At 38.7% G+C, this 123,280-nt stretch overlaps 2 protein-coding genes across 3 annotated transcripts; one reads left to right on the top strand and one right to left on the bottom strand.

Annotated features, from left to right (window-relative positions):
- Positions 1-10,040: 10,040 nt before the first annotated feature.
- dync2h1 (dynein cytoplasmic 2 heavy chain 1) lies at positions 10,041-87,700 on the bottom strand. 2 transcript variants are annotated; one of them, XM_086080247.1, is made up of 96 exons: positions 87,542-87,700; positions 86,884-87,069; positions 85,248-85,563; positions 84,014-84,132; positions 83,643-83,787; positions 81,849-81,994; positions 81,641-81,727; positions 81,302-81,436; positions 81,104-81,217; positions 80,906-81,017; positions 80,556-80,680; positions 79,255-79,430; positions 78,968-79,163; positions 78,765-78,860; positions 78,280-78,441; positions 78,100-78,198; positions 77,837-77,976; positions 77,524-77,752; positions 76,729-76,856; positions 75,357-75,472; positions 75,063-75,190; positions 72,478-72,627; positions 72,123-72,328; positions 71,844-71,999; positions 71,625-71,739; positions 71,291-71,461; positions 70,159-70,317; positions 68,244-68,312; positions 67,989-68,143; positions 67,025-67,157; positions 66,808-66,925; positions 66,577-66,689; positions 66,090-66,203; positions 65,771-65,921; positions 63,147-63,352; positions 61,703-61,885; positions 61,320-61,502; positions 60,774-60,997; positions 60,480-60,595; positions 56,879-57,078; positions 56,632-56,763; positions 56,363-56,495; positions 56,072-56,279; positions 55,868-55,997; positions 54,511-54,666; positions 54,096-54,355; positions 51,890-52,136; positions 51,213-51,364; positions 50,953-51,097; positions 50,136-50,238; positions 49,852-50,016; positions 49,497-49,621; positions 49,041-49,289; positions 48,825-48,933; positions 48,624-48,737; positions 48,178-48,320; positions 47,988-48,060; positions 47,366-47,526; positions 47,098-47,235; positions 46,502-46,615; positions 46,186-46,346; positions 45,342-45,465; positions 45,129-45,250; positions 44,106-44,192; positions 42,816-42,942; positions 40,988-41,129; positions 40,236-40,345; positions 39,945-39,965; positions 39,569-39,667; positions 39,100-39,223; positions 38,021-38,184; positions 37,790-37,909; positions 36,036-36,170; positions 35,128-35,271; positions 34,426-34,515; positions 33,406-33,471; positions 33,215-33,265; positions 33,068-33,121; positions 32,696-32,827; positions 31,618-31,690; positions 27,546-27,706; positions 27,091-27,216; positions 25,766-25,876; positions 24,744-24,813; positions 23,742-23,827; positions 22,523-22,598; positions 22,192-22,412; positions 21,269-21,373; positions 19,342-19,458; positions 18,319-18,426; positions 18,049-18,150; positions 17,254-17,343; positions 14,287-14,396; positions 14,139-14,220; positions 11,240-11,356; positions 10,041-10,490 (listed from the first exon to the last, which is right to left on the bottom strand). In XM_086080247.1, exons 2-96 carry the CDS (start codon positions 87,064-87,066, stop codon positions 10,329-10,331), a joined length of 12,921 nt encoding a protein of 4,306 aa, XP_085936373.1. In that variant the 5' UTR covers positions 87,067-87,069; positions 87,542-87,700; the 3' UTR covers positions 10,041-10,328. The 2 variants fall into 2 exon arrangements, with proteins under 2 accessions (XP_085936373.1, XP_085936374.1); XM_086080248.1 differs by lacking the exon at positions 39,945-39,965.
- A 1,786-nt stretch (positions 87,701-89,486) lies between these two features.
- LOC147170806 (T-lymphocyte activation antigen CD80-like) lies at positions 89,487-95,990 on the top strand. The gene is made up of 8 exons (XM_086080984.1): positions 89,487-89,523; positions 91,229-91,257; positions 91,479-91,546; positions 92,943-93,245; positions 93,339-93,611; positions 94,501-94,612; positions 94,707-94,734; positions 95,175-95,990. The coding sequence occupies exons 1-8, from the start codon at positions 89,521-89,523 to the stop codon at positions 95,232-95,234; spliced, it is 876 nt and encodes a 291-aa protein (XP_085937110.1). The 5' UTR covers positions 89,487-89,520; the 3' UTR covers positions 95,235-95,990.
- Positions 95,991-123,280: the final 27,290 nt, after the last annotated feature.

Raw genomic sequence — 123,280 nt, 5'->3', positions numbered from 1 at the left:
AAGGTATTACATTTTTGGTAAAAATGTTATTACAATATCAGCCAGCATTTTTATTACATTGTTGGTGAAATTATTACATTATTGGGGTTTATTACATTTCGAGTTAAGAGCATTTTTTTTTACATTTTCAGGAAAATCTTCCATTAAACTCCCTTATAACATGGGAATACTGATTAATAGAAAATATAGGATTGTATTCATTAGGGCTGGGTTAAAAAAATTATAATAATTGAATAATCGATATCGGATTGATTTTCCTTTTTGAGCCAGATGTCAATTAATAAAATCATGAATCGATTGTTTATTTTAATATCTCTTTTTCCCATAAATTCATAAGAAAATATCATTTTAAAGGCCAATTTTTGTATATTTTTTAGAGCTGTCAAACGATTAAATTTTTTAATCAGATTAATCACATCTTAGAATTTTAATTTAATTTAAAAAAGGCGTTTTTATCCCCAAAAAATCCCCGCCAAATTTGAAGAGCACTGATTATGTTTTCATTCTTTTGACATTTAATGTTATGAGGACGTCTTCAACATTTTTTGACCCACTGCACACGCCTCTTTTTCTAATCAATTATTACTTGCATAATTTAAAATGGGGGAAAAAATGACCCCGATATTTTGACATGAACAAATATTCTAAATGTCATACGCAAACAATTATTAAATGTTTTACTTTAATGCATGTAATTATGTTTATTGCTCAAACAACCAGTGCTACCTTAAACGTAGCCATCCGCTCTCACGCTAAAGGATAATATATGGTCAAAATGAATAGTGCTATTAATTTTTGTTAATTCATGATTAATGCGATATTTTTTTGTGATTAATTCAATAAAAATCAGTTAATGCTTTAACTTTGACAGCACTGATCTTTTTTCTTGAAATGTACTGTTTACATGAATTTAAAGTATTTTCTTATTTTTATGAAAGACCTGACTTATTGAACTTTAAGATAATTCAGAATAATTTTAATTTATATTTACAATTATTGAATTTGAATTGTGAAAATATTTTCATCTCATCCATGCTGATGTCAACGTTTAACACGTAAGTGATGATAACACATTACTTTCATTAATAAACTAAATCATTTAACCAGTTACTGTAATGTGCCGCAAAATTTTATTTGGAATTTAATGTTTGTGGAGTTTTTATCGTATAAGAAGAATTGATGTTCGTTAATTAATCAATATCGGATTGAAGCGAATTGAATTGAAAAAAATCCAAATCCAACTGAACTCTTGTGAATTGAAATCAAATCAATTGAGGGAATTCATGTAATAATAATAAAAAAATACGCAGCCCTAGTGTTCATCGTAATACCTATGGAAAGTATAATGTAATGAATTTGTTGGTGATGGGCAGAGGCTCGGAAACATTTGAGGGCATAAAAGTAAAGCCTGCACATACTGTATTGTATTCCAGTGCAAGATATCATTTGTGACGCAGGATTGCAGTCTGATTGATTCAGACCTCATGTAAAATCAATCGAGAAAGCGACTGTCAGCTGGTGTGTGTGGCCACTGATGCGACATTGATCCGGCATGAGAAAAGTACTTCAAATGGAATTTAGATGGAATTCTTCTTCGGCAAAGGATTTCAAATTGAAGCGGGGTAGCGCCAGTAGGAAGCAGAGATTGGGTTCACTTACAATATTCCTTCTCGTTGCTTTGAATATGTTGTTGCAAATGCATTAAGCACAGGTTTCTGCGATTGGCTCACTCAAACGCGTCATTGTGAGTATAACGAATCCCAACAACGCGAGATCTATGTTCATCTTTTTCAAACAAAGAATTTGTAGTGAGCAGCCATTAAACGGAGCAAGATTGAATCCCGACATCCTTCTGTGTTTGTTCTCTTTAAACAAGTGAGCTACTTTAATGCCGAGCCATCCTCGCAGTGTTCTGGCCCATCTGTTGAGCATCTGGATTGTGTGCAAATGGTTTCGCAAAGAGAGTATTACCAGCGGTTGTGACGACAAAAAAATAACGCTAATGCTTGCTTTTAGAAGGATGCTGAGCAAAGTGTAGGAACCGTAAAGCAAATGATTTCAAGCTGCTGCGTGAGGCGGCGACAATGTTTTTATTCCCAAGTGGTTGCGACGGATGTGCTCTGAACGCTGTTTGGGATTCTGACTTCCTGTCAGAGGAGGAAAACTCATGTCACATAAGTCTGTGATCCTGTCAGTTCTCGGTCATCCAGCTGTGGAACATCCCAGCCAAATGTTATACGCTGATATATAAAAAGCATGCAGTTCTTTCTGTAAATCAAATAATCTGTCCATGTTCAGGGTGTGGGATCAGTGTTAAGGTTAGGCCTAACCCCTGGACATTTTTTTTCTTTCCTTTTCTCGTGTTTTCTTTTTTGTTCTCCTCAGAAACTCGGGACGCTTATTAGTGAACCGCCAGGCTTCCTGTTTTGTCTCCCCCTGTTGGCCTTTATTATTTTCATATTTCTCGGACCGGTTGTGACTGTGAAGACACATTTCTTAACTTTCTTAACTTTGACTTAAGTAAAGGAGTTGAATCAATACTTCTACTTCTCCCGCTGCTCTTACTTTACACAGTAAATCCTGTAGAATAAATTAGACTATTTCTAGTGGGACCAAATAGACTCAGTTTTAGAGGAATATTTACACTTGGAAGAGAGTAAAATAAAGAATTGGGGGAGAAAAGTCACTCAAGGGTTGAGGAACAAACTGACGACCTTCAGTTTGGGAGACTGCCACACTACCACCTGAGCTAAGCCGCTCCTACTGTTTGCTCATTTCCAAGAGGAGACCAAAAAAACATTGTTTTTGGTCTCTTGGAATTAGGAAGGTTCCAGCTGACACGAGCGATATACAAGCACACAGCAGGAGCTGCGTGGCTCAGGGAGTAGATCGGCTGTCTCCCAAGATGAAGGTCGTGAGTTCGTTCCTCAACCCTTGAGTGACTTTTATGTTTTATTCAATGCTTTATTTTACTTTTTTCCAAGTGTAAATATTACTCTAAAACTGAGTCTATTTGGTCCTACTCTAAATACAGTAAAATGTACTTTACAGAATTCATTGTGTCGTTTTTTTGTGCGAGTACTTTGACCACCTCTGCACGGTAACAAAATGTATAATGTCAGACGTTGCTGACTGGAGCAGCTGAACTCCAGACCAGTTTGAGTTTATGACTTTGTGTATTTTTGACGAGACTACAAATACAGTGCGATGGTGATTGTGAATGTGGGAGGAAGCTGGAGAGAGCCAACCGTTACACCATCCTGATGATTCGGACAATTAAGACACTTGAGGACTGTTTTTCACTGTTCATCTCCTGTTTCTGCTATTCCTGAGGAAATTATTTTAAGGTCTATGAATGATGCACTGATGCTTTAGTCTACTGAGACATCAGACAATAGAGCATAGGTGTCAAACTCCGGTCCTCGAGGGCCGTTGTCCTGCAGGTTTTGGAGGTTTCCCTCTTCCAACACAAGCTGATTCCAATCAGCAGGATCATTATCAGGCTTATGCAGAGCTTGCTGATGAGCTGATCATACATCAGCTGTGTTGGAGAACGGAAACATCCAAAACCTGCAGGACTCCAGCCCTCCAGGACCGGAGTTTGACACCTATGCAGGAAAAAAGAGAGAGAGACACAACGTAAAGTGATGATTGTGGAATAGAGACGAAAGCGAGATCATGGGAGGGTAAAAGGTGCTGATGACAGATAGTAGAGCAGACGGGCTCTCAGGAAGTAGAAGTGAGGCGGATCCGCAAGAGCACCTAAAAAGCCCCTCAAGTAATGTAAGTCTCAAGAGGGGATCTCAGTACAGTGACGAGTGACATTGTGGCCATCTGTCAGCCCCGCTTCAGAATCACTGAGACACACGCACACACACACGATTGTACACTCACAATATCCAATACAAGAACTGTATCAAAAATTCCCCTTACTCGTGAACTAGACCCAAAGATACTTGAACTCCTCCACTTGGGGGCAAGAGCTTATCCTCGACCTGCAGAGCGCATCAGGGGAGAGTGGGGTAATTTGTGCCAAGGGGCAAGTAGTTCCACCCCTGTTGTTAGAAAACCAAAGAAGAAGTCGGTCATGTGACCACGTGTTTTTGAAGGGACATCCATTTCACTCATCGGGTAAAAAAGGGAGGTAAGCACTTATTTTCTTTTTTTTGCCCTCAGAAGTTAAATTACTATGTTTAAGGTTTTTTTTTTTAATGGCTGTTTGAACAATTATAGACAACTTTGAAAACAGTTCACACGTTTTAGTGCTTTAGTAAGCTACATTTTGAGTCAATGTGGTTAGTATTATGCTGGCTCAAAACAGCTGGGGGATGCTTTTTTTTTTCTTTTTTCAAAATGGTGTGCTTGGAGTAATTAGTGCCAAAATATCTGAGTTAAGTTGGCAAAACTTCTTTTAAATTATTGTAACGTTTTGTAAGAACACCACCAGTAAATGTTGATTGGGAAGTCACCCTTTTATTGCTCTCAACAAAACGCCACTGAAAACATACAACACACGCAACTAAACTCGCACGTCTCGTCCCTAACCTCCCGCGAGACCTGTGTTGCGTTCACTAACAGTCAGACATAAGAGCGCTAAACAGAAATGGAAACCCCAGAACACACACAACAAACTTAGTTCGTTACATTATGATTGTTTACTCTATATTACTTTATTGTATTTTGTTGTTTATTGAAGATCCAACTTGATTGCTTCCAGGGATGCGCAACATGCTAAAGTATATAATAATAATAATGAACATATTTTAGTTGGAGGCATTGCTGTAATCCCCTTGCATAAAAGACACTTGAAGTAAAAATTGGCACTACTTACCCCGCTTTCATCTGCACCTTTTTCCAGCTGAGGACCACATCCTCAGATTTGGATGTGCTTCAAACTCAACTGCAAATTGCTCTACCAACAGTTGAAGGTCGCAGCTTGATGAAACTAAATGCATGGCAAATTTGGACAAACAACTATTCGCACTCTGGACATTTGCTGAGAAACCTACACACATACAGCACCAGATCTAAATGATGCAATTCCTCCTAGTTTTTAAACAGTCAATAATAAAAACGAGCAAAGCAAGCCTGCTTTCTAACTGAATTAGACGTACACACTCCATTAAAAAATGACTGAAAATGAAGATAAACATTTTGACAAATGAACAGGGACAGATATTTTGTTGCAACAAAACAAATGACAGTGTCCTTGCGGCAAATCTGTAATTTTGCGGCGTCTGCATGCATCACAAACACAATTCTGTCCATTATGTGCCAAACGAGTGGGAACATTTCACTTGTCTTCAGTGCAAAATTGCTGCACTGAAAACAGGGAATACATAGCACATTGTAATTTCAGAGTGTGTCACAAGAGTGTCATTCCTATCATGCAGTATGAAGGAACTCACTGACTTTTGTGAGCAATCGTCATATTTTCATTTCCAGGAGTCAGCGAGGCCTTTCCCGGAAATAAACACGTTCAGGGGGCTTGAAATGCAAACGTGACACATGATGTGAAATCATTGTAATGTCAGCTGAACATCATGCGGTCAATTGTTAGCAGCTGATGCAGCACTCTCACAGCAGCAATTAAAGTTTTTTTTTTCCAGATGACATAGGTCGCCTGATTACGGCATTAAAGTGTTCAATGTCATAGACATAATATGGGATACCTCGTGATATGCAATGTGCTAAAATGGGGGTCTGGAAGAAGAACCAACATAATTACATTACAGTACAGTCTGGCCAGTGTGGGATTCATTTTCAGATATGGACTTTCATGGCTCACATCAGCCCACTTTAATTCACATTTTATGAAGATGTGCATTTTTGCACTGATTAGAGTGTCAATTTAAAATTGCTTACCATTCCCCAACATTGATATTCACATTTGTACAAAAATCGAAATTATAACTGATTGTGCTTACAAGACCCGATCAGTGTTTATTATTATTTTTTTAATATATATATATTTGAACACAAATAGGTAACATGTACACATAACAATGATGAACTTCCCTGAGTCTCGGCCGAATCTACTGATTGGCTGTTGAAGAAAGAGAGCGAGAGACTCGTAACGACCATCACACAGCAACAGGTCTGTTAACGATAAGTCATATATAAAACAAATAAAATAACAACAAAATATTGTGTTGAAATCAGACTGCAGTATATCTAATCCAACCAACGTGAATTACATCGACACTACTTAGTGGGCAACAATATTATGCAAATGCATGCAAATGAGTCAATTGTTAATGAATTTAGATAATAAAGATAAACACATTTCTCTTAATAATGAATAAATCACTCTGTGGCCTTTCTACAGGAATAGTAGTTTATCTGTTTAGATAATTTTTCAAGCATGCTTTGTTGAAGTAACAATTAACACTTGACTGTGTTATACAGACAGTGTGTAATACAGTTACAGTTATGTTGTTTCTACTTGCGTATTCAATTATTGGTACTTTTGGTGAAACGACCAAAAACGTTTAAATCTTTTTTTTAATACTTTGTCCTTTTCTCCCCAAAACTTATTTATATGTTTTTTTTATGCTAGAGCATACAGAAGGCTTTGATACAGCTTTTAATGTGAAAAGGTCGCTTAAAGCAATGGTAGTTAATACAAAAAACGGCCAGCAGGTGGCAGCAGAGTATAAGAGATCAACCAGGGCCATGTTGCAAAAAGCTCTTCCCCCCCAGTGTTTTCAGCAGGTTTGTGAATAATGATGAAACTTAGCTATATTATAATACACTTTAATATAATATACTTTTATACTCCTGATGAAAGAAGACATTCTAATCTTTCTTTTGTTAGGTTCCATGTTTTTATAGCAATAGAACAGAATATTCTATGGACATCACAAAATCAGTCAAAATCCAGTACAACAGCTGGGAGCGAAGGGGGTTGCTTCAGTGAAAATGGCTGGGAGTGAAAGAGTTTTAATAACAAATGTAGCGAGATCCAATTGAGCTTGTATAATGTGTAAGTGTAGTTGTAAGGTGATAAAACCATGAGGGGCAGCTACTTTATTTGTTGATGCCAGCTATACGTGCAAGGCCGCAATGGCCTTAGCAGCGGCCATAAAGCAGTCTGGCCAACCGGGAATTTTCGCGGTGCTCCAAATTAGCCACTCTGGGCCTGATTACAGTAATATGATGACGCAACAGCAACCTCAACACAAGCATATTTGAATATTTGCCATTTAATTTCATACTGAGATGCTAAAAGCTACCAGCATGCAGCGCATTATTACATACAGCATTTAATAGCAATTCGATAGAAACTAAACAGTCTGTGACTTATACTTATGCTAATTTGCCATACGGATAAAAGAACAAATTGTGTATTGTGTGCATTTACTGTCCTAGATTCACAGGCCGAATAGAGGTCAGTGGCGGTGCACCTCAATTAAACCTGCGGGGCAGCAGGTCGACGCAAAGTTCTGTTTTAACAGTTTGCCCTCCTGCCACCAGTGGAACCCATTATGTTCTCTTGTGTTTTATGCCCCACAGTCGAAGTTTATACTTTCACCAGCCTCCCCCGAAATGACCTCTTTTGTAATCCGCAGCGGTAATTGGGAGAATGACACGTCAGCAGCAGTGGAACAGGCCACACATGTCGGAACCTTAAGGATGCCCAGAATGCATACCCAAAGAAAGCAACGAATGAGTCGCCATGACGGAGACGTGAATTTATAAGAAAATCTTGAGATTTTCCAAATCATGTCAATTATGAGCATGAACTGATAAGATCAGTCATTGTCAGAAAATTGTTGGTCAATTTTTGCATGAAATGGTCCTGACAAGTCAAGAGAGTGGTTAAAAGTGTGACAGAATATTGCACTGTGTTAAATATAATCTTGACGACCAGTTTCATGACAGTGACCATGGCACAAGTCAGTTTTAAATGATCATGCTCTCTCTCTCTCTCTCTCTCTCTCACACACACACACACACCCACCCACGGTACAATTTCGCTCTCTCTCTCTCACTCACTCACCCCCCCCCCCCCCCCCCCCACACACGCGGTACAATTTTTCTCTCTCTCTCTCACACTCACTCACGCACACACACAGATGGTACAATTACTCTTTCTCACACACACACACACACACACGGTACAATTACTGCCGACAAGCGTTGCAAATCAGTGACTGAAGATTCTCAGACTAACGAACTGTGTGTTCCTGTTTAAGGAAATTACCGTAGGTTGAAAGAACACTGTGTCCATCGGTGACAGGAAGTAATTACCGTTTTAATAAAGGTGTATGTGTGTGTGTGGAGGGGGGAGAGTGGACTTTTTCTTTTAACATTTTTTTTTAGGCTGGCTGTTTGGCTTGACCAAAAAAACAGTCAATAAGATGCCCCGTGCTTAAGGTATGCAATATATTTTTTTAAATCTGCTTGGGTAATATTAATTAGTACTATATTAAAATATTCATCTAATTACAAAATATCTTTAAGAGGGGGGAGGCCCGGTGAGGATGGTGCGGTTCGAGGTGTGAGCTGTGGCCTACAGCAGCGAATGTGTGAAATGGAAACAGAATGGCCTCTGACATCAGAGGAGGCTCGACACACCTTTTTTGGTTTGGCTTTCAACTTGAGATTTCTTAATTTATGTATCTTACTTTCGTTGAGTTTTTAGCTACTCATTGTCTTTTAGCTTTGCATTTACCTTTTACATTTGATTGTACTATAGATGCTTTAATTACATAGCAATTTGAGTTGCATTTTCATGTGTGAAAAGTGCTGTATAAATAAAGTTTGATTTGATGTGAGCGGGCTCATTATGTTGATATATGTTTTACTGTTACTGTTAAATGTGCAGCAACTTTGTTAACATGGATTTAAAAAAAAACTGTTCCCATCTCGCATCAAAAGATAAACTGAAGAGAGAATTAGGTGGAGGGTTACGGTAAATGCTTTCAACGCTTGCTTCCCTCTGCTACTTGCCATCAGAAGTTGCTTGTTTCTCACCCTGACCTTCTCTATCCATCTTGTCGCTCCTCCCATTTTCAGTCATCTCTTTCCTTCCTATTTCACTACTTGCCTGTGATTTTCCATACTTTCTGTCTCCTCACTCTCCTCACTCCGTCTGTCTCGCTGCCTCTTCCTCGCTTGCTCTGTGACCCAACGCGGGTTTTGTGCCAAAAATTCTCAATTCTCTCCCTTTTTCTAACCTGAGGTTCCATAACATTCCCATTTTGTTACCCTGCAGTGCACACATAATATTCACTTCTTGCTCACACTGTACCAACAATGTAAAGCTGTTGATTACAGAAAAAATATACAATTAACTCATTCACTGCCATTGACGGCTATAAACGTCAACAATTAATTTGAACTATTTCTATTAGTTTAAAATTTTCCCCACTTTTGTTAACAATTGTATAAAAGCTGAAAAAAATATTGTACATTTAGAACAGATATGAAATTTGTGATTAATCGCGAGTTAACTAGTGAAGTCATGCGATTAACTGCTATTAAAAACTTTAATCGCCTGACGCCCTGAATTTTTAATAATCTTTTCTTTTTCTTTTTTTATTCATTCACTGCCATTGACTGCTATAAACGTAAAAAATTCATTTGAACTATTTCTATTAGTTAAAAATTTTCCCCCACTTTTGTTAACAAGAGTAAGAAAACCTAGAATTGTTTTATTGTACATTTAGAACAGATGTAAAATGTGTGATTAATCGTGAGTTAACTAGTGAAGTCTTGCGATTAATTACAGTTAAAAAATGTATTTGTCTCTTGCCTTTCATTTTTAATAATCTTAAAAAAAAAAAAAGGACTTTATGGCAGTAAATGAGTTAAGCACCCGTCAAAATGTGATGCTCATGACACTCCACTCAGCCTCAACTCACGGCCAGTCACACATGTTTAGGAACTAGCATAGTGGCCATGCGAGTGTGTGGTGTGTGTACATACATGTGTGTCACAGAGAGCACATCGGCCTTTACTTTGTGAACAGTGAAGCGTTTCAGGCATGGAAAGCTTGTCTCAGCACAAATGAGAGCAGTGGAATGAGCAAAGACAACCGTGATGGACACTGTTTACTGCTGAGCTCTGATTGGACACTTCATCAGCCGGTGCACAAACACAGATACACTCAAATAAATGTGCACTTACTGTATATAAGTAGTGCATGTGATTGCGTAATAAATAACACTTTTTTGGGGAGCGTCATAATAAGCACATATGATAAGGAATTGTTGTGTCTTAAAAATGTCTCTTCAAATGCACAAAAAGCCGCAATCAATTTAACAAGCAGCTAATAACAGCATGAAAATACACGCTACAAGATGTGTTGATGATGTCATCCATCATCGTTGTTTAAGGAAGAGGGCAGCGCCGGTCTGTATCCACTGGCTGGGGTTGCTTCTGCAGGGCACGCTGATGTGCGTGACCACCTTCACCCTCTCGGAGCTGCTGTACAGAGGCAGCCAGATGCTCTCCTCGGAAGCAGCGTGGTCAGCAGTACAATTCTACGAGTGAGCATAAAACACAGATGACAAGTGACATCATCCCAACTTGGAAAAAAAACAGAGAGCACAGACTTCCTCCAAGGTTTAAACAACTTTGTCACCTTTCAATTCAGTGAGAGAAATGCTGAAATTCCGAACAAATTAGCAAAAGGGAGGTTAAGGTCCATCCCAATTAACTCATTCACTGCCATTGAGGGCTATAGACGTCAAAAATTCATTTGAACTATTTCTATTTAACATTTTTTCCACTTTTGTTAACGAGTATGAAAACCTAGGGGAAAAAATTACTGTACATTTAGAACAGATATAATTTTTTTGGATTAATCGTGAGTTAACTATTGGGAGTCATGCAGTTAATTACAATCAAAACTTTTAATCGCCTGACATGATTTAAAAAAATAAAAGATTATAAAAAATTAGGGGTGTCAGGTGATTACATTTTTTAATCGTAATTAATCACATGACTTTACTAGTCATAGTCACAAATGTTATATCTGTTCTAAACGTACAATTAAAAAAATGCTAGGTTTTCATACTCTTGAGTGAAAACAAAAGTTAAAATGAATTTTTGTCTATAACCGTCAATGGCAGTGAATGAGTTAAAATGTTTGGGGATCCAAGTAATAATGACAATGATATTTGACAACCTTAACTTTGGAAGAAAGCCTGCCCATCTTGAAAAAAAAAATATTCATGTTGCTAATGAATGGAATTAATGTGGCAATTGTACAGCATTTTGGAAGCCATACCTGAGGAACCCAGGCCATGTAGCAGAGCGGCACTGCTGACACACTGGGGGAGTCATGCTGGTTTTCACAAAGATGGACACCGTCAAAACTACAACCCTCCAGCTGGAGACCTCCCACCTATGAAAAAAAAAAAAAGAATAAGATTGGCAGACAGAAGTGAGGTGTGAAGAAAAGAAAGCAACATATACTAGAATGCGACCTCTGCCTACGATGAATTAGTAACGCCTTCATTTTCTAGCGCCAACAATATGGGTTGATTAGCTGAATACTTCCTGGTTCGTGGAGGATGATGCATAATGTAACTAACAAGCAGGTGATACCATTTTTCATTCTGAACTGTCATTCTTGGACCTGCCCCTATACCCAGACCCTGACCAAATTCAGTCCGTTTACTGTGTAATGGCAGCTGGGCGACATGAATGCGCAGACTGGACTAAGCAATTGTAATTCTGGGGGCAAAATCCAATAGTGACTTCAAATGGTAAAAAATAAAAAAATAAAGTATGCATATCTTGATCCATCTTCTTATCACATGATCAGTTTCTACAGCTTCAGGAAAATTCCATTTAACACTTTTTAATTCCATTTGAAATTAAATTTAAGGATAATTTCACAATGTTGCCAAAGTCCCACGTTGTCCTACGTTGCTACAAGACTTAAATCTTTTCTTGGTTCTGCTATCGTTATTGAACTCTTCTCATTCGGAACATTATTAAGAATGTTCAGTTAATTTGAGATTTGACTCATCATGTGTTAACATTTTTTAAAGACTTATGAAAGATTTTTATGATATTTTTAACGCCTTTTAAGGATCAGCGGGAACTCTGCATAATGTATATATTATGGATATTCGATACCACTTTTTCAGACCGATACCAGTACAATTACGCAACTCTTGCGTAGTCGCTGATACCACTAGTACTTTTGATACATAAATTCTCCAAATAAATTTAAAGTCCTCTATACACCAATATAGCGTCTTTCTTTAACTTGCATGAAATTAACGGCAATTTTCTTTTCTTTGCATTTCTAATTTCTAGTTTGTTACCGTAAAACAACCACAAGAGGGCAACTGATCGTCACGAGTATTGAAACCTTGAAAAGGCCAGGTATCGGCTCGATATATATAATGTATATAAAGAACTCTATATAAATGTTCATGCAACTCTTTTTAATGCTACAAGTGAAATCAAAATAACACCTTTCACATGACAAAGAAAGGAAAAGGAAGAAAGGCGGTGATGCATAAAAAAAAAAACACATCAGTGCCAAATAGCATGATAGCGAGGACAGACACACTCCCTGAAGAATGATACAAAGAGAATGCAGAGGCGAGCCGATATGATTCCCGATTGAGGAGAAAAAAAAAGACACAACCACGTGAACTTGTATGTCCTACTCGTTTGAGAGTGCTTTCACTCGGGTGACTCCGAGATTTTCCAGTGCTGCTCAGACAATAAAAGGAACTCTGGCGTCGGGCCAGACATACAAAGACAACTACTAAATCACCATAATCTGGGCAAGGGAAAAAAGGGCAGGGGAGACATATCCTGACAAAGCTGCACTGTGTGCGTGTGTGTGTGTGTGTGTGTGTGTTTGTCGCGAAAAGAGCACATCGCTTCACAACAACTATTCCCTCACTATCTTCAGCTGTCAGATTTTCCTTTCCGTGCAGCCGCGGCTTCTTTTTCGGAGGCCACGTTCCTCCCATCTCCTGCTGTACATACTGTGAAAAATTGCAATAATAATACGGGGAATTTTCAACCGTAGTACACCGTTTTTCTATAATACAGTAAATTCTGACGTCACGGAGGAACAAATATTTACAGCAAGCTTCTGTAAAATAATACGGTACAAAGCAGTTTCTTTTCTTCTTTTTACAGGAAGGCACTGCAATTGTACGGTATAGTATTTATTTATTATTTCGACCACTCCATGTGCGCTACCCGCTCAACTAAAATCAATTACGTGCCCCGGCAAGTAACATCCTGGCATGAGGAAGCAGCCAATCAGGAATGAGCGTTTATTTAATTGCCAACGGTTTTGAGATAATGTGCATGCATATTCAGAGAATAATTTCGGTATAATTTTCTTTTATGCCAACATATGCATTTTGTGACCACTGTTGATTTGTTGTTGTGTTTGAAGTAAAGGCAATGTAACACAAGTTTGGCTATAAAATACATGAGTAGCTCCCTGTTGTGCTTTTCTAAAAGTAGCTTGCGGTGGAAACAAGTTTGGAGACCCCTGGGTTGCAGTATATTACTGTAATCTTGATTTTTGTACAGCACAGTACTGTATTATTTTTATGCTAATCCACTGTAGAATAACAGTACGATACTGGCGATTCTAGCTCCCAGTAGTTTAGCGTAAATTTCGTTGTGTGTATAAAAAAAACAATGAATAGCAAACAAATGGTTGACAGAATAATACTGTAATTTTAATTTTTGGAACAGCACTGCACTGTATTATTATTTTATACGGTAATCAACTGTTGTTTTAGATCACAGTAGTTCACTGTAAAATAACAGCATGCTTCTAGCTGCCAGTAGTTGACTGTCATTTATTTTTATTTTTTACAGTGCACTTAAAACTAGTCAGGTCATAGAAGATGCCCGAAGCAGCAAGATAATAGACCTTTTCAACAATGACCTAAGCAAATGGAATGTCTCATGTTATTTGAGATAAGAAGGTGCCATTTAGTCACTTGACAAGAGTTACATTGCATTGAGCCACCATGGACGCATTATCGGAACAACTTATTAACTTGTCAACTGACATTAATCAAGACCACTAAAATGGGCAAAGTGACTTGCATCAGACGACAGGCAGAGAGTAAATGCACATTTGAATACGGCCATAATATTAGCTTCAATAGCGGGCACAGCTTTCACTCTACCTTCACTTGAAGTTTGGCTCCAACAATAGGACTCCTCCACGACGATGTAAACACCAAACTGTCCATGGAGCAACCTAAAGATCTAAAAGCGACAATTTTTTTTTTATCTTGTAGTTTCTTTTGAAAAACAAGGTCAAACAAATCCTACCTGGCAGTCTCCTGCCTCAGAGCATTGAGGAAGGTGTCGGGGTGGAAGAGCTCAGACAGATCCAAGGTGTCCGAAAGAAGAGCTTGGTTGCCGGCACGTTCGACCCAACTCTGTGAAAAATAGAAACAAAGACTAAGCAAACATAGTGATGCTAAAGATGAAGTGTATTTCAGGTATAAAACACTCTTTACTCAAATGTTGAGCAATAATTAATATAGTTATTTGGTAATCATTCATAAGTTTGGTAATTTTTGCATCCTAAATTAGCATACACTCAATGTATCAGAATTTTGCTAATTGTTTGTTTAAAAATATGTTTGTTTATTGTTGTGCTTGTAGATAGCCGTTGTGTGATCTTGTTACATATTTGGCGAAATGAGAAATATAACTCAGAATTAAAGCAAATACCCCACCCAAACCACCAAATTATATTTTCAGGATTCCCTGTTAAAGGGATACTTGACTCATTTAGCCATTTCAGCAAGGAAAAGTTGATATTTCGTCTTCAATTAATTTGATAACTTTATTATATGTCACGTTTTGCCACTTGCTGTCCACTGAAAATGACATCACAGGTGCTCAGAGTTCAGGTATCGACTAATGACGGCTCACCTGTTTTCTGGGTTTGGTCATGTGACGTTTGTAAACTGAGCCATGATTGGTCGTTACCTGAGCCCTGAGCACACTTGCTGTCATTTTCAGTTGACAGCAAGCGTTAAAAATTTTTTGGGGGGAAGGTTGAAGGAAAAAAATTAATTTTAACTATTTCTATTAGTTTACATTTTTTTTTCCACTTTTGTTAACAAGAGTATGAAAACCTAGAATTTTTTTATTGTACATTTAGAACAGATATAAAATGTGCGATTAATCGTGAGTTAACTAGTGAAGTCATGCGATTAATTACGATTACAAATTTTAATCGCCTGACGCTCCTATTTTTTAATAATCTTTTCTTTTCTTTTTTAAATCGCGTCAGCTGATAAATTTTTTTGAAATTTGTAATTTTTTTTTTTTATATCTGTTTGATATGTACAATACGTTTTTTCTAGGTTTTCATACTTTTGTTAACAGAAGTGGGGAAAAAAAGTTAAAGTAGAAATGGTTCAAATTAATTTTTGACGTCTATAGCCGTCAATGGCAGTGAATGAGTGAATGGCTTGTTACTGCTGACAATGGCTAAATGAGTCAAATATGCCTGTAATGGCGAATGAAAAATGGCATTTAAGTATAAAGCCATGCTCCACCCATATTAGGACGTGAGCCTTTGCAATTTAGTGAATAAGCAAACATTTGATTTGAGTGCTTATTATTATGATTGTAGAAGGGTCATTTCCAGCACAGAATCAGTCAGGACTGGCTTGAAAGACGAATGAAGACGAGCACTTTGAGTAATATGCACCAATGCAAGCTCACACAGCACCCATGCCAACACAGATGCAGATGTTTGCACTCTGACAAAATCCACAGCGAGCACAGTGTGTGCCATTAAAGCATCGGCCAGCTTGATTCACCTTTATTCGATTAGATGAGCAGGCTGACATTAAGTAGGGTCACAAATAGATATTTAGAGACCGTTACCTCAAGACAGAGACACAAGGACAGATGGAGTGCAAGGAGGTTAGGAGATAGAAAGCAACAACGATGCCACGCACGCACACGCAAAATTGGGCGCGCAGGCAGACGAGATAGCAGACCGACAGACGTAGACAGAAGGTTCAGCCTCGCACGGATAATGAAATGCATCGGATTCTCATGGACATAAATATTTCGGAACACGCAAGGGTCTGTGTGTGTGTGTCTACTCTCGGCTGCCAGAACATATTGAGGTAGGCGTGTATTCTGACACAGTTGAGAGTAGGCAGAGCCAAAGCCTTTACTTCCTGGCACCAACATAGTGCGGATACTTCTGAATTGCAAGCATTTAAGATATGAAAGCACCAATGGAAAATGGATGTCATTGTTTTAGTCTAAATATTAACTCCATTAACCATTACAGGGTGTCTGCAGGCATCGGAAAATCGAATTTAATGCTTTTTATTGTCATTTTTAATGCAACTTAAAACAAATTGAATGCCCTACACACCTAATCTTAATGAATCACATGATTTTCAGCGTAAACTCACGATTAATCGCAAATTAATCACACATTTTATATCTTGTAAATGTACAACAAAGTATTTTTCAAGTTTTCCACTCTTGTTAATGAACAAAAGTGGACTCTTATGATTACCTAACACAAATCAACTCAACTATGTGGTTGTATTTTTTAGTTCATTGATACAGCAATTTTCTAGCATGTCTTTTGAAGTTAAAAAGATATGCTATACTGTATTATACAGTTGAAGGAGTTTGAAACATTGAGTCATAAATTTGTGATTAGGTAATTTTTCTGCCACTAGGTGGCATTAGAGTTTCATGTTGGATGTTAGTAACAGGAAAAGTACATTTTTCTTTTCAAATTAATTTGAACATTAAGATACTCGTGGACTCTGGTCCATTCCTGAAATAAAACACATAATATTTCACGAGCTACCTTCTGGAGTTTCTGAATAAAATATGCCCAAGTTCTAACGAGCAAGTGACTTATACTTCAAGTGACAAGCCGGGAATACACTCACCTCAAAAAGAGTCTGGTAGTACTTTGAGATCTGTTGCAAACTCGCTTGGTGCTAACTGCTAACTGGCAGTCTACCAACGGTGTTTTCATTTAATTTATGCTTCTAGGCATCATATTAAATGCATTTAAATGCAATTACATTTTCAAAAAATCAATTTAATGACTTTAATGCTTTTTAATGACCTGTGAAAACCCTGCATTAAAGAATGGTTGCCTGACTTGCTGGCACATGTAACATTCAAGAAGTATAGCTAAATCTTGTGACAAGCGGGTTGCCAAATATTTAGATAACATACAGCTCCTGTATGGGATTCAAACAGATTGTGATGTGGGTATATTAGCTATATTACCTGTAAGGCGAGTGCGCGCATTACAATAGCGCTCAAGTACTGCATTGGCTCTTCAGGTCCCTCCCACATATTCTGCCATGTCAAAGGACACTTAAAAAAAAAGACAGCAAAAATAAACAAGCAAATGATGTCAACATTGTTTTCAACAAATCAGCAGTCTTGTCCTTCTCAAATAGGAGTCGGTCCGAAAGGTACTGCACATGCTTCAGCTGGTCAAATGAGTGCACATCTCTCACTCCCTTTTGCTGTCAATGCAGAAAACTACATGGCGCAGCATGAAATCAAATTCATTGAGCTGCGTTAAAGCCAGCCCCCGGGGGAAAGAAGCCCATGCCTGCCTAAAAAGTTGCTTGGATTAGTCCCTTGGCTGTGTTTTACATAAAAAGTGAAACAGTTTGAAAAAGTCATTACATTGCGGTGTGTGCACTTTCCAGCATGTATAGTGTGCAATGGGAAGAGGAGAAAATTGGATAACGGAGGATTGGAAGGGTCGGTGGTCATACTGAAGTAGCAACAAAGAATCTGACCTTTACTGGGCTTTGGAGAAAGTGTCCACATTTGATCTCTGTCAGAGTTGTCTCGCATTACCTCATCCGAAATAAACAAAAACTATATTAAATCTTATCAAGCAATATGGCAATATTCGATGGCAGGGATGTATTAGGATAAAGACTAAAGCTGAACTGACCCTCAGTCAAAAACAGAGCTATTTTTACACTTGAGGCAGTTTAAAAAAAAAGAAGAAGAAGAAACATAGCTTAATAGTGAGTTCACTCATAAATGGGTTCCACTTACCTCTTGATTGAGCAAAGCAGTTGCCAGTTTTTGGACCTTAGGAGTTAGAAGCTCAGTCCCTCTAATCACCTTGCTCAAGGCAGCGAGTGATTGGTGGATACTCTGCGACAACAATTACAGTTTAGGAATGTAACACTAGTCATTTATATTTACTGTATGGTTGTGATATCTTGTTTTATTTGGTACATGTTCCATATCTATATAATGTATGAATTTCAAGATATATGTTTGGAGTGCAGCATCTCTCTTAATACTGGTTGTCTTTCACACCTGAACCAAGCGAATGGCATTAAACTGCTCCAGAACAATGAAGGACAGCACTGGGGACCCATGTTGATCTGTAGGTGGTGTGACCTTTTGTTGGATCAGTGCAGAACCCTGGAACATGGATGGAAGCCAGACAAAACAATGAAATACAATGGGAAATGTAACAGATGTGAGCAAGATTTCATGTGAAGAAAATATGCAGCAGCAGCAAAATGAAGACTTGCTCTATACATATTCCATATTGCTTTATATTCAGGGTCACAGAGAAGCTGGAGCCTATCTTGTCAGATTTAAAGTTAAAGGCGGGTCAGACCTTGTACTAATCACCTGTCAATCACGGGGCAATTGTGGATGCAGCAGTGTGTGGGAAATGATCCCATGTTTTGTGATTTGCTGCATACTTTTCACACATTTAACAGACAGACACTCACCAATGTTAATTGAAGAGATCTGCCAGTTTTTTTTTTTGTTTTTTTTTACAAATACTGTTGACTTATATAATACAAACATGCTCTGTTCGGTATACCCTAGTTGTAATTGGTATGGAAAACAATTACTAAATGGAACACATTGTAGTTGGTCATTTACATAACCCTCCCTAGAAGCCGCCCATCAAGACATCAATCCTTCCATCCATTTCCCAGCACTTATCAAGTTAGGTGGAATTTACTCCAGCTGACTTGGTTACACCCTGGACAGGTTGCCACTCAATCACAGGGCACATACACAAGCATCCATGGGCAATTTAGAGTCTTTAATCAACCTAACATACACGTTTATAGAATGTGAACCTGGAGAAAACACATACAATGCCAATCGAATGTTCCACCATGCTTGTGTTGGTCTTCAAGGACATCATTGTGGAGCATTTTCATATTTTAGATCTCTGTCAAATATCTGTGCCCTCATTATCATTCACTGGCATGAGGAAGCGTGTCCAACCTTTCGGAATTCTAAAAACAGTGAAGGCTATCCTAAACTGTGATTGCACTTCTCATGAAATGAACAAATAGTAAAGAAATGAACCTTGTTGAGTTTCTTCCACAAGTTGAGAATTGGTGACAGTCCATTCGACCAGAGCTCCCTGTCAAACTTTGACCCTGTTGCGACTGAGCGGCTCATGACACGAAGTTGGGAAATCACCTGTGAACCAATGACAAACATGTTATTGGTTGTTATACTTAATGTCTGTTGTTTGCTAATTTCCTCATATAAAGACTCTTATACAGCACACACCCACTATTCGAAAATGGGCAAGTTTTCACCCATTTATTTGGTTAAAACAATGACTAGAAAATACTAGAAAATAAAAAGACAGTCTCAGGTTCAGAGGAAGAAAATGGCCAAACTCCAAACACAACTCATAAGAGATCCTTCCACAGCCCATCAAACACGCTTCGCTTTAGGCCTAGAGAGGACGGTATTGTGCTTTCACATAGAATCAAGACGTGTGTTAACGCGAAGGTGTATGTGAGGAAGACAAGTGTTGGTGATGAATGGCTTCCATTAGGGCCAGGCAAACTCCTTAAACCACCTGCTTTATCTTCTTTGCTCGGGTGATTAAGTGTGTGTCTGTGTGCGTTTCATACTGATTGTGTATGCACGCATACGTGTTTGCACTGCATCCTTCATTTGTCCCTAAAATGTTGAATCTCCTTCCTGCCATGAATCGTAAAAGCACCTCACATAATAACCCAAACACTGAAACCCCTCTCAAATGTCTAGTTCCACTATTGACAAACTAACCACGGTAACTGTCATCAAATTTGCATGTTATCTTGTCGTTTCGCCATATCCAAAACCAATAGATTAGTCCGTGACATTCTTGACAATGCTATGTTAACACTATGACCCAGTGGCCACGGCAGTCCAATTCTAAATGGAGTGTGCCATAAGAAACGTGGACATTGGCCAGATTTGTAGTTATAGAAGTTTGTGGCCTAGCAAAGATGAACCGAACTCTGCTTCCCTGGAACTGGCTCCATTTATATTGCCGTTGCCGCCCAATAATTGTTTTCATATCTGTTTTCTGTCAACAGCTAATTCACTAATCCATCACATCGTTATTCATATTCACACTCGTGTCACTCAATTTAAGGCATCATATCCTGTCACGTTTGCCCATCCCGCCTCCTTGTGTTATGTCAAGATTTCAAACGGGGCTGCCGCAAAGTGTAAACGTAGCATAGCCAATTTTTAGTTGGTGTTATATTTTTTAGAAAGCAAAGATAAACACGTATTTTTAAGCTTAAGCCTTTGATCCACGTTACTGGTGAACGTTACATTTGTCACAGTTGCATTAAAGTGACTGTGGAGACTTTTTATTATCAATCATGGTTACAGATAAACCAACACAGTGACAACTTAACTCATTAACTGCCATTGACGGCTATAGACGTAAAAAAATCATTTCAACTATTTCTATTAGTTGAACATTTGTTCCCACTTTTGTTAACAAGAGTATGAAAACCTACAAAAAAATGTATTGTACATTTATAACAGATAGAACAATTTTGATTAATCGTGAGTTAAGTATTGAAGTCCTGCGATTAATTACAATTTAAAAAAAATAATCACCTGACGCCCCCCAAATTTTTTAAATTATTTTCTTTTTTTTTCAACACCCAAAAAGATTATTAAAAAAATGTTTAGGTTTTCATACTCTTGTTAACAAAAGTGGGGAAAAAATGAATTTTTGACGTCAATGGCAATGAATGAGTTAAGAATGACTGATGCTGACACAACACACATTTTGAAAGATTGAATTACTCCTGTAAAAGTTTTGTACCAATGCAAGAGGGCTTTCAGCTCCCAAAAATGATAAATACAACAGATGGCTGTTTGATAGGATTGTTTTGAAAATGCTGAACGCTTTGTTGCTGTTTTGCTGTATTACTGCACTGCATCACTCCAAAAGGGACTATGTGTGGCCATGTGGGTGTTTGTTATGCACCTGGGAGCTGATAATTCTCTGGGAGGTTCTTTCTATGTTAGCAGGCAGACCAAAGAATGCGGGCTTGTCATCCTCTGGGAGATTCTCCACGACCCCACGGTAGTCCTGAGAGCACAAACACACACACACTCGTGTGTACAAGATTACAATAACAATAACCGTTCATATACACACACAATACAATAATACAACATGTTCACATTTCACAAACAGAATAACTTGCTCTGTTATGTGGGAGAACAAACCACTTATATAGAATTATCCTTAATTACAAGTATTGATTTCATAACTCTATTTCTACGAATAATCTTGTACAAGGTTTGCAGAGCACGAGCTGGTATAGTCACAAATTGCAAGAATGTAGCATTTTTGAGCAAGCAAGATGTGAATTCAATAGTTTGTTATGTAAGAGAGCAGATAGCAAACTATCATTGATTACAACTGTTCTTGGCCCAACTTACCATAAAATCTACTAACAATATGTAAAAAACAAGTTTAGCTCTCACATAAGCAGCTGTTACTTTCTTTGCAAAATGAAAATTCACAGCACAGATTTCCAAATTGACTTTCTTTTCTTACCATATGGCTATCCAATTTTTAAGTGTCTAAAACAAAATGCACTTTCAAAGACACCAAGAAGTGTGAGTCAGTGATATGCTTGGGTGGCCTCTAGCAGCAATCTGTACTTTTTTTTCTCTTTAAATACTTCTTACTTTGCCAATGCAGCAGATTTCATTGAGGATACAGATACACTTAATTGTAGGCATTTGCTTACAGAAGCAAAGATGGAAGTGCACCTTTTTATTCATCTCTTTTGCCAGATTAAATTTTGGAGTGCTTAAAGGGATGTTACATAAGAGGACCTCCATCATAGCAACTATAAATTCAAATGTATTTATTTGTTGTGTAATCCCGCTACCTACCAAAATGGAGCAAGAATTCGGGAGGCTAATTTGAGATGGAAGAAAGCGTGCTCCTTTGCTCTTTCCCTGTCCGGCTGAGAGGGAGGAGAAGAGTCGTGCAGAGAAGAACTGCTCCAGGTACGAGCGCAAGATGCGGAGGTCAGATGGGTTGTCAATGCGTCCGCCATAGATGGCACTTTCCAACAGGCCATGGACAAACTCCCACTGAAAAGGTTTACCACCTGAAAGAAAACAGAACACATACAAAAACACCTGAAGTGCAGACAGAATGAAAGAGTACAAGAATTTACAGTGACCCTCATTCTATCAGAGGTTTAAGAGGGCCTTGTACCTTCAAAAAGTCTGTCGATTATTTCAAAGCCAGCACGCAGGTCTGATAATGAAAACTCATAGAACTTAGTCCATCCCTAAAAAAATAGGAGGTTCAATATTACATACAGTTTGAAATGACATATTCATGTGTTAAAGTGCTTCCTTTTGTTTATTCCAGGGCTGTTATTCATAAAATAAAATGGTTAAATGTGAACATTTCCTTTACAACGTGCATAATTTTAACTGCGCTTTATCATGTTTGCTTGCTCAATGGTGTCTTTATTAGCTCGGAAGAGACTTTTGTATGTCATCTGGGTGTCGCTGGGGAAGATCTTCTGGCATGTAGACATGCACGGTCGACATAGGATTACGCAACTCTTGTCTGACATGACCGAGTGCGAACACAAAATGAGTTTTCCAAGCTGATCCACCACAGACAGATCAAGACAAAGACAAAGTCCTTCTTTTGAAATAAAATTACAACATATTGTTCTTAACTTTCTATGGGCACTTCAACTTCCTCCCTCGTTCTAAAAATATGCATGCTAGGTAAATAAAGACTCAAAATTGTCCATAAGTGTGAGGGTGGATGATAGTTTACCGATATCATATATGTCCTGCCCTGTAGACTGACTGGCAAGTGTAGCCGCTCACCCAAAGTCATCTTAGATAAGCTCTAGCTGACCCATGACCCCAAACAGGATTGGTGGGAGAAAACAGATTGATTGAAGATGTTTTAAAGAATTACCTTGCAAGTAAAACTCCCCTCAACATTAGCAGTTAAGTCACCATTTTTCCCCCACACTTAGTCAACAGTGACTCAACTCATAGAAGGTCAAGGCAATAACAAAAAATACTCAGCAAAGGAAAAGTCTCGCAGTTAGCATCCAAATAGCTGCACATGCACCAAATACGCCAGGCAATCTAATGTAAACCATTGTTGTAGAAATACATCTATAAATACAACCTACAACCTCCCATCGCATTTAGAAGACAATATAAAGCGAGGCATTAAATCAGGAATTACCGAACATGTATCGTCAGTACCCTGCAAGATCAATGGGAAGACCTAATTACCATTTTGTGTCCAAGTAAAGAACCCAGCTATGTTTTAACGCTACTATAATTTTTTTTTTATTATGTCAGTCAATATTGTAGACAGTGTGCTTGCGCACATGCGCACGTGTGTGTGTACGTGTAGGAGTGTGCGTAGGTGTATGTAAGTGTGTGTGTGTGACCTGAGGTATGTAGTTACGTCTCTCTTGGCAGACAGCATGGAACCAGGCTAGACAGAAGAGGGACTGGGCCCGGGCCAGTATTCCACCTAAATAAAACAATTAACATCAGCATAAATGTCATATTTTCTTTACAATAATATGTTCTATGCAGTCGTATAAACACACTATTCTGATTATTATGTATATGTGGAATATGAGTTAAGCAGCAAAATCCACCCGTTTTTATCCATCTCAGGAGGAGACCATTTTGCCACTTGCCTGTCGACTTAAAATGACATCACAGTTGCTAGGTCTCAGGTAACAACCAATCACGGCTCACCTTAGATGGCACCCTGAGATGGATACAAACGGTAGAATTTTGCTGTTGATCTCATATTCCACAGACACAATATTAATCAAAATGCCGTGTTTAGACTTGAAGGAGAACATACAACATATTCTTGTAAAAAAACATTTTTGGGTTGACTTCCCCTTTAACTCATTCACTCCCAGCCATTTTCACTGAAGCAACCTCCTTTCCTCCCTTTGATTTACTGGATATTGACTGATCCTGCAAGGTCCACAGAATATTCAGTTGCTATAAAAACATCAAAGCTATTACAAGAATTTTCAGCAGGAAAAAAAGCATGTTAGTATCTATTAGAATATAGCTAAGTTTCATCATTATTTCACAAACCTGTTGAAAATACAGGCAAAGAGTTTGTTGCAACATGGCTGATCTATTATACTCTCCTGCCACCGGCTGGCCATTTTTAGTAATAAATAGTATTGCTTTAAGCGACCTCTTCATGTCAGAAGCTGTATCAAAGTCTTCTGTATGCTCTTGCATAAAAAACAAAAATATATAAACACATTTTTGGGAGTGAAGGACAAAGTATTAAAAACGTATTTATGTTTTGGAGGTTTGAATGAGTTAATAACCTATTAATTGAGTTCATCGTAATTATAAAATACCCTAGTAGATTTAAACAAGAAATGTTATGAAAAGAGAAGAGGGAAGACCTTTACTGATCTGTTCCGGTGTCCAGGATTCATAGGTCCTCAACAAGTTCCTCTTCAACCCAGGAGGATCCTAGACACAGGTATCGGTAAGGAATTCAGACCACAAGATTGCGAGAACATGTTTACCGAGGTCAAGCAAAATTGCATGTGTTTAAAACCTGTGTGCATCTATGCAAATATGAAGGCAATACATGTTTGTTTTGTATGTATATATCAAGTCCAATTAATACGAAGAGGAATAAAAAAGAAATCAGAAATAAATGGTAGTAGACTAGATTACGACGCTGTATCCCACTGGCCATCTACATTTTCAAACGCCAAATACACAAAGTTAGAGCGCAGCTGTGTCACCTAGTAGGAACATTGGTAAGTTACACTTTCATCAATACTTTCAAACGTGTGTCATAAATGTGCCGACAACTTAAGGAGAAAGCATCTTTGGGCTATGTTGAGAAATGTAGTGCTACTTTAAATACAACAACATGAACAAGTTCTAAATAAAACATAAATATGTGAAAAAATAAAATAAAACACCCGGCAGCGCACACATTTAGCTGATCCCATTAAAGCTGAAATACACAATTGGTTGTCTTGCTGAAGCACCAAAACAATTTATTCTCATAAAAACACACTTGAGCTTTTGAGTTGATGAGGTATTTAAAATGTGTTTCCTCCTGTCAGTCTGTGGACTAAGCGAGAAAGAAGGAGAGGCAACAACAGAGGACCAGGTAGGTTATGCTGCATGCATGGTTGCGAAAGCAGCTTTCCCCTTGAGTAGCACTCTCATCAGAAATGCACCATGTGATAAAAAAGTATGCCTCTGCATCTCTGGCCAACATGCTGCATATTCAGCTAGCGTGCTTTATGTACAGCATGACCTTTGAAAAAATATGGTTTCACAATCATCAAATTATAACCCTTGATTCACACAAGGAATCAACCAGACATTAAGTTAAACATATTCAACATCCAATGGAACCCAAAAGTAATACAGGCATTATATAGAATGTGCTTATGTGTACCTCATAAGTGATCTTGAGGCTGGATTGCAGCAGTATGGGAGGAAATCTGGAATGAACCTCTGATGTCAACCAGAGACGGAAGCCTTCTTTGGGACGAAGCACATTTAGCTCCTGTGAAATGAGGGTGATACCCATTTAGAAATATCGTGCGTATGCTTGTTTTCTTTGACTATGAATTTCCTATCCAGTACGGTGACTGTATGAAGTCATATGGCACATATAAACAAACATCATTCACGCTCCCATTCACACCATATTGCACATATTCCTCAGACCTTTTTCGTTTTTGTTTGACATAATATGAAGCAGCGACCACCTGCAGCCAATGATGGCAAACTGGGGCGTGTCATAACGAAACATTTCAGTCGGGTATGTGTCTTGACCTCCACCAGACTGATTCACAAAACCCCTGGGGTTCACACAAACCCAGGTATAGAACAACCGTCAATGAATAATAATACTAATACTAATAATAATAATAATGAATATTCAACATGTTCTCATCATTCCTCATCCAGTTATCATGGTTGACAGTAGATCTTTCTCTTTCATGGACAGAATTCGTTTCAATCAATATGTTTCAGTTTGTCTCATTTGTAATTCCTAATTCGTTCACATTAAATCACAGCAAACGCGGGAACTGACATCCCTTTAAGAAAGTGTCTGTCTAAATGAGAGACAGCTACATGGATTAATAGCTAGAATGAATTGGTTAGATGGAATTTACTTTTTGTCTTTGCACCTCGCTAGCGCTTTGGAGGCTCTGTTCATCTGTGTCCATTTTCTTCCTTTCACAACCACCATTTTGTTCATTCATCATTCTTTCATCTTAACTTCCCTTTTCACACTGCCCCAGTCATTCTCTCGTCACGGCAGTTTTTCATTTCAAGCTTGACTGCCAAGACCTCATCAGTTGATGGGTACGAGTGAAACAAAGAAAGAAAGCGATGAAGCGGAACAGAGGGAGAGGTTAAGGTTCACAGGCTATGTGTTACTGTTAGAAAATAGCTTCAGATGATATCCAGGATGTAAAACACAAGTGAGGGAAATACAAGAAAAAAGGCTTATTTCGTACTGTGAGCACCACCGTCGGACTGAGGGACACACACACACATGGACACACACACACACACATTGCTGCCCCAACAGCTGTGCCTCCTAGTGAGTGTTGACCTGCCACACACATTACCAAACATAACCCAAGGAAAGGTACAATGACATAAATAAAACAAAAAACAAACCTTCATACAAAAAAAGTAAACAGTGGTAAATAAATGTGGTATAACAACAGGTGACTCAGAGGTTGACAAAAACAGAGTGCTTACTTTTTCTAGGAGAGGTAACCATGCTGTGACAAGATGAAGGTTTTTCAAGCAAAGCCACTCTCCGTTGCGGGAACATTCTCTGAGTGTGGCCAAGGCCACGTCAGCCTGTCCCTGACCCATCGAGATCTGGGCAGGCACCAAACAAAGGAAATGGAATGGAAAATCCAATTCTGTCTTGGCATTCGAGGTTAGTGGGTACATAATGTGATTGCACCATTGAATTTTTCTCTTCAAATGGTGAAAGCATGTAATTGTGAAAGTAGATTACATTGCAAATTTCAATCCAATCAAATATGTAGATAGCTGTCATGAGTACAAGTCCTACAAATGAACTCATTTGCATATAAAGTTGCTTGCAATTACAGTTTTGTCAAAACTCCAGCTAGTTCCCACCAGAACTCAATATTAACTTCCAGAGTAAATACGCGATCTGAATTTTAATTTCTATTGTTTACCTCATGATACTGGTCCCGACCCACAGTGTCTGTGGCAAGTTCGACAAGCTCCTGGGAGGGGTCGGCCCCCGGTGAGGTGATGATCAGTACTGGTTCCCACTCCAATGTCTCAGCATAAAGACGACGCAAGTTGAGAGGAGGAGGCGAGAGCTCCTTCATACCTGGAGACCAAATGAGAAACAGCAAAAAAACAAAAAAAAACAAGTGTGAGTTTTGTGTGGATTTTTTTTAAGTGATACAAGAGTACTGTTTTGTTATGGGGTTAACTGAGATGCAATAAAAGCATGTAAGAAAAACAAACAAAGCATAACAATTGATGATACAAATATAACTAAGGAGCAGTGCCTGCAGAAGAATGTGAACTTCTGATTCAGTGGCGGTTAACTTCCCAGAAGGTGGAGGTGTGTCATCAATGAGAAGGGAAGGGAGTGTGGTCCACATTGAAATTGAAGAAGAGGTGAGAGGGGAGATCAGGGGTGACACAATGATGGAGAATGGGAAAAAGGTAGAAGAAAAATTGGCCGGTGAGAGATATTGAGGGAGATAAGGAGGCTGATTCATTATACAAACCACGAGAAATGTAGCAAGTCGAGAAGCAAATCTTGTACATACTGCATAATACCTTGTCAGCCACCTTTTTCAGTGTCTAAGTGTGTGTGTGTGGTCTTGTTTTTGTTACATAGTGGGGCCAACATTCCGGGATTTCACAGAGTTGTGGGGCCAAGCAAAATGGCCTCACATGGACGGACCACAAGTTTAGAGCTCTTTTTGAGGGTCAAGACTTTGTTTTAGAGTTTAGGTTTGAATTGGGTTATGGTTGAGGTTAGGGTAAGGAATAGGGGTAGGCAATCATTTTTGATGGTTGGGGTTAGGAGGAGGGGCTAGGATGCATTATGTCTATGAGATGGCCCCACAAAGATAGTAAAACAAACGTGTGTGTGTGTGTGTGAGAGTTGTTTGACACTGAGCATGAGTCTCTAATCCTGCTGTAATTTATTGAAACATCAGATATTAGCTAATAGACGCACACATGCTGTGATACTGGAACATTTTCGAAATCTCGGCCAAATACTCACACACACATACACTGCACACACACGCATGCACAGCACACATACAATCAAACAATGGCTTTAGAAAACGCCAGCGGATACCTTTGGTGGCTGCTGCCAAATGCGATCTGCTCCACCCTCCCAAACACACACAGACACTCAAGGTCCTGGTAGAAAACATCTAAACCCACCTTAAGCCGATTCGCCTTGGCAACTTAATGAAAAACGTCATCTGACCACATAACTTGGTGATGTGTGTATTTACAGTGCATGCGTGTGCACACACATGCATATCACCACCTATGTTACCGGCAGTTAATCTGTATTCTTGTTGCAAACAAGCATCCAGGCGATGAATTACAACATCGACCTTGATTTTGGGAACATGCAGTAAGGCCAAATTGGAACCTAGAGAAAGACTCATTGTTTCAAATACTAAAAAAAATTATGAATATGTATGAACAACCTAATATTAGGAGTTGCTTTTCCACATATCTTGACATCAATCCATCCCTTATTTATACTGCTTATCGTCATTAGGGTAGCAGGGGAAAGGAGCCTATCCCAAGAGGCAAGAGGCGGGTTACACCTTAGACTGGTCGCCAGCCAATCGCAGGGCAAACATGGACAAACAATTCACGCCAACTAATCTAGCATGCATGTTTTTGGAATGCGGGAAGAAAGTGGAGTGGCTAGAGAAAACCCGCATAATCACTAGAAGAACATGCTAAATCCACACGAGAAAGATGGAGCAGGAATCGAACCGCCAACCTCAGATCTGTGCTAAGCACATTAAAAGTAACTGTAATAGAATAGATTATTTGTATTGTATATGATCGCTGTCTAGTCTCATGAAAATTCAGGCTCAGAAATAAGATGACTCAGAGAATTTTTTTTTTTAATTATTTCCATATAAGTTTAGCGAGGCATGACTGTGTGCGAGCAGTGGCTAGCCCTAGACTGAAAGGATTGGGTGAGATTAGTTGTAAGAGGATTACAGACCATGCCTCATTAGCATACTGATTTACTGCCAAAGACACAAATACGCACACTGTTTCTCTGCCCTGCTCCTGTTTTGTTATCAGTGTAGTTGCCTGCAACTTTAATGGTGAACTCACTCGATGTTCAACAAGTTTGGGGACTCGTTTCTGCAGCTGCAACATTATGTACAGTTGCACACCTAATAAAAAGCAATACAAGAGCTGAAGCAAACAATTGGCCTTCCATAGATACTTTTGATTGACACTGTCAAAGAGGTACTGATGCTTTTTCTTCTGCTTTTTTTTTATTGTGGTCTTGAGGTTTGCCCCTCTTATGTAAAAATTATTTTATTTTTTCTTCAACCACAATAACACATTTATGTTGTCACTGGGTCTGACAATAAACCAAAAGACCATTTTAAATAAGAACAAAAGAGACTTTGTCACACTCTCAAAATCAATGAAAATGTCAGCAGAATACGTTGAACAAACTTTCACAAATGGCATTAAGCAAATTTATTATGAGAGAACATATAGTGAGCAAAATGAAGCATGGGCTTTTAAACAAAAGGATGTACAAAAACTACGGATGGGCGAACACCCATATCAGGTATCAGTATCGGGCCAATGCCTAGCCTTATGTCAGGGTATTGGTACTCCGATTCTGGCCGCCCTCTTGTGGCCATTTTACAATCAGGAACTAGTAATTAGAAATAGGGGTGTCCCGATACAACTTTGTCACTTCTGCTACGATACCGATATTGCAGCCTAGAGTACTGTCCGAAAACGCAGTGTTTCTCAACCCTGGTCCAACACAGGTGATTCCAATGATCAGCTCATTAGCAAGCTCTGGAGAAGCCTGATAACAATCCTCACTTGTGTTGTTAAAGGGAGACATGGGAAACAGGCTGGATAGTGTTCCCAGACGATATCGATATTTATCCAATATCAGCAGGAATGATACATGCTTTTATTTATTTTTAGCAAGAAATGTTAGAGGAGACTTGATCAAGTGATCCTAAGAACAATTGTCAGCAACAGTAGGTATGAGAAAATATGACCCATTCATAACATAATTACATAAATTAAATCTTAAGAAGAGAACCGAGAAGAGCAGGAGCAGTCTTGAATGGACTGCTTGTATATGAGTGCTAAATATCAGAGATTTTGGATGTAGACCAATATAATGCAATACTTTTTTTGGGCTGATATCAGACCAATATCTGATATCAATATTGGACCAGGACACCTCTAGAAATAAGAATAGAAAATTGCCATTTATTTCATGAAATTTTATGGAAAAATTCTATATTGGGATACACAGGTCTTTCTTTAAAATTAGCTGTCACTGTTTTTGCTGGGAAATGTGATGTATCAAACGTACTAATGCTATCGGTACTTGGTATCGGCATCTGTGACTACTCAAGAGTTGAATACAGTACTTGTACTGGTATCGGTCTGTATTGATCATCACTAACAAAAACCCAAATGATACATATACCAATAAATGACCATGTAGACGATGGTGAGATTGACTCATAGAAGCACATAAATACACTAAAGAGAATCTGGAGTCATCTCCATTTTGTCAGGATTTGTTTCTGCAGAAGAGGAACCACATTCAAAGCACATCTACATGTCTATTGGAAGCAACGTAGTCCTAATACTCTATTTTTTCTTATTCTGTCTGTCTTTGTTGTCTCCCTTCAATCCACTTTTTTTTCTGGCGGCAAGGGTTTCTTTTATTATAGCAATACATGAACTATGTATTTTATCACTGCAGGGATATTGATGTTAAGAATACACTTCCTGACTTCATGAATGTTAACTGACAAACTTGCTATTGTGGTTGTTTAACTCCCCTTCATTTTTGCGATAGCTGTGAGACTGGTACGAAATTGTTTGTTTTTTGTAATGTCTTATCCTAATTCCTTGGAGTCTTTTCTTGTGTGGCTTTGCTATATTTGTGATAATACCAACACTGGTATAACTAAGATAAAGTACAGGAACCAAAAAATAGTCTGAAATTAAAACACTTACCCAATGCCTGTGAGGCAAATGCTATCATGGCACTCTGAAGTCGATCTGGTCTGACTGCCTGAACCAATAACAGCTGCAGGGAAGATGAAAGGAGGGTAAAAAGATGAGAAGATATAAAAACAGTTTGGTTGTCAGGCTGTTAAAAAGTATTTTTTTTAAGTTTAAAAAAAGTCATGTTTTACCATTTTTTGCACTTCAGAATGGCTTTGATGGATTTCACCGTCAGAACATTGCAAAGTAAATATGACGTTTGAAGTGATAGAAATTTGATGTGTTAATGGAAGAGGCAAACAAACATATTACTGAAATATTGGAATACTGATTGCTCCGTTAATTTTGGGAGAAACCAGCAACCACATAAAAGCCATGTTTTGTTTGATTTAACCACAGTGCACAACTCGAAAGTGTGGCAATTGGATGTATCTGCCCATCCTGTACAACATTATGTTTAAAACAGCACACCAGGAAAACTGTTCTGAAACAAGTACAGTTTGTTACAGAGCACTAAAGTTATCCAGCTAGCGTGCCATTAATACTGTCTGGTGTGCCGTATGGGAAATGGTCCCATTCCACCTAAATGGTAACAACAAATTAATTATTATCCGCAAATAGTGTGTCGCTGTCGCGTAAAGCCTGGTTTATACTTCTGCGTTTGCTCTTGCGTTAATGACCGGCATATATCACGTGATGTACACCGGTCATTACCGTGAAGTGCGCCCTAAAAAAGTGTGCCGTGGCTCCAAAATGTTTGAGAAACACTGGATTAGATGATACTGTAAATCGCAGGTCACGGGTGACCTGGAGCATATCGCAGCTGACTTTGGGTGACAGGAAGGTACACCCTAGATTGGTTGCTAGTCAATCACACAGCATTTATGATTGAAAACCATTTATAGTCAAAGTGATGGACAATTAATTTCATGCAATTTTAATGAAAAATGCTCTTTTGGAACAGAGATAAAACGGTAGAAGGCCATGCACATAAATGTGTATAGACTTCTGGTTTCTCCATCTAATAGAGATAAATTGTTACATTAGTAATATGGATTTAAAACATTTTATCAGAGTGAAATTTGACCTGCTGGAAGGGAGTAATTTTCTTGGCAATGCTGGATGGAATTTCTTGTTCGCAACGTGAGCTCCGTGCGAAGGACAGCCAAAGGTCTGAGTCACTCAAACACAAGGACTGATAGAGGGCTGTGAATGTAGCCTGAGAAGCAAGGACAGCAGATGTTAACTAAGCCCAAAGAAAAATTACTGTGAAATTGAGAATTGCATTGTACAATACAAAGAAAAGATGACAAATTAGAGTTTAAATTATTACAATCTTTCACATATTTGCAGATACATACTACTATATATTACAATATTAGTGATATGTTACATTAATAAGAAGTATGAAAGATAGTCTTGTCTGAATTTTGTCTAGTAAATCTGTTTCAGTGTTTACCTTGTAAACTGCCACTGATCTGTGTCTCTCCTGATCGATCCAAGATGGGAACTCCTGACATAGTGGAGGGGGAGTGATGGACGGAAGGGTGATTTTAAAGTAAAAGACTGCAGTATGTTCTACTTAAAAAAGAGAGAAAAAAATTACCTCTTGTTTGAACATTTCCCCGACAATGGAGCCAATGAAGACGTCCCATTCCTATAAGAAAATTATTATTACAACTGACATAAAATTAGTATTATTTAGTAAATAAGTTATGTTCAAATAGGCCAGAAGCTCTTATACTGAGGGTTTCTGAAATTATATGCTTCATAAAATACACTGATAAGCATACTCACTTTTTCCTGGAATAATTCGGGGTATATGCCCTTGGTAAAGTGAATCGCAAACATTAACTGGTCAGCCTGTAGGATACAAGAGAATGCAAGAAGAATACAAAACAATAAAGATAATGTGTTATATGCCATACTGGATTAAAAAACAGTTGTTTGTGAGGTAAAAACATTTTTAAATGTAAAGAAACCAGTTGCTTGGGCTTTATAGTAATAACAGTCATATTTGTACAATAATGCTCATTTAGTGTTTATAGTAAATAATATTTTAACATAATATTCAACAAACATGAGTGCTACAGTTTCGTACTATACTCAAATGCAAAAGCATACCATCTAACTATAACTACACTATTTGATATACGGTATCTTGAAGCTTAGCGAGCAGAATCATTTGTGTTCATGGTTGAGTTCAACAAAGAAGGGAAAGTTAACCATCTTGAAAATAGGAAGTCACTCTGCTGTTTTTAGACACACTGTGTTGTACCACTGTTTGGAAACATGCGAGACTTTAGTCAACAGATGTGCTCAGCAAGCAAAAGCTTGACTGTTGATATTCTATAAAGTCACATAACTGCGTAGCACTCAAACAGAAATTATATTATTCACTATATGAGCTTTGAAATATAAAAAGCCTTAGTCAAATTTGGACATTTGACTGCTGTGTTGATTGGAAAACTTAATTAAATAACTGTACAAAAGCATGCATTTATTGGATTGTTGGATTGCTTCAGCATCTGTTTGACATGCATTATGCCTTTCCTCTATGTTTATGAATTGCTCACTGTTATATTGCTCAAAATTTCAGCCTCTCAACATTACACATTCTCAGATTTTTGTGAAAGCAGTCTGATTATATTTGTGTCGAATCAAAATAAGACATTTGCAAGTTACGGGCCAAACCGGCAACTGAATCATAATCACTTTGTTTGCATATCACATTATCAATTTATAATCATGTCCGATTTTTTAATGAAAGGATGTAAATTAAGAAAGGTGATTTTTTTTATTTTATTCATTGATTACCTTGAAAAGTGAGCGACAGACATACTCATACACCATATTCTTCAAGCTTGCTTCCAATGCAGTGATCCTGGCTTCAGTATCTGCAGCTTCCTGCAGCATATAGAAATACATGTGAATATGACGACACATGAAAAGAAGACTCGGGGCTTTAAATCCGTACACAGCACTGGTGCATACAAACTAGCGCATCTTGATTTTAGTGCTGGTGCAAGCCTTGTTTACAATGACAATGGTGTGCATCAAAACCTCTGGTTCATTGTAGAAATTAATTAATTTATTGCATTTTTATTATCATCATTTTTATCATGTTTTTTTTAAAAAGAGAGTTAAGGCAGTGCTGTAAAATAATGGTGGCCACACAAAATATTGACACACATTGGGCATTTTCACTTAAGGGTGTACTCACTTTTGTTGCCAGGGCTGTATTTTGAGTTATATTTTGAGGGAACAATAAATTTACACTGTTAGATAAGCTGTACACTGACTACTTTACGTTGTGTCAAAGTATCATTTCATCAGTGTTTCCTATGAAAAGATATAATTCAACATCTGCAGAATTGTGAGGGGTGGACTCGCTTTTGAGAGATACTGTATGTGTGTGTGTGCGTGTATGCGTGCCTGTATTTGAATAACCAACCACAAGTGCTTAATTTAAGAAAAAAATGCTATTTTGAAGGGAAGTGATGTGAATGACTGGGTCACCTTCTTGGCCTGAAGAGCCCTTTGGAAGAGGCGTAGAAATGAAGCAAGGCTGAAGCGGTACATGTTGTCGATCTTGGAAAGGTCTGTGATGACAAAATACATCTTGCTCGCACTCTCCGCAAGAGGCAAGTAGGCATCCCGTTCCTGAAATCCAAACAAAAATACATGTGAATGAAAAGGTGAATTTTTAAAGTGGTGAAACTGAATTTAGATGCAGAATTGGTATAGTGACACACAGGAAGGAAAACCAGAAGCATTTCTTTTCGTAATGATTTTCTAAGTTAATTTACTATATTTTTGTAAGTACGGTTAAAAAAAAACAATATATTTTATATATATCAGTTGTGATCAGTGTTAAATACATTATTTATAAAATAATTAACAAAAACATTCTACATATAGTTTATACTATATCTCGTGTTCTATCAAATATGCTACTACAGCACAGAGAAATTCTTATATCGACCCATTACACAATTGGATTGTGGCTATGAAACAGCATGAGCCCCAGGGACATGACATCCAACTTGAGAAAATGTGCAGGTGATGGTAGGATAGAGATGCTCCCCAAGAACAGCTAAAGATTGCTCCTCTATTCCCACCGTAGCCCAAAGGCCAGACATAATGAGCAAAGATGAATAGTGTTTAATAATCAGAGAGCACTTGCACGCATGAAAAGGAGTCCAGGGAGCAAACAATTGGCCCCATTTCTCAGAGATATTTTAGAGTAACACTTGCAACTACCAATCTTCTGCATACGTAGCTGCCTGAGGGTTGCCTGAAAATCGTCAAAGTCTACTTTTGAACAAGGTTCCAGCTAAGCACTGAGACACAGGGAGGCCTGGCCTTGATGGTGGGGCTGATAAGAATGTTGCCCATGAGACAAATTTTTCACTACATGTTAATACCTGGTCCAGCGATGCTTGCAGACGGTGTGATTCCAGTAGTGACTCCTGGATGAGAGCACTGCTTGCTTTGGCCTGGTTCAGACTGTCTATCAGCTCCCGATTCTCCAAAATATTCCCCTGTGATGTAGCCAGGGTCTGATACGGGAGGGGTGGACAGAGCAACAAGATCTGTTATAGTAAGTGCTGACGTCTTGTAAAAGTCTCATAACAAATTTATAAAACCATTTGCAAAACATATTTTCTAAATCTGACAGAAAATAAAATGCATTCACAAAAACAGTCAGATAAAACAAATGGGAAAGCAGTGAAGCATGGAAATGTTAAACTAACCTTAATAAATCTCAAGACGGATTTCTTGTATCATTGAGGGCCCGTGTGTGTTTCTCTTACACAGAAAGTATCCCAGCATCTTCGTATGCAAATGTTTTTGACTGAGAAAGTATTGACAAATTTAATTTAAAGTAATTTAGACAACCGCTACCTGTTTGTCATAGCATCTTTACATAATTATTACCGCATTTGCAGGGAGTCAATTACCCCTTTGTTTTTACACTAGTTACTGCCAATCTGTCAAAAAAATGCATTTTAAAAATTGTATAATGAAAATATAAACCAGGCAATACTGTAAATATTGAGACTAGGATATTTCCTCTGATGGCTATTGATTGATTGATTGATTGACCTAATTGTGGACTTCAACAGGACCAGTCAACCTATTATCATCACGGGTGATGAGAGTGACGTGCATCATTATAAGTACTTGGGAGCATATTTGAAAAGTGGACTGGATTGGTGCACAAATATGGATTGTTTACAAGAAAAGAAAGAACGGCAAAATCTTGGACAATCATTCACATAGACAGACACTCTGTATCAAAGGAGCTCTGTCTCAAAGAGACATATTCAGCTACGCTGTCAGAAACAACACTTCAGATCCTTGTTAATACCGTTCAGTATTCACTTCAAGAGAAGACATGGAAGATGAAGAAGTAGTCGTCATAGCAACTAATGTGTGAAGCAAGTTTGCTAGCACCACTACCATGCGGCCAAAACAAAATAATGTACTATTTACAGCAGCAAATGGCTGACCGACCAGGATTCTACCTTTTGCCACAATGCAACGCGGGATTTATTTTAATCTAAAAAGAAAAAAATTCCGTAAAAACAGTGGTGGAAGTTCTATCCATGTTTGCTGCCGTCAACACGGAATGTGTTGGGAAATTCACACTGAGAGAGTGTGCGTCTTTAGAGAGGCAGAATACGCTCTCTACCCATTAATTTCAGTACACAACCTATTTTATAAAGCAATCAGCAGCTCCTGCTTGAACTGTTTCCTGTTTCTTTGTACTGCCTGATGAATAAGGCTCCGGCACTCCTTTTTTGGGACACTCTGAATAACCGAACGGTACATTTGAACATTGAGTTTCCCAATGGTCAGATAAAAGCAATGCATGCTCGGAGCGTATTGCCAAACACACCCACGGTTTGGGAACAGGAATTTGGAGGGTGAGTCCGAAGCTCTGCTGTTCTTGGTCATGGTTTTTGTAAAATACACCCAAAAAAAAGGGTTATTGGGTTCTTCTTATCACACTTTTTTCTTTTTTGTATGACTTGTACTGCGGAGCAATGTGCAGTCTGAGGATATATAACAATTCCGCACTGCGTGCGAAAAAGATACTGCTGGACACTGTACAATAACATACACACTATACGACATGTGCAACAATCATTGTGTTTCTTTGTTAATGGTGTACCTCTAACAGTGAATCTTCTAAGAGTGCAAGCTGTATCTTCTTGTCTTCCTCTTGTTGAAGCAGTCTTGTTTTCTCCGTCTCTAATTCTGGCTTCTCATGTTGTATGGTCAAGGCAAGAAGCTATTCACAAACAAACAAACAAACAAACATTTGTATTGTCATGAAATTGATACAAAAAATGCTTAGGTCGACAAAAGTAAAGTAGGACTTAGTGCTGGAAAGAAAGATTACCTGTCCTTGCAGGCCTGCCCTTGTGGTGGTAAAATTGACCTCCGTAACCACAGAAACGGCATCAGGGGGAATGAAGGGAGAAGGATTACGGGTCGCCAGGAAGAGTCGGAAGTCCTCATTGTAATCAATAACCTTGTCACCGATCTGTACAACGTATCTTGGGCCTGTGTGCAGATGCGTGAGTAAATTTGTGTTGCCAATAAAGAAAGAAAAGGGATTCAGTGCTATTAAGACCATGCTATTATATGGTCTTAAAAGTAACTCTCAAATACTGTAAGACCTTTATTTTTTAGCCACTGTACATAGACTTTTAATGCAACATGGCCTTTCCGCTTCCTTCCTTCCATGGTCAACACTCTACTCACCCCCCTCCCCCGCCCCCCAGCTTCCCATTTCCAAAAATGTGGTTGAAGGAAGATCGTTCCGAATTTTGCCCCACTGTGATAAAACTGCGTAGCTGCTTGACATAAAAACTGTCACACACTATGTTTCAGCACCCATGACTTGTCAGGTAGGCTGAGTAGTCAAGGAGCCGCAAAGCTGCAATGTTATCATAAATTAGCGTTACCAAAAAATTGTTATCAGCGTTAAATTCTGATATCTAACACATACTTAAATGTTGGGTAGAACTGCGTAGGCAGGGTATTTGTGCTTGGCAAAGTGTCTACTGCATGCGCCACATGCACAGATCAGAATACTAATTGACAGGTGCAGTAGATGTGAGTACTGTAAACTTCGGCTTCATCCCGCTCTTTTTCTTTTCGGGTATAATTGTATGTAAAAAGTGACTGTTGTAAATTGTCTCTATGATTGTTCGAAAGGAAAAATTAACAAAAAAAACACACACAAAAACAAAAAACATAGTAATGTGTCATTGAGTTAAAAAGAAAAAAAGTCTAACCTTAATGATTATTTATTTTCTAATTATAAAATAAGTCTGAATTTGTTCAGTGATATGATGTGGATTATTTTAAGGGCAAATGTGATGCGTCTAAAGGAAATAATATTAAGAGAAATTATGTTACATGACAACCCAAAAATAATAATCAAATATGGTTTTGTGCATTGTGCAAGTGTACCTTGTGCGATGAGGTCTCTCCTCAACAGTGGATAAAGTACAGGTTCCACTCCATCCATTTCTTGAATGATGAGAGTTTTTCCAAATCTGACTGCCAGCTCCAGGGCTGTCATGAAGTTATTGTCCTTTATAGACAAACACATATATGTTATGAATATAAAAATAGTGGCAAAAAAGTGTGAAACATCGTAATAACTACTTGAGTTATATAAAAAAAAAAAAACAGAATAGAAATCCACCATATGTATCTGTTTTGTTTTAAAAATAATAACATGCTAGGTAAACCCCGTTTTGTACTACTTTAGTTATCTAGGTGAAATAGAATTAATGCACATTACTAAGTGTTTGCCTACTATTTGACTGTGTTTGTCAAAACAACAATCATAATATATTCTGCAGTTCACTTAAAATTCTGCGGGTATGTATCGTTGATAGTTCATGACATCAGCTGACCTTTAAGCCGTATTTACCTGTTGGTTGATAACCTCAAGTCGGTTTTGTTTGAGATGTGTGCAGAGCCACTCTGTTGCTCGGGAGGAAGGATCGATGAGAAAAGGACATGCAACACTCTAAGAAAAAGAGAAAAAAAACACAGGATGTCTTGTACTCTATGGGGGTTGGATGTTACTAAGCTTCATCAAGCATCATTATTGGCTTTTTACTTTTGATGGTTTATCTGCCTGATGACTACCAGCACGTACAAGATCATACAGATTGTGTACATACATGTTCATAGGTTTTTATATAATATTTTCCTTGGGTCACTATTCTATGTGACTTCACATGTCTATGGCATTAGCACAAACAGCACACAGACATTGGATCTATGATAGAGCAACTCCTTACCCGCAACTTAAGTTCATTGATCTACAGGACAGAAATGGAGAAACAAAGCACAAACACAGATGTAATATGGTCATATGAATGACAACAGGCTCAACGCAATTGTTTGATACTCTGAAATTCTGAATGATGATTCAAAAACAGGATGAAAAAAGGGGTAAAAATGAGTGATTGAATAAATGCAGGAAGGCAAGAAAACATAATACCATAAAACTGTACTCTGATTTAATATATATTATGAGCACATAGAGATTATCATCCAAGATAAGAATAACATTTACAATAGTTCCCAACCTGTAGTATGACAATAGCGTTTTCCATGGACAGGTCATCAGACGGCAGCCCTTGACTCTTCCAGATCAACTGTTCACTCTCCAGTGAAAGGAATGACCTGAAGTCAAACTCTATACAAACAAACATACCCATAAATCAAGATTGTGATGAGTTTTGGGCCACCAAATACAAATATATTATTTTATAAACTAACAAACAAAAATTACATACAGCTAGGATTCAAAAGCACTAATGTGCTGTGAGAGATCATCAGGTGTCCCCATTGTCCCGCAGTAAATTATCAAATTTACTATTGGTCCAAAAATTATTATTTAAGATATTGTATGTGTCTTTCTTTAATTCTTGTTAATATTTCAGTTTTGTAGTCAACTCAAGAGGCCTACATTTCACAATGAATAATTACATTTGGGAGTAAATTGAGAGCAGGTCATTATTATTTTTTAATATATATAGACATTTCTTTTGTTTTTTTTTGTAAAAGAAAATGTGTGCCTTGGCAATGAAAGTTGTGAAACACTGATAAAGAAATATTGATATATATTTTTTAAACATAATTGATTAATCAGTCATAGGTTATCAGGGCCCCTTAGTTGTCCTCAAATAACAAAGAAAGTTGAATGGAAGCCTTTAAAACTGGTCAAGACAGACCAACTGATTATTTTTGTTTTTAGGTCCTCTAGGTGTAATGACCAGGTGACAAACTGCGTTTTTGTCCATTGTTTAAATGACGCTTTAAGAAAAATAACATATACTTTGCAGTCCAGATTGAGCCATCCAGGTTTCCAGACAATGTCTACGACGATCTTCAGGGGCTGCAGACAAATATGTTATGAAGGCTGCGGCAAGCATCGCCCTCACAGGAAGTGTATCTAACTCATTCTTTATCTCCAACATCTGATGGAGAGAAAGAGAAAAAAAAGGAATAATTCAGAAAAAAAGTCAAGATAATGCATATAAATGACTAAGGTAGCTGAGGTCAAAGATAAAATAGGTCTTCTTTTCAGCAGTCTATTATCATACTATTTTAATTTCTCATGCTAATCTAATACTGTGGCCAAAGGTTGTCACCTCAAGTTCTATTAATAATGCATTATATAGACTGAGATACCAAATTTCATATAATGTAGCATTCTAACTTTTTGCAAAATACAATTTATACATATCGCTAACGTCGGGCTGGAAATTCCTGTCACAATCTGGTAAATTGAATATTGTTCACAAATCTAATGGTGTGTCCACGCGTGTGGATGTTATTTTTATTGACCAATCTAAAGTTGTTGAAAACGGTTTCGGCCGGGTTTAGACTACAGGTATATCTGATTCCAATCGGATTCCTCCTCAAATCTGATTTTTAGAGCAGACTGTCCACACTGTTTTTAGCAAGTGTCCAAATCGGATCTGGCCTTATCCAGCCACACTATATACATAATAAAGCACAACAAGGCTGTCTAACTTCATTTAGTCACTACAAAACCAACAAAGAGAGATAAACTACCGTAAGGTAAAGCAAGCCTGAGCTAGCAATACGAAATTTGGTTTGGGACTAATAAAAATTATGTGATTCTAAATACAGTTTAGTAACATAACTAGGGCTGGGTTTAGTTTCGACTGTTGCAGTTCGATTTGCGTAGTCATGCTAAAGGCCCCTCACCCCTGTTTAATAACTAGATGAAGCGATGTGCACTTTAAAAGCAAGCGCTGAATGCAAAAGAACTGAAGTGGTGTTGCAAGCAGTCAGTTGTGGAAAGAAAAAAAAAAGATATGGAGACGTTTGCTTGCATAACGAGTGGAAAAGAGTCGTCTGCTGAGGTCTGCTGTATTATTGGACCACTGCTATATGATCACAACTGTCCAAAACAAGTTGTTCATAGCTAGAAAAGCACTAAACAAGTGAAAAGCCATTTACCATAGGTCACATTAATAGTGAAAACACTTTTTAAATTGTATAACTTGGTTAGAAATAATCTAAGTTATTTAGGGCGTACCTTTTTAGGACGTAAATATACTAGTGTTACAATGAGTGCGGGGAAAAAAACGTTTATCACTTCAAAATTTGTGTATTATTGCTTGACATACGACTTGGTTGAACCAAATAATGACTTGACTGGGCTTGCTTGAGTTTTTTTTCCCCGACAGTAATGTAAGTACATGTGACTTACTCCCACCCTCTGCTTCCCACTCCCTTTTTTTTTAGCAGTACATAAAGAAATTATTTTGTTGATAGCTGACATGGCTTTTGTGTGTGTAGCTTCTTGTATATAGAAGATGATTTGTTTTATTCTGTTTAAAAACAAATAATGAAATGAACATAAAAGAAAAGTAAGTAGACAGTGAAGTGTTTCTATGGAGCAAATGTTGAGGAATGTTGAGAGTGTGAGGGAATTAATGTGTTGGTGTGTCAGGAGGAGATGGAGTGTTTTAATTAACACTAGATAGATACTGTCGAAAGAAGTTAAACAGCCAAATAAGTGACCTGAGACAGCAGGGCCCCATCCCTTTGTCAGCATAAAACATTTTGGTGCTTCAATTTTACTACAAAATGGCCATAATAGCAACAGCAGTATCAATACTTCACCCAACCTGTGTATTCCACCGCTTGTGTTCTCCGTCCAGTTGGGAAATCAGTTGCTGGGCAGCATTGATTGTGTCCTGAGCTTTTGTCACCTCAGCCTCCAGCTTAGCTGCCTCTGCAGTGTGACACTGAAACCTGCCAGAAAGACAGATGGACGGTAAGGCTCGTTCGCTCCATCCATCCATCCATATAATCAAAATGTATCAAAAATATTTTGAATAAAATGGAAATTTAAGAAATCAGATTGCTCTTGTATTGGATCTGAATTGATTGTGCAGATGAATGTAATATTTGGGTACATTCTCTACTTACATTCATTATTAAACCCTATTTATTCTTTAGGATGAGGCAATGAAAACATATTTTCAAAAACACATTTGTTCCACTTATAGAAAACCTCACAAAGGCAGCAAAGCTGAGAGGTAAGGTAACACATATGACTGATATTTATTTTGTTGAAAAGGACATTGTAAGGATACAGAAATGCCAAAAAGAGATAATAGACTCACATTGAGTATGCAGTATGTTATTGACCTTTAACCTGATTGCAATCATCATGGTCCAGTACATTTTAAGAGAGCGGGAGTAGATCTGCCCTTCAGGCAGCCCTGATTGTTTATATCCTTGATGAAAATAATAGGCTGGCAGTAAACCGACAGTAACAAAAAATTTGTTCAAGGATGGCAGGCTGACGCGTAGAATGAACATCTTGCAACGTGATGACTAGAACCTTGAGGAAGATGCTAAACAGCCAGTTGCTCCTGATGTCGTCAAAGGCAATTTCCCAAAGGTGAGAGTGTAATAGATTATGTGGCGTATTATCGTAACCGCGGTAGCTTGGTTAGCTCCTGCAACTCCTTTGCAATGCGATGACATTTTTAAAAGTAGGTTTTATCACTTTGCACTGCAAGTGTGATTGAGTCCTTGTGCTCAAGCTTGAACTTATCTTAGCAACACTGTACTGTATTACTGTTTTACATTGGATTTTGTTTTCTGTTTAATCTCATTTCTAGGTCCTTACTTGGGTTTTTATGAGGTTTAAGTCAGACATGATTTTACAAATTCAAACCATGTCTTTGTGAATTAATGTATGCTGGAAAAGACAACTGCCTTCCTAAAATGGTTTCCTCAAAGACAGAAACATACAATCGGCATCACACACACATTCACACGCATGCACAGACAATCAATCATAAACCTTTGACCATGTTGCCAAACAACGCTAAATTCAACATTTATTAACAAGTTTGAAACAACCAAGGTTGAAAATATAAAAGAAAATTAAAGGAGGTTCATACTTCTCTTTGAGTTCATTAACCTTGTCTCCAACAGAGTTGAGGAGGCTCTCAAGCTTATTCCTTCGACTTTCCGTTTTCCTCAGGTTGCTGGACAAGCACAATAAATAATGTTATCAACATGAAGCAAATCTGATGAGCAAAAAATGAAAGAATGTGTCCTGGGTTGTTTAAAAATCCGTATGCAGCAAGTTGTTTTAATTGAAGTCATGTGACATAAAATACATTGAAAAAGCCTATTAACATTAGTAAGTGGTCTAACATTCATCCCCATTAGTTTAGTATACTAATGGCCTGATTTACATACATTTCTAATAGTGGGTGCTAAATTGCGTGTTCACGTTTATGAATTACACATGCTGTTGGTGTCATTTACTGGGGGACCATTCATGATTTCCACATCTGCGTGTCCGCAAGGCCCCATCGCCACATTGTGGCCATGCAGACCGAACACGTAAGTGTGCTGTGCCGATCCCGTATGTGCAAAGCAAGGAACAAGCATGAGTAGTCCTTGCGACTGCCATCAAGTCAGTCCTGACTATAGATCATTCAGAAGCTCCAAAATTGTCAAAAATTAATGTTTATATTAGTGGAACCCCCCCCCCCCCCCATACACACACACACACACTATCTCATTTTGCTCTTCTGTGCTTCATATGCGCTTTAAAGACACAAAATCTGCCATCACAATTCATCTCAGATTTGATATAAATCACATTGCATATGCTAAATGTACCTGTTTGCATATACTTCTCACATAACAAGCAAAACAAACTATCCAGCAATATAGCACTTTTGACAGACACAATCCTGGTTGCAGTACATTAACTTTCACATCTGTTTACTTGCAATCAAATTTATACCCAAGTTATCATGTACAAACCTGAAGTAAATCAGGGCTCAAAGTGTAACGATTACTTCATATGAAATGAGCTGCTATGTCTATATACATCCTTAACCTATGGTAGTGTAGGTAGTACATGTGAGTGTGTGTATTTGTGTGTGTGTATTTGTGTGTGTGCTCACTCCATTAGTCCAGCCTGCTCTCGCTCAAGAGGCTCTATTCTTTGTAGGACATGGGAGTACTGTACATTAGCTTTGACCCAGGCAGCCAGAGGGGCAGCTGCTGCACTTGCACGTTTTGCATTCTGTCCATGACAACAGGATCACAAGTCACAAACAACACTATCTTGTAATCAGGCATTAATGTACTGTACTTGTATGTAGGGGCCAACTGACCTTGGGATCAAAGGAAGCCTTATTCCTGTAAAGCAGCTCTTCCACACTCTGGCGAATCTCCGGGGTGATGTTCCTGGCCTCGAATGTAACTATGTCCTCCCTCACGCCACGCTTAGCTAGGAAGCTAAGGATTAGGATTGGAAGACATGAAAAAACAAACAGATGGAGGAAACACCACCAGAGATAAATTACAGCAATCTTATATGTAGAAAATCAGTAAGTTTGCAATATTTAAAGGCTAAACTCATGCCACTGTTATTTTGCAAAACAATTGGCTATTTTGTTTATTTATTGAGGAAAAACACAGTTGTTAAGGTTAGCGCTGCTCAGATGCAAAATAAATTAGCCATTGAAAATTTAAGTCGCCTGCAGCTATGGTCACATCGGACAGTGGGGAAAAAAAACTTCTTTTTTTTTTTATCACAGTACAAATTAAGAACACACAAAAAAAAAAAAAATTACATGTTAATAGACTATTGTCTGTTTTAGTCCGAAAAAACAAACACATTTGAAAACATACACTCCACCTCTGGAAGTACCTGTTTTAATTTTGCCGTGAACTGAAACCATTGGGCTTTGAAGCCAAAATATGAATATGAGAGATCAACTTTTCAGATTTTATTTGTGTTACATCTACAACATCTCGATAATATTATTTCTTAGGACAGTTGTAGAGCAGCTAGCATGTTCACCCCTAGAGCCCGAGGCAGCTGTTTTATTATTCAAGAAGTGTAATATCTTCATTAAATTAATTAGTCCCAAAATGTTAACCTGTCATTTTATTTCTATCATTTCCTCTGTGTGCATCCTTAAAGCTGTTTCTCATACCTCTACCTTAGCTCACCTCTTCATGCTGACCCAGGAGGTGTCGAAGGTGCCCATCAGTCTCAGGACCCCCTCCAGGATGTCCCTGATGACATCAGGTGGCATACGGAGAGAGCGGATCTCAGACAGAGCTTCAGGCCTGATGTTTCCCACTGCTTGCTTTGCCTCATCCACCAAAGGCTTTGCGAAGGAAGGAAGGAAAGAAAGAAAGAAAGAAAGAAAGAAAGAAAGAAAGAAAGAAAGAAAGAAAGAAAGAAAGAAAGGGGAAAAAAGTATGTGAATGTGTCAAATCCATGGTGGCGGGTAGCTCTTGACAAATCAAGCAGACAGCCTACCTTTACTTCCTTTAGTTCATCATCAATTTTGCCTTTCCGCTCTTCTATCTTGGACACTTCTTGAGCCATTCTTGCTTGAATCTTTTCCATCTCTGCCTTCTGGTCACTGGCATTCTGCAGGGCCAGCAATTATGAGCTAGTTTTATTTTTGGTTGATTAAAATGGGGTCTGAAACAATTCAATTCTATAAAACCACCAGTTTTAAATGTAGAAAATGAAAGGAAAATTGTCAGAATGAGGAATGTACCGCTAATTATGTCACTGCAATTATACCTCACCCTTGGCCAAGGCTAACCTTTCCATTGATTACATTGTCTTCCCACCCACCTGATTTGAAAGCCTCATTTTCTGTTCTTCCTCAAAAAATTAAATTTTCTTTACACAGGACCATACTCCATTTATGTGAATATGGTCTTCACAGCTGGAAAAGGGAACACTGCTGGGAAATGCAAGAGATACGCAAAGAAGATGAGGAGAACAGGCCCTATATATGTCATAGAGGACAATGAAAGACATATTTCACCAAGACCACCATCCTGCCTGCCACTCAGAAGACAATTTGCAAATGACAATATAAATCCAAACAAATGATATACCTGCATGGATGTGGTGATTTCCTGCAGGGCAGAATCGGCCTCCTGTTGTTTAGCCTTCAGCAGCACACTCTGCTCTGCAGCCCGCCTCTTCAACTCATCAACGAGTGCCTTGGCTTCATTAAGTTTAGACACACCAGCCTGCAAACACAAGTCAGGGTCATTTCTACTTTTCATATTACCAACCAGTCTGGTATTAATAGCAGCAGGAGAAAACAAGCAACACGTCTCTGTGACTGTGTTGCTTAACAAGCAACATTGCATTCATTACCTGCAGATGCTGTTGTCTCGTTGTAAGCTGCATCTGCTTCCTGCTATAAATTGCATTGTAAAGGTGTAGAAAGGCCATATACTGGCTGGGTGTTGCACCATGTTCTCGACATGACTCATGGACCATCAGGAACAGGCGGCTCACATCTTCCTGTCCAGATTCTAACCACACATCATAACACGTCACAACATAACAATGGAGGAAAATACAAACTAACAACATTTAGATTTATGGACTGGTGAAATAGTAAACAGTAAATATAATAATAATAATAATAATGATAATAAGAATGATAATAATAATAATAATAATCATGGGGGAGGCCACTCACAATATCCAAGCAACTGGAGTTAAATTCCCTCAACTTCACAAATTGCTGCCTTTTTTTTGTGTACTTGTAACCTCCGAGCCAATTAAATATTATATCCCTAATTCCATTGTGTTTAAATTTGCCGATCAATAAATCATAATTGATTGTATCAAATGCTTTCTGAAGATCAACAAACAGCCCTACTGCAAGTTTCTTTTTGTCTATGGAGTCAGTTATTACTCCAATGTCTCAAGACGCGATGCGATGTAAAATGGAAACAAAATGAAAATTAATCTTGAAAAGTATTCATACCTGTCCTTGCTTTGTTTTCACCTTCATTCCTCTCGCCTTCGCTGTTTGCCTTTGCGAGTAACAGTTCAGGAATCTGACAAAACACAATTTTATGTAATTATGTACACTATACATAATAATTGCTTATAAACAAATGTTGTATGTTAAATTCAACAGAAATATTCATAAAAAATAGTGAAAACGATTTGACCTTCTTCATGCTGCTCTCAGACCATCCTTCCATCCACTGGACTGAACACTTGCGGTAAAAAGCTGGATTGCTCTCACAGCTGATTGTAAAGTTGGGATTTGAACAGTCCAAGATTAGAACAATGTGAAGATTCTGCTGGATTCCTAACAGAGATGTGACACGGAAAGATAAGGAGGAAAGAATAGCATTACCATAAAAGCCTTTCCTCACCATACTGAGACCACAAGTGATACTATAGGTAGCACGTTTGTCTCGTGATGCTCGTCATATTGACCCTATAAATATAATTATCTGGCAGACCTGAATAAAGAGCTGTCAAGAGGCCTTTTAGGGGTTTGACTTTAACAATAAGCTATTGAATAAATTACCTGGCAACGGATTCAACCTTAGTTAACCCTTCAATGGTACATTGCTCTGTAAGACAGATATAAATGCAGCATACGAACTGAAAGAGAAGTAGTTGTATAGGGGTCCAATAAAACCATCCTGTGAAGCTGAGTCTTTAAGGGAAGAAAGAAGAGGCTCCAGTTCTTCTGGGGTGTATAGTCCAGGAACTTCACCTTAAAACATATTCAACACAGATTGGAAATTTAAATTCTAAATTGTGTAAATGTGTCAAACTTTCCTTGTAAAATGAAAACACATACCAGATGAGAGCAGGCTATTGACCATCTCCAAGAAAGCAGAATGGACAAACTGATAGTCCTCCAACAGGAAGACAACCTGCTGCCCTTCTATTCCAGCCAACTGCATCACCTGTACACATATTAACATGTAAATTAATCATAACGAGTGTACATACATTTTAAAGGCCATTTTACAATATCTAGGATGACAAAATTTTGAATGAAACTCACACATACCGTCCTGAGATCATTTTTAAAATGCTTCAATGAATAACCACGAGAGATTTTTGGCGTAAACAGAGCGTATCCATGCATGTGTGACACCAGGAATGTGGCTGTGTGCCGCCCGACCCCACTCCGACCCGCCAGGAGCAAAGAGCCACTTGGCCGGCTCAGGACGCGATCCAGCCTGGACACAAAGTCGCACACTTCCCAGAAAATGAGGAGGTCCAGCTCTCTGTTATCACGACTGTACAGCGCTAGTCCCTAGAGAGGGAACAAACATGGGGAAAAGGTGCACGGGCACTATTATTTTCCAACGCATAAACTGACAAACACAACAAAACTCATATGGAGAAACTAAAAACAAAGAAATAAAGTGAAATGTTTTGAACTGGAAAAAAATTGTGAGGGTTGTAAGTTCTGCATTTTACTTTGAATTCAAAGAAAACAATCAAACATATTGTTGTGTACCTTCTGAATGACTTGCTTGAGGTCAGAAGAATCCAGACGTCCCAGTTGTTTACCATGAGGAGGCAGAGACTGGCCCGGAGTCATTACAACCCCCTCAGAGACTCCCCATGTTACATAGAAACCATCTGCACATGGGGAGAAACAACTGTCACTAGTCTAATGTGTGCACATCCATTGACAGGATGAGTCATTTTGTGAATGTGTAGGAGCGCACAAGTGTCAGAAGGGATGCATTTTTCTTCTTTTTAATCCCTTAAGTGTCAGTTCCTTAGAAAGATCTTCCTCATCTGAGAAAACGGTTTGTTTTGTATAGGTAAGGAATGAGGAAGGAGTGCGACAGAAAGAGATCTCCTACCAGTCATGTTTTCCAGAGCATCAGAGCTCCAATCCTCGCGGATGATGGAGGAGAGGATATTATCAAAGGCATAGAGATCTTTGGAAGAAACTAGCCGGTCTCTGAAAAGCCTTCTTGCCTCGTGTGCTACCACTACCAGCACACTGTCGGTCACATCTGATTGAGCTTGAAAATACATACAAAATATATATATTTATCACCAATGATCTATTTTACGTTAATTCACTAAGCTACAATAGGTCTATTACCAAATGAGAATGAAAGTTGCCCATGTATTAGGTTACCTGCAGTGAGGTCATATCGTAACAAGCTGAGGACCCATTCTGTCAGGATACATGGGGTAAAAAGGTAGTGACTATGGTCATCCACTGTAAACTTGGCTTTCACCTGTTGGGAATCAAACGGAGTTACAGTATAATAATAATAATGATAAAAACATTGTGTAGCAAGACACTAAATGATTGGTAAAATGTGTCCCCAATATACAGTATATCACACTTCAAGTCACATTAAGCAAATTATTTCTCCTGTTTAATGTAGTTTTAAGTAATGCTGTAGCCTGTATGCAATTAATGCATTTTTTATAATAATAATAATAATTACGCATCGGATATATATAGCGCTTTTCTAGACAATCAAAGACGCTTTACAATGGAATGGATACATTATTCATGCACTCACACATTCACACCGTGGTGGCGGCAAGCTACTTAAATAGTCACAGCTGCCCTGGGGCAGGCTGACGGAAGCGTGGCTGCCAGTGTAAGCCTACGGCCCCTCCGACCACCACAAAACATTTGCACCTTCCAGACACCAGTGTGAGTAGCACTGGAGGCAATGTGTGTGAAGTACCTTGCCCAAGGACACAACGACACATGACTTGGGGAGAGCAGGGATCGAACAGCCAACCTTCTGGTTACTGAACGACCGTCTCTACACCCTGAGCCACAATGACGTCATTGTTTTTTTGCCCATTTTTTAAGTTGAAAGCATGTACTGTAATTCAGTTTGTACTCATTAGTGATTATGCTTTCAGTAATTCAGAAAATAGTTTGACCACAAATACAGATGTTAACATAAATGTCCAGTCCAATTCAATACCTGTTCATAGAGCCGCACCAGAGAACCAGCCAGCTGGTGTGTTTTCCCTGTGCTGGCCCAGGATGCTTGGCTGCCCAGGCTATGTTGGAGAATTGGCTGCAGGTAAGCAGAGTAGATAGTCTGCAGCTGCTCCCGGTCTGGATAGCTGCAGCACCAAAGCAGATGGAGACAGAGAATAGAAAAACAGGAATAGCACGATTTATAGTGATGAAGTTGATAGTCAATAATAATCAAGAAGGTGCGTTTAGCACTGCACTTACTCTATGGTGCAGATGCGAACTATTGATGTAAAGCGGGACGTTAGCAAATGGCTCCCAACAGCTCCACCTGTTGACATTGAGGCCAACACCTGGATGTTCTCCAGGCTCACCCACTCCAGATTTTCATCATAGAACCCTTTATATGTCAACACCTGGAGAGGGAAGAGTGGGATGAAGAGTTAGGTTAGTGAAATTGTATTGTGCAAAACAATTGTTGCAAACTTCATATGAATGCTTGCATAGATTAACTCATTCAAACCCAAAAACATGTAAATATGTTTTTTAATACTGTGTCCTTCATTCCCCAAAACGTATTTATACGTGTTATATGTTTTTTTTATGCAAGAGCATACAGAAGGCTTTGATGCAGCTTCTGACATTAAGAGGTGATTTAAAGCAATGGTAGTTATTACAAAAAACGGCCAGCAGGTGGCAGTAGAGTATAAGAGCTCAGCCAGGGCCATGTTGCATCAAGATCTTTTTGCCAGTGTTTTCAACAGGAATGTGAATAATGATGAAACTTAGCTACATTCTAATGCAAACAGCCGTCACGTATTGTCTCCCTAGTACACTGATTAAAAGGGTTAGATTACTGCTTTGAAATGAGTGCATTTAGAATAGTTCTTTGATGCTTGGGATTCAGTGGAACGCACGTAATCTTCATACAAAATGTGTACCTGTTGCAGGAAGGCTGTAAGGTTGCTTGTCCCCCATTTGTCAGGTTTGGGCAGGTTGATGTCTTTTAGGTAGAGAATCAAGTTCTCACAGTCCTTGGGTCTGAAGACTCGACCGGTGTTGGAGCTGAGTAATAGGCAGGTCTGATTGAGCTTTTGGAGGACGTGGCGAGATGAGGTCTGGGCGCTACAGTGGACCACAGCCACTTGGGTGGAGCGGAGCCGGGAGAAGGCAAAATGCAGGAGCATTCTAGATGTTTAAAAAAATAAATTTTTTAGGCCTTGTTTATTCAGTATTTGTAATGATCCAAGAACACCATGAAACATCTTTTTTTTTTTATATTATTTTGGCTTGTATAGGACACAAGAGGGGGGTGTTGGTGATACAGGAGGATATAAATGGAAGGGTGTAAGAGTAAAAAACTGAATAATTGGAAGTTAAACAACAGATGTCTATTCATTCTGTTTACTCACTGCATAAATAAAATAAATGAAGTCTGAAAAGACAGTGACCTCGACAGCAACAAGAAAACAATGATCTCTACAGCAAAGTGAGAAAAGCACTTGGGCAATAAAAGTCACGCAAGTGAGACACAACTGAAGTGACAAACTGAGGGAAGCTCAATCCTTTAATTCCTTTGAGTGAGGAACGTGATTGCAATTACTTTTTAGGCAACTTCTATTCTTGAACCAAATACCCTTTAATAAAGACAAGAGTTGACTGCAACCATGTCTATATTTGGGCGACTTCCAATCCTTCCAATCTCTCTTACTGTGGCCAAAAAAAGACTAAAGCAAGCTGGCCTAAGACAGCGCCAATGATACACAGATGAGGCTTAATCAATAGTCTGTTGTGGGATTTGAACCCCACTCTCCCACGTGGCGGGGCAAACCTTACCAAACAGACAGTGAAAAGATCCAATCAACGAAGAGCAGATATCTAATATTCATATGTAAGCCCATGATTAAACGGTGGCGGTGGGCGGATACAGAGTAAATTCAACATGGCTACTCGAAGAGAGACAGTAGTAAATGACTTATGTCGTTGTTTCAGTAAAAACTTGATGATTCCTGTGATGATAGACTTCCGAAGAGTGACGTTACTTACGAAGAATTCGTCACAGCAAATAAACAAATTTTATTTGCCCGTTTCGAGCCGAGCCGAGTCGTGGACAATGGCAACCTTTCCAGACCAACTTTCTGTCTTTCTAGAAAGTGGGTGTGGCTTGCCAGGCTACTCGTACCTGCTCTAACCACTGACCTATAGCTGACTTTTTGCTTACCTTGACACACTGTGTAATTGTATTGAATAATTGAGAGTACAGTAATACTGAACATTGTCATTAAAGTGAATGTTGTAATAAAAAATATGGAATGATTTTTTTTTATTATAACGTGAAATGACATTGAATATAATGGATGTTAAATAATTGGACAATGATTATTATTTGAAAATTTGCTCCAACCGGGCTACGAACACTAGTCCCCCACACACTAGTCACTTGCTCTAATCACTCAGCTATTCAAGATTATTTGACAATTTTGTAGAGTAATACTGAAAGCCGCCATTAAAGATGAATGGAGATTTATGGGTTAAATCCACTTATGTGATTAAATAATGCATGCAATTTTGTGATATTTAGTATGGATACATATTACTTTGTGTTTTGTGTAAATTGACACATTTACAATGGACAGTTAGAGTTGAGATTGGAACCACTGACCTCTTGGTCACAGGACAACCCACTCTACCACCTGATCCACCGCGGCAGGTATTCAAGGGAGTGTAAAGCTGACTTAGAAAGTTGAACATCTGTCCCATTGAAAATGGATTTTTGATATAAGCTGTTAAATTGTGCAAAAATTGTCTGGTTGGTGTGAATTTTTGAAGCATGTTGAAGTTGGAACGGTGCAAATCACGTGTATGACTTTACATGCCACAACATGAATAGCTATGCTAACATGTGCCTTTACAAAGATAAAACATATATATATATATATTTTTTTGATTGACAATGTCAATAGATGCACAATAACAAGTGTCAAAATTACTGTGGCAAAGATTAGATAGTGCTGTTCAAAATTCAGCAAACTTTTAAGGCAGAATAGAGCAAATACAGCTCTAATTTTGCATCCCAGTAGATTGAGCAAGTCTATCCAATCAAGAGTTTGTTGAGTGGATGTATTTTCCACGTCTATGTGTAGTTACCCCTTTCCGCAGCCTTCTGGTCCCACTACCATGAAGGGTTGCCTGTGTTGAGCAGTGAGCCAGGGGGAGAAGCAGTGAAGTGCCCTCTGCATATCTGGAGTCTCAATAACCGGTAGTGAATTTGAATGAGAGAGCTGCTCCAGCCTGAGACTGTCAGGCCGCTGCAATGTATAAGCTGCAAGATGGCCGCTGTCAGAGTCATAGTAGGTATCAAGCGGCTTTCTGGTGTTTGGTGGGGTTTCACTGGCCCAGCTCAGCAACTAAAGAAAGGAGAAATGTTTATGCATTGTCAACTCTACACTCACAGGCGACAACAAATCAACAAAACAATTACATGGATTGTGAATGCAAATACCATACCAAAATACAATTCCATGATGTGCTCCTAAAAACAAACAAAACAAAAAATTCTCACCTCCTTGGCAAACTCTTGTCTTGTTTTGAGGTTGAGGTTTCCTCCTAAGCCGCTGAGAAGACCAATTATGAACTGACCACGCACTGTCACAGCACTGAGGTGTGACAGACCGTTGAGTACTGTTCCCACCAGACTGGTCTCCACCACAAAGTCATTCTCAAGAAGGAATAGAAAAGAACAGTTTTCTTCATTTGTCTGCACATTTTTTCATCGGGTCAAATTAAAATGCTTTCAAAACAATCTCCCAACTGTTTTCAACACTTTAAAGCTAATAGTATGTTACAAGAATCATACAAGCACCATATAGTCTACATACCCAAAACTCAAGTATTTATGCTATCACCATAACTTAAAAAGTTTAATTATTAATTAAATTAATGTTATATAAACAGGTTTGTGTGTGTATTTTATTTTACGTTTAAGTTAAATGATCAGTCAATACACTAATTATTTCAAGAGATATTTTCTTATCGCCATTACATTTGAACATATTCAAAATTTCCCTGTGACAAGAAAAACGGTTTGAGAGTGTAATGAGGCTTTGTCAGTGTCTGGCGAGTGTCTTTGCAACGTTTTGCAAGAATGAACGAAGCCTGCCGAAAAAGTAACCCTCGCTACGTGCGTGCCGAGGAGTTGTAATGCCTGCTGGCGCTTACATGTTTTTGTAATAGAAAATTTGTTACGTCAGATATAATATAACTTTTTCTACACATAAGCGTCTGTGATGTTACTCGCTGGAGATCGGTAATGTTTATTTTTTATGCGTGTGAATAAGCAGTTCAGGTGATGGATGGATGTTTTATTTATTCATCTGTCTATATGGTCAATTGAGTGACTGAGAAGTGCATAGTTGTAATATACTCTTTAGTTGGTGTTTTCTTTCTGATTTACAGTATAGAATAGTATGTTTACAACACCCTTGTGTGGCAGAATTATTCTATAGTGGTGAAGGTTTACAAGACTGCACGTCACTGTATTTAATACGTAACAACAATTGTGGAAGATAAAATGACTTTCGTTAATTAATGCTTCATTTGCCTTTATCTTAGTATCATATAATGTGTAATAGTAATAATATTGTTTGTCGTGATAAAGTTTGTTTCTTGAAAAACACCTTTAAAATAAGACCATGAAAAAAAATCAGCGCAAATGAAATTGCAATTGCAATTTTAAGCGGAAAAAAAAATTGCAACTATGTTATTTTCCCAAAATTTTCACCCCTCGTAGTTTATAATGGTGTGGAACAATAGTGCATAATATTGAAGATTCACAAGGGCCTTGGAAGTCATTAGATTGTGCAGATCTACCCAATGAAATGTCGACTAAACATTTCCTGCAGAATCAGGGCAAAAGTTACCTGTTTGAGGACCCAGTCGAGAGCTCGTTGGAAGTAATCTCCTAGCCAGTTTTCCAAACTCGAGCGACACTGTTCGGGTTGATTCCACAACCACGATTTCACCAAGGCACCCACATCAATGTCCTCATCACTAAAAAAATAAAAGGATTGTTGGAACAGGGAAAATAATGGAAAAATAAACTTGCATTGTTCAACGACACTGACCTGAGAAAGATCATGCCCATGCGAGATATTGTAGCTGGGGAGGCACAGCTCAGGTCGTGAGTCTCAAACAGGAAGTTGACATTGGGTCCAAACTGGATACGTTCTCCACTTGGCATTGTTAAAAGGCGATTATCATCGAGCACAGAATTCAGACTCTCAATCCACTCTGGATCAATATCACCATCGCACACAATCCAAGAGCTTACATCTGGGGGGTAAAATAAATAAATAAATAATATGAATGAACATAACATAAAACAAATACCGTCCACAACCAACCAATCTTCTCACCCTGGGATTCTTTGACCACATTTCTGGCGCTATGCGTCAGGACGCCATCAGCCCACTCTCTTGTGTCCATGTCAATATGTCCCAGAAGTTGCTGTTTAGGCATTGCTTTAGGGTTCACTGTGTACAGCTTTACCTACAACATAAGAAAGCAACATATTGAAACTGAAATATGTCAATTTTGCATCCATAACAAAATAAGTCAATAATTAGCTGTAACCAACAGCAACTGGTGGGTTTAAAGGTGGGGGAAAAGAATATGAATCACTCACTACTCTGCCTGTCTTATTAAGAGCAGCCCGAAGCATCCTCCACAGGGTAGACTTGCCCGCTCCACTTGGCCCTACAATTACGACACCCATGCGTTGCCTTAGCTGCTCATTCAGCTCCAACGCCTTTTTGAGCTGCGCACACAAAAACCCACACAAAATTGGTTAAAGGTATAACTGTCTTGTATGTTTATGGCAAATCTGAAAACTGCGTGAGCAAAAGTGATCGGTAGCACAGACACACACGCACCTGAGTGGGTATAGGCTCAAGTCGATTCTCTTTGTAGACCTGTTCCAGGGCCTCAGTGAGGATCAGGTCCTCAACATCCGTGAAACTGACCCCGGAGAAGACGTCTCTGAGCAAGGCATCAAACCGCGAGCTATCAGCAAACGTCAGCTTGGACATGGTGTTAAGTCGCAATGCTTGGACCACAAGATTGATCTCTTGAACTGCATACACATAACAGAAGGGAAAAAAATGAATTAAAGTATGACAACAACAAAAATCAATAGAGAAAAAAAAACATGACTAAATTAGAGGAGTCATATAAACATGCTATTTGTTGTTTAAGAGTGTGGCATGCTTTCAGAGATTGCAAAGACTGCCCAAGTGTAGTTTATTCAGAGCACAGTAGAATACTGGACTGGACTGCACACTGAGTCAAACACCAGAGAGGCTTGGGACCCATTGCCACGTGAAGGATGGGCATGAGGAGTGCGTGTCTGTGTGTGTGCATGTGTGAACATGAGTGTGTTGAGCAGATAACGGGTGGGTGGTAGACCACAAGGAATTGGGATTTAAGAGGGAGAGAGAGAAAAAGAAAGAATGGAAGTGGCACAAAGAAAAAGTTAGAAACAGTATACAGTACAGAAGCAAAGCAAAGACAAATTACAGCCTGAGGTTATAGAAAAGTTGAGTAGCCTTAAATGTGCTTCATAAAAGCAATATACTGTATTGCTTTTCAAAGAAGTAAATTAGGCTCCTCTGTCAGTATCGTACAACTACACATTAATCAGATGTTTTCTGGGGCCCGACCAATTAATCAGCCTGGCCAATTATATTTCCAAAATAACAATAATCGGCCAGAGTTTTGCCAATATTGTAAAATCTTTCATTTTTCATGAAACAGTAAACACTGTTTAGTAGTATGGGCAAGAAGTAAAGGACATGCATGGCTGACAGAACATTATTCTCCATCCTCTCATATGCCCATTAAGACACAATATTTGTGAGTGGACAATATCTGTATTCATGCTTTATTTATTATATATTATTAGCAAGTGGTACGGCATTACATATAATGGATGGATGGAAGGTTTATAGTCATGCTCAGTGTGAGTCATTAGTGTTAAAATTGGCTCCCATTTCAGTTCAACTCTACATCATACTATATTTCAAATGCAACTATGTCAAAGATTACATGTTTTGATATGTAAGAAATGCATCCATTTTTTTATTTTGAGCTCACTACACGGAAAATAAAATAATGAAGTACAAAAAATTTGATTTAATGTCAAAGGGCATTCCTCTCTGTTGTAAAGTTAAACAAATACTAAAAACACAAACAAAGTACAGTATTGTAAAATAATCAAATGTTCTGCCTGTAATTCATGTCACAAAAATTACCCACAGTTTGGACAGCCACATTGCCTACACCAGGATGACTCCCGTCAATTTCAAAGCAGAGGAACCACCTGGGAGCCCTCTGGCTGCTTTGCAAAGGCCCTGTTACTTCTCAGGAAAGCACAGACTTGTGGAAAGGAGGCTTACGATGTCACACTGGAACACTCTATGGACAATTTGATGTGTATTCAAACCCTTCCTCTCAGGAATTTTGCTTCAATTCATTTAGCTTAAATTGTAGTATAGAATCATAAACCTTTGTTGTCCCTTATAAGTTGCCATAGTAGTAGTAAGCAGATATTAAACATCCATATAAAAAAGTTGATTGTGCCTGTGTGTGCTTGATGAAAGTTTTAAACTCCATTCTGGTGATATTGAACTCAAAGTTATATAAGTGTAGAAACCTTCACATTAAAGACTGGTTTTAAAGAGGTTTCTGATGTATCCTTTTCTGTAACTAAAAACAGACGTGGTGGCGCTTGAGGGCAGTTCAGGCATTACATTTGAGTTGCTATAATATAATGCTATTCCTTGAGGCAATTCAATTTGCGCGACATTCATGTTTGTCTTTTGTACGCATTAAGTTATCCTATTCATTATATATACAGTGCTGCTCAAAAGTTTGTGAACCCTGCAGGCATGGTCAGCTTTTTAGTATAACATATTAAAATAACCTAATAATAATGTTTAGCCATACCCAAATCTACACACTGACATTGAAAATAATGGACTTGAACAAAAAAAAAGATAAAATTGTCATTCATTCTTGAACAAAAGTTGTTGATTTGAGAAAAACTCAGATTTCATGGGTGTAAAAGTATGTGAACCTCTCACTTAATCAGACATTGCGCCTTCTTTTTCAATGAGAACTTCATCCAAACACTTTCTTTAGTGATTTATCAGTCTATCACATCTACTTGGGGGGAATTTTTGCCAATCTTCCTTGCAAAATGCAGCCAGTTGAGAGAGGTTGGATGGGCGTCTAACATAAACTGCCCACTTCAGGTCCCGCCACAGTATTTTGAAAGAATTTAAGTCAGGATTTTAACTGGGCACATCCAGAACATGAATCTTGTTGTTCTTCAGCCATTCCTTGGTTGTATTGCTGCAATGCTTTGGATTATTGTCACGCTGCATGATCCATCGTCTACAAGGCTGTAACTTCACAAAGGACGGCTTCAGGTTGTGATCCAGGATTTCACAATATTCCTCTGAATTCATGATTCCCTGGATTATGTTGAGTTGTCCAGGTCCTGAGGATGAAAAGTCAGCCCAGAATTTAACATTCTCACCCCCATGCTTCACTGTAGGGAGAAGGTTCTTTTGCTGGTATGCAGTGTTGACTTTTCACCAAACATGACTGTTTTAGTTGTGACCAAACAGTTCACAATTTTGGACTCATCTGTCCACAGAAGGGACTTCCAAAAAGCTTCAGGTTTGTCCAGGTACTCTTTGGCAAAGTTGTGATGGGCAGCTTTGATCTTTTTTTTTGTGATTATAGGCTTCTACCTAGCAAGCCTTCCATGAAAGCCTTGTCGATTGACTTTTGTTCTGATTGTTGAAGCATGCACATGTGGCCCAGATGCAGCAAAATAGGTCTGCAAATCCCTCGATGTGATGTTCGAGTTGGTTTTTTACCTGAATGATCATTTTTCTTGTGGGTCTTGCTGATATTTTAGAAGGTCATCCACTTCTAGGCAGGATTGTAGTAATTTTCAGTGTTCTTTAGTTGCAGATGATCTGCTTCACAGTGGAAGGTTGGAGCAAAATCTTTTTTAGATGACTTTATAGCTTTCCCCAGACAGATGTGCTGTTACTACCCACTTCCTGAGGTATCTTCCTCTCAGCATGACTGACCTGTATGGGTTCACCTGGGTAAGACTAAAGTGACGTGGTTTTGTCTCTGTTTCAGTCAGTGATGCACAATTTCTTTGCTAAACCTCTCATTTTATTGGTCCATTTCAGTGGTTAGTTTAGCTACCAATTTGTCCTACCTGATCCTACTTGACTGCATGTTTTAAGAAATGCAGCTCAGGGTTCACTTACTTTTGCACCGACATGAATTGACCAAAAACTATTTTTAATTAAGTTTTGACTACACAAAAAAAAGAACAAAGCATTGAATTGAAAAACCTACACCTGTTATTTCATATAAAATGTAATGGTTCAGTTGTTTGCCCTGCTAGGAAAACTTTCAAATATTGAAAATATTCATAGAGGGTCTCACTTTTGTCCTTGTCATGACTCTTCCTCTGTTGCTGCAGCAAACTACCACAGGCCTTCAGCACTGTCTTCAAAGCACGCAAACCCCAGTCGTAGTGCTGTTGTGGGGTCAATAGCTCCCTAGACACAAAAAGAAAAGAAGCTTGCTTAACCACTCTCAATTGACTGTAGGGCTGGTCCAAGTACGCACATAACTTTGTCAAAGAATCAATAGACTGCGATAGAAGTCATTGCCGTTACAGGGCTTTTACTGTAAAACACATTCCACACCTACAGCACAACTCAATACAAGTTATACCTGGCTAGGTTAAAGATTGCAACCAGTTTGCGACCCAGTATTTCTCCGTTTTTGAAGCCCTCAGAATACAAAATGACTTCAGCGATAAGCTCATTGTCAGGCCGGCTCATGGCCACCGGCCTGAACAGTTGCTTTAGGTTGTCTGGAAGTTTCTGTCGGCCTCCGTAACCTTTTCCTGCTGGGTTCAGGGTAATGAACACTCCAGAATTTGGGTCTAATTCAACCTGCAAGGGGGATAGATAAGATAAATTAAATTAAATAAATACATTAATACATATGTATTTATTGGTAGACTAATTCACTTTGTAGAAGATTAATAAATGTTGAATTAAGTTCTGAATAAATAGGCTGAAAATAATGCACCCTAACAGTACAGTATTTGCTAAAGTACAGTATTCTTTAGTACAGGTGTACTATGAAAAGCCACTGAACTAAGCAAGAGAATTATCTAAGAACACTAAAGCATTAAAGCATTAAGACACTAAATTAGCTTGGTATCTGTACTTGCAAAACTAAATGGTATTGCATCAGTTCGTATTCACTGACCTCCCTTCCCATCAGTTCGCATGTGAGCTTGTGATGTTTAAGGGAGTCTTGAATGGCTTGAATCTGCATAGAAACTGCAGATAGCACTGCCTCCTCCAAACGATTGAACTCGTCAAAGCAGCCCCATGCGCCACACTTCACCAAGCCCACAAAAATGCGTCCCATTGATTTCACATCAATGCCCTGGGTAAGAAGACAAAATGGGAAAAGAGACTTTCATTTTCATCTTCCTTTTGAAGTCAGATCTGTAATTATTCAAAACATGAGCTGGCAAACAAAGATAAAAGAATATAATCTATTTGTCTATACACAATGTACCAATCTCTAAAGATAAACAATGTGATAATAATGTGATAATGAGGGATTTTGAGTATGGGTTTTACCTCATCACAATTGAACACCAACACCTGGCGTCCAAACAGCCCACCCAGGGCTTTGACAGACTCAGTCTTGCCAGTTCCAGCTGGCCCGTAGGGGTTCCCCCCAAGCCCCATCTTCATGGCCTGAGTCAGAGTCAGGTAGCATTTATCAGTCAGTGGAGTGTGCACCAGCTTCGCCGCATTCCCCTGCAAAGACAGAGAGAGAGAAAATGGAGAGGGAATTGAGAGTAAAAGAGGAGATCAAGAGGACGACAGTTGGATGATACAATGAGAATAGAGAGAAAGCAGGTGGATGATTAAGATACAGAATCTGAAAACAATTTGATGACCAGAAAAACATAATGACATACTTTTAGTGTCTTTTTAAATTAGCTCACTGTGCATTCACTTTTACCCATTCTTTAATAAACAGCTCCCCCAAATGGTAGTTATTCCAGGTACATTAAGAAATCTGCACCTGGAAAGTTCCCCAAATGATGGCGTCTACATACCAAAGACACTTTACTGGTTGCTGTAAACTGGAATGAGTATGGATGAAGATGTCCATACCAGTGTCCAATTAAAAACTGTATTTCCAAATGTATTTTTTTATGTAGCTTTGGAAAAACAAACTAAGACTTGGAAAATTTGGAGTTTCACACACTTTTCATATGACAGAAACCAAGAGTTCCAGAGACAACAGTGTGGTAAGGGATAATTCTGCTCTGTTATACAATGCTATGAGTGTTACTAGTATTACTATCTCACTAGGGCTTGCCATAGTGTGTAAAAGAGTACACACAAAGTTTTTACTCAAATTATAACATATACAATGCTATCATTTGTTATTACAATTGTTCAATGTCACTGATATTTAGTGGTGGAAGGCAAAGTAGTAAAAGTACAGATTACATCTGGGTCCAAATTAGACATTTATTTTTATCTTTATGGTCTTTTATCATCTCGGAAACTTGTAATTCAGGCATATACAGGATGTGGGTATGGAGCCAGGTGTACATTTTGGTCTTGATCCAAATGAGGACTCGGTGAGAAGAGGACTACCGGTACACAGTCCCGAGTGGCATGAGATGAGTCATTTATCTAGCTAAAATGCTCTATATACACAAATTTGATGTCTGACAAATGACTTCCATTTGAGTAGATACTCCCCCCCACACAGGCTATTGTGAACTAAATGTTAAGCACCAACTTTATCTTCCCATTTAGATTCTGACTTACAATGATGATTTTGCTATTTTTAAACAAGTCCAATTTTCATATCTTTTGGGCACAATGATTAATGGTGACACATATAATTGGAATCGAGTGTGTGCCAACATTATGGAAAGGATGTCCTCTTCAATAAATCACAAGGTCATGCTCAAGGAAAAGCCTCCCTATGAATGTGTGCAGGAGGTGGACTGTTCCAAGAAAAACAAAAGAGACACAACCAGTTGCAGTTACCCACCTGGTACTCGTAGGTGTAGCTGAACTGTGAATCCACCATATTAATGTGACAGCATTTATCAGGTCCCATGTAGAAGCGAAGTTGCTTCTGCCAGACCCAGGCCTCAAGGCTGCTGACTCCTTCTTGCTGTAGCTGCTTCACCACACTGATGTTGTGGATTATGTCCAGGATCAAGGCCTTTAACTTCAGCTGCAGAATACCAGTGTCTGTACAGGGCCATTATTATATCAACAAGTGCATGAGTGAAATATGATAATGCATGAAATGTAAAGTACAGTAAACAATAATCGTCGTATACCTAATTGTCACCTTCTCACTTGCAATCCAACAAAAATAGTATCAATGAACTACGCATTTAAATTAGTTAATTCCTTTTAAGGATGATGCATTGCAAATAGATTAAATTGTATTTGTTTACAATGTTGTTTACTATAAAAATTACCAATTGAAGGAATTGTGAGAAGAACAAATAGATTAAAGAAAACAGTTAATTTCTTCAAGCATTCAAATTACTCACACAAATCAGTTAGCAAGAATCATTTCATTAGCTGCATAATTACTACTTACTCACAGAGAAACGCTGAATATTAATTCCACTGATACGCAAGCATGCTCTGAAAAGGACTACAGTGTCGCCTCACTTTTTGCTGGTGATACGCTCCAAGCCCCGCGCAATAAGTGAATTTCCACGAAGTAGAGGTTAAACTTTATTCTAATTCATTTATTTATTATTATTATTATTATTTTTATTGGGGGGGGGGGGGTCAAATGTCACAAATTGGTCACAAATGAAAATCTGCCATAATTGAACCACAAAGTAGCAAGGGCACACTGTATACAGACATATGTATATATACATATATAATTTTGAAATACATCTCTGATGTCAGGCTAGCAACCACACAGAATGCATTCTTGAATACACACCACCACGACATCTAAATAATTCATACATCGGAGACTGGGCTGTGTCCCTTAGTTCGCCCTTCATCTCTTCATCTTACATTTTGGCGTATCTATTCAATTACTTTTTAATGGTTCTTTTGTTCTATCATCTTTGTGTTTTTGTCACTTGGGTTCAGAAACATACAATATTATGACAAAGAGACTGAATGTCCTGACGTACACAACTGGTAAACAAAAAATATTACACAACAAAATGCTTATTTATGATGATTAAGGATTGTTGTTGCTTTATTGTCTTGTCTAATGTCTTGTCTTGACACTGTTGACTTTAATAGACTGGAAGAAAGAGTAAATATCATTAGTACTGTATTATCTATAAAAGCGAGGAAGGGACAGACTAATGAAGTAGGGGTCTAATCATCTATGAATAATCGTATTCCTCACATTATCTAATATTAAACACTCAATAAACACCTTTAAAACAGGCAGTGCTGATTTCATTACAATAATCTGCTCCTTTCATAAGCCATTAGCCTACACTGCACATAAACACCATTACTAAACCCAAGTGGTTAAGTTGCGTGTTTGTAGGAAATCAAAATGGATGTCACTACACAAAAATGCTACTGGCAAGAGAAGGTGCTGTGGAATACAAAACGCTGCTCTATAATATGTTAACAACGTTCCATCACAATAGCTCCATAACTCCTCACAGCATGGAAGGTGAGCCAACATCTTGGAACTGAAGCGACAGTATTACAATCTGTGCACCTAAAAGCCACTTAACTGTCTGGCACATATTGCACATGACATCAAATGTTTCACTCTTGTCAGTTAACAACTTGCAATTGCACTTGCTTATTAATTTATTTATTTTTCATGTTTAGGTATTAGTTACAGTACATGCCTTTTAACTGTTGCCTCTGACCTCTGATTACGCGTTAATAACTACAATATTTTGTTTGTTTGTAAGCGGTTCAGAAAAACGAATGAATGAATGACTATATATAATGGATTTAAAGGGATACTTCACTTATGGACTCTATTTGTAGCAAAAAAAATATTAATATTTTGTCTATAGTTAATTTGATAACGTCATTATTTTTCATGGGTATTTAGTCATTATTTTTTTTAAATAATAAAAACTGGCCGACGTTTATTGAACACGTGACTAGATTGTGTGTAAATATTGGACTAGACTGCACAATTACACAGCACTCTAGCGTTGTTCTTGAAAGAATGAGGCCATTGTTTCGAGGCAACACGATGAAGTAAGCCTACCAAGTGAAATTGATTTTCTTTTTGTCCTCCTCGTTGTCAAATGTCTATCTATTGTTCGGCAAGTGAGTATACACCATATTAGTGTCGTTGGATGCAACATGTACATAGGCATGTGTTGAAAATGTAAACTAAGCTAAACTAATTAGTTACAACAAATCAAGTCTTCCTTTAAAGGTACTTTACAAGGAAAGTCAACCCAAAAAGTTATTAACAATAATATGTTCTATGTGCCCCCACTAGTCTATAGCTGTTGACTGAAAATGACATCACAGTTGCTCAGGTAATTATGAATCACTAATCATGCTCACCTGTTTTGTGAGTTTAGTCAAGTGACGGTTACTTATTATTGTAGAAAAAATATTTTGTGGTGCCTTCTCATTTAAAGTGAACGTCCACTAATGCATGCACAAATACATACAAAACAACAGTAAGCTTGCCTGTATTTGTCTGGTCATCAGAGCTGGTGTCCACTGTGGTGTAGTGTTCCAGCTTGGCAGTGAGTTCAAACTCCAGCTGCTGAAGACTGTGTTCCTTGAGTGCTCGCTCTACATCTTCAGTGAATTGGATTTGCTCTGCAAGACACAAAATCTGTACCCAAAAAATAAATGTTTTACTTTCCAGGCATTTTTGTTTAAAGGAAATGATGGGTAAAAAAATAATTAAAAAAAGACATTGCAACAAATATAAGTAAATGAGAAGCAGACTTAAGTAAAAAAAAAAAGGGGGAAACACGTATGAAAAATTATGCATACGTACTTGTGACGGATAACGTGTGGGATCGACGTCGCCTTTTTTCCCTGCAGTGACACATTCATACAGCATTTCCCTCAAAGTCCCCTTCATTTCCTTAGACAGTTCATTTAACCACACCTATGAAGCAGACATAAATTAGAAACACTGGGCAACAGACTACGTCTGTATTGAAATTAGGCTTTACACAATCAGGATTTTTCGGCTGATCACGAGTCAGCGAGTTTGCAAAAAAAAACCTAAAACCAATCACTGATTCGATCCGAATATGGAGCAATATATCGAAGTGAAACAACTTTTATATTTACAGTACAGTGGACTGCCGCCATTCGTGAGGAATAGGGACTGGCCCGGCCCACGAATAGCTAAAACACAAGTAATTGACGCCATCTGAAATGCATGGGGATCACTGATTTTGCATGAAATCCCTATACAGTCGATCAGATTGGTGTAAAGTCTAATTGAAATGATGTGGGGTGTATTTTTTATTTACCTCCACAAGGCTGGATATATGAACAGTATTTCTGAGAGGTACCACCTCTCCGTCCAAGGAACACATGGCCACAATGTGCTGGCACTGCTCATCAAACACAACACTATGGATGCCTGCGCAGGTAGTACATTGATTAGGTTCTCTGTTCAAGCTACAGACCTTCAAGATTTAAATGGTGTCCACTAATCATCCAGACAAAAAAACATGTAAAGGCGAGTAAAGGCTCATGACCTGCAAACAGTTTCTTGAGGTGCGACTGGATAACCGTTGGGTTGGTGGCTTGACCGAGAATCTCTAAAAGATCATCATCTCCTATAAAATAAAACCTTGGGAAGGCCGAGCGCTTTTCCTAAAACAGTCACACAGGTATCACACATTCGTATGAAGTAGTCATACATTAAGGGATGGATGTCATGTGTTTGGTGGTTTTGGTATGTATGTATAGTACCTCCAGGAACTCATTGAGTGACTTCTGGCAGCGCTGCAGCTGGTCCATTATGGTCACCAGGGAGTTTCTGATGCCAGCCCTTGAGCTCAGAGAAATGACTCTGTTGTCCCTCTGGATATCTGACATGATAGACCTGTGGCACATGGGATTTTACTGTTAATTAATGTTTAGAGTACATATCCTGTGTTTCCAGAAATTTAGGTGTTTTCAGAAATTTAGAAACATAGAATCATAGATCAGGTTACATGGGGACAAAAAGGAGCCAAGCCTCACAAAGTAGACCTGAGCTGAAGTAAAAAAAACAAAACAATCTTTGACGGGGATGGTGGTGGGAGTGGCTAGTCATGATTTTAAAATTGCATTATTTACATTGAATATACAGCATTGTCCATGGAAATGATACAACTGGCACATGAGACCTAAAAAAAATATATATATTTTTTTAAATTCATGGTTGAGCTCATTGGCAGCACTTCATCATCAAACAAGCCAATTGCATCTCAATAAATGCCTCCCACTGAAATTTAGATTGTAAAACTCTTTAGAGCTGAACAAAAACAAGCCAACAGAGATAAGTGGGTTTATTTTTGTTGGTTTAAAAAAAATAAATAGGAGGATGCCCCGATTGACAAAAGGCCAGCCCAGGCTGTACCACCTACTAACTCAAAGTCAGCTGGGATAGGCTCCAGCTCCCCCATAACCTGAAAGTATCTTTGTGCAGTTTGTCACGTTTTTACTCGCGACTGCCATCTCTGGCCCAAAGCGTAACTACAGCATCTGTGTCAGGCTTGTTCAATGCACAATGCACCTTTAATGAGGACAACAGGTAAAAGAAAAAGGAATGAAAAATTACCGTTGATAGTGTGCATAAAAGTATCCTGAATTACTTGAAGTATTACAATTAAGGGGGACTGACCATTTGTTTTTGTTTTTTCCCACTATCTTCTCACAAAAAGATTTATACCTAAAGTCTTCATCAACTCGTTTGAAGCGGGCCTCCTCTCGGGGCAATGCCCCCCGTCCAAAGATAGGCTCCAGATAAACCCATCTTCTCTGGATGGCATTAAGACTTAGTAGGTATTCATCCAAGTCTGACAGGCGTACCTCCCACAAGCTGACCTGGATGTAAATGGAAGTAAACAAACATACGTTTGTTATTTTAATCTTGTTTTGTTATTTTTGTTTATTCAAAGAACCCCTATCCACATGTTCGTCTGACCTTATCCTGGAAGTTGTGGTAGTAGGGGGAGTCTTTCAGAGACTGCAGCAGACAGCGGTTATCTCCCACCTGGATGGACACAAAGTGGCAATAAAGCCAACATTGGCTTCATAAAGATTACATCAAATAGTGTCTGCTGATGTAACTCACAAAAGCTACATCTTTGAAGCAATTGAAAGTTATCTAACCCTTTAAATGAGCTGCCTGAACTATTACAAAAGAAATAAGTTTTGCTAAATTAAACACTATTCATATATTTGCCTGCTATACCAGCACTTGGCAAAAGGTCCAAACAATGGAAAAGGAGTAGGAAATAGTTGTTGATATTTGCAATACTGTCCTAAATAGTTGCTAACAGTTCCCAAATGTCTTTTGCAAACACTTGGGAGCGGCTTGGCTCAATGGTAGATTATTTGTCTCCCAACCTCAAATTTGTGGATTTGATCCCTCGGCCCTTGTGACCATGTCAAAGTGAGTGTCCTCAAGCAAGATACTGAATCCAAATTGTTGAAGGTGAATGGGAAGGCAGTGTGGGGTGGCGTGGCTCAGAAGTAGAGTGGTCGTCTCGCAACTCAGAGTGTGTGGGCTTGATCCCATGCCATCGTGACCACATCAAATTATCTCTGAGCAAGATACTAAACCCCCAGTTGCTCCTGATGCTGTGTCATATGTAGGTGAATGAGTAGTCAAATGTAAAGCGCTTTGAGGGACTTGTAAGGTGAAAAAGCGCTAAATCAATCAATCAATCAATACATCAACTTTATGCCTGTTTTTGCAGGGGCAAATGTTTAGTAAACCAGGCCCATAGTGCATTAAGCATATGACAAAATGGAATTCATCACGCATTGTAAGGGGACATATAGTGTGTATGAACTATAAATCAGGAGGTAAAAAACTTTGCCAGTCTAAACAAAACGTAAGCTCAGGATTTATGTGTCTGCTTTCAGGCCGTTAGTCACTGCTCAATACATATAACACTCCAAAATCCATTGTCCCTTAAATGATATCTGGAAATGGTGCATAAATCTCGACGACTGCAGTCTCACAAAATGATTCCTCAACTAGGGGTACAGCAAATTTAAAATGAAGTGGAACAATACAGACTCTCACAGGATGATAATAATAAAGACATTCAGTAATATACTGTAAATCAAACTTATTATCGCCAAGATGTCCCCAAGGATTTTTTTCTGAAATCATTTCAAGGGTGCTTCAACATAGCCACGGTGCCTGTCCAATATTCTGGATAAATAGGATTTTACAATGCATTACATTCAAAGAGTCAGAGCTGAAATCATAGACTTGCAATGCATACTTGTGGGGCATGCAGTGATGATGCTCAACTGGTGAGTCTGGACCTAAAAGTGGGTCATTGACCCATTATGACTTAAGAAAGCTTTGCAATGAACTAGTTGGCACAGGGATTTATGCATATGTGTCACGCGGCAAGACACGGCTTACTAATGTGACTTTTGCTCATATGTGGTGATGCAGTAAAAAGTTAAAGTAACTGCATAATAAATCTGGAAATGCCTTCAGATTCTTTTTTTTTTTGTGACTTTGCGAAGCTTACAGTAATTAAAACGAAGTTAAAGTAACTGCATAATACATCTGGAAATGCCTTCAGATTCTTTTTTTTTTTGTGACTTTGCAAAGCTTACAGTAATTAAAACGTTTTAAAAATACATAAGTGACATATTCCTCACTTCTAATTGTACAGTATACCATGCTGGAGGCCACAATACAAAATTATTCCTCAACCTGCCTAAATATATATATTTTTTTAAGTACAGATTCACATTGTCCATCCGGATCATTATCCTTAATGTGAGTGTGAGGAAGAAAAAAACACTAGCCTAGCCGACAACTAAACACCACCAAGAGCACATTTGGTTCAGTGTGTATATGCTTGTACCTGGCTGACGATATCTTTCCAGTCTTTGATGATGTTTATGGTACAGCCACTACTGCCAGTGTACTCTGTAAGGTTAAAGGTAGCTGCTGCTCCCCACAAATCCAACTCTCTCAGTGCTTCTCTGATTGTCACCTCTGCCTGGGCACGGCTATTCAGATCCTATACATACGTAAAACTTTCAATTAGCCAGGTATGAAGATGAGTTTGATTTGAGTTTGAAAACCACAGATGCAGAATTCATCATGTGGGGTTGTCTTTTTAACAAAATGTAAACATTTATTTTCTCGCATTAGTGACACTAATATGTAGACACAGCAGCAAGAAAGAACAATTACAGTATGTCAGCAAGAAATCATTCAAAACCATCCTTACACTTCAATATTTTTTGCATTCAACCAGTCCAATGATTGTGTTTTCTTTTACCAGAATCAGTTAAAGCAACTTGAAGGTATGTAATTGTTTCATTACTTTTGAAAAATTACAATTTATCAAACACTTCTGACTAAGAAGCAGTGTCCTGTAGCGCTACAACACTACAATAACCCAAATATTTCCTGCATTGGCCATCAAAAATGCATGATTATTTTGGAAAGGTAGATTTTCTTGATGTAGCTGTTGTATTGGATACTACGTTTAAAAATATATACATACCAAAATGTTAATTACAAATTGTATATGCAGTACCTAATAATCTATAAATTAGAACGTAAATGAGAGTAAAATAAAGCAATTGAGAAATTTTTCCCACTACATTAACTGGGTAATTTTTTAAAAAATCGATGATGATGACCAATCAAAACAATTTTGCATTCTGCTCTCCAGTTTCTTTTGACTTACTGAATTACTTAATGATGGTGATCAAACTACTTACTTTGGTAGACAAATAACTGCCTCAGGAAAATCCAACTAGAAAAGCTGGAATTTATTTGGGGTTAATCAGGGGTACTTTAAAGTGTGTGCCGACTCCCATTGAACATGAGCTTGAATGTGATGTGAATGTGAATGTGAGTTGAACAAATTATAGGTAACATTAATGGCAAAAATAAACGTTTTGAAATTTACTCTTATTCATTTCTTTATGTCACAAACACCTGCCATTTGAACAGTGTAGATGTTTTTATATCCACTGTACCTTAAGCTCCATGGCCTTTGCAATAATGTTATCTGCCACTCCAAGAAGGTCATTAAAGGTGAGTCTTTCTAGAGTCATCCCCCTTGGAAGACCAAGTAAACGGAACATGTCCAACCAATGGTCTTGAGACAGATGTTCCCCACGCACATACTTCAGCACTGGGACAATGTTCTGAACACACAGATGGAACCACAACAACTAATGGTGCATGAACTCAATCCCCTAACACCTGAATACCTTCAGAAAAAGAGTGTAGTTAACTAAAAACATTCCCATTGATGACTTTCATTTACAAACTATATACTGTATAACATTTTTTAACTGGATTTTGTACCTTATATTTATCCACTTCTTCTTGCAGTTTAACAGAAATGGCCGTAGGATGTTCCAGCTTCCTAAGTTTGTCTTGCCATGTAAACAGAAATTCCTCAAACAGATAGGTCTTACTCCTGTAAAATGGGGAAACAATGTTCAAGCAAATAAATATAAAGAAAGAAAGAAAGAATAAAAATGGCATCCATAGTATGTTTATGATCTGTGTTTGTTACTTTACCTGAATGAGATCCAGTCCTCCTGAGCCTTCTCTGTAAACCTTTGATGCCACTCCTCATACAGACCCCACATCTGGCTATACACCTCCATATCTTGTTTTGTTTCTTCAGCCAGAGGGAAAGTTGAAACCTCCAGGTCGAAGTAGACACAGTCCTCACTAAGGCGAAGAGAAGTACGGTAAAGAAAAAAAGGGTGGCAAGATCAGAAACCATGCATGATCTCAACAGTGCGAGAAGTGGAAGTTTAATTGTATCCTTTATATAAACTACAGACTACTTACATTAGTTTACTACGCATTAATTCTAACTCCTGGAACTCTTGCTGCTTATCTCTGATGGTTTGAAGACTGGCAAGTAGGGTATCATGATCACCAGACTCAAGCAGCTCCTCATTGGGCTTCAGCTGGTCCCAGCGGGCCTTGAACCGCTCCAGATCTGCGCTGTAGGCATTGATCCGATCTGTGGTGAAACTTCGCATCACCTCCACCTAGGAAAAGGAGAAGAATGAACGATATCGAAAAGAGTCAGCCACCGGCAGATCCAGGGACGAAAAGGATTTATGTAAATATGAATTAAGCACCAGCCGATGAAATGTGTCCCATCAAGGACTCAAACCATGATGCTCTGTAGGTATACCTGATCTTTGATCATGAGCTGATGGCTCTCCATGACAAGCTCTAGTTTGTCCCATTTGGCCCTCAGGGAGGAGAGGGAGTCCAGCCCCGCCCCAGATACTGCTCGCAGCAAACGGTTTTTCTCCTCTGCCGACTTGAACTGAGGCAGGATCTAGTCAGATGCACACAGTTAACCCTAAGATGCATGACCTACCAATAGTGACCCCACACCATGAGTGCGGTCATCTTTTACCCCAAATAGAAGAAAAAAATGTTTTATGCAGAAATTTCTCTTGTGGTTAAGTTAGAAATGACTTTTTTCTACAAACCCAATTCCCCAAAAGTTGGCACACTACAAATTGTGAATAAAAACTGAATGCTATTATGTGGAAGTGCCTCTTTTTTTTTCAGAATAGAACATAGAGAACGGGTCAAAAGTTTAAACTGAGAAAATGTATCATTTTAAGGGAAAACTATGATGATTTTAAATTCCATGGTGTCAACAAATCTCAAAAAAGTTGGGACAAGGCCAAGGCATTCCCTCTTCTTCTTACAACAGTCTGCAAACGTCTGGGGATCGAGGAGACAAATTTCTCAAGTTTAGAAATAGGAATGCTGTCCCATTCTTGTCTAACACGTCTCTCGAACTGTTCAACTGTCTCGGGCTTTCTTTGTTGCACCTTCCCCTTTATGATGCGCCAAATGTGTTCTATAAGTGAAAGAAGTGGACTGCAGGCTGGCCATTTCAATACCTGGATCCTTTTCCTATGCAGCCATTGTGTTGTAATTGGTGCTGCATGTGGTCTGGCATTATCGTTTTGAGAAATGCAAGATCTTCTCTGAAAGTGATGATGCCTGGATGGGAGCATATGTTGTTCTCCAATCTGAATATACCTTTCTGCATTGACGGTGCCTTTCCAGATGTGGAAGCTGCCCATGCCACACACACTCATGCAACCCTATACCATCACAGATGCAGGTTTATAAATTGAGTGCTGATAACAACTTGGGTTGTCCTTGTCCTCTCTACTCAGTATGATATTGCGCCCCAGTTTTCCACAAAGAACTTGGAATCGTGATTCGTCTGACCACAAAACAGGTTTCCACTTTGCCACACTCCATTTTAAATAACCCCTGGCCCAGATTAACGCCTGCGCTTCTTGGTCTGCTTTAGAAATGGCTTCTTCTTTGTACTGTAGAGTTTCATCTGTCAACAGCGGCTGGCACGGAGGATTGTGTTCACCCACAATGTTTTCTGGAAGTATTGCTGAGCCATTTCTGTGATTTCCCTTACAGTAAGCATTCCTGTTTGCGGTGCAGTGCCGTTTAAGGGCCCGAAGATCATGGGCATCCAATATGATTTTTCGGCCTTGACCCTTACACACAGAGATTGTTCCAGATTCTCAGAATTATTGGATGATGTTATGCACTGTAGATGATGATTACTTAAATCTTTTTGCAATTTTTCGCTGGTAAACATCTTTCTGATATTTCTTCACTATCTTTCTGCGCAACATTGGAGGAATTGGTGATTCTCTACCCATCTTTGCTTCTGAGAGACACTGCCACTCCGAGAAGCTCTTTTTATACTCCAATCAAGTTGCCAATGGACCTCATTAGTGGTAACTGGTTTTCCAGCAGTTTTTTTTATAAGTGCAATTGACTTTTCCAGCCTCTTATTGCTACCTGTCCCAACTTTTTTTTTAGATCTGTTGGCACCATTAAATTTACAATCAACATATTTTTCCCTTAAAATTACAAATGTTCTCAGTTTAAACTTTTGACCTCTCATCTATGTTCTATTCTGAACAAAATATTGAAATTTGACACTTCCACATAATTGCATTCAGTTTTTATTCAACATTTGTATAGTGTCCCACCTTTTTTCGGATTGTGTTTGTATTTTCAAATATTTTATGTTTAAAGTAGTAAGATTACTGTTATTTAGCCTCATCAAAGCTCCATTAAAATAATTTATACAGATACAGATTCTGACATTAGTTAAAATAATAGTAAATATTAATCTAAAATTGTGTGCCAAAAAGGGTCCACAAAAGGTCTAACAGTAAGTATAGTGGACATAGACCAGCAATAATTTTGGGAGAAATACACTCCTGAAGTCAAACTTATCATGCATGCCAGCACACAAGTGATGCAGCAGCAGAAAGGTATTGGTCATGGCAAAGAAGAAAACGGTGATGATGACCATTAGCACCAAGAATGTGTCACAGGTGGCTAGGTCAACAAAAAGTAAACATTAGCAATAAAAGAAGAAGAAAAAAACTGTAAAGTGTTTTAAATGCTTCGCACAGTGTTTCACCCCACCCCCGCAATAACATTTTGTTCTGGAGTTTCATCACATTGTCACAAGTCCTCATCTGCCACGCTTGATAAAAGCTAATGGGCAGAATTAATTGCACACACTGTTTTGAACTTTTATTGTAAAGCAGTTCACTTTTTACAATTGTGTAACAGTTCAAGATTAACAGGGGACAAACCCCATCCTGGAATGGATGGCGTTCAACTCCCAATGATTCAATTAAATGCAATGATATTTTAAACAATACTATGTTCTAAATTCCTGAGTATGGGTTATTTGTCTCTTACCTCAGGTTTGTGGGCCACTATCTGAGTATATTTGCAACTTGCAGCACTAATCGCTTCAATATTTTCGGGTCGTGTGGACAAGGTCTCCATTGACTCTGACACAAAACTGCCTATGGCCTGTGTGTGACCTGAAGTCGAGCCATTGGAAGAAGAAAAACAAAAATTGGAATCAAACAACAAGAATCATGCATAGAATTAGTATACAACAACAGACAAAAAAGGGTAAAGAGGCACACTGGAAATGTTGTCTTTTGTTTTGTAAAAAATAATATATATATTCATTGTGCACTCCACCTTGTATGGACTTCCGAAGAGACATAAGCAACAGGTCAAAAAGTCTCTGGATCAGCCCATCGATGGCAGCTTTTAGGGGTTCACAGTTGACTGTGATACAGTCAACCTTCTCCTGGCTGACAAAAATGAATGTACAGTATATGCATTAAGAAAAGGCACCAGTTTCAGTAGTGCTAAAAGTCAAATATGTTTCCATTGTTGCCTGATAGGGCCCTTCTGTCTATATCCGTTGTTTTAATTCCCAATTACCCACACAACGTTTTAAACATAAACATAAAAACGTGTTAAAAAAAATAAAAAAAATAAACTATAGGAAGTGCTTTGCTATGTTGCAAATAGCATGGTGGACAAGTTAACACAAGTGTCACCGCGCATGTCGGCTCGGGCCTCCCTATGTGGAGTTCTTCCTGCTTGTGAGGCTTTTTTTTCCCAGGGAAAACAGTTTTCTCACTAGTCCTTCTTAATCAAAATGTTGCATTAACTGAAAATGATAACTGTCCATTGGAATGTGAGAGTAAATTGTGGTTTGTTTACACAGTATGTGCCCTGTGATTTGCTGGTAACCAGTCCAGGATGTACAGCGCCTGTGACCCAATGTCAGCTGGGATAGGCTCCAACCCACTCACAATCCTAAGGTTGTTATGTCTGTTATCTGGTTTTCTTTGTCTCCCCCTATTGCTGAGTACTGGTGAGCGGTGGGTGGTGCCCTGGCAACACACTTGTCACCTATCTGCAATCAGCAGCTATTTAAGGGTGGCTGCAGCAGTGTGCTGCTGCCAAAAGATTGTTTGCTTCGCCCATGTGCCCGTCAGCTGTCAGTGTTTAGTGCTCTTTATTGTCAAATTCATGTGCTTAGGTTTTTTTCATCTTTCGTGTTTACCCCTGCTACCATAAATACATTATCTTTTGTATCTAGTACTTAGTCATTTTGTGTTGAACTTTGAGGCTGACCTTTTGTCGAGCTGTTCGCAGTGTGCGAGCGTCTTTAGTTCTTTCCACGTGTTTTGGGCGCATTGTGTTTAATAAACATTTTTGTACATTTTTTGAATCTGCTTTGGGATTCAGATTACTCGGCATTGCCAAACTCATAATAAAGGCAAAGTTCTTTACAGAAAGGATGGATGGATGGATAGATGTATCCATCCATCTATCCCTTTTCTTAACCGCTTATTCCTCGCAAGGGCAGCGGGGGTGCTGGATCCTATCCCAGCCGGCTTTGGGCAGTAGGCGGACTACACACTGAACTGATGGATGGATTTATTAAAAACAAAATGTTTCCCTTCTCTTTATATTGTAAATAGTTTGCTTTTGTCAGTTGTATAAGCACCCATAGTGTTTAGACTATATACTTGTTCTTTTGTGTAATATGTACCTGGGCAGACGTTCTGATTCCTTTCCTCTGGCTTTCAACGCCTTGAAATTTCTCTCCCAATCCTGCACAGAGGTCAGATGCTTCTCCACTAACTTCTCCAAATCGACCTGGCCTAGCACCACCCACTCCTAAAAAAACAACAAGAAAAACACATGCATGTGTGCACACACGCAAATACTGAGACATGCATACTTCCTCATTTTAAATGCAACTGTGTGAGAAATGACTTAAAATGACATTTAACAAATAATAATGATGACTATAAAGGTTGGGTTTTCCCTTTCAAACATAGCCTGCATTTTTCACCAGAGAAAGTTAAAATTATTTAAATCAAAATGTCACTTTATTTGACTCATTTTCTTAGTGAAGTACTTTTAAAAGCAAAATAATTCCCAAAGGAGTTAAAAGAGGACTGAAAATAAATGTTAAGAAAGAAAAAAAAAAGTCAAAGCATGATAAAGTTACTGTGCATCTAACACTTTTTCTGTAATCCTCAAAAGCAACACAACCAAAACCCTAACATATTCCGGTAATATATACACAGTGTTTAACAGACTGTTGACTAATACATAGAATTACCAATGTAAGGGGAGCCCTCGTATATAGTAACACATATATTTTAGTAAAATTATATTTATTTGGTTATTTATGACTTTTATGTTTATGTGCATCACTTTATTACCGTTGCACTTGTTGTGAAAGTGGTAAAGTATATATAAATAAACTTAAGTTGAGTGTGAGTTGAGTTGATAATACTAATCACTGTCACCATCATCATCAATGTTGTTCAGGCACCTTGTATTTGTGTTGAATAGCCTGTAAGCGGCTGAAGAGGTCCTCTGCCTTGTTGAATATGGTGAGGAACCCAAAAGCATTCCTGTCAATCATCGCTCCAAAGATAACCGGATCGCCCGGTGCACTGACACCTTTGAACTGGTTCGGGATTGAGATGAACCTCTTCATCTCCCTATAATAGCGTGCTCGTACCTCCTCAAAAGGCGGTTGGAACTGCAACCGGCCCTGTCTGCTCAGAGCAAGGACACTGGGATTGTATTTTGTGAAACTGGAAACGAGGGATGGTGGACAACAATGAAGATCTGGCACTCACTTGAAAGTAAGGTCGATGTGTATTTCGGGTAGGTTCTTGTTCAGTGCTTCCAATCCCGTTTGGTACTGGTGTTCAAGGGCCTTGTATAGTTGATGATTCCAGTGCTGCCGCCATGCTTGCATGTCATCAGACCTAAAGCCCTAAATTTCAAGATACAAAAGGTTGCATATGTTGAATGAAAAACTAATGGATTTTCACTAAATCATTCGTCATTTCGTGGTAACACACACACACACACACACACACAAACACAAAATCATTACCTGAGCCTCCAGAGTGGCAAAGCCAGTGCGGAGCTCCTGGAGGCCTTCTTTCCACCGCTGTTGATGCCTCAGCAAGTCAACATTCATCAATGTCACCACCTTGGGAACCACACACAAAGATGAACATCAAGCCAAATGTGGGACAATGCCCACAAATACATTCATACGATGAGCTCTAACCTTGTCTGTGAAATCTGTGTGCCATTTGCGCAGCTTCCTGTTCTCAGTGGAGAGTTTCTCAGTAGCAGACTGCAGTTTGGAGATGTAAACTTCCAGCTCTTTAGGATTGTTCCAAGTGATGTGCAGTTTGCCGCCTGATTCCTTTGACTGAGAGCGAGGATTCTGTCCATGAAAAGAGAACACATTATCATATACTGTAATAATCATCATAACCATGATACCGTTAAACAATTCCTGTATGCAGTGATTTGACCTTAACAAAAATCATTTAAAAAAATTATCAACTGGCTTGGAACAAGAACAGTAGCGTTTATGTCATTGCCATAACAAGCGTCGACACAACATGTTGCATAAGTTCCAGCTTTCCACAAATGTACAATGATACAAACTATACGTAGTTTTACTTAGTAAGTGGCATAATGAGTACTTTACGCTACTGGAAAAACACAAAAATAGTTATTGCTGCTTGAACATGCTGGGAGTACCTTGATAACTTGCTCAAAAGCCAAAGCAAGTGTGAGCATCATTGGTCTCTGAGAAGGGATCATTTGCTGGTCAATGGTATTGTAAAAGTTTGCCACCTATATGACATAACAAAGCTTCGTTATAATGTGAGCCCAATCAAGATGAAATAAGATCTAATAATAAGAAAATAATATGTAAGAAGAAGCAAATTAGAAAATGTCACCTGTTTGAGGACAATGGCCTGCCTATGGAACTTGTCGGCAGTATTAGCGACCAGCTGGATCTTAGCAGGAATAGCAAAGCCCAGAGCAGAAAGCTGCCTGACCTCCCTGAGCAGACTGACCAATCTGTCTGAGTAATGGATCTTCAACCTGCCATCTGCGTGGTCCAGTTCCATCACTCGGTCACTCGCCTGGAGACTAAAGTGACAAAGACTGTGCATTATATTGGAGTTCAGTAAATTTTGTTAAAATTCTGTGCACAAATTCTATACAGTGCACTGAGTCTCACCTCAGTCCTGACTTGGGATCAGCCAGACTAGACAATAAATCTCTGGACCAGTCCTCAAACTGTTCCTGTTCATATGCCCTCAAAACCTCCAGCATGTCATCACAGAAATGCATGAACCCTTTGAACCCTGATAGATCTGACAGCAGAGCCTCAGTGATGCGGACACAGTCCTCCACCTACAGTAGGGATGAAAGCACAAGAAAACACAAATCAACCACAAGTTTTAGCATACTAACCCAAATGTATACAGCTTCAGTAACAGTCCTAATGACCTTTTTCGCAGACACATTTTAGCTTAGTCGCACCTTAAAAGAGGTAGAACATTGACTTCAATTTGGATCGCATTACATTTAGGTTTTAAAGCAGTGGTGCCCAAGTCCGGTCCTCGAGAGGCCCTATCCAGCCTGTTTTCCATGTCTCCCTCCTTCAGCGCAGCTGAATCTAATGATCAGCTAATCAGCAAGCTTTGCAGAAGCCTGATAACGATCCTGATCATGAATCAGGTGTATTAGTGGAGAGAACCATAGAAAACAGGCTGGATAGGGGCTCTCGAGGACCGAACTTGGGCACCCCTGTTTTAGAGGCATGCCGCTTTACATTGCTTTGCAAGTGTTTATTTCCTGAATTTTGGTTTTGCTCTAAATTATGTGTATCTTTTTAGATGAGAAAGAACTCCTGTGAAGAGAGGTCACGTCAGGTTACAGATTCAGCGACAGCTTCTACAACAAGACAATCACAATGATAAATAAAATGTCAAAATATGTCAAACCATAAAAATATAACTGTGATTGGCTGGCAACCAGTTCAGGGTGTACTGTCCGAAGCCAGCTGGGATAGGCTCCAGCGCCCCCCGCGACCCTTGTGAGGACAAGTGGTTAAGAAAATGGATGGATGGATAAAAATATAAAACATATACATAAAAATATAAAACATATACAGTGGAGCCCTGCATACAGTATTTGTGATTCACCTATTTGCAGATATTATATATTTTTCCAAAACCTACACCCATTATTGACATTATTTGGGCTATTTGTGGTAGTCACTATCACCCACAAGTAGAAGGGTCCACTGTATTTGTAGTACATATAATATTTGTATATTTTTTATGATTTACTCTTCATTCCTATTTTAAGATGTATGTTTGTTTGTATATCTGTTTGTATTTTTTATGTAATAAAAGATGTAGAGGTTTAATAATTATATAAAATTACTATAGCTTTGCTAAACCAGCAAATCTAATAATGTCTGAAAACCTTGCAAAGACCTATACAGTTATGTGTATTTGTTCATAAAAATACCTTGTGGATAATGTGCTGGACCCAGATAATTTTATTGACCACATCAGAGAGGTTTCTCCCCAGAAGTGGGCCGGACTTCTCTCCTGGACTTCCATGGCAGCGACTCTCGAAGTCTGTCTTCAACCCTATAAAAAGTGATAAAAGACAAGAAACACAATGTAATGACTCTCATTAAAAAAAAAACTATTGCAGATTTAAAAAAATCTCAATCTTGTGGTTTAAAAGTGATATATATATATATATATATATATCTCTCTCTCTCTCTCTCTCTCTCTCTCTCTCTCTCTCTCTCTCTCTCTCTCTCTCTCTCTCTCTCTCTCTCTCTCTCTCTCGAACAAATGTGCCGTCACCCTTGTTGTAGTCAAGTAGTCTGGCCAATAGAGTGTCTCTCTCAGACTGCAGCTCTTTTCTGATGGTCGGCCGCCTGATTAAGTCCTTGTGCTTTTGGAACACCTGCAACAGCTACATAGAAAGTATAAACTTGCAGTGAGCATAAATTAAAGTTAAACCAAGAGGAGTGCACATTTTAATCGGAGCTGTTACACAACCTGTTGTGGGTTGTCTTGTACATCAGCGATGTAGCTCTTTAGTCTGCCAGCCACCTCCCGCTCTGATGGAGCCACCGTGCGCTCAAACTGAGCCACTGCTGCCCTCCAAAGGGGCTACAAAAACATACAACAAAAATTGGATTCACACTGTAGATGTGAAGCAGGTTCACATGCGCACATCCAGTCCTCTCAACTAACCTCGGTGTAGGGGTTGTACTGGAGAGGGTTAAGGCCAGAGAACGGTTCAAAAACACATTCTGAAGTCAGAGCCTGCTGCTTTCCTCCTGGTAGCAAACGCAGCAGCTTCTCATGAAAAACCCGCAGGGATACCACCTGACAAACAGAGAAAGTGCATTTCACACTCAACTAATCGAGAGGGGCTCTAAACAATGTGAGAAACAGTCAACACTTAATGCCCCAATATTATAAATATCTATAGTTTCAATAAAATTACAACATAGATGGGCAATAGATATGTAGGTAGCCAGATAGGTAGATCGATTGCTAGATTAGATGGACTGGATTGACAAAGTATACCTCATCCAGTCGTTTGCCAAGACAATGTAGGTTTTGAGGGCAGTGTTTGTTCCCTTTCCAAGGATGAGGAGCGTGTCTCTTCCAGACCTGGCAGTATAAATAAAATAAGGATTTTTTTTTTTTTTAATAGCTGACATATTGAGAATGGTCATTTGTTTTGACAATAATTGTCAGTCAATTTTATTCACTATCTAGATCATTCTCGCACCTGTCCAGTCAAATGCTCACAAGCTGCAACCCAATGCTCACAGATAGCAACGCCGATTTTCCAGCTCTCCCTCACAGATACAAATGGCTGCTCAAAAATCTTGAGATCACTGAGCTTCTTCTGGACATAACGTCCAAGGGCTCCACCTTTAAGATTTAAAAGAAATAAACAAATTCCTTGAATAGAAAAGACTCATTAAAATGCACATTCCCACAGTAAGAAACTCTTGCACTGCATTCAAACACTTCATTCAAACCAAGAACTGAATGTTTGTGACATGACACACAAATACTTAACTTTGATTTTTACTTTATAGAAATTAAGTAGTAATCTAAAATGTTACTTTCTGAAAGCCACTTATTCTGCCAGTTGTGTTAAGTTATAGAAAAGAAACATCCTTCTGTGCCTATTCCACCGAGTACTCATCCTGCACGCACTTCGTGCATGTGGAGCAGGCGCTCCGAACTAAATGTAGCTTAAATTTGTTCAAATAAATGACAAGTCGCCTCAATAAAACACTTGCAATAAGATTATATGGTGCATTACTAATGTGACTAAACACCTCCGGATGGATAAATTGCGTAAAAGTAAAGGAGTTCCCTGTCTAGCTCCAATATTAGTGTACTGGAACCTTCAACCTGAGCATTTGCATTGAAGTCACAATCAGGTAAGTAAAACAATAAAATGTCTTACACCAATTAAGAGCCTGTTATAAAGTTAAAGGAAACCTAAAACGGTGAATTATTTGAAATACATGCACTTCAACTGAGTTTTTTTTTTTTTTAAGACACTGCATTTACATTACCGTATTTTCAGGACTATAAGTCGCTCCAGAGTCGCCAAAAAATGCATAATTTGGTAGAAAAAAAACATACATACGTCACATTACAGTATAAGTCTAGAGTGCCCTCTTGTGGCTGTCTGTGAAATTATATACCTACTCTCTATTTATTTTTATTTTTTTTCATGTTTAAACTGCTCTGGAGTATAAGTCGCTGGAACAGCCAACTTGTGAAAAAAGTGTGACTTAAAGTCCGAAAAATATGGTAAATGAACAATGAATGAAGGTTAATGTAACTACATCAAAGCGGCTGCGACTTATCCACAAATATCTATTTAGAGCAGTGCTCAGGCAGCAAGGATGTAAACAACGTTACACAATATTACAATGTAAACAACAACAGTGTACATTCCTTGAAAATGTGTTTTACTACCAGATATTTTGAATGGTATTTTTACTCTGGATAGCTCTGTTGTATTGTATTTTACCTCTAATTCATTTAATATTTTTTCGTATTTTAATAAGGAAAATAATAATAATAATAATAATAATGAAAATAATAATAATATTAATATTATTATTATTATTATTATTATTATTATTATTATTATTATTATTATTTTCATTATTATTATTATTATTATTATTATTAATAATAATAATAATAATAATATCGACTGATAATAACTATTTACATTGTAATCAATTTTTCAGCAATATCATCCAGCACAATTGGACAGTGAAGTCACAAACTGCCACCATCAAGCATTTAAGACCATTTTAGCCTTTGGGCTTTATGATAGCATTAATTCGAACAGCTGCATGGGGAAAAAAATATGGAGGTTGTTAGGCTATTCAATAAATACTGAACTGTGTGCATCGGTATTGTGACATTGTTTAAATCCATGTTAGTTTAAAAATGTTGGAGGAAATACTACACGGCCTGCAAAAAATTATAAACTCATGTTCGGATCGGAAACAGAACAAAATGTCTTCTTGTGGGTAATTCTCACCAATAACGTCCATAAGTCGGACCATGCGTGTTTCTAGGTATGGTTCATAATCAAGCTGCCGCCAGACACCATCGAGGGTGTCTCTACTCTGCTCCACCAGATCCAGAACATCAGACAAAGACAGGCCATCAAGACCACAATATTCCTAGTGGAGACACATAAATAAGTGTAGCTTGCATGATTTTGTCTTTGACTAGAAGAATATCTGCAATGTTAAAGAAAATCACATTTTTATGGATTTTACCCACAAAATCTAAGTGAATTGCTAAAAATATATCATTGTTATCCTAGTCAGAAAAGCCCAATATTTTGCACAGGTAGTGGTAAAATTAACTTTAACTAGTTTTACATTTAATGTTTTATATGCATACCTTCTCTACAAGATTAAATTGTTCCGTGAAATATGTAGCCCTTTCTTTCACATTGGTCTTCTTTGCAGACTCAGATACGTCCGCCCAGTACAGAAACTCATCACTGGGTGTAAGAATACCTGCAGAGATCAGACAAAAACACAATTAATTGTTGGATACAATTGTGCAAGATGGCCTTTTTGAACGGTATGAATGATAAAGTGGCATCTACGGGTAATAATGTGGCAAATTTTGTGCTAATTCACACTTTCTTTCATAGTTTGGGTGGTCCTGCGGCACATACTCAGGTGCTACTTGTATACCGGTATATGAAAATCAGAGCTCGGACTTGCACCCAAAATCCCCGTTTCGTAATTATGTTGATTGCAGCGAATGAGTTCGGGCTGAATTTGAAATTTCGGCTTAGATCTACGGAAAGTTTATCAATATTTTTTAGCTAAAAATGGCTCACCTGGACAGTATTTATTCCTTTTCGTGCTGTAAATAGTAAATCCTTGTTGTAGCAAATGCCATATGGTAAGCTAGCGATACGTCACACATTAGTTTCTGTGACTACAGTATTACTTCTTCTTCTTCTATTTCTTCATACTTCAATACTTTTGGTCCTTTTTTCATAAACATATGCAGTGATATAAAAAGTCTATATACACCTGTTCAAATACCAGGTTTTTGTGATGTAAAAAAATAAAATCGAGAGGCGTTATTAAAAATCGACATCCAAAATGAATGTGACTTATAACCTGTACAACACAATTTATTAATTTTTAACCCTTTTGAGAGGGAATTAAAAAATTAAGTAACTAAGATTATGTGGTTGCGCAAGTGGGTCATCCTCCTATAACTGGCATGTGGCCGATTAATTATATTCAAACTCATGAAAGTCGGAAGAAAACAGCTACCAATACTTAAGTGCCTCTGATTATCCCCAAATAAATTTCAGATGTTTTAGTAGTCTTTTTCTGCTGTTTTAGTAGATCTCTTCTGATATTTTGTTTTGCTTACTATCACAGGACTAAAGATTTTGTACTAACAACACCTTATATTTCCAACTGTTGATAATTTCTTACATCTTCTAAGGTCCCTGTTCCAGCTGAAGAAAAACAACCCTAAAGCATGATGCTGACACCACCATGCTTCACTGTATTTTTTTGGTTGATGAAACGTACCTTTTGGAACGATAGCCCAAAAAAAAAATCTCCCAAACACAATAAGTTATTAGTCTGTGTGCACATACCCAAAACATCTTCTTCCGAGTGTCCTCTCTTCAAGTCAGAAGGTTGTGATCCAGACTGGCGGACCACTGAGCCCAGTCCCAGCTCCAACTCACTCAGCAGACTCGCGAGCTTCGGATCAAATGCTGAACGCCAGCGTTCATCCTTGAGCAGGACAGGCGCAAAGACCTGTCTCACAGCCTGGTATAGAGTGTTGATAGGGGAGTCCAGCATGGATGACACAAGGATGCTCTGGTGGAGGTTCTCCTCTGTGATCACTGTGGGGTAGAGCTTGAAGAACACCAACACTTTCTCTCGGCCGGCTTCCAATGATTCGATCTGATGAAGGAGGAAGTACTCATTTAAATTTAAAGCGGAAACATGGAGAATTGACTTTTTTACTGCTCGTATACAAACAGTTCTGTCTCAAGAGTGCCTCTCCAGACATAAAGCGTAACCTTAAACAACCAAGTAAATATTTGGTTATCTGCCTATTTCTGATAAACATAAAAGAGTTTTGCTGGATGTTAATTAGCATTAGCTAAGTGTTAGCTTCTGACAAACGGCACTTACTTGGTTGCTTGTTGAAGATGTCAGTGTAAAGGGTAGGTGTCAGTGTGTGGGAGGATATTTTAATTTCATCACGTGTTCACAAGCAACATCCACAGAGTGCATCTGCTGCCTCCACTGCCGTATTGAGAACCCTAGAAAGGAGCTGAGTCTCCATGTACAGTATATCAGTATGTCTGTCTTATACTGTACTGCCCCCATTTGGCCAAGCTGCACACAGCAGAATGAGCAGCACAGTGTGCATTATAGGAGAAAGTGTAACAAACTGTGTTAATTTTTTAATTATAATTATAATGTATAACATAACAGATATAAAATAGTGCTATTTTTCCGCAGGAGACTAGAATTTAATAATGGCATTTCTATTCATTTAAATGGTTTAAAGATTATTTCATATGTGATGCAAGTGTTTTGCGTTAAGAGCGTGGGCATTGCTTCGGTCGTCCTGTGCCAGTATACACTATATTTTCTTAAACTTTTTATGCTCTTAGTTCTTTATGTTTTGTTTGTCTTAAATGTTCCTCACTGCTTGCTGCAACAATAATTGCCCTACGGGGACACAAATAAATTGGAACTTGAACTTTAAGGAACAAATAAAGTTCATATCTCAAGGCGCACAGGAGGACGCTGTTGGATGCAGTGCATACTCATCAATGAGATGACAAGAGCCAGTTTGCACACTCACTGGTGAGATAAGGACTGTTGTTACCCATACTAGCTGGTGAGATGATGAGAGCCAGAATTCTAATCCTCTCTAGTAGTACAGCTCAGACTCCGCCCCTGTCTGACTCAACATTGGCCAATAAGGACAGGGGGTGGGATGAGGATTGACTCACTTGTATAAAACAGGGGCAACCTTTAAAATCAGGCTGATTTCAGCAAGAAATGCAATAGTGTGTGTTGAGTGTGCTATAGCTATTAATCCTTGGGGTATTTTGATGAACGCATGTCATAGACATAATACATCTGAAAACCTATGTAAATTGTTGGAAAATATGTCAAATGAACTTTTAAGTAAAAGTTGCTGGTATAGGTTGGATCCTTGGAAGCACTAAAAAAAATCTGTGTGATAGTTGTAGTTTATACTACCTTATTTGATAGGCGAAGATTACTTTCATGTCTGCTGATGGACAAGACAAATTGGTTTCCATCATCCAAGAAGTTGTTGAGCTCTTGGCTGTCATTTAGAAGGGATGGCGTCCTTAGCTCATAGAAGTTTCCCGTAGTGGTAAGAATAAACTTCTTACGCGCATCGATTGTGTCATGAGCCATGTCCTACATGAAACACGTGTCCAGAAACAGAAGAAGCAGGAGTATATTGGATTACACAAAACACAAATGGTTTGGATAAACATATTTCGCGACGCATATAATAATAACTTCTAATACAAGAATGCATTTACAACAGTATTGTCAGTATTACGTTTTAATGATGGGCTGAGTTTGACCGTCACTAGCATGGTTCCGTCTTGCAGATGTACAGTAACAAATGACACTGTGTTTGTCCGTTTCTGTTCACTCATTGTAAAAGTGCAAACAACTCACACAACAAAAATGTCTAGTGAGAATATACTTAAGTGCACTTAACATTCAAGCATACGAGTAGACGTGTAGACGTATTAATCTGTTTCTTACACTCCTATTAGATGTGCAAACAGAATATGAGCGGTGTTTTAGCGAAGCATTGCAGTAACTTAAGAAGCTAGCTATGGTTAGCACGCTGCCCCGGTAAAAAGACGCTACTCACATTGGCAGATTAGCTTTCGATGACGTTGTTTCATGGAGAACAACAAAACTTTAATAGTGCTCAGACGGCCACATACTCCTCCTCTCCCCCCACAAATAAATATCAATCCGTGGAGTGAAGCATAGAAAACTGTTGCAGTTCATTCCCCTGCATCTCCAAGATTACGCTTGCGTGGTTGCTACGTAACAACACTGAAAACGGAAGTCACGTGACCACACTGTCCTGGAATCCTACGCATTTTACGTAAATCTACGTGCTATATTTAGGCTATAATACCTTTCTTCTTCTTTCTTGCATTTATCAAATATCCACTATTCAAACCCAACAACAAAGCGTTTGACGTAAAAATAAATAAATAAATACATAAATAAATATCCTCATACTGGGATTGTTTGACCACGGTTAAACCCAGAATTTGTTTTTGTTTTTAGTTTTTTTGTTTTATATCCTAAAAATATATTTATAAATTAGTTTCCCAGCCCCACCAATGTCAAGCCCCCCTTTAGCCCTGGGAGAGAAAAAATCCTGGAGCCATTCCTGTCCAAAGGACTTGTATGAAAATTATCATTCTAGGACAAGCACGAGCACAAGAATAGCAAACAAGCAAAAAATATTTTTCTCTCTCTCTCTCTCTCTCTCTCTCTCTCTCTCTCTCTCTCTCTCTCTCTCTCTCTCTCTCTCTCTCTCTCTCTCTCTCTCTCTCTCTCACACACACACACGCACACACACACTCACACAAAAATCAACTCACTAAAAATCTTAACATTACTGAGGTATTATGTTTGTGTTTTTCCTGTAAACCTGCACAAAAAATATTTGTTCACCTCATGTAGTATAGAGCAGTAAGACCCAGTGTTAACTCAACTAAGATATGTCTCCCATCTAGTGGTAAATGGTGACATTACAACTTAAACTACACTTGATGCATATTTGCCGTTAGGCACCCACAAATTTGTGGATTTTTTCGTTAATTGTTTTCAGTATTTTTTATTATATTTTTTCCCCCGATTTCTCAGGACTTTTCTGCCCTTTTACTCCGTCTTTGTCAGGAAAACCTATTAAATATTATCAGCATTTTATAAAGAAACCACCACTTACGGTTCCACCGAAACTTCATAACCTCGCGCAACAGGTCGGGCTCCTTCACTGCCAGAGAGCTGACATGCCACATCCCAAGAACCATCTTCTGCAGCCGGCTATCAGACTGTCAAGGTCGCCGCCATCGGCCGCAACACAGCACGTCTTGCACTTTTGGCCCCTCCTACAGATGGTGAGCTCATGGAAAGGGGGATCCACGTTGCCTCTTCTGACTGGCTGGGACCCATAACAGCAGGAAATCACCATCCAGCACCATTTCCAGCCCTGGCTTTAGGGACTCTGGTGACCCACATCCAGGGGCAGGGGAAAACGGCATCCAATAATATTACTCGTCATGTCATTTGAGCCATCTTTTGTCTGGTTCATTACTTACGACAGGGTCACCTTGTATGCCATCCAGGAGCATACATTCCCACCCCCACAACTGAGATCATTGGGACACAAAAATCCCTCTACCACAATAGGTAGGGTAATTGCTCAAGGAGGATTTAATTATTCATATTTTATTTAATTGTTTATTTTCAAGAAAAGTAATGTGACCACTTTGATTAGTGGTACAGCAACCTAGCACCCTCTACTGTATTGATCAGCCTCCACTATGTAACTAGTAGGTTGCAAATGAGTAACAATGGGTAATTTCTACAGCAGCATGAAAGTAAAATTATTAATTTTGAGGAACTTAAATAGAGTCATTTCACTCTTTAAGCTTGTAGTATAACAAGAAAATCACATTGTTTATAGTAATGTAACCAAGACGGCGTATCTTTTTTTTTTAGAGTACAATTGAATGAGTCATATTTAAGTTCCGTACTATAGAGGAAGCTGTCACATCACTCGAACACTTCTTAGTAGCGTTCATTTGCATTCAGTTAGGCAGCACGATGGTAAGGTTTTATTTTACTTCTTTGTTTTGTCTTATCTCATTTTTGTTTCTTTAGTGTACACTGCATTATATAATAATCATAACATTAGTAACACAATTTCATTTACCATTGCATTAATAGCAAATAATGTATTTTTGTAACAACTAAAGCCATTCATTATTAATACATGTGCATGTATGAAATTATGATAGAAATCATTTGATTGGGCTCAACTGACTGGCTTGCTGTGATGTAGTGGTTAATAACAACAGACAGTAAACCTATTATTTTTTTTTCATTATTACATGTATGACCTTGAATGATACAATAGACAATGACACAACACATTCTCTTTTCTGGGTCGTTTAACTTTCAACAAATAATAATTCAGGACACAATAGTGACGATTTCTTTGATTGAGATTGTCTAGAAACGACTTGGCACAGGCAGGAGTGTAGGGGTGTGTGTGCGTGTGTGTGGGGGGGGGGGGGGTATGGGGCAAAAACACTTTACTTTAAGAATCTGTACCATATGTACCCCCACACTCTTACAGCTTTTAAAACATTTCAAATCCCTTTTAACATGTCATAACAAGTTTTGTCACAGCGAAGACCATCAATTGCACACAAGCATATGAGACAGACGTGCTATGCTGCAAGAGGCAAACAAACAAAATCATTGCACAGCATTTTTTTTCAAACAATGTAAATTGAGTAATACTCTTCCATGTGGGAAAATGGAGTCAGTTTATGAAAAATTAAGAGGCAATGTAAAAACTAAAGTTCAAACTGTGTGAATTGGACCAATTAATTTTTATGCTTATGTGGACATGTTCATATACACTTTATGTTTAGGAAAACTATAGGATTTATTTACACTACGCCTATGTGTTGAAGTTTTTGCGGAGTTCAGAGGATTTCAAATTGGGGCCCGGTACTCTTTTGAAGTTTATAGAATGATTGACTGATTCAAATCAAAAAGGAAAAGGGACAAATTATGTACATTTGTTGTTGTTGTTGTGTTCCAACCCAATGTCCATGAATGTCTTATTTTCCTCAAAACACGGACTGCTTTCAAGGAAGACTAAGTAATATTTAGAGGCGCAAATCAGAGAATGTTGACTTTTTAAAATATTATTATTATTATTTTTAAACGGCTCAAACCGTTTCACTTTTTTTCTATTTTGTATCCAATAAGTTATTGCCATTTAATTATGTGGCTACTTATGCTTTATTTTCATTGTGTTTTATGCCAACCAGAATTTGACAGTCGAGTTATGTAGTTCTTCATCTACTATAGCAGCAGTTAATGCAAAAGGATGATCATTTGCTCATAAAAGTGGTCTTATTTCGGAAATTGTTGGAGAAATGATGGCAATGCCCCTGTATAGCAGGCACAGGCATTCAGGAATCCCCTTTGAGTCTGTGCTCTGCAAGAGGACGACTAGTAAATCATTGCATTATACTAATACTTGCTTTGATTGAAAATGAGTCCAACAAAGCACATTATTAATGTATTCATTTACATGGCCTGATGTGGTTTGAAAAACAAATTGAAATGAAAACTTATATACATAAAGTTGTGCTCATAAGTTTATACACCCTTAGCCTTGAGTATGTATACTTATATGAGCACAACTGTATACTAGAGTAAGTTGGATTGTTCGGTGCTCATACAAAATACTGTGGAAATCTAATTTATTATTGAAATGTGTTATTTTGAACAGATATCGATATGGGTTGCAACACAATTCATGTAAGTAATAATTCCACAATTGTCTTGCTTATAACGTCTATGTGAGTCAGTAGTGCCTAATCAGTATTTTTGGTATATTTGCAATGTGAAAAAGTTGCGGATGTTCTAGTCAAGGACTCCAGAAGATGATAATATACATGTTCTCATGTACACATCCTTGTTTCTTCATGATAACTTGTGTGACGATAAATTTTAAGTGGACTTTCATTGTCTCTTGTTAGAAAAACAAGTGTTCCCCGGAGACTTTTGACCTTAATTTTCACTGTAAGTTTACCTTTGGCCCACCAAGGTGAGTGCTGACTTCTGTTAACACCAATTGATACTTTCCCAGTGATTTTACTTACCGAGATGTTGGAGGTCGAATTGAGAACATTCCATTCTCACCTTACATTAAACATTAAACATTTAAATAATTTTCTCTAAATAATGTAAAGATACTACAAAATAATCCATCCATCCTTTTCGCAAACTGAACTGATCTTATAGTTTACATCCAAGTCAGTCACAGGTCGCAAAGACAAACAAACATTCACACCTGCGGACAATTTAATTCAAGAATAAATAATTAAGATAATAATAATAAATTATATATCAAGTGTTAAAATATATGAGATTATATTGGAGATAATGTAGAAAGACCAAAGTGAGGGGATAATAGATTACCTCTCAAGAGGAAGATGGAAGTGAAACCAAGTCAAAAGGAAGATGACTATTAATATGGAAGTGGAACTTTGCAAAACAAGCAATTGTCTGAAGGGGAAATGCTATTTCTGCATCACAAAGAGGAGCTATCAAAGAGCATAAAACCCCATGACCTTCACACCCACTCGTATTCCAAAGTGAAAACGAAATAGTCATGGCTAATGGTTTGTTTTGATTTTAAATAAAATGAAAAATATATTTATGCTGTCATTTCCAGTAACTATATGCTTTCTAATGTTGTAATATTGATCTTGTTCAGGGTTGAATAAATAATAATAATAATAATAATAATAATAATAATAATAATAATAATAATAATAATAATAATAATAAATAGCAATTTGTAAGCTTGAAAGTAGTTGTAATTTTACACAGTTTTTTTTTGTTTATTTGAAGAATGTTATCCATTATCCAACCTGGATTATCGATATTAATATTTATATTTGGTGAACAAACCCTCTCATTCTCTGTACAATGCTTGTGTTCGGAGTTGTACAGTACGTGTGCAATGTCAACTGTAGGGTATGAAGTCATAAGTGTTACCCTAAAAACGAAATTAAAATGGCAAATTTAGAATTGAATGTTTGTAGATGGGCGATGGTCCATTGTGACTCAAGCAACAAATAGTCAACTGAAACTTAGAGTTTTATATTCGTCTGTCCATTTTCCTTGATCATGTTGAAAATAAGAAATTAATGATAGGACTTCATCACCATTTGGAGTTACTATTGTAGCACAAGAGTGGTCGTCTTCATACTTTCATGCTTGGTAATGGCGTTCAACAACGGGTCGTTGGTGCTACTTAGTGAAAGCTTACCGTTGTTTGGTTCCAAGTATTGATGTGAAAATGATGCTTCATGAACCACTTGCGATATTTTTTAACACCTCTAAATGGTTTAAAGATAAAGGCGATGCAAGTGTTTCACGAAGCTTAATTTTCCTATCACTAGCTCCACTTAACAACTGCTTTGCTTTTCTTGCAGAAAGTGTTGCTCACATTCAAATTACAGGGAAAGTTGGTGAGAATGTGACTTTTCGCTGCCCTGTGGACCAGCACAAAACAGTCACATTCTTCTACTTTCAAAGAGGCGCAGAATTTATAAATGGCTTCCATGCATTGAAAAGGATAACACAGGAGAAACGGGAAAACACCAGAGTGGAAAACAATAAAGCAACAGTCCAAATGATCAAACTGAAGGTGTCACATAGTGGAGACTATCAGTGCATCATTCAGTATAAGGAACGGTCAGAAATTTCTGTCACAGACATACACCTCAGTGTCACAGGTACATGTTCATGCATGTTTTATTGTTTGTGTTTAACTCATTTGACACATTAAGTTTCCTGCATGGCTACTCTTTTTTTTTGTCATCTGGTAGCCAACTACAGCAAACCTGAAGTCACAATGTCTTGTCATGCAAATCGCTGCCGGTGTACCTCAAATGGAGGCTATCCACACACCAAGTTGAAGTGGAATCTTTTGGGGAATAGCAGCGGCCTGACGTTGAAGGTTCTGAATGCGAGCGAATGGAACGATCCAAACACAATGTTGTGCAACACTTCCAGTACCGTGTCCTTCAACTGCTCCTATGGAGAAGAAAGCGTAATTAGTTGTTCCGTGGGTGGTGCCACATCTGAGTCGCTGTCTATCTGTGAGTACTACTTCAACAGATTCCTTAATACAAAGTCATGACTCACTTGGGAAGTGTATACAGACCCTCTCTGTTTGTGCCATTCCCCAACTGTTATTGAGCCAAGTGTTACAGGCCAAGCATGGCCCTTTAAAGAGTAGTATTATGGGGGATAGGGTGTTGCAGTGCCGCAATTTGGCACAGGGGGGCGGTGTTGGTCCAGGGAGTGAATGAGAGCGGTTGAGCTTGCTCTGAGCGTTGATGGAAAAAACTCAAATAAAGTTTGTGCGAAAGCAACGAAAAGAGAACATGCCTGTTCAGTCTCGGTACCACGTTTAAGAGTTCACTGGACAGGGGAAGAGGATTTAACAACTGCATTAGAAAAATCTCATGGCACTTCATCAAGCTAAAATTTCGCTTAAGTACATACATACTGTACTAGTGAAATAATTATGATCTAACGCAGTGTGAAATCTGGGCCTGTTTTGTTGACCATAAAGCAATTTTTCTGTTGTACCAATGGAAGCCCTGGATACAAAGGCGATTCTTGGGTGTGTTGGGGCACAAGCAGGAATTAACTGGGGCCCCCCTTCTAATCAGTGTTTGTCATTATTTTTAATAAATCAACAACAATTATGAATTAACAATTCTATTTCACATCAATATATGCTACCGCATTATTTTTGCACAATTTGCAGATAAAAAAATGGAATGCACTTTTAAAACGCGATCGCCACTATACTAGTGAGCCACTAGATCGCGCCCAAGCCCCAAACAGCTGCCTGGCTTGCCACTGATTGGACATTGCTTGTAAGAAACTAATTAAGAAAGGTGTCCTCTCACTCACAGTGGTTGAGAATCACTTTTAGAGTGTTTTTATGTACACTATACCATTTGTTCTTACCCACAGGTGTTCCAAAGTATCACAGTCCTATTATGAAAGCAACAATCTGTATTGTGTTGTTCATCACAATAATTCTCTCGGTGCTGGTATGGAAATGCATACAACAGCAAAAAAAAAAGTAAGTAAAGTGTTAGTAATATATTTTTCACATGACTGTGAAGATAGACTAACTGTACTTAAATGTAATGGTTTTTGTTTTTTTTGTTTTAAAGAATGCAGAAATACAGCTGTAGATCCAAAGTAAGTTTATTACTATTAACTGTCTTTTTTTAAGAAACCAGTGATTTGCATAAATAATGTACACACATTTTATATAAAAAACAAAACAAAAAACTATTCAGACAAAAATAAAATAAAATAAAAATCTGCAAACACTGTAAAAGACACCAATGGTGCTAGACACTCATTCTCCATTTAATCCTAAGAGCAGGTTCCAAAGTATTTAGTTGTGGTCATGTTTATCATATTTGCTTGTACAGTACAGTAGCCTATATTTGTTTTTATTGTACGACTCCAGAATGCAATGTCATTTGAATCTATGATCATTCTTATTTGACTGATTCAAGGGTTAAAATTAGCATTATCCTATCAGATTCTATGTTTCAGTACATTGCAAATACATACTGATAGCTATTGCCACCTCTGATTATTACCTATTTTCCTCTTTCGTTTCATTCCAGAGAAATAAGGCCCCTCAAATACAGCCAAGGAGAGAAGAATCTGCAGTTATGAAATGCTGAAGGATAATCTACTACCCTCAAATACTTTCTGAATTGTGGGTGTTAAAAAACGGTTAAAAAAAGAAAGAAAGAACAAATAACAAACAGAAAATAGAAGTGATAGAAATTAATTATGTAGACAAGGGAGTCTGTGTTTAACTTAATGGAGTAATAACATAGAACAACATCTTAATTTAATTTTAGGTTTTCCTAAAGATTTCAGATGGAAGTGTAATGTGAAGGTCGCTGTGGTAGGGAGATAGAATGTTTGATCATACAAGACAAATTATTTCAGTAAGCTTGAATTTCTTGGGGGGAGTTCAAGAAATGTTGATTTGAAAAACAAACAAAAAAACAACAGAATCTGTAAAAATTTAACTGTTTTAGTTTTATGAAGCATTCTGTCTTGCTACTGTTGGTTATTTATCCAACCTGATGCAATACCCCCACCACCACACACGCACGCACACCCCCACACACCCACGCACACACACACCACCTGTTTATGGCGACGGGTCCGGGGAAGGGTCTTTTTTTGTTTCTTATTTCATACCACGACAGGAAGGCCCATTTTGTAAGAAGCTCTATTGAGTGGGATTTTATGCTGGTATGTGACTTTTTTCACAATTATATTTTGTATTCTTAGACATGGTTGATATATTAAAATACTGCATAGCAATTGAATACAAGAAGTATTAGAAAACTAGTAATTTGTCTCTTGTGTGTACATAATTAATCAAACCAGTGAAGTTGTATTCCCCAGCAAAAATGACAAAAATAAACATTTATTTAATGCGTATACTATTATTTACATTTTGAGATATTTCTCTTTATGCAGTTTCTGTATTGCAACTCATTCATTGCAAAAGCTGCAACACCTTCTGTGGCCACTAGATGTAGCAATGGCACCAATAACTGTACGTTGCTCCGGCACAACTGCAGCCACATGCTAAACACAGTTAATATGAGCAACCCAGCAAAAGCAAGAAGCAATGCAACGAGAAAGGTTTTACAAATTGTAGAACCCAGCAGACAAATGCAAGATGCCCTCTTATTTTGGTGGGAAAGAAGAATGGAACGGGTTGGCACTATAAGTAGAAGGTAACGATTGGATGGTGTAGTCAACAGTTCATACTGTCGTAATATCAAACACTCTTATATCTTAGCTCATTAAATCTTTTTTGAAGCTCCTCCCACTCAGACATTCATGTTTCTCTAATTCTGTGACAGACTGTCAGTCCTCTCCATTCTGTGTTTACATTGGGGAAAGGAGCAGCACCAGGTTGGTTGCACTTCAGGAATGTAACCCTGAGATCCCAACCCAACCATCCTTTCACTTTTCCCCTCATCTGTTCTCCTCTTTCGTCTACCCCCCCCCCCCCTTTACATGGACTAATTTTCCTTTTCTGCTCACTTCCACTTTTACATCATTTTTGGTGCTCTCCTCTTTCTGCCTCTAATGAACTGGTCCTCAGTTCCAACCCAAAAATCTCCCCTCTCTCACCTTTTTGGGCTCCCTTAATTCATCATTGTACACCCCCACTTCTCTGTCATCAGCATCCCCCCCCCCCCCCCCACCCAAATTTCTCTGTCTTCCTCCCCTCATTCCTCTGTTGTCTAACCCAAACAAACCAGTTGGACCTTCCTCTGCGGTGGCTGTAAGAGAAACACACAGCATGTCAGGCTGGGTTGAAACATAAACATCAGTCTGTTGAAGAGGATATGAGGTGTTTAGGCTCGACATGGAATAGAGCTACTATTTGGACCCTGGGACAACTAAATGTAGCACGCACTGCAGAAAAAGTCTTGAAAAAAACTTCAAAAGACAAACTTGCTTTTACCTCAGAGACTAAAACTACGAGTGCATATCAGACTCAAAACGTTAGCATTGTTCCCTACTTGAATAACGCATTTAAGACGACAGCATTTTGTTTAGGCGCCCTAGTAATTGTGAGAAATATAATAAGCAGGCTTCTGTTTTCCAGGGACAGGAGCAGCCTGTGTACTTAATCTCCTTTAGAAGCCTTTTTCAGCCAGTAGTGTGTGACCTCTGCCACACTATTCTGATAGGGTCCATACCAGAGGATTTATAAACAGATTATATATATTTTTTGTGCAGGGAACCAGTGCACAAGGCATTGATTCAAAAACAATTAAAGTGGAGTTGAACACCATGATGTGGATTAGGTTGTTGGGCGTTCTGAGAATAATCCGAAACAACAGGATATTACAGTTGTGATTAGTGTACTGTATGGCTGCAGATACTGGTGTGAGTGAGTGAGACATTGTGGTCAAGTAAAGACAAATCTTATCTATAATGTCCTTTAGTGATTCTAAAAAATAAAATAAAAATCTAAATACATACATAGTACATATAACACCAGTGCTTTGATTGTATAATTACTTTCTTCCAGGCAGTGCTCAATATTTGCTCCATCACATATTCCAACTGGCTAATTAAGACTCTAAATATGAGTGTGAATGTTTGTTTGTCTAAGTGTGTTCTGCAATCCACACTGCTTCGAACCTTGGCAGCAAGCTGAAATTGTGCGGCATTTGTTCACAAATACTATGAGAATCCATCTTGTACTTATCCCGCTGACCCATTCGCAACTGACCTATTTTAGGTCGAGCCAATCAGACGTTGTTTAGGGCGGGACATGCAGCTGTGACAAAACCAGGAAACGAACAAACCTAACAGACGAATGGACGCTGCAATTAGTTCTCTTCTTGCAGAATTACTCACCGTTTCCTTGTTGAATGTTAAACAGCAAGAGGCGCTTCGTGCATTTCTATCTGGTAAAGATGTTCGTGCTTTTTTTCCTATGAGACCGAAGCCGACATTTTCATCTGTTGTCGTGATTGGTCAAAACAATCGATAACAATCGAGAGGAACAATATGAGTTCTGTCATAGAAGACTGATGTTTGCAGTATATGCTTTTAAGGAAATATAGGCCAACAAACATTGGGTTAAGCAAATGCAGGTTTTTGAGCTGGTTTGGTAACCCAAGAACCATCGGTCACTCGAAGTATTAATTAATCTACTGTGTGTATGCAACTAACCCAATGTGTTGTAATTTGACAAGTTACTGTTACCGTTGGCAAATCAGCAACACAATCGCATTTCCTGAACTTGCCTAGTTGCATATCTGCTTATTTATTAATTTGACAAGGTGACTTAACGAAGTAGTAAATGACTGTAGATAACAATTTTAAAATCAGAGTGCTATCATCTTGATTAATTCAGCGCACCGTAGTTCAGGAATAACACATCAGCTAAAATGAAAAACAGTAATTCCATTCATAGTAGTCATTTGGTTTAACAGACTCCCAGTAGGGTACTATGCATTCCATTGGCTTATGTCATTCATGAGGCCTGTTTAGTGTGACTATTCTTGCCACTTCGTCTCTAAGTTGAGGTGATTCTAGCCTTTTAACATGCTACAGTACATGTATGTTACATACATGCATGGAAGTGCAGCAGCACCTCTTGAACTTTTCCTTTTGTTAGTGTTCCTGACTGAAAAAAAGCTTTTGTTTAATTCCTCAGTGGGAGCATTTGAACACTTTTGGAGCGAGATTTGACAGATTTACGAAGAAAGAGGGTTTAAGAGGCTGCAGGAATTCAGTGTGGGCTGTGTACGCACAAGTAACATTAATTCTCTGGCGTCTCCTTAACAGCCGTTTTAGGTCAGGAATGTTACTCGGCCGTTGCACCTCGCAGCTCCAAGTAAACTTTTCTGTGATGATAAGGAGCAATGGAGGAACTAACAGTCATCTACTTGTATAAACAAACACGGTTGCAAGATGGTGCACTTTAAGGCCATGTACACACACTGTAACACATATCTGTAAAATCGACAGTAAAGAATTACAGCCTTTTCTTGTTTTTAAATTTTTACAGTATTTAACTGTATACAGCAATGCATTGTGGGTAAAACAACATGTATTATTATGGGCAAAGTACAGTAATTTGCTGTTTAATTAGTAGTGATGCACCGAATATTCGGCCATCGGAAATTTTCGGCCGAAAATGGCTATTTTTGACATTTTCGGCATTCAGCCGAAATAAAATTATAGCCGAAAGAATATCCGAAATAGGTTGTGGTGACGCAAGCAAGGAACGCTGCAAGCAAGTGTCTGTTTGAATTAAACAGCGAACGCGGGGTGAGTGTCCGCCTCGCTTCTCGCTGGCTTTTCACTGTGTGAGTTTGCACCGGTCGGTCGCAGCAGCTCCCGGGTCATTGCGCACACCAGAGGAGAGGGGCGTCGCTTGGTGTACAACATTTAAGCGGGTCGAAAAAAGACAGAACTGCCGTGTACTGCAGTACAGGTGAGCCAGTCTTTCTCCTGCAGCGCCTTCCCTTGTTTTGTTTTTTTATAAGAGCCCCTCGAACGCTTCCACTTTTTCACTTGCATGCCGGTGGCTATGCTAAATACTTTAGCTAATGCTAGCACTATTGCTATCAACAGTTTTAAACACGGAAACAATTACCGCTTACTCCGGGTGGCGACAGACCTGTACAGGACGCTGTGTGTGACTTTTGGTTCGAACAAATTATATATATTTTTTAAAACGTCAATCAATCAATCAAAATAAATCATCCCCAAAGGCTCATGCATTAAATTGATTACCAAAGACTAAAACGAAGGACATTTTTGCTATAATTATAGTTAATTTTAGTTAATTTTGTAAACATAAAATAGAGTTTCAGTTAGTTTTCTTTTTTTTTTTTTTTAAGCATTTTTATTTTTATTTTATTTTGTTAATGAAATCTTTTTTTGAATTTAAGTTTTAGTTTTTGCATTATTTTAAGTTAACTAAAATAACCTTGGACTGTTATAATAAAAATGCAAGTAAATTTATGTAAAATATCGGGATACGTATCGCCTTGAAGATCATGTATTGGGATACATATGTATTGCGATATGTATCGTATTGTGACCCCTGTATCGTGATACGTATCGTATCGTGAGGTTGTTGGCAATACCCAGCCCTAGAGATGCGAACGTGGATCCGGAGAAATCTGCAAATCTTCACTTCGTTTTAATGGGGAAAAAATCCCCGCGGACATGTTGATGAAAAATATCTCCTGTTTGCAAAAACCTCGGTTATGTGTAAACAGGGCCTAACTTTTAGGGGAAAGTTGTCCAAATACTTTGTAAAAGAGCTGCTTGTTTATGTGTCATTTGATCATCCTGATTGGCATGACACCCAATGGTGTTATTCACACCTTCATGTAATGGCGATACACCAAATGAGTTTATGGCCAAGGTATTTTAACTAGGCTAGGACCCAATATCTTAAGTGTATGAGTGAGCGAAACACGAGCGGACCTTGCCAATATTTATAGAACACCTTAAGATTTGACCTTTGCTTCCCCAAAGACAAAACACACTCACATACTGTATGTACATTGCGTTGACACATCCATCCGTTCATCAGTCCATCACCACAAACATTAAGACAGGTGATGAGACTGGAACAGACTGTCTTCTGGGAGGGTCATGTGAGGGAAGCCCACGGGAGGAAACACTAGGAGGGGAGGGGACAACGAGATGTCCACTTGGCTGCAGTTTGTTGGCAGCTTCATGTTTCTGCAGAGGATCAACATCAAAGGCCATCTCAATTTGAAATGCATGTCGTGAGAGAGGCAGACTGAAGCCTGTGTTCGCTCTACTATACTGTTCCCCTGTGCAGTGACCTTTTCTATGTTTCAACAATGACCTAGTAAAATAGGTTCATGTAAATCAAATGAAAACATTGTCAAGCAATCCCTGTTCTCTTGCACCTACAGAAATGACCTAAAATTCTGTAATGTTCATGTCAAGCCAATAGTTGACCTTGTCACTTAGAAACTCGACACACATAAACAAAACACAAAGTGCCTGTGCTAAAATGATGTCAAACATGATGGTGGTTGGGATGTTTTCATCTTTGCTCAGCGAAGTCACAGCCTTTCTTTTTTCTTGAGAGAGGTTGGACGTGGGGCCTACTTTTTTGACTGATAGCACCCATTGGACACAAATTGGGCGTTATCTCAACCATACAACACACAGCTGAAATGTTGGAAAAAGCCAAACAGGCCGAAGGAAAAGAGCACAGGCACCTGAGAGAGGCCCTCAAAACCTGCGATTACTCCAGATGGTCATCTGTAAAGAATGCAATTAGTTCCAGAAGGACAAGAAATAGTCACCAAAGGAACAACATTGTCAGTGTGTATGTATCAGGTCTATCTGACAGATTTTAACACAACAAAGGTTTGTACATCAGTACAAACTCAGAAAAACAATCTGAACCCAAATTCTAGTAAAGGAGGGACGTTGTGTAAAACATACATAAAAAAAACTGAATATGATGATTTGCAAATCCATTGCAACCTATATTCAATTGAATCCACTAGAGACAAGATAGTTAATGTTCGAACTGATAAACTTCTTCTTCTTCTTCTTTTTTTTCCCAAAAATTACTCATTTTGAATTTGACAGGAGCATATTAACCATCACCGTTCTTTTTAACACCACTCAATACGTGTTTGTGGAACTGAGGACACTAATAGTGTAGAATTCTTTCCCATTCTTGCTTGCTTCTCAGTTGCTCAACAGTCCAAGGTCGCCATTGTCGTCTTTTGCGACATAATGAGCCACACATTTTCAGTGGGAGACAGGTCTGGACTGCTGGCAGGCCCTTTAGTACTCACATTCCTTTACTACGAAGCCGCACTGGTGTAACACAGCAGAATGTGGCTTGGTGAAATAAGCGAGACGTCCCTGAAGAAGATGTTGTAGAATGGCAGCATACAGGTATGTTGCTCCAGAATCTTTCATTATAATGTTGCCTTCACAGATGTGCAGGTTACCCATCCCATGGGCATGAACACACCCACATACCTTCACAGATGCTGACTTTTGAACAATGAACTATAACAATCCGAATGGTCTTTTCCCACTTTGACCCAGAGGACACAACATACATGATTTTCCATTTTAAGTGTGGACTCATCAGACCACAGCACACTTTTCCACATTGCATCAGTCCATTTCAGCTGAGCTTGGGCCCAGAGAAGCCGGCGGCGTTTCTCGGTGCTGTTTTTGTGATTTAGGGGATAGGGGATACATTGTTGGGATTCCACACAAACACACAGGCTAGAGCTGTCCTATCTAAGCGACATCCATGAACTGATGAAGCCTGCTCGGATAAGAGGCAAAACATTTTCTAAGATAACCCGACCAGTCCAGTTGTGATCGATTTAATGCTCTGAGAAATGACCTGGATGAATGAGAATATTCTCAAGTATCCCACATAATGTGGTAAAACCAGTTTCCTATGGTCTAACGTTGATTACACCACATTATGGTGCTGGAAGACGATTAAGGAACCTAAAAATTGTAAACTGCAGCTATTCTCTCTTCTTTGGAAATCATCATGTCTGTTTCACATTGTAAAGGAAATTTCCACTGCTACATGAAGACGGATTTGGGAGGGTTTTTGCCTGTGCCTGCTCTAAGGGGACGCAATTAGCAACTGAAACTGAGAAAAGAAGAAGGGAATAATGGCAGACATGCTTGCCAAGCTGGGAATACTCAACGCTACAAGAGGTCTCAGTTGCCTTACTTTCAGCCGATATATATAAGAGTTAGTTATCCAAACTGGTCTATGAGTATGTAAATGTAGATGACCGAGAGGAAATGTATATACTGTAAGTCCATCTGCGTGTGTAATGAGACACCTTAGAGATGGTTCGAAAGGTCATTTCTGTAGTCAGCTCCCGTTGCTTTGATCATTTTCCCATCACCTCTGAAATAGACCAGAGGACAGCACTCTCCCCTCGTGTGTAAGACTGTGTGTGTGCCCGACTGAAGGAGTGTTTTCCCAACATGCTGACAGGGAATCCACACTTGTTTGTAGTGCACAAGCATGTGTTTGCATGACTACACTAATGTGTTTGCAGATAGTACTTTTGTTTGCCAGCGCTCTTATTGGTCAATTGGACTTGTCCATTCACAAAATATGTGCACAGTCGTGAGTGTTAAGAGCTAGCAATCATGATTCATTTCTTACCCTATCCAAACATTAAAGTAGAGCTTCGATGTCTCCTCCATTGTAGACGCAACTAGGAGCCAGACATTCACAATCTGAAATGTAAAAATTATACAAAGGCCAATTGAGTTTGATCATTTAAAAGGGGAATCAAGTAAAAAATTTAAAATCTTTACATCAATATGTACTTTGCGCGCCGACTAAACATAGCATGATATTGTGTTTGTGGAATATTAATTAAGCAGAAAATCCACCTGTTTTTATCAATTTCAGTGTGCTGCAATTTTGCCTTGTCCTGCCACTTACTGTTCACTGAAAACGACATCACATCTTTGCAGCATCACATACGTCTAGTGCTGTCACTAACAACTTTTTTAAAAATTGAGTCGCCTATTGATTATTCCATCCATTAATTGACTAATCATCCACCCCCTCCCCCCACAATTAAATTGTAAAAAAAATATTTATGTATTTATTTATTTTTAAGGTTGAACGTGAGTTGAATTTAGTGGATATAAATACTCATCGTTCCTTATCTCTGCACACATACGCACATTTTACACAACAACAAGTCCTCCAATAATAACGACCATATTGGTCGTTTTACCATGCACCAAAATACGACCAATACGTAACACGTATTGTAGTTTAGCAACCGCTATCGGCCATGTTGTATCAGCCGTGTTAAATAGCGAAAACAAGTAATGGGAATCAAACCCGAGTGCGTTGCCTCTCGACAACTTCCATTATTAAAATAGCTTCGACGCATGCATTTTTGCGTCGACCAATTTTTGTGGTCGACCCAACTGACTTGGTCAACTTTTTTCCCCAGCCCTACATACGTCACCGAAGTACTCCCCACGGAGAGCGCATATTAGACTTTTGATTACGTATAGATCAGATATATGCATCCTGGCCGTTCAGACTGAGATCGCTTTGCAAAACTTTGGATATGTATCCGATCTAGGACCACATATGACATATGTACACATATATTGTCGGATAAAAATAAAAAAAATCGGAAATAAAGACATTCAGACTGGCATTAAAAAAAATCAGATACACGATGCATTTGAGCAAATAAAAAAATCCTATTTGCCTGCAGTGTGAACGTGAATCTGTTGATCTGTTTGATTCCCAGGTGTATTTTATTTGTTTGCTTGTAGGTACCTGATATGACAAAATTTAGACCCATTCAATATCTTCCCATGTTTTTCTATATCTTAGACAACCATTTACACTGCCAAACAATGTGGACAGCTGTAGTCAAAATCTGTTTATATTACTTTCACATGTGCAGTAGATAAATGCATTCTTTTATTTACAGGTAAACACGTTAAGAAAACTTGTCATTAATTTTTTTTTTTTATGCTTCATTAAATAGGTACTATATCTGTGATACACATGGAGTGGTGTCAGTGATATCCTTGTATGTTTGTTTGTTTTGTTTTTCCAAATGAGAAGTTACTGCAATTGATTAGTCTTGTTGAAATTCTGTCAATAATCTAGCTCGTATCCCACAGAGGGATGAATGTTTGCAACGCCAGTAACTGTAACTTTCATGTCAGGGCTTGTCAGGGTTCACACGAGGTCACAGCATTTACTAAACATTCCCTAAACAGTCTTGTTTTTCTAGTTGCTAGTGACATTTTGAACATGTGCAAAATTTCTTTGCGACAAAAAACCTCCATTAAGACTGTTTTGAGGAACCATTAAGACTATTAAGGGAACGTTTAGGAACACTTAGGAAATGCTGTAACATTGAAACAACCCTGATGTGAAATTAACATTCGTTAACGTCACAAACTTTCACCCCTCATTGGGATATGGCTGATTAGGAATAATGACATCGCTAAGCATGGAGAAAAATATTTTGAAAAAGTCCCATTCCACACCCAGAATGATGTTGGAAATTCATTTTACTCTTGGCTGACTTTCTTCTCACTTCCTTCTCAGAGATACACCAACAATAGCTCTGCCAAAAAGTATGTTGAAAAAACCCAAACATAATGTTACAAGCTATCAACATAATCAACGATCACAAAATATGTAAATGCAGTATTCTTTTGAGTTTACAGTTGGGGCTACACACTTAATACACTGATTGTTCAGATCACACCGATATGCAGGTTCGTTCACTCAGGGTTTGAACTAAATATGCTCTTTGTCTGTGTTAAGCTCTATTTGATGGGTCCTGTTGGAGCTGTTTCACAGGGGGAAAAAAGATGTTTACTTGAATTAATGCCCAGAAAAAAAGGAGTGCTTTTGTTTCAAAACTTTCCTCAGAGACCTTGTTTGGTTGCATTTCAAATGGCTTCGAGGCCCAAAGGCACCATCACTTCATTATGGGGGTATTGCAGCATCCTGCCTGAACACAGACAAGTGAGGAAAGAACGCAACACATGCTTGGTTGGGTGTCCCAGAGGTCTTAGGGGGAGAAATCACTGGAAGCGGAATAGACATTGTTGAAGTATTCGACAAAATGGTGGAGAAAAACCTTAAAGTGAGCAGGCTGGAGACCGTGGGGGAAAGAACGTATTTATTCAAGATCAAAATCATCTAACTGGCCAGGGGGACACACAAGGCCTGAGGAAGAAATACGATTTGGATCACCACCCAAAAAATACTGTACTTCAAAATAGGCTTTGTCCATATAAGGTCTGCAAACAAGCAGAACATCTGCCACTTCCTGACTTTCTAAACGTTTCGCCTTCGACTATAGTCACATAATGTATAAATATGCACACGTTTCTTCGCTTCCATATTTTGCATCGATCTGTTTCCCGTTACACCATTCCCAAATGTGCTCCTTTGTTTTCATTCTTTTCATGGTTGAGGTGAGACGAGGGAAATTACAATATGATCCACATACCTTTTCACTAAACCGAATGTTGTGTGATTATGCGGCCCAACTCTCCATAGGACTGGATGTTCTCATGTGGGCCATCTTCTCGGTCCTACAGCTGGATGACTGTTATTAATGGCAAGAAAGTGAAAACTATGACATACGCTCATTTCATTTCACTTCGATTTTATACCGCTTTCAGCCACTATCTCATCTTTGTTCTTCTCTGACAAACAAATACACACACACGCACACACACGCTATTGATCCTGCATTTTCAGCAAGGGAAAAAGAAGCAGGGATATCGGGATCCATCAAATATACATCAAACGCACTACCAACAAGACTGGCTGGGGAGACGAAGGAAGCGGGGGAATAAACAGACAATCCTGTTAATGAAGACCAACAAACAAAAAGGAAAGCAGCTGCGGCTCATATTATTATACAGCATTGAAACTCCCTTCAAAAATATCAATGACATGGTACGGTATTTTGTAAGTAAATGTTCTTGCCGAAGACAAGCATCACACGACACAGTATTTACAATGTGAACCAATTGTCATTGGCATTAAGAGATTATCGCACACCGATTCTGAAAAACACATCACGCAAGCGACATATTTAGACACAGACTTTCATTTCCTCCTGATGAGCAATGATGAGTCGTGCGGCTTAAGTGGGATTCACACTCGAAGCAGCCTAAAGCCACAAATGACCAGCTCACAAGTTGGCCCGGAAAAATCTGCTCAAAATAGTCAATGAGCCAAAATATATTGTAACTTGTTCAAAGATATTACAAGGGCTGCCAAAGAATATTCAAAAAGCATAAAGTGGTTAAGCAGAATTTAGCAGGAAACCAAAACCTTCCTTGATCTTTTACGAGACAGAACTAATTTTTAGTCTGTGGTGGTGTAGAATTACACTGCAACATATTGCGAGCTGTTTTTAATATCTAAAAAACACCTCTCTGTATGGCTGTAATAGGACATGAGCCGTGACCAATTGTCTTCATCCGTCCTGGCCGTTCTGTTCCAGTACTTGTTGAAGTGGTCCAAGTAGTCTCTCCAATGAGTCTTATCTGTTTCTTTTTCCATCTCTCGGAGTCCAGAATGTGTTACTGACTGTTCATTTTTCATGCTGGGTGGCCTTCACAACTCTAATATTGGTCTGAGCAATGTCTCCATCTTTCCAAGTTATACTCAGCATCCTTTTCTCGCGCGCTTGCTGCAACCCACTTTTTATGTGAGCTCGTTCATATGGTTCCAGGTTAAGACTCTGTAGGTGACTGCGGAGAAGATGTATTAGTTACACACTTGCATTTTGTTCTTCTTATAATATGATTTGAAAGCCTGCCAAAATTTCTCTCTCTCTCTCTCTCTCTCTCTCGCTCTCTCTCTCTATATATATATATTAGGGGTGTGCCCAAAAATCGATTCTCATAAGAATCGTGATTCTCATTTAGTACAATTCAGAATCTATTTTAAATGTCCCAAAATCGATTTTATTTAAATTATTTTATACTGTCTACCCTTTGTTTGTGTGTGCCTTTATTGGGAGCGCTGTTCATGCTGTATCCGATTTGGCCACTTAGGGGCAGTGTGGTTCCACGTGGTTTGATGCACTGTTAAGTTGTAGACACATTAGAGAGTAGAAGGAAAAAGTCACGATCAAGTCATTCCAATAAAAGTTGTTTTTTTGCAGCGTGGAGCCGTTCTTTTGAGTGATAAAATTGCCGCGAGTAGAGCACTAATTAGCGAGTCCTATATATATATATATATATATATATATATATATATAGAGAGAGAGAGAGAGAGAGAGAGATTTTTTCTTTTCTTTTTCTTTTCTGTTTTCACACTTGTTAACATAAAAGTGGGGAAAATGTTAAACTAATGGCTGCATCTTTGTGTGTGTGTGTGTTTGTTTGTTTGTTTATTAAACATATAAACAAGTAGCAGAAAAATAATACTGTACAGTCATCATTTTCAGGTCAGTACCAAAATTATTTGATCCCTGCTCTCCCCAAGTCATGTGTCTGTCCTTGGGCAAGGCACTTCACACACATTGCCTCCAGTGCTACTCACACTGGTGTATGGAAGGTGCTAATGTTTGGTGGTGGTCGGAGGGGCCGTAGGCGCACACTGGCAGCCACGCTTCCGTCAGTCTGCCCCAGGGCAGCTGTGGCTACTTAAGTACCGCCAGCGTATTGTTAATGTGTGAGTGAATGAATAATGTATCCATTCCATTGTAAAGCGTCTTTGAGTGTCTAGAAAAGCGCTATATAAATCCGATGCATTATTATTATTATTATTTTTGGATAAATATCAAAATTACAGTGTCAGTTGACAAGGGAGGAAACATTTTTGTTCGATCCTTCCAAATCTCTGACAGTTATAGTTGCAAATAACTCTGTTTTTATCTCTAAAACCAGGAGAAAATCGAGGTGAAATGCAAAACAGTCAATAGTGTGATCTCAGCATTGGAATAACAATTGGTCTCTCACAATGTTTTGTTGCCACTCCGTAATAGGGAATAAATTGCCTTGGAAGTATGGCAGACCTCTCAGTGTGTTCACCCCTGTCTGTCCAAAGTGGCCTCCCCCCCTGGCCTTCTACAATTACCCCCTCCTTCCCCGACTCCCCTGCCCGGGCAACTTCTTTGCCCTCTTGTATCCGGCCTTTTAGTGTGACAATCCATTATTTTGACGGCTCCCACTGAACGAAAGAGTGAAAGAGGCAGAAAGACGGGGGCTACTTTGACTTTCAGACTACGCCCCCTTTAGCAAAAAGAAAGAAAAAAAATACTCTCAATTTATCATTCTTTCCTTTCCCTACACTCAATCTTCCAATATCACTCATCATACCACATTTTTTGCATTTTCCATCCTTTCACAGTTCCCCTTCCAATAAAGAAATTCATAATTTTCACTTCCATCCTCTCTTACACTCCATATCTTTAGCTTTATTCTCCAGTGCTCTACCCCTAGACTCCCTTTACTCCCTCCACTCTCACCCGCCCCACACTCGCGCCCTCCACCTCACTAAACAGCCACCCCCACCCTTGTGCTCCATCTCTTTTTTGGCTCTATATTGCTTTGTAGCTGGCAGCATTTTGGAAACCTGAGCCGGCCTAAAGAAAGAGAGGAACTAAGGTTTAGAATGTCTCGGGTCAGACCTCTCCAAGGAGCCCCTACTTATACCGAATGTATAGACCCCCTCAACCACACAGCAGCCAAACTGACACCCACCTCAATGCCGTCCGACACTCACCCCTCTGTGATAATATCTAAAGCATCTACAGTACAACTACGCAGCACAAACCTTGTTCTTATCTACACACCCAAGCCTCAACTGCTCATGCAACCTAACATGTTAACAGTCTCTCGTCTCCATCGGCAACAGACTCGACTATTGGCAAGTTAACTTGAATTGCGCAAGCTAATTTTCAAACATCGTTGGAACTCTTGAATTACAAGATGCTGACTTTACATGCTAAGATATGTATGAAAAAACAAAATAATTTAGCTGCAGATTTAATGATGCTTACTGTAAATACTGTACAGTAGGATATGTCATAGACTCATAGTCATGTGCAGTGAAAGCCGTGTTAGATTCTGTTTATGCAGTCTATAGTCAATCAATTACAAGCAAAGAGAAAAAAAACATACTATTAGCAGTAGGGGTGTTAGAAAAAATCGATTCGGCATTATATTGCGATATTACAGCGCGCAATTCTCGAATCAATTCAATATGCGGCCGAATAAATTTTTAAACATCAATTTTTTTATGGGAATATTCAACAAAACGTCTTACTTAGGGTTAGGATTCACACATTAAGCATGGAAGAATATGATATTAATGGAACATTAAGCCTTAATATTTTTATTTCAGTGCTGTTCAAACATGAAACAGACTGCAACCTGAATTTTCAGATAAATAAATACATTTTCTTACAAATCTTACAGTGCACATGTAGAAGTTTACTGATCAGTATTTTCCAAATTTGAGTAAAAAAAAAATCACAATAATCAATTTATAGATTCGTATCAGGATTATTCGGTATCGAATCGAATCGTGACCTATGAATCGTGATACGAATGGAATCGCTAGGTACTACGCAATTCCCACCCCTAATTAGCAGCAATAAATGGTGCATGCCGTAAACTAAGCATAAATGAATTTGAATTCCAGAACGTCTGCATTTGGGGAAGTATATGGCACTTTACGTGCAGTTTTTGAATTAAATTTGTGAAAGATTTTCAGTGCAAATGCTGTATGGCACCACCAAGTCCTATTGTCAAAATTAAAGCCCGTATCTCACTGAGGGGCAAACATTTGTGAGTGTTTGCTAAGGTAGCGAATGCTGATTTCTCGCTAGGGTTTGTTTTAGGTCACAAACGTTCGGCAGATGTTCTGCAACAGTTGTTGTTTTCTTGTCCGCAAGGACATTTTGCTACAAAAAATCTGGTTGACCATTAAAACTGTTGGCAAACATCTGTTGAACGTCTTTGCGATTAATGTAATCAAAATAAATGTTAAGATAAACTTTGAAGGCAAGAACACAAAAACGACCTCGTATGTTATATTCCCAGTACAACTTGTTTCCCTATTGACACAAAATACGCCAGGACCTTGTGTGTCAAGCACACGCACAAACTGACACTGCATTTACACGTTCAGACAGCTGGTTGAATGTTGCGATACAATCGATGCTGCGACTAACCGGCGCTTGAAGGGGAAGTGCGTACACCCCCACCCATCTCACTATGTCTTCCTCCCTGATGGTGTGTCATGTTTCATGTGGATAATAGGTGTCACAGTGAGACCCCTTTGGTCTGTGCTCTGGTGGACTCCGGTAATGCAAAGTCTTGCAGACACACTTTCAATTCAACCATGTGAGCACATGCAGACGGCTCACTCTGCAGACCATGGGAACCACAGATGAGCCCCCACTGCACTCCTCATTTTCTTCCTATCTGTCTTTCTGTGCTCCAACTAATCCCGATTTCATTCAGTACAGAGTCATCTGCCAGGCTTAAGCCACTGTTCCCTTGCTTGCTCCAACAAGTAGTCTTCTATTGAGTTTGGTATGCTGCAAGTGTGTTTCTTGTCCCCCCCTAAATTAACTATTTTCCTCTATATTGAGTCCAGATGTCAAATTTAATATAAGCCTTATTGCGTTACCACAAAGCAACAGTAGCAATAAATCAGCATCAACCCACATGGACTCCTCTGAATGACACTAGGAGCGCCGCGTTTTTGGATGATCACCAAGAAGCTGTCACAGTTATTCACATCTCTTCTAAATTTGTAACCAGGCATTAAGTGGTAATATTGTAATTAGCATGCCAAATCCAGAAACACACCATTTAATATATCCATTACACAGCTAAAAAAGAAAAAGAAAAAAAAAGTATGGCACCAACAAATACGGAAGCGTATTGCATTCCATTGAAAAGAAAAAAAACTCCTGTTTTTTCCTTCCTGTAATTTTTATTTTTTATTTCCTGAATATTTTTTTTCTGTAATTAAAAAAGTATTCCAAAAAACAGGGGTTGGGGGGGGATATTCAGGAAAAACAGGAGGGAAAACTTGCTCAGAAAAAATTAATAAAAAATATTCAGAAAAAAAGGAAAAATAATAATAATAATAATAAAAATAATAAAAACAGGAAAAAAAGGTTTTCTATTTATATTGTTTTTTTTTTATTTTTTTATTTTTTACCTCTGAACTCTAAGTGACTTGTTGCAGACTCGCTAATTGTAGACACTCTCCCGCATAACCCCAACGTATCTTCAACTATATGACTTACTGGCTAAGTTAAGATCAGGCAAGTTTTACCCAAAATAAACAATATTTTCTCAATGATTCCATTTAAACCTACGGCTAACTGGTTCCAGTTGTTGGACTCAGCCGTTACAAAATTTTACTGGAATAAAAAAAAAAGCAAAGATTAGTCTATCTACTCTTCAGAAAAATAAATCCAAAGGAGGTCTAGAGGCACCAAATTTTATGCACTACTATATAGCTAACCAGCTACAATATATCATTTTATGGGCACAACCCAACAGAGATACTAACTGTTGACTGGAACTAGAACAGAAGGATTGTAATAACCTCAGACTTCTAGATTTACTCTTTATTACAACATCGATTAAGCAACATAATTGTAGGTATATCGTTTTATGAAGCATGTAAGTATACAAACATATCAATCGATCGGCATGATTTTAGCAAGCTAACAGTTACGTTACTACGGAAGCGTATTGCATATGGGAAAATGTCCGCCATTAGCGAGTCTGCAACAAAAAAATAATAATATTTTTTTCCAAGTATTATTTCCTCCTGTTTATCTGAATCTCTCCCTACCCTCTTTTTCTGAATTTTTTTTATGATAGGAAAAAAATCTGATTTTTTTTTATTACACAAAAAACAAAACTCCCCCAAAAATTAGTCAGAAAAAGTTTAAACTGTCAAATGAGACTTCAGATACCTTATTTGACGCTTGTCCAAATGACAATTTTTCACTTTTCACCCTCACTAATTCTCATGATGAAAGATAGACGTACAACTGCAGTGACCTAACCCATGTATTGACTTTCATGTATTATATTACTTTGCCTTCCTCCTTGGCTCTCACATGACAGGAAGGACGCATCATAGCCTTAAGGCGGAAAATAAGTAGGCAGGATGATGTCGGGATGAACCAGGGAGAGCTATACCTTGGCAGGCACATGTAGTGTGTTTTAACCTGAGTGTGTTTGCGTGTGTGTGTGTGTGAAGGAGAAAGAACTTTTAATTGCTGTTGATCGTTTTGACTGTCAGTGATTGGCATTGACTTCCCAAACTCCTCTGCCACATGAGCCCCCGTCAGCCAATCACAGAAGATCACAACACAAAGCACCTCATCCTACTGCTCCTCCTCACATCTCCACCTGAGGCCATCCTGATAGCATCATGCAGATAACAGGGATTGTCTTGTTTTTAAATCGAATGTCTTCCCTGACAGTAGGTAGTTTTAATCTAAAACACAAGATGTTTTGAGCAAAAACACTTCACATATTTATAAAGGTAATTGAGAATGATTTTTTTTTTAAATTTTCTCTTCATTTCAGCAATGGACAACTTTGTCCCTATGCACATAAAATCATATTATTTTTTCCCCCATCTTGGAGACATACCGTAACGATTCCTTAAAAAGACAAAATACATAAAAAGAAAGTACAAACTTGACTGGAATAACGACCCAAAGAAATACGAGAAAATCCTGTCCAGGACTGCAGCATAATATTGTAGTGTCTAATGTTTTAAAAGCTTCTGTCACGAATGGTTTATGAAAATGTCCTCCATTTTATGGCACCCCAATCCTGGCTATTTAGTATGTGGTCCTCTCCTTTCCTGGTAACACACATGGTATCTGCATGAATGGATTTTATGGCCGAAATTGTAAAACACATACATTAAGAGTGACGAGACAAACTAATAGTGACACAATTAGCAACTGATGTTTTCATCATAAGGGACATTTGCATAAGACTATTAGACAAACTAAGAGTGGCTAATACATCATTGTAATCATAAGCGACATAGCAACTGTATAGGTACAGACTTAAAATGACTCAAATAAGATAACTCATCATTATTGGCAACATAACACAAGACCATAACAATTCAGTGACCTCGTGACTCAGGACAAAACACAGTCATAACAAAAATCCACCATCGCCTCAGCATTTCTAATTTCTTTACACAGTGTTCTCAAGCTTGAACTTTGCTTTCAAGTAAACATCAGGTTATCATTATTATAAGGGACAGTCATGTGTCCAAACACCTGCAGAAATCACATCTACAGTCAGTGCATTGTTGAAAACTCAGCAGACTGCCTTTGAGGAGGAAACCATATAATTTACTGCTCCATGCAGACCGCTTGAGCACATTGGAGCTGAGCAGTCCCTCGCCATCTGTGATTTTATTTTGATTTTGATTTTTTTTTACTTGTCTCCATAGAAGCCACAAGGCCATTCCACCTCTTTACTGTTGTCTAACATCAACGTGCAACCTCGTCACCAGTGGAACATCAGGCATGACCATCTTCTTTTTATTATTATTATTATTATTTTTCAAGCTTGAGCAGGAGTGCAACACACATGCACACACAGACATGCACACACAGTGGAGACGCTAAAATGTAACCCAATTGCCGGTCTTCCTACAATTTGGAGATAACAGTAAATAAGGTAAAAAAAAAAGGCATACAAAAAAAAGAATTTGAAAATATTCTATTGGCCTGGCCACCATTTTCTTTCCACTATACAATTTAACCCCATCCCTCAGATAGGTGCTATCGAACAATGCACACTAAAACCAACAAACATTCCAACAGCTTTTTCCCTCTTGCCATCAATTTCCTAAACTGTTGGCTCAAAATTCCATAGTCACACTTAGCAAATATTTGACAACATTTCCACATCCGTTTATGACGCTATTACTCTACTGATCAATGTTGCTTCAGCCCTCTACATATTTGTATAACTGTCGTTGATCAATATTCCACTGTAGACACTATAACTATGGTTTGTGGGCCAGAAACCATTTTTAAGTGGTCCTTGGCTTATACTAAAAATGACATCTGCTACTAATAAATGTGTTTTATATAGGCTACTGTAAAGCTTTTCTAAATATGCAAATATACAAATAGAACTTTTTACAATTAAACAAGCAACAACATTTTTCTTAATAACACTGAGGTGAATAAAGATGTAATTCATTTTTATAAATAATTATATATATATTTCTACTCTGTGTCAAGGTCCAAATTTCTGGAAATGTTTTTGGGGGTTTGTGTCGTGCATGTGTCGGCCGACTTGATCCATACAAAAGCGAGCGGCTCGATGGATTTCTGGGATGAACGACGACGTTGCCATCTGCTGTATGTGTATGTACTGTAAATGCTGTCTATGATAATACTGGTCAGCGGGCGCAATTCAATGGATGGATGCACTTCAGTGCTACGTGATTTAATCCAAATATATGGGGTAAGTTAATGCTGTATGTAGGGTATTCGTAATTATCCCCCCCCCCATGCATTTCATGTGCACCCCTTAAGCCTGGGCTCTGGCGACGGGTCTGCGTGCAGTCTGCTCTTGAGTGACACCAACAGAAAACCAACGGTAAGCCTACATAAACATACATAGCACTTGAATGGAACGGGGATAAACATGAGAAGTGTCCTTTCCACATTTATATAGGATAATAGTCTATTCTCAATTTACCTTTTACTGTTAAAATAATTGTTAGTGTGTTTATATAAATTACTGTAGTTTCAATACATTGTGAATCTTGGGTAAAAGATGTACTTTTAAAAATAATTTCAGAAGCTGAGCCATCATTATTTGTGGGTACGCATTTAGTGAGGATGATCTACATTTGTTTGTTGTCATGTTCTGTTTTGGTTATGTGTGTTTTTCTCATTTTAGTTTTCCTTGCAATATGCTAGTTGCCCTTAGGTGACCCCGTTGAGCAGGGAGGCGCACACCTGAGGGCAATTGTAATCTGGTCCTTGCACACCATCACCTTGCTGGATCATTCCTTTGTTCTCCGTATGCTGCACGTTCTAGTTTGGTTACAGTCTGGTCTCCTTGTCCCCAGTAAGTTTTGTTTCCTGGTATTGACTTCCCTTTTGGTCAATCCTTATTTTTTTGTACATTGTAATTTATCCTACTTGTGTGTTTTTGTTTGTTACTTTGATTTGCTAAAATAAATCTTACTGGAACATTCCTGAACACTCTGCATTGGGGTCCAATCTGTCACAACCATAACATTTGTAGAATCCGCACAAATACTACGACAATTTGATGAATCACAGATTGGTGCGTACGTACGGTTAGTGAATGAGGCTCAATGAGATTAAACTGCACAATGGCTTCTACTTCTACTTGTCCATAGTCTCTTTGACTCATGTTTAACACACTTCATCTCTATGTTCCTTTTGTGTGAGGGGCTTTGTTTCCCCCTCCTCCCTTCCCATTCACTTTTTAGCCAATTTATCTCAAGTAAGCATTTTGTAACACAGCAGGTGGCACAGTGAGGAGCATCACATCGAGATGTTGCTCCATGACAGGAGATCTCTTTTTCTCATCCTCAATCCACCATGTAAAGAAATTCTATCATCATCCTCTGCCGCCGCACTGGCCCAGATGGGACCAATGGAGGTCACCTGCTGACCTCTGCACCTTCTGTTGACCGTGTGTTGCCATGGTGAGCACAAGGGATTAGTCACTAGAGAAAGAGTAGCTATTCTAGTCCTCTTTTTTGTTTCTCTTGGGTCTTCAAAGAACTATTTGAGTTGGGAGACAAAACTCTTCGTTATTAGGGAATGGAATGTTTGTGAATTTGCATTTGTGTGTATGTTGGGTGGGGGTTAGTTTAGAAAGGATAACCTCTGACCCTGGGTTTCATAAATACAGCTCTCTCACACACACGCACAGCTATGTAATTTTATCTTTTTATTAGGACATGTACTCCCACATTCACCCGCTGAATTCTTTTTATGGCCTGCAGACTTGTGAACCTTCATTTCCTAAAAACTTATACAAAACGTACTTTGCCATACAGTAGATGTTTATTGTTTGATCACAAAGCCTTCCCTCTTGACCCCTAATGGAGGGAAAGGAAGAAAGAAAATAAGATGTGATCCATCTGCGTGACAGATTTATACCACCTTAGGCCCATAAAATTAATCGAGAAAGAAAGCATACACTTGGGATATGTCATCATTTATTTCAGGGACAATGGAGACAGTCTTAATACTTATCAGTTAATCACATCTCGCAGATCTGATTTTTTTTTTTGCTGAATTAATTTAAATAAAGCTTCCAATGATTACCGGAGAAAAGTAAGCAAGACTTTTCAAAAATTGTATCTATTACATAGACAAAGGCTTCCCTGTGTGAATGTGTACACTGCTGGTGTCACTTAACTCAAGCTGGCAGAACAATCCGTCACCCAGGTCAAAGTTCAGCTCCTAGGTGTCTCAAATATGGGCCATAAATCACCTTCACCCCAGTTCCATTCACAAACACACCCCATGGGTCCATGTGTGCACTTAACAAGACAGGACTGCAAGTGCAGACCTCGCTGCATATTGCACAGTCAAATTCTTTCCCAAACACGCAAATTAAATTCAACAGTCTGTCAGTAAACATCTTTGAAGTTTCTTCCAGTAAATATGATCACACGTGAATGTTGACAGCATCAAACAAAAAGGATCCTCCATTGGATTCACTCAGCATATTTGTTATGCTTTTTGGCATACTGTGTTCAAAACAAAATGCCAGTGAAGTGAAGTGACCGCAAATGTGTTAATCCCCCCCTCCAGGATGATCAGGCTGCAATGGATGCCGAATGGGCAACATTTTACATAGTTTGCGATACTAAATATTATTAACTTGAATAGTGCAAAAGTCCATTGAGGAAGTTGAAGCATAGCAAGAAGACGTCATGAAAGTGGGTCCTCATCCAAATCCAGCCCGGTTGGTCGAAGCAGCTATCTCCAATGGCGGCAACTTCAAATTGATGGTCCGCCCCGGATCTCATCCTGGTCATCCAGCACAGAACCCGTAAAGCAGCATCCGATTCGGTCATTAACACCTAACTCCCTCTCCAAGCCGTGAAGAAGGGAGGAAAAGAATGTTGTGGAGTTATGGAGAAACACAACATGGCTGCCGGCCTGTTACCTCCTGGGAAATCTGGATGGCAAAACAAGAGGAAAGAGGAAGAAGAAAAAGAAAAACACAAAGCATAGGGTCGCAAGGTTATAGATGGCCACTGGCATGAGTCAAAGGTTAAAGCCGGCCTGCATCCTGTCAACAAGCAGCAGCAGCCATGTTATCTGTCCATTAACACGTTGTTCATGCTGTGAAGGCCATTTGTGTTGCTCAGAATTCTCTCACATTAAATATTTCATAGAATGTACTTTTGGCAGCAGTCTGAATATAAAACAACAGTGATCTCGTTGTCCAGCATTCCTGTTTTGAAGAGAGGTTAACCCTCTCTATGAGGGCTAAAATATGAATTGTCACATAAAAATAGTTACAATATTTAGTGTATTTGACTACATTTAAGCCATTTGAGTACAATTGATTGCTCATGCTAACGTGGACAGTAGTTTGGAATGAAAGGGCCTATTTGGGTTGAACATGTGCTCATTGCGCACGCTGCACCAGTTTTAAAGGAGATAAAATGGTCTTTAGTTGTTAAACACATGGTTTATTGTATTATTCTCCATGCTCTGACATTCTTGAATTAAAATGAATGTGAAGCATTGGAAAAACGCAAATGGCATAGCAAGTAAAACGAGCACATGGGAAGGCAAAGTCAAAAATCATTTTCTCTATTCATGGTATTCGTTGACGTCACGTGATTGCGAGTAAGACTCCATCTGGTGTGGAGACTTTTCAGCTTATTCAGCCGCATTCCCATTGTACTTACACCGAATGTTATTTCAGGGCTTGAAGTAAAAAAATAATTCCTGAGCCTGAACTTTTTCCGGCGAGCGGTGGTGCAGTGTCCAACGTGCCGATTCGTTGTTCGACCGACATTAAGCCATTACTATTCGATTCGTCGCCGTGGATCGACTGGTCATTTGGGGAACTCAAAATTCCCAATGGCCAGTCCTCCCCAAGCGTCAGGTCATCTCTTTCATCATCTATTTATATTATGTATAAGTGCAGTATAGCACTGGGGGTTACAGTCCCCTCTAGTGCTGCAGCTATCGAATACTTTGGTATTCAAATATCCTATGGAAAATTCTATTGAATAATCAGGTATGTGGATAAAAATAATATTTTCGCGTGGTGAAAGAACAATTATGAGTAAAGAAGACATTACACACAAAACACAGCTTTGTTCTTTGCCGTTTGACTCGGCAAGAGACTCATCATTGTTTCAATGTTTTATGGTGCCTGCTGTATTTTATTATTAATGCATTTATTTTATGTACTTACCTACTTGTGTTATTTTATTGACTTATTCATTTACCCACTTAAAATAATTATTACTTTTTTGGTGTTATTTTTGTTTTACCCGTCTTTATTCCATGATTGATTTTTACTGTATGACAGCACTTTGTATGAAATGACAAAGTAACGTCAGAACCACAGTTGTGATTTAGAGCAAGGTTAAGCCACGGCTAGCAGGGCACATATCACGATCACATTACGGTAAAAACTTTTTAACCATCTTACAATAACACTTAGCTTAATCAAAATGGTCAGAACACACTTTGCTAGATTTATTTGGTTGGAAATCTTTTTGATTTACTATTGCAATTCTCTACCGATACTCCTTTGTTAGTTCACATCGGCCGTTCGGCATTCTGTGCATCTGTGAACACTACACAACGTGTAGCACAAGACGTCATGCGAATACCATGTATAGCAAAACGCTTAAAACGAAAGCAAGAAGTTACAAGTAAATTTTTCTTCTTTTTTTTGGTAGCATTCAACAGCTCCCATCCACCCATTTTCTTAACCGCTTAGTCCTCACAAGGGTCGCTGGCAATTGATTCGTATCAATGTCACCCTTCTCTTCCAGTTGAAAACATACGTTATTCAAAATCAACAACATTCCAATAAATCAAGACTCATTTGAACTCATCCATCACATGGAATTCCATGACTCAAACGAGCCCACTTTAGTTCACAATGTTTTAATGAAAATGTATAATTCTAATCAAAATAACAACTGAATGTGCTTACAAGATCAGGATTACTGTCACTGAGGAGACTCAAGTCTCTTCTTTTCCTTCAGTGGTCCTTTAAGTGTGGCAATCGCAATATGGTGATATGGTCTGTACTGGTCCTAGCAGTCCATGAAGCAACCTGGCCCACATACATTCTCACAGTGCTCTACATTTAGCGACTTCAAACCTGGACATCAGCAAGCCGTAAGTTAAGCCAGAGTTCATTTGAGAAACAGTTAAAGCGCGAGCAAGCTTTGACAGAGATTGAGGCAGCGGCCTGCTTTTATTGGAATGCTCTCTGGAAGCCACAAATGTTCTCCCAGCTTTACTGGGGGGAAAAATCTCCCTTCCAGGTAATTAATTGACAGTAGCGTGTAGCACAGCACATGATCAAGAACAGAAGAGTGGAGTAGATGACAAATGGGGAAAAAGGGAGCCGCTATTTCCACCTCTCACCTCGACATGACTCAGAATGTACAAAGCCAAACAAGTAGGGATTCCCCTCACAGTAAATGCTCTTCAGGTCATTTAGCTCATTAATACCAGGAAGCAAAACAGGCAGTTCTGTGCAGTCAGAACAAGAAGGTACCAATGCTGTATGAAGATTTTTAAGGAAAACATACAGAACAGTATGTTAACACAGTGTACAAACATTACTCTCCTGTTATGTAATACTTGACCACAACTTGATTTTTAAGGCCAGTTTGGTTTTTGCGGCACATTAAAAGAGTAGCGAGCAACGCTGTCTTACAGCAAGATTTGAGGTTCAACTTGAGTGTAGTTTGTTTTTCCACCCTGTACTTGTGTAGATCCTCAGGGGGATACTCCAGCGACTCCCAAAGTCCATGCAGAAACATATGAGACACACGCATACTGGAACTGCACACTGGAAAGGGGCAAGTTCATTACATGTTGTCCATAACCTCAGAACATCATAGTTCACGGCCGTCGTAAATCAAGGACCCCTTGTAGTGAAATAATTAATCAAAATCCAAGACTAGTATAATAGAAGAAGAGTACATTTTTATGACGTTTTGCTCCTGATATATTACAGCATCCTGCCTGATAAGAGACTGGAACTTTTGAATCTTGACATCAGCATGAATGCCATTACCGTAGTGAACACAGAACTTTGTTTTATCTATCAAATTGGTGACCATGCCAAAGTGTCCGTGAGCAAGACAGTGAGCCCCGATTTGCTCCCAGTAGACCTGGCAGCGCCCTGCATGGCAGCAGTTGACCACTGGTGTGTGAATGTGTGCGGGAAAGAGTGAATGTAACGTAAACCGAGTTGCCAGAGGTGCATTTTCCATTGGCTCATTCTTTGCATATGTGACAACAAACCCCAAAATGACTGAGACAAGAAAATTGCAATGTGACAACTTACACGTGATACAATTAGCCTGGGTCTTCCCCTACTTTTTGTGGCATTTTTGTTTGTAGGTGTGCTGTTAATTTTTTCTAATATACAGTAAAAGGTGGTCTTGTCTCAGTAACGGTTGGGTAACACTGACTGGTTTTCAGTCAATATTCCAGTTAAGGTCAAAACTCCGGTTTCTGAAACATTCAGTAAAACCCGTGTTTACATGTGTGAGCGGACAGTTACAGTCCCGGTCCTTTGGCAAATAGATGCCATTTCCTCAATTAACTTTCTACGGTCAATATCTCAAGATATTAAATTCATGTCACCCACCATACTAATGAAGTAGTCTGTTTCATCCACGCTCCAAAAGTGTGCTGCCGTGCTATGTCAACATGTTTCGCCATGTTTGTTTGCCTCTGTTTGTGTATTGTGCATATATATATATATATATATATATATATATATATATATATATATATATATACACACACACACATTGTGGCCCGCTTAGCCAGTGGCAATTTAAGATGACCGCCGTGCATACAATAAGGCTCTTACCTCTTAAGGCAAGAGTCCTTGCGAATAAAAGTATGCGCAGAACTCAAACCAAGGTTCCGTTCCAAGGATGTACCCAGATCACATTTATATGGTTAGAAAAGGGGTAACTTGGGAGTCTTCTTCTGATTTTTAAAAAGATTATTAACTACATGTAAACGTATAGTTACTAATTGATACGGTGATATACCTGGGATACAGGTGTTACTATGTCCACCACTCCCCCACATGCTGGTAAAAGAGACAGATGTGGAGTGCACTGGCCTTGCTGTGACCTCCCTACCGATGGTGTATTGTTTTTTTATCTAGAGATCCACCATGCAATGGCTCCAACCTTACCTGGAACAAAACTTGCTAAACGTGGGAAGGAGACTGAAAATTAATGTGGTAGAAGATCAAGAATAAGAAAAGACTAAAGGGGGCAGGGCGACAAGACAAACACAAGAGAGAGTCACACATCTCCCAGGGTGAATGTACTGAGTGGGAGAGTGAATAACATGGCTAAGAGTCAGAGCAAGTGAGACAGACATTTGATATGCCACAGGCCACCAGTTTGCTTTGTTCTTCCCCTCCGGCAGCTGACAGACAGGACAATAGCACCGGGGCACTGCTCCTTCTGTCTCTGCTGCTACTCCCCTCCTTTTCTCGGCATTCTCCTCATCCCTTGCTCTCCACCTCCATTCATCTCCACATCGCACCCTTGCATACACTGGAAGTTTTACATAGAGCCAACAAAAGCTCATTATCATATGTTTTGGCAAAGCCATTCTTGGATGACTCTTATCCAAAAGTTCCCACTCCAATCACAGAGCCTGTGGAAAACACAGAACCAAATTGTGAACCGTGGAAGAAAAGCAGGGTCTGGACTGCAGAGTGAAAATAGACTCTGACAAATGAAAACAAGAGAAATACATGTACTGTACTTCATCATACCATTGGATGTGTCCGCTGCACACACTCTTACAACTGTTCCATACCAAGGCTGTATTTTTTTAGTTCACATTTGCGTAATTTCACGACGGGTGCATTGCCTGAGGAATAATGAAAGAGGATTGCATTGTTGCACGAGTCAATATGCTGTTTGCATAATTCAATAATTCAAGTAGACAGTTTGAAAGTAAAGTTGGCTTTGCTAGTGTGCAGATGAAGCGCAAAAGATACTCTGATTCCAAACTGTGAATTTTGAGTCAGGACTCTGGATACCCTTCCGTCATCGTCAATCCGTCAACGGGCTTCCATCATTGCTAAATTACAGTCGCTATCTTAGGACCGACAGTAAATTTTATGGGCGCAGCCCGTCAACGTTAATTTAACTACGCTTTCGTCATGCTACGTGACATTTGATCACCACTATTTTCCGCTTGACAGTGTTTGCTATGTTACTATTATTTTCCTCAGTAATGTTGCCACATATAGTATGTGCACATGGTCATAACTGCACGGCCAATGGGCTCAATACTTCCCATTTTTATGACCCCCTTAGCTGTTCAATAACCTGCCTGACGTCAAATGGTACGTCAAAGGA

The sequence above is a fragment of the Leptonotus elevatus genome, chromosome 7, assembly GCF_054856555.1.
Source record: "Leptonotus elevatus isolate MCC_2025b chromosome 7, RoL_Lele_1.0, whole genome shotgun sequence".
In the NCBI taxonomy this organism is placed as follows: domain Eukaryota; kingdom Metazoa; phylum Chordata; class Actinopteri; order Syngnathiformes; family Syngnathidae; genus Leptonotus; species Leptonotus elevatus.
The sequence above is the reverse complement of the archived record's forward strand: the minus strand, read 5'-3'. Positions and strand labels throughout refer to the sequence as shown.

Coding starts and splice junctions, on each gene's coding strand:
- dync2h1 (XM_086080247.1), bottom strand. CDS start 87,066: ATGGCTCATGACACAATCGATGCGCGTAAGAAGTTTATTCTTACCACT. Junction 79,164..79,254: donor GATCCCAAGTCAGGACTGAG/GTGAGACTCAGT, acceptor TTGTCACTTTAG/TCTCCAGGCGAGTGACCGAG. Junction 27,707..31,617: donor ATTTGCCTCACAGGCATTGG/GTAAGTGTTTTA, acceptor TTTGGTCTCCAG/GTATGAAGGAGCTCTCGCCT.
- LOC147170806 (XM_086080984.1), top strand. Junction 91,258..91,478: donor TGGGTTGCAACACAATTCAT/GTAAGTAATAAT, acceptor GTCTCTTGTTAG/AAAAACAAGTGTTCCCCGGA. Junction 94,735..95,174: donor AATACAGCTGTAGATCCAAA/GTAAGTTTATTA, acceptor GTTTCATTCCAG/AGAAATAAGGCCCCTCAAAT.